This window comes from Sorghum bicolor, chromosome 1 (genome assembly GCF_000003195.3).
Source record: "Sorghum bicolor cultivar BTx623 chromosome 1, Sorghum_bicolor_NCBIv3, whole genome shotgun sequence".
In the NCBI taxonomy this organism is placed as follows: Eukaryota; Viridiplantae; Streptophyta; class Magnoliopsida; order Poales; family Poaceae; genus Sorghum; species Sorghum bicolor.
In genome coordinates, this window is record NC_012870.2 from 66831376 (window position 1) to 66972023 (window position 140648).

The following is a 140648-nucleotide window of genomic DNA, read 5'->3' on the forward strand; positions in this document are numbered from 1 at the left end:
GATGGGCACCCTGTGGATTGTGCAGTGCTTGCCATTGTAGACTGTAGTAGGAAAAGATAATAGCTAGCTCATCGGTCTGTGCCGTGCTGTGATCGGTCGGTGACACAGTGAATGTAGTGGGCTTCGGTGTTTGGATAGCCAACTCGTTCAAAGGAGAGGAGTTTCTATGCTGCTATAAGAGATAAACATTCTCTTTTCCCTTTTAAAAGAAACAGGAGCTCTCAGGCACCGGACATATGAAAAAAAAAGAAAGAAAGATGGTGCACACAATTTTCGCTTAATCTTTCGGCCATTCAACAATGTTTTTCTTTCATAATAAATCAGCAAATAATATTTTCAGTAATAAGTTTTCAGACAAACGAACATGTATGAGCTGTCAGACCAATTATAACTAGGAGAATACACCGCATGTTGCTGCGAGAATACGGTGGATTACATGACATGATGACGTGGACAAACATGTGTCTTGCTGACGTAGACATTACAATTGTATGAATAGTGAATTTTAGTTGTGTGTGATAGTGCATTGCTTAGTTGAACTACTTACATATTGAGAGAAATATAATGTCTTGATGTGGACACTACAATTGCATGGGCCAGTAGATTTTTATAATTGTGTGTGATAGTGGATTGCTTAGTTGGATAGTTTGCATATTGAAAGAAATAGATAGTGATGTTTAGCTTTATAGGAGTATAAGATAAGGAAAAAACGAGTTTAGCAAGGTTAATGTTGACACTTAAATAGGTCCAGTTTTAAAATCAACCATGCGGTCCAATATAAGGAAAACTCTATGAGGTAACTGAAAATAGTATCTTGTTAGTTTTTCAATGGGATAAGTTAACGTCAACAGTCAGATAAGAGAAGCAATTGTATTGACGTGATCAAGTAGAGGATGCTGTGGAAGGTTGGGGGTGGTTGTTTTTTAGTGTTATATAGTCAGAGTTAACGTCAGGTCATGAAGTTTCACAGCCGCTTTCTTTAGGTGAGCTAAAAGCTAAAGTAGTTAGCAACCCAAAAACAAAGGGATCGGTGATGCATGAGGTTTGAGAAGAACTGAAATGTTTGGCATGGGCTCATGGCAGCGTTGAAACATGGGAACGCCCGGCAGGGTTGTTTCACCGTCTGATCGACCACCACTCCGTCAGAGTTGCTGGATTGGTGAAACGGTGGGCTATGGGCTGCAGACCTGCAGCTCTGCCGTCTGCCTTTCGGCTGCCTGAACGTCCGAACGATCAGATCAGAGCTTGATTGCCTGATTGGTGAAACGGTGTACTGCAGTCTGCTGCTCTGCCTTTCGACCCCAGGCCCCAGCAGAGGATGATCACGCTTTTTACAGTCCGAAAAGCAGTGTTGCAGCCCTTGTCAGAAGGAGCTTTTTAATCATAATTAGGATCTGTTTAGATTGTGAATGAAAAATTTTTGGATGTCACATCGGATATGTCGGAAGGATGTCGGGAGGGGTTTTTAAAAACTAATAAAAAAACAAATTACATAGCTCATCAGGAAACTGCAAGACAAATCTATTAACTATAATTAATCTGTCATTAGCACATGTGGGTTACTGTAGCACTTAAGGCTAATCATGGACTAACTAGGCTTAAAAGATTCGTCTCGCGATTTTCAACCAAACTGTGTAATTAGTTTATTTTTTTATTTACATTTAATGTTCCATGCATGTGTTCAAAGATTCGATAGGATGGATGAAATTTTTTTTGGTGGGGAACTAAACAGGGCCTTATTTTGGACAGAACGGTGATTTTCTTGATGTCAGGTGAGATTGAAAATGGGCCTGTATGAGCTGAACAGACATTTCAGTCAGAATTTCACGACAGCTGATACGTGCTTTTACGAATTTTCGTCATATACTGCCGTGACGCAAAGAAAAAGTAAAGGCACGAAGACTTGAAACAGGGCGATAGCCAATTGGCATACGGTAAACGCAAGTATTTTGTTACCTGATCTTTCTCCTTGCTAAGTTATACTACTGAACATTAGCTGTATAAACCTTGCTGGGTGTAACTATAGACACAACTACGGGGGAAAAAAAAGACAGAGATTGATAAGGTGCCGACGAGATTTTACAGGGTATAGGATTATAGGCTACTATGTCACTGCAATCCTCATACCTATGCGCCCAAGAAAATTCTGCACAAAGCTCAACTGGTCAGCTCCTTTTGCTAACTCTATGATCAGTTGTATCCGTCTGTATGACCTATATATAAGTTCTCACCGGATCCCAGCTCTAAGAGGTGGGAATTCATCCTCGTCTCCCACTTTGCAAAGTCCCGGGGGCCTGAAACAACAGAAAATTCAGCTATCGGGATGCTTCATATGAGGACAGAGCTGTAACCATTGTAGCGTAAAGTGCATGGAATTCAGGATCACATATAACAGCAAATCTGGATGCTAGAGACAGACCCATTGGTCTTCCGTGACAGTCCCTATGTTCCCTATCCCCATATACTACACCAATCATATTTATCTCACATTTAATTTCATGCCTAAAATATATTACTTGCAGGGATGCAGACTGTACACTACATATAATTCGATGCTATGAACTAAACACTTGGAAATTACCTGTTTTCAGTTGCTGAAGCCCTGGACCTCTGTAACACAAATGGAGAGGCATCTGTAAACACCTTACTTGTAGTTTGTGTGTTAGTAGCTCCGTTTGATTTCAATGTGGATAAAGGCAGTGCAAAAGGTCCCAAAGATCCAAACTCTATAGTCTCCAGTGGTCGACCATTTGCAGCAGGTAAGTATGATTGAGGAGCATTAGATGATGGATGCCTCTCTTGGCTATTGATGTCATGACAAGAAAGCAATACCCCTGGCAGGATTGGCCTCACTTTACTTCCATTGTCAACGATTTTGTTTGAATTAACCTCCTCCTCTAAACCAGTTGGAGTGCTTGCTGTGTGGCTGCATGGCACTGCACCTCTTACAAAAGACGGGGAATCCTTATGATTATTGCAATTTTGTTTTCCAGCTGATGTCTTCTTTCTGCAATCCCAGACATGTCGTCTGTTTTCTAGCTTCAGTGGCTCACAAATTGGTCTCTGCTTTGTGGGCCAGTCAAGTATCTCATACTCTTTCCAAGTGCCAGAACTGTGCTTTCTGGGCAAGTTCTTGCTTAGGCTAGCTCTATCACTCTCTGTAGTATTTTGAATCTTAAATGGTTGATATTTAAGCATCTGATATGTTGCTCTGGGAGCTCGTGTAGACTCCATGTCAGTATCATGATATCGGTTTTGCAAGAAGTTCTTGTTCAAGCAGACATCCTGGTTGTACTTTGATAATTGTCTTGCTTCATTGTCATGCCGGACAAATTCCTTTTGCGTATGGCAACTGAGCTTTTCAACAATTTTCCTGTCTGATTGAATGTATCCATGCATCTTCAAAGCTTGACCTATTATTGTTTCTTTGGTTCTACTGTCTAGGGCAGCTTGCTCCTTGCAAGACACAAATCTTGCTCCTGGAGCTGACTTCTGGTTGCTTTTATATGTCACTGATTGATTTGGCGCTATTTTCCCATTCTCTCTTGATGATGTCAATCTCTCCCTGTGAGTATAACAGCTCTGGCAAACCAGCAAAAAGAAACAAAGCTGTAAGTCTTGATCTTAATATATTAACAGGCACATTTTCATTGAAATGTACCAATTAATGTCACGAACTAACTGGTTCAACTGAAGTTAGGATAGGCAGCAGGTCAATTAACAAAAGAATGGAAATGGTCAAACTGGACTAAACACTTTTTTTTCTTGAAACTAACAAGTTCACAAACCAAAAAATCATCACTCAGTTGTGAAAAAAGGAGAAGAGTACCAAGTTGCTGGTAACTAGACACACAGACAAGAGATCAGATATTGGGAAAAAACATTTCAATACCTTTGTAAAGTATGTGTCCATTCCATTTCCATACATCATAGCGCTATCATCAGAGCCATGAAACCATGAAACAGAAGAAACCTCTGAATCAGCACAAGAAGATGGCAAGACTCCATTGGGTGGAACATCAGTTCCAGAGGGCAACGAGACACTCTGCTGATTAGCCATATCCCATGGGCGTTCATTCTGTGAATGCTGGGAGACACATTCTGTGCTCTGAGAACAAGAAACAGGAGACGAATCCCTTCCATTGCTTTGAGCAGGTGAAAGCAACTGTAACTTCGGCGATGCTGCATCTCTGCCCAAGAAGATACTGCAAGCAGGGCTGTGAAACTTATCAGCAGAGGATGCTTCCTGAACAGACTGCAAAAACCCATCAAACAAGTATTCGAGGTGGTATTGAACTTGACGCAGGCATCTAAATTGTGAATCCAGATCCCCTGAAAGATCTGGCAAACTTGATGGTGAGGGAGGAAAATGTTGTTTTCCCACATAGGTAGCACTCCAATTTTTCTGTTTGGTGGCAAGTTCTGAAGCATTGACAGCAGCAGAGGTGCTCAATAGTGATGGGTTGCTCACAGAAACTTGTGACTGCATTGATGTCTTATCATCTATGGAAAAGGCTTTAGCAGATACCTGCTCCATTCCATGATCCAAGTAACATTTTGCACTGTCAGCATGACTGTCATCTTGGCAAAACGAATGTAGTTTTGGTGCATTATGGACAAAATGGGATGATCTTGTACTTAAATCAATACTTAATGCAGTGTTATGGACTCCTGGAGAACACCTACTCAAATGTGTAGGTCCATTTGTTCCAACATATAAGTTCTTATCACCCAAGCTCTTTGAAAGATGACAAGAAGTTATGTTCTCATCTTCACCATCAGAAATCTTCATACTTGATATATCTTTGAAAATAGCCTCGGCAGTATCAAAGGAAGGATGAAAAGAAAAATTGCTACCAATATCTGGTCTTACCCCTATTCCATTCCTTTCCAAAGTGTTTTTGAAAAACCCATAAATTTCATCAGGAATAACTTCTGATGGTAACATGAGAATATGACCAAGCTTTCGAGCACCATATAAGAAAGCTGTTCGAATACGATTAAAGCTAGCTGCACAAAATCAACATTCTAAATTAAGAAGATGAGGTCAGGCAAACACAATGCTAGCTAGCTACACATACGGGTTTATGCAATTATGCATACATGCAGCAGCACAGCTTAACCAGTTGTGATGCCTGAGCAAGCTTACGTGTTTCTATATGTTTTTGGATAGAAAATGCTGTATAGGAAAACTTAGGAAAGAGTAATATGCAAATCTTGGTTAGTTCAAATTCAAACCTCTGTTGACACTTCTGCCAAGATTGTTGTGCTCCTTCAGTGGATCAACTATGTTTAGATGTTTAGGACGAAACCTCGTATAGCATGAATCAGAATTTTTTGGAGGTACAGTTGCTTTATCCATGGAGCTCTTGAGGAATTCTTTGTCAAACAATAAGTCACTGGTATGTGTAATTGTAGCTTCAACTGCAAGCAGAATAAATTTTAGAGATAACTTAGAGAATAGGCCTCAATACATTGCTCTGCCAATGAAAATATTGAAAGGTAACCCACCAGTTAAGTTTGGCAAAGACGACAAAGCAACAGGGCCATTTAAACTTATGCAATAGTTGTCCCAGTCAAACTTGCTAAAATATTCCAGAAACCTATAAAGAACCTATTAATAAAGACACAGGGAAACGACAAAGACATGAGCTTTTCTATTATGTAATGAGTAAATATGTCTGAAATAAGTACATCTTTTAGTACATACCTCCAGAGGGCTGTGGAGAGATTTGTGGAATAGATTGAATATGTAAAGGATAAGTACTTCCAGTGCATAGGTTGATATAAGTCCATGATGAGCTCCTAGTAGGCGACTTTCATAATAGCACCATGCCTTGATCAATATGATGCTCCTCTTAAATAGATGGTTTTTTCCAACTTTACGATCAACCTGACGAAGGAATGATCATTTACTTGCTATGACTTATTATGGTAATAAAATGATAGTAGACTTAGACAACACAAGAAACCTATGTTGAACAACCCACAGATTCAATGAGCTAAGTGCTTATTTAACTAGAAAGCCTTTGAAGTGAAGCAATGTTATCAAATCATCTAATCGATCCTAGTCGCCATGGAACCGATTGGCATGACTAATCGTGATTACTCGTGATTAACCGCGACTAACTGTGACTGACCATAGTGCATAGCTGATCGCCCTGGCACCGATCAGCCCAACTAATCGCAAATTCACAATTAGTCGGATGACTTGTTAACATTGAAGTGAACAAGAGTGTATGCTTGAAATATGATTTCCACAAAATAAAATGCGTTAATCACCAGCTCAAGGAAGCAGAGTGCACAGATCCCGCCAGTTTGGTTGAATGAGATATCAATTATAATATTTCCAATAGTGCATTTAATGAGCCTGACCTGGATGGACATGAATTTCCGATAATTAGATGGGTACGCATAAAACAATAAAAATAACATGTCAAAGAGAAAGATGGGAGACACATAGCTTTCAGTTTAACTATCACGTGAGTAGAATGGAAATGCCAAGTAAGAGATCAGATTACAATATCATAGATTGCCTAAACAACCATCCACAATGAATCACTAGGAAGGTACAGGAAGTGTATACAGGAGAATGAACCTCAGCATCAATTCGTTCCAAGTTCTTCACTATGAATTCAGCATCACTATTCTGCTCCTCAGACTCAAGAATGCAGTAAACATCATTAACCAAAGTACTATCATAAGATGTATTTCCAAGGACAGTTAGATCAATATCCCCATCAGGAAGGTAAGTCTTCAGTGGAACTGATCCAAATGCAAAAACCTGAGCAATATATAGCAAACAAGTGATAGTTATTACATATATATAAAACCTATATGCCAAAAGGTTCAACACACGGTTCTACATGAGATAGAAAGGCATTATACTGATAGCAAAATAGTCTGTCAAAAGTCAAAATCATCAACGTGCATTGCAATAGATAAAGCCTAAGGTAAACTTCTACATTAATAAAAGTCTGGAAAACTTCTTGCCGGATGCTTTTTGAGAAAAGAAAGTGTAAGATATAACTTGCATCTCCAAGAGGATAGTCTGGAAGTGATATTGCACAGGTGTTTAACAAGACATTCTCATGAAGAAGGACCAAATATTAATATACTGACGATACTTCAGTTAACAGCCACGATTAAAGAAATGGTAGAATTCCACAAGGCATCTTGAAATGTTCTCTATTTGACTCTAGCGGTCTAGCCTCTAGGTGGCACAAGTTTGTTTGTAGCCGACAAAAATGCACCATCGTACATATGCCTCCCATGAGGTCATAACAAGTCACGTGATGGTAATTAAGCAAAGGCAGTCATCTCCATCTTGCAAAATTTTTGCAAGGAACAAGCCCGCAATTATTGACAAATGCTAGAAGAAACACCATAACATAGCTACAACTCTAGGACTAATGGCTGTATGCTATAGCAGCCACATGCTCTAAGGAAATCCAGCTAATAAAGAGACATCTCGTACACATTAAAAGTGATCGGCTGAATACCAACAAATAAGGGGCCAGTTCTCAAGATCTACCATACTAGGTGGTGGGTGCGGACAGCCGAGTGAGGAACTTTCATACTATAAGGCCTTGTTCAGTTGGCAAAAACTTTGGTTTTTGGCTACTGTAGCACTTTCGTTTTTATTTGACAAACATTGTCCAATCATAGAGTAACTAGGCTCAAAAGATTCATCTCACAAATTACAGATAAACTGTGCAATTAGTTTTTATTTTTATCTATATTTAATGCTCCATGCATGCGACCAAAGATTCGATGCGACGGGAAATCTTGAAAATTTTTGCGAACTAAACAAGGCCAAGCCTGTGTGCAAACCTCAAAGTACGACACAGCGGACCCTCTGAACTTTCATCAGTGAATAACAATTAAACTGTTCCAACAAAGCGCTCTAGGGACATCTGAGCACAATTCAAAGCAGGACGTTGGCAGGCAGCCGTCGGTGCAAGGCAGAGTCTCTATCCTGCTGTGTCAAATCCTCCGAAAAATGTAGTCAACATGCCAGGAAGATTCCACTACAGCATTCCTCGGTTGCCAAGCTATTCAGTAATTCCACGTGGACGAGTCAACATTGATGGTTTGATAGATATGTACAGCTCGAAGCGGACACTGCTGCCAGCTAGTAAAGCAGGCAATCACGGGCAGAAACACAGCCATTAACAACAACAAAAAATGTTTTTATCTTCTTCTTTTTTTCCATAAGCAAGAAAAGTCTGTCTCTACTTTTTCCAGAAAAAAAAAACCCTACTCTGCTGACTACTGCACCCACAGAAAAGAAGATTTTCAATGCTTCACGAAACTTTCTAATCAACAGCACAGAAACGCCTCCTTGAGTTTTGCTCAAGAAAAGAACGCAAGACAGAGCCTGTCCGGCTGTCCCGTGTCCATAATAAACTATACAAAAAAAAAGTTCACAGTCAGTCTCGCAGAAAAAGCTCCCCAGTAATGCGAGGCCAAACAATTGGGAACAGCTGAACAGATAGTCCATGGGAGAATAAACTATCATCAAAATTTGATCCATGCGAGAACAGATAGTCCAGATACACAACAGAAGCGATCCCCAACTCGTTAAGGCTAGCACGAGTTTTTTTTTTTTGAAACAGAACAATTACGACGCGCCGCGAGCAAATAGTTTACGAGTTATAATCCAGATCCGTACAAACCAAACGAATAATCAAGTGTCAAATCCCTTGGAAAGCGATGGAACAAGACTAAACAAACCAAAACCAAAGTGAATGAAGAAAACAAAACTGCTCCCGATTGGAGCTGGATGTAAAGGTAAACAGACGGACTAGAATCCCCATACATGTCAGGGGGGCAGCATAGGAGTACGAAACCCTTTTATTATCCACGGAGGAGGAAGAAAACATCGACGATGACTAGTCGCTAGCCGAAGAAAGCACAACCGAAACTCCAGGACGCAGAGTCGCCCCGCGCGCGCGCGGACGGGAGCGGCCCGGCGCTCTAGAGTGTGAACGCACAAAACGCACCTCGCATCCGAGCGCGGAGCCGACGAGCCTCCGCGCGTAGTCGACGACGTCCGCGCGGCGGCGCTCGGAGGCCTCCGTGGGCCTTACGCGCCGCACCACCTCGTCCGCCGCGGCCCCCGCCACCGCCACGCCCCCCGCGGGAACCGCCGCCGCATCCTCCGCCGCCGCCGCCGCCGCCAGCTTGCCCCTCCCTCCCGCCGCCATCCCCGGTGAGCGCCCGCTACCTCCTCGCGGCGGCCATGCGCAATTGGGGGAGAAACGAAACGGATGGGGAGTGCGGGGGAATTTTCACCGCGTCCTGGGGTTTTTGCCGAGCCGTTACGATGAGTGAGTGAGTGAGTGGGGAGCGCGAGTGCGAGGGGCGGTGCTTGGGTTTTCCCGAGGCGGGTGTGTGTGTGTGGGATGGGTAGGTAGGCGAGAGTGCCCCGCGTCGGACGCGCGCGGCCGCGGAGAAGAAACAGCAAACCTGCGGGCGTGAAGAAAACAAACGCCAGCCAACGCGCACGACGAGGAGGCGGAGGCGGTGGTGGTGGGGCAGGGCAAGGGATCCTCCTTGGGCCTGACGGGCCGTCCCTATCTGGATCCAGGATTTTATAGCGCGTGAGAGCTCGCGTGTGCGCGTTGGGGCTGGTGAGTTGGACCGGTATCCGTTTGCGGTAGAGTGGCCAGGGGGTGGCCAGTGGGGTGGGTGCTGTCGTCGTGGCAGCTCCTCGCAATCTCGCTGGCAGCTGGCCTGCCTTGCGGGCCGGCCTATAGGCCCGGCCCGTGGGTTCCTCCCTGTCCCTGTCCCTTCCCTAGTTCCCTGCGCTGCGGCGGGCTGCGGACGACGGAAATGTGCTGGACTGAATAGACTGGCGTGGGCCCGGCCGGCCGAGCCGACGTGCCGCCACTCGATGCGATGTGAACACTTTTGACTACGGTTCCGTTACAACCGCACATGGGACGGGATCGGTGTGGTGTTGCTCCGTTACAACCGCACAGCAACCCTGCAGAAGCAGAACATGCCACCGATGCACCGCGACGCGACGTCCACGCAGCCCGCATTGGGTCTTCTCGAACGGCGGCGCGCGACTGCCGGTTGCATTGTTGCGAGGTGCGGGATCCACTGACGTACGGCCTGTGGAACGTTCGCCGCCGAGTGCGAGTGCACGGAGAGCGCCCGCTGACCACTGGCACTGGCAACTCGACGCACCCCCGCAGGGCCACGGCTCCCCGTCACCGACGAATCACGTGTCCTCGACTTGTCCGCACGTACTACTTCATTTCTTCTCGTTTCGCTCAGCGCAGGTCGTTGCGGTTGTGGTTGCGGCCACATCAGACACTCTGCTGCGTTCCGGGCACGGCCGAGGACGACGCCGCCGCCAGCCACGCGAGACCGTGCCGAGCCGTGTTTCACGTCCTCTCGCAAACTAGCTGGGAGGTGGAGCCGTGGAGGGCGCCGGAGGTCTGGTCCCCCCACGCTGGCGTGTGTGTGTCTCGCCGCCGCCGGGCTGGAGAGGGAAGAGAGAGCGCGGCCACAGGATCGGAGGTGGGGGGCCTGATGGGTGGTAGAGGAAACGGTCAAGAAACAAAGGGGCTACCAGGTCCCGTCGAGCGAACCGGACAAAAGCGCGGCGTGGACCATGCATCCTTGCCACTTGCAGACGATGCGTGCGTGCGCGCGCTGCGTTCAGTGATGCCGTTCTTGGTATCATCCCACGGAGGCGATGAGGAGGCAAGAGCCAAGAGGCGTGGGCGCGTAGTGGATTCCGTTGGAGCACTAACTGCCGAACGGCCCGTCCTTATCACCTCATCCGTAGTTGGAAAAACCAACAAGGGCAGACAAATTAAAGCAACGCAAGAAAAAATACACATGCCCCGCCGAAGAAGCCATAGATTTTTTTTTTTGTTCTGAGTGAGATTTGTTCTTATGATCAAAACGCGGTTTTTAGTCAGATTTTTCGATCATTCACAGACCCACTAGGGTTGTGTACGAGAGGTCGCTGTAAGAAACGTAACAGTATCTCAATAGAGACGCGGTCCTGACTTTGACGCAGCAGTACTTGTACCGGCCCAACATGTACTCCAATTTCCAAGTCCTCCAGGCAAGTAGACCACGACCAGGCCCAGCATCGCCATTCACCTCCGCACGCTGGCCGTGATTTGGTACTCTGCTGGAACTGACCTGGAAACATATGCGTTTGCAGGCCGCTGGCCTAGCAAGAGCAGCTCGCGGACATGCATCGTCATAACGGATTGTGATGGCTCCTTCGTTGCAGGCTCTTATACACTTATAGGGAGCATGTGGTTGATGCCCCAATGGCGGAAGCAATGGCGCTGAAAGGAGTGCTACTTGCTCAACAGATCGGATGCAACGCCTTCATTGTTCATTCAGATTGCACGGAGGTCGTGGACACTATGAAATGGGCATCTCATCTATAGCGGGGGCGCTAATCTTTGATGAATGTTTCTAGTTATGGCACAACTTTGAAGCAATATCGAAGTGCGATCGGGAAGTAAATAAGGTGACACACGAGTTAACGAAAGCAGCTTTACCAGCAAAAGAATTTCGTATTTGGATCGATAAACTCCCTAATTTTATCCTTGAGAATCTTGTAAACGATATAATCCTATTTGATAATTAATAAAGGGTGTCACATAGCTTCACTCAGAGAGAGAGAGAGAGAGGCTCACGGACATTGGCCTTAGCTCATGAGCTACACCTTGGTAACCACTGCATGTTGCTTCTCCTTCCACCATGTTTGCCCACGCTCATTGCCATCAGAGCAGCAGCTGCTGCGAGGATGGGGACGTGGGGAGACAACAATGATCATGGATACCCGCTGTAAGGAGGATTGGATGCGCCATGTTGAGAGGTCGAAGACACGGCACAGGATAGTGTCAAGGGGTCAATACATCGTGGAAACTCTACTATAGTTTGGTGGTTTGATGGATTGTTGCTGGAGATCTAATGACTGAGATTTTTAAATGACATATGGCACAATGAAAGGTCAACGTGTACTACAAATTTCACTATTGTAACATAAGATTTATTAGGCCTTTGTGAGGGTCGACATCACTTTTTTAGGCAACAGATTTGTTTTCATCCTTTATGAAACCAAGGCTAATGTTACATCATGCCCATATCTCCTCGAGATACAAAAAGCAATCGCCAGCAACATCCAACATTGAGAAACCTAAAGGAGTCTCAACCAACATCTTCCTAAACGTCCAAAGATTTTTAGAGTGTGATTGGTTGTCCTACTTGGACCGTCCAAATGGTCATCCAACACTGTGCGATGCATTTCGGTCTTGTTTGGTTCTCTGCCTCGCATCATTTGCCTACTTTGTTCCATTCCTTTCTCATTCTCCATTCTGCACGCCTCGTCTTCTCGATTTCTCGTTCCCACGCGAGCTAGGATGCCTTTGATGCATGCATGGTGCATGGGCTCATGTGTTAGATCGACACCCAAAACTCTGATGGATGCATGCAATCAATACAATGATGATCATCCACTATCTAGACTAAGTTACAAAACAGAGCAAAGTGTACGATTTCGACTTGCTTCCCATGAGCCTAGATCGGCAATCAATCACGCCCTCATTAAAGCATATATCTTCCTGCTTTTCATGATATCGCTTCTGATGTTACAACCTCAACTGTACACTTTGATTTGGCAAAGATGAGCTCAGATCTTCCACTGTCGGCGTGAGACACAGCCTCGTAACACACTGGAGTTCATTCTTTGAGAGGTTGGATTCAGGATTTAAGAGAAGATAAAATGTTGTAGCCTCCATCAAGGCCTTGTGGGAGTGCCACGCGAGCAGATGCCGCAAGTGCCGTGGGCCTTGTGGCGTTTCCGTGGGCGGTACCAGACGTCTACGCCGAAAGGACGGTCCCGCTAATCATCCAACGGCCCAATTAATCATCACAAATTAGCTTAATTAACGGGAAAAAAACGAGGAAAGAATAAAGAATGGCGGCGCACTCGTGCTGACCTCGTTCGCTTGGGTCCTACCGCCGCCGCGTCGTGGGAGGAGGATCGAACTGCTCCCGTCTTCCCCACCCTTCCCGTCCTCGGTCCTCCCCCGGATTGTTCCCATCACCAGAACGTCTCGCGTCGTCTCCTCTGCCCGCGGACCCTAGGCTCCCGCATGGACGCTGCCGGCGGGGTGGAGGCCGCCGCCAACGGCGGGATCGAGGGCTCCGCCGACCCCTGCAGCTCAGGCGGCGCCGGTGGGTACAGGTTCTCCGTCCACCAGATAGCCGGCGGCGGGAAAGGTCTGCTGCTCTCCTCCCTCGAACTCCCCGTGCCCCGGTTTGCGAATCGCGATAGGTTCTGCGCCCTGTTGTCATGTCCGTGCGATTAGCAGCGCGGATTGGTTAGTGATGTCGTTACGTGGATGCAGTCTCGGCCAGTACTGGGAAATGGTGGCTCGCTGAGGTTTTGATTTGTGCAACTACAAGCAAAGGTTATGTTCGGTATAGTTTAGTTCGAAACTTTAGACTGCCTCATGGTTCGGAAGCTAGGGTGCTTGCAATCAGAGAATATCGTGCTGTTTTAACTGGAATTATAGTTGTTGTTGTGAACTCAATAGGGCTCGAAATACTTGTGCTGAAATTTGACTTGATAATTGCTGCAATTACGAACGGATTTGAAAGATAGAGTCATGTTGGAATAGGTAACATTTCAATTTGGGTCCAATTGGGTCGTAAAGCGCACAACTGTTGTACTTGATCCCAGATGGTCAATTTTAATTTAGTGATGGGTAAATGGTGCTACTTTTATGCCTTATTAAAGTGCAACAGAACATATAATTGTCTTGTTCATGCTAATGTTAATTTCCATTTCCAGCTGCTGATATCATCTTATGGAGGCGAGGGCGTGTTACAATTGGTGTTATATTTGGTGCTACTGTGGCATGGTGGTTGTTTGAGAAGTCTGGACTATCATTATTAACTATTTGCTGTGATATATTTCTCATCTTGATAGTTCTGCAGTTCTTACGGGTTAAAATAGCTGGACTGCTAAATAGGTAAGCAACCCAAATCCTCCTTCCATTCGATCTCAAATTACGATCAAGTTGCCTATATGCAGTTATCATACTGGTTTAACTATTTGCAGGCAGCCTAGGCCACTACCTGAGTTAGTTTTATCAGAGGAGATGGTTAGCAATGCTGCGGCTTCATTCCGTGTTAAAGTTAACAACATGCTGATGATAGCGCATGACATTACTCTTGGCAAGGACTTCCGACTATTTTTCCAGGTTCGCTGTCATGCATGTACTTTGTTTTGATTATTCCGTATTCCTGCCGTTGCTGAGACAGAAAATTCTCTTCACAGGTTGTGCTTGTTCTTTGGCTGTTATCTGTTATTGGAAATTTCTGCTCGTCAATCACTCTTGCTTACATAGGTATATCCTGCACAGGTCATACTTTACATTTTGTTCCTTACACATTTAGGAATATAGAGACACTCGGACAGTACTACCAAAGTGCAGGCAGAATCTTATCTCTGTTTTGTCTTGATTTTTTTTTTGTGAATTTTATTGCTAATATTATAATGGGTGCATGACAGGAACCATTGCATTGGTCACTATACCTGCATTGTACAACAAATACCAGCGGCCTGTTGATAGGTATGCTGGGATGGTCCACCGGAACATATCGAGGCATTACAAGATAGTTGATGAGAATGTGATCAGCAGACTACCGAGAAGGTTTATCAGAGATAAAGAGGATTGATACTCGAAACAGGAGCTCGCTAAGCTAGTCAAGTATTATTGTATCTATATTCTTAGACCTTAAAAGGTGTGAAACTAGAGAGTTAGGAAACCAGAAAAAAGCACGAAACCTACAGTAGATACCGTTGCAATGTACTCTTGGGCAATAAGGTTTGGGATGAAATTAAAAGGTATAGCTTTCTGTGTTAGCTCTTTAATCAACAAATTGGCTAAATGTTGTTAAAAATAACAAAAGCAAATGTCATGGAAATGTGAAAATGAAGTGGTATAATGTAATGTCCTGTGTCAAAAAACTGCTTATATGGTCTAGCTCTGTGCATGAAATGGGCATGTATACATATAGCATTTTGCTTACACTTTCATCCTCACTTCATGTAAAAGGGTTAATCCAGAGGTGTTATGCTTGGAATGACAAGTGTATGCGTAGCACCTCGCCTTACACTTTCATCCTCGCTTTGTGTAAAAGGGTTAACCCAAAGGTGCTAGTTTAGAGCAACAAGTGCATATGTGTATTATCTCACTTACACTTTCGTTATTGCTTCATGTAAAAGGGTTAACCCACATTCGTCTTTGCTTCGTATAAAAGGGTTAATCCGAAAGTGCTACGTTTGGAGCGATAAGGCTTATACCCCCCTTAAGGGCCGACGCTCTCGGTACCTCAACACATATATGTGGTGGATGTCCAATACTATCCCTTGGTATATTTCTCCACAGGCACATGCAACAAGGGTTAATGCTCCGATACCATCGGTAACACCTTACATCTAGAACCTCTGTTTTATTGTTTTTCTTCTTTAACCCGTAACACCCCCTGTCTGATCTAAAAATGGCTTATATGGCCCAACTCCGTGTCTAAAAATTACATACATGGCCCAACTTCGCACGTGGAACGAGATTGCATACTAGCAACTTTCTTACACCTCGTGTAAAAAGGTTAACTCAAAGATATTACATTTGGAACAACAAGGTGATACTAAACCCACCAACCACAATCATACATAAGCCACTTGAGCCCACTTCACAACTACTACGGGCTACTAATAGGATGGGGCGTTACATATAAGTTTGTGCAATAGCAGGTACTAGCAATGCAATGGTAAATCTGCTTCTCAAAGACATTAGGTTTTGTGTCGTTAGACTGAATCTACTGCAAAGGTACTTTCACTCGGTGCAGCTCTATTCTACATTATGACTTACTATTATGGCTTACTCTCGTCATCCCAAAATGAGATACGTGCGGATCAAACTTTCTTAAATTTAATTAGGTTTATAGAAAATATTAGCAATATTAATTCATTAACTCATCCAATGATACTAGTTATACACTATAAATACTAATGGTCAAAGTTAAAATTGTTTAACTTCTCAAGAAAAGTGAGAATGATACTTTGTGTTGTGGAAAGGAGAAAATAGTACAGTGAGAATGGCGGTGGGATGAAAGGAGTAATTCAAAGATGTTATGAATAGGCTGACTATGTCTCACTCAGAAGTCAGCCCGGAACATGTTAACACCTCCCACCCCAACTCACCCCTGACAAAGATAAAAATAAAAAAGTCAGCCCAGAACATGTTAACACCACCCCACCCCACCCCCGACAAAGATAAAAATATAAAATTCCATAAAAAAGATAAAAATATAGAACCTGGTATCATTTCGCAAGTAATTTCTGTTAAATCTGACAGGTACTAGTTCTTCCCTTCATGATTGCTCGGTATTGCCAAACCTTGCTCATACAACATTGTAGCACAAGTACAATACATGGTTCAAAATTATAATGCTGTCCGAATATGTTACCCCCTAAAAAACAGAACCTGGCATTATTTCACAAGTAATTTCTATTAAATCTGACAGGTACTAGTTCTTCCCTCCATGATCAAATAAGATGACTGACAGTTGCAAGTGCTCGGTATTGCCAAACCTTATTCAGCATCATACCACAAGTGCAATACATTGGTTCAAGATTAAAATGTTGCTTGATACACTCATTTTGTTACATCAGGGAAACTGCCTACAGCGCTCACATCTCAACACTAGACAACAACATATAGACCATTCATTTCTGAAACTGTGATAGCAACTCCTGAGCAGTCTCGTGCCAAATATTGTAAAGGTCATCTGAAAACAGAACAAAATGCACCTGCACAAATAATTCATACCAATCAAGATAATTGTCAAACACTTACAAAAACAAGCATGATCATTACTGTTTGTCCAGTTCTCAAGAACTAAAGGTCTGTATTTTCCTCTAACAATGAAATTTTGAGAATTGAATTCTAACATACTAGAGAAGTATCGTACTAGACCATGAAAAAATTAGGAGCAGAACTACACCTAACCTCTTTGATATCCTCTGAAAATTGTTGTGCAGTAGAAACAGCTACTTTTGATGCTTCCTTGGGAGGATAACTGCATAAGATCCAAGTCAAGTTACTATTTAAAAATTAAATCCTGAAATGGGAAAAAAAGCTGAGTGCACCAAAGGTAGGTAAATGATTGAAAACTAAAACTTGGCACATACCGAAAAACACCACAAGATATAGCAGGGAATGCGATGTACTGAATGCCATTATCTTTAGCAAGCTTCAAGCTATTTCTGCAATTAGTATATGGAGTTCAGGATAGTTTTTCACTGGTTCAGTAACCAGCACAGAATTTCTTTTAAAATTTGAAGAGAGCTTTACTCATAGGCCTTCTTTAATGACACCTCAGGATGCTTGTCCATATCATATATGGGCCCAACAGTGTGAATCACTCGAGAGACAGGAAGCTCGAAAGCACTGCTCACATTTAATATTGGGCAAAGGGATGTGTAAGCGATACATAAAGTTTAGAATTGAGCACTCTGACTTATGAAACAATCAAAATGAGTACATAAGGTACTAAGTACGAACGGAGTAATCCTAGCTTCTCCAGTAGGGCAACGAACTCCTGGTTTGACCTCTGGAACTTTACGGCATGCTTGCACTAGCTCTGGTCCAGCAGCTCGATGTATAGCTGAGATAGGGGTTTCAAGTTAATATGGGATAGTCCATAAACAATGGGTTGAACTATAACAATTCTCGAAAGTACTTATTACATGTTACCTCCATCCACACCTCCGCCACCTAACATTCGCTCATTAGCAGCATTAACCTGCCAAAATAAATGCTGGTTACATTCCTCAGTTTTTGATCGCATACAGAGAGTATTGCTTTAAGAAATTTGTGCAGTCTATGTTAACAAAAAACGCATTAGAGCCCAATTCAAATCAGCATCCTAATTTATAACAAGAGCAACATATCATGCATCAAAGTAGCCACGGAATTGTTTGGGAATATGATTACACATCAGAAGAGCTTGATACAGCATAGAAAATTTAAAAATATCAACCATTCTGTACTCCTCTAAATAGGTGAAGATGAGGTGTGGATCTACAGTATACCGTCGGGGTCCGCCGAGCTTGACAGTTTTTAGCTAACCCTATATATATTGATCTTTTGTTTAGTTCATGACCCAAGTAGAACCCCAGTGTCTCATTTTGCCAGATTCACCCCCTGGTGACAATGTAGTGATAATGTACAAGATATATTGAACCAGGTGGGCGCACCAAGCTAGAGTAGCTCCTCTCATAAGATGATACCTGATAAGGCTAAGCCCTTTGTTTCTAAATTTAGATATTCTGCGGGGAGTGACATGATTACATCTATCTGAAGTTTCAGTTAAACTTTGAAGGCTCATAGATATAGAAACCTTATCTTATCATAATATTCCATCTAGGTTAGCAACTGATCATATGAATATACTTGGTTTAGAATTTTTTATCCGGAATTTTCTCCGTGAAAATCAGGCCACTCAAACCAGATTCAATCAAAGTGACATCTGAATGTTTCCATTTTCCAAAAGCTAAGGCTGCAGACAGAAAATTGTAAAGCATCTACATAGTCATCGATCGAAGCTTCAGTTAGCAAGAGGATAACATCGAAATAAAACATATGCCCACACACGGAGAAGGACAATGCAATCATTTATTCACAGAAGCAACAGATTTGGATTGAATAAAAATAAAGCGCATCTAAGTACTAGTCTCATTGACCTCTGATCTAAAACTCAGCAACGCCCTGTTTGGATCCAAGGAGCTAATTATTAGCAGGTCTAACTAATAGTTTAGCTAATTGTTAGCTGAATACCCAACTAATAACGGTTTCACTACTTGGACCAAACTAGCTAATTAGCTAGCTAACTATAAGCAGCTAATGGATCCAAACAGGCCTTAAGCTGGCTTGTGGAATCAAAATGGCCTCCCAAGTTAACTAGATAGTATCAGAAAACCGATCTAGAAACTGCAGGTACTGGCACAAGTACGCCCGCGCTCATCATTGACACCAATCCAATCAGACAATCACTAAGCATGTAAGGGATCGCGCTCTAACCGCAAACACAAACGATAGAACGGGAAACGAGAAACAAACGGAGTAGCGTACGATGGCGTCGGTGGCGCCGTCGACGGACCAGAGGGTGATGTCGCCCTTGTGCAGCTTCAGTGTGCCGGCCCCCGGCGCGGCCGAGAGCCGGAACGCCTCGCTGCCGCCGAACCCCGAGGCCGCCATGGCAACAGCCCTCGTAGCGCGAATGCTACCCCGCCGCCGCTGCCACTTTGGGGGGAGGAGGGGAAGTGGGAGCAGCGACCGCGTCAGGAAAAATCTAGTGGACGCACGCGACATTGGTGTGAGTCAAGTTCCCCCAACAAACGCTGCACGGAAGTGAAAAGAAAAAAAAAACGCTGCACGGGGCCGCGTTTAGGCTGAAGCTGGTAGGAGTACGAAAAATGTTGGAAGGCCCATGTTTCGTGGGCTAACCTCTAGAGCCTTCAGACGATGGTCAACTTAAGAGCCTGCGGTTAAAGCTGCACTGTCCATCTAGAGCCTATTCGCTTGGCTGAAAGCCATAAGAAAATATTATTGAATGATTAACAGATTCGACAGATAAATTCAAACTCAAGCTCAAGTGAAAGCGAACAGGCTCATAAACATGAGCTAAGACATTGAAAGATATATTTTCTGCAAAAGTTGTTGTCAGACTACAAAGCTATGCATACACTTGTAGTTTCTATCTATAATTATGTATTATACTCCCTCCATACTCATAAAGGAAGTCGTTTTGGATAAGGTTTGGGTCAAACATTAGGAATATAAATCATGAATAATGTTTAAGTTGTTAAATTTGGAAATATGAAAACCATATGAATAGATTTATCTTGAAAAATACTTTCATAAAATTATACATATACCACTTTTTGATAAATATTTTTATAAAAATAAGAAGTCAAAGTTAAGCTTTCGAGACCGTGTCATTATCCGAAACGACTTTCTTGTATGAAGGGAGTATATTATATTTAGTTGGTAAATCTTGGGGAGTACAATTGAAGTACTTAGGGTTTATTCTTTATTGTTGCTAGTAGTTTGGTGACTGCTACAGCAAATTTGTCTTGGCGGATGACAGCGACCGGGAGTAGAATTGGAGAAGTTGCAGGTTCAGTATTCAGTGACGTTAGCTTCGACTTGAACATGCTAGTTATCTTTTTCTACTTTACTTAGGGAGGCTTTGCGACAATATTCTTAGAGAGTGGAAGGAACCGGGAGTCAATTTGTAACCAAACTGGATGTTCAAGTTTTTGACATTGTCTCCGGTTACATATCTGCCATCGAAAGTTCATGAAATTTTGCCACTGAAGAGAAAATATAACTTACCTGTTCATTTTGCTGAAATTTAGTTGCTGCTGATTTATTATAAGAAAAATATTGTTGCTTCGCGAAAAATACTGTTAAAGTAGCGCTGAAAATAGATCATTTTGATCTTCCTAAATTTATTTCAGGATCTAAACAGCAGGTTAACCGTCGATCACGAGATTTGCTCGTCTAACTCAGTCCTTCAGATGTCCTCATAGAGATACAATGTGTGTATGTGTGTTCATGGGTAAGTATGTGTTTGTATATATGAGTATCTATGTCTCAAAGAAAAAAACAAGTAATAAGCAACAAAAGAAGAAAAGAAAGAAGCTAACAAGCATGGCTCTCCGAATACTTACACATGATAAGCTAATATACAAATAAGCATTAACATGTGCTTTTCAAATAATAGAAGCCTTTTTGAAAGGAGAAAGTCTCTGTTTTTTTATTAAAAAGCAAATGTGTTTACAAGCTACCGCTGCTGGGGATACCAGCTAGAGAGAAGTTCAGCAACTAGAGCAAAGAAGGCATATCGAGGTAGACAGGAGCAAGGTTATCAACTCGTCCTAATTGTGATTAGTTGGGTTCATCAGTGTCCGATTAGTTATGCAGAACAATTAGTCTCAAATAGTCATGATTAGTCGGATTGATAACATTTCAACTAATATCAATTAGACGATTTAAAATCAATAGACAACAGCAGCAGGGGACGCACTGGGCGGGATGACACCGGTTTGCATGGGACATCAGACGTATCCCAAATCCCAAATTAGTTATCCCAAATCCAAAAGTAGTTAACATCGTCGTATAGTCTAAAGTTTAGTTGGCTAGAATTTAAAAGCTAAACTTAAATCACTTTAGCTCAGTTATAATCCAATATTTTTTTAAGACAAGAGCTCTACCACTCGATTAAAAAAATAGAGTCTTATGTATAAACACCCAAGGTGCCAAAAAAACCCGGTCATAGACCAACTCAAACACCGGTCACACAGTCGACACACAGGACCACCACTCACTTGATTTACTCCACACTACACATGGCCCTACGTCTCTGAATAATATCTTTAAGAGCTAGATAGGCAACCTATTTTGACGTTTTGTACTCGTTTTCGAAAATTGTCATATTCCTTTCCTTCCACAGGTTCCACATAATGTAAATGAGCACTCTATTAAACGTTCGGTGTTCTTGCTTTGGCACCTTGCTCGCCACCTCCTCCCACCAAGCGGCTAGGCACTGGGGATTTTGTTGGGGCAGTTGCACATCAAGGTTCTCCCGAGATAACACCCGGCTCCAAACCACTTTAGAGAAGGGGCATAGCAAAGATAGGTGCAATCCTGTCTCCAAAGGTCCACTGCACAAGAGACGCAATGCTCATGATGTTTGCAGTGCCATGATTGTCATGCATTGGTACCCAGGCATGTATCTTACATTTCTTTCCAAATGAGATCAGTTTGGAACTTGCGGTGTGAACCTTGGAATTGTATGTTATATGCCGAACGTGTGGAGTAGTTTCCATCCTCCGTCCATCTCCAAACTACGGAGTCTTGCACATCAGGCGTGAGCTACACTTGATCCAGAGGGTGACGAATTGTTGTATCTAGACAGATGTTGTGATTCGCATCCTGACGGAGCAGATCCGATTACCATTATGTAGTTCCTAGCAAACCGTCCCGTTCTTTTGGATCACTAGCTCAAAAAGATGGGGCGCTAGGTACCTTGGAGCCACCGTCTAGTCAATTGTGATGCTAGAAACATGCCTTATTACCATTCCCAATTGTTACCGTAATTGTTATCATTGTTGAGGCATTGAAGAGCAAACAGTCTTAGGTCATTGCATGGCAATGTCGTCCCTGCTCAAGGTTTGAAGTCCTGAACCCACTCCAGCCACAACCAACGTAGGTTATAGTCTAATGAACTAATGTCTTTTTTGCGAGGTTGGTAAAACTTTAGACCACCTGTTCGAAGCCTCTAAGATCGGTCAAGTTTAGTAGCTAAACTTTAAACCATGGGATGCAAATAGGCCCGTAGTAGTAGTACGCGTATGCCACTCTTAAAAATGTTCAGTATAGAATCCACCTTTTACAAGGAAAAGTACAGAATTTTGTTTCCTCAAAAAAATGAGCTATCTTATGTATCCAGCAATTACAACGCCAAATTGGAAGATCAACAGTTTTTTGGCGCAAAATAAAACCCATATGTGTTTGTTATGAAAAATCACATAATGCACTGACAAAATCCTATTTCTCTTACCCAACTATGAAATAATGGCATTATACCCATTCAATATGAACAGGTCAGGTGCAACGACACTGATCAATTTCACGAACACCACCCATAGATAATATGGTGGTTGATTTGCAAAGGGGCCTGTTCTTGCACCTTGGCAGGCCTCGGCAATGTCCGAGTGCCATTCACGTTCTACAAATCTGGGCTTTGCAGATGTTCATCTGAAGGCATAACAATTTCGCACCGTCAGATCATTCCCTCCTTCCCTCAGCAGAGGCTTGAATAAAATTGAGACGAAGCCTTCAATGATTCAATGTCATCAATTATAATCCAAGATTGCTCCTGGAGTTTAGCAGCCTCAGTAATATCCGAGTTGCAACCATACACATGAATTGCTAGTCGTCTTCTCTTCGGAGCTGATGATCTTATGTATGTGTTGTACCAAGCTATAACATCAGCCTTGTGAACTGTCTTAAGCTCTTCAGCTTCCAGTTTTGCCATATCAAACATGTACCTACATGTCCACAGCATGAGACCATAAATTTTGGTGTATCAAAACAGAAATATACAACAACAACAACAAAGCCTTTTAGTCCCAAGCAAGTTGGGGTAGGCTAGAGTTCAAACCCAACATGAGCCCCTAATCAATGACAATATTAAACTTCATGGTTCAAAAACAAGTTGTAGTCTTTAAAAAGCATGCACAGTGATAGATCTTAGGTTAACTTTTTGTGTGTGTGTGTGTGTGTGTGGGTGGGGGTACATCCCCGGATGTCCAGAGTTCACTTAGCTCCTATTTTATTTTATTTTATTTTATTGGTGACTACAAACCCTCTTTTACTTAAACAAGATCACTCTTCACCTTTTAACGCTCAAACTCTGACAATTACTGAACCCCAATAACCCAACCACAAGTATCTGCTTGACTTCTGCTCGCATAAGCAAAACCAGAAAAGGTGACCAACAAAAGGTGAACAATTATCTGGTTAAGACAGAAGGGGTCAAGTAAATCAAAACAAACTTTAGAGGTTTAAGCAGATTTTGAGTATACTTTGAGGGGACAAAGCATTTACCTTATATTTTACAGAGAATCATGTCAATGCATCGACAATAAAATTAGCGTTGCTAAATATGCAGCTATTCAGTGTAACTTGAGGTCAACACCAGTGTTATCCTGTCGTCCAATTAAGCCCTTGTTTGGGTGTAGTCGGGTTCACATCAATCCACGTGTTGGGGTTGATTGGGTGAAACTTGAACTAAATTCCACCCTAATCCACCCCAACACATGTGGATTGAGGTGAATCCGACAACATCCAAACAAGACCTAATAGCGATTAATTGTCATAGTCTGTATCCTGGCCTCGACAAGGGGCTACGAGACTTGATTAGGCCAATTAGTTTTCTGGTCGTCCGATTAGTCATTGACTAATCACGATTAGTTGGACGCTAGGGGGTGGATGACCAGAAACAGAATGGAATTGCTGAGCGCCTTAGGACATGGGCTGCATCTGGGATGGCTTAGGCCACTTGGGCTCATGTTTTTCAGCCCAAGTTGCAACACTACATGCAGCCACCACCCTAGAGTTATCTTCACGCTTGATTTGTACTCTAGAACATATAGTATATATTTGGTATATTTGTCCTGGTACAACTTGATAACATTGGACCAGCAGAGTATATATAGGACGACTAGGACCAACCACAACCAGGGTCAACTAGCCGCCCTGCTTGACGACTAATTGTGACTAGTTGAATGGTCGGTCCCATGGCGACTAGGATCCACTAGACAACTTGATAACATTGGACAGCACAAGATCTAACGGTTGAAATCACTTGGATGGAAGCCCGTAAATAGTGTACGAAGGCCCATCTACTATAGGCCTATACAGCTCATAAGGATCATCACAGCGATTCCATGAATGACTCATACAATACTTTTCAAAAGACCTATTCAATGCAAAAGCAGGCATTAAAAAGAACCATACCTTTTATCAGCAATCTGAGACCAATAATCATTAGTTTGGTAGCTGAGGGAAGGTTCCTTTTCCAGTTTATCAGCTATTAAACCACTTCTATGGTGCTCAAAAGTCTCTTCATTGAGCCCGTCCTGAATACACGTGTGGAACAAAATCAAGAATAAAATTGTTGGATAAAATTCTAATTGATTTTCAGCCTTCAGAAACTATAAAATTTGGCCCAATTATAGAGACAGACAAACGGATACAACAGCATGTAAATGTTGAAATTACACAATCAACAGTTCTAGACAACCTAGATATGATAAATATGTGACCAATTAAAATAGCACGTGCTTTGAGATATGTGTAATGCAGTATACTAAGGTAAAAGAAAACTTGCATAGGGTGATATTTAGTAATTTAAGAATTTAACAAAAGTGCAGACAGCCTACACTGCCTGTCAGATTAAAAAAACCAATATAATAACAGACTACAGCAGACATGTTCGGAAACAGGAGAATCATAATAAGGGCATACCAGCAGATCAGATAGACCATCAATGAAGTTGTCAATCCGACTTTGCAGATAAATAGGGCTATATTTGGAGGACATAACTTGAAAACAATAGGCCAGCATCCGGTAAGTCATCCTTGGACTAGAGTCCACAGTATAACCAAGTTGCTCTTTGGTTCTATTATGATGATGCCAGGAAATTAATTAGCAGACAACATTTCAAATGTAAACAGTAGTCAAGTATACAATCTTTTTCCAGGAAAAAGGAAGTGATGTCCTAAACATCTATAGTGTAAAATTGTAAATGATTATGTTTTCCATAATGTCCATATAACAATTATGTTAGTGGGATTTTCAAAATATTTTATCTTGGACTAGGATAACATTAGTTACTATAGTTCATCTAGACAAGACTCAAGAGAGCATGATATTCATACCTTAGCTGATCAAAGCATGGTTCTTCAATAATGTTGCTAAAAAGATCTGTAATAGCTCTGAGCCTTGTTGCCTCCTTTCCAACATCTTGCTCAATTGGGAAATAGACCTGACAAGAATAAGCATACATAAGAGGGCCATATTGGCAACCTTAAAAAAAATGCAGACCCCAAGGTTCCAGTATCCTAGGTGCAGTGGTGAAATTTGTCCTTTTCTGAGAAACATTGGTCAGTACCATAGAGAGATCATCAAGCTCGAAACAACAATCCAATGGCACCCCACTCCCTATGCCCCACATATCATCTAAGAGCAGATGCTATTGTCAAAAAGCTAAAATTTCAGAATGTGGTTGTATCGAGTACTCTTTCTGATGATCCAGAGTTACACCCTTTCAGAATTTGTGAAGTAATTCATGGTATACCCCTTCAGAACAGGTAACAGCCTGGGATAATATTACCCTATATAATGAAATACTTCAAAATATATGAATAAGAAATGCAAAAGAAAAGAGTTGTGCAGTACTTTATATATTAGCACCAGAACATAACCCACCTCAACAACAGAATTTTCTTCAAGATCATTTTTCACGCGCACACTTCTAACAAAATTTGCACCATTAGGGATGCACATTACTCTTTCTGAATGCCTTGCTTCCTCCGGCAGTGTCGGAGCAGACAGAGTGTTGAGAAATATTTTTGATATATTAACTGCCTCGTCTTCTGACAAGTTACCATGACAAAGTCCCTCAACGTGCAACTGCATGTGTGCAAACATAAAGTGGGTTTATAGTGTCTTCAAAATTCAAAAAACAAGGTGGAATGGAACAAGAAACCAGTAAAGGCATTTTTTATAGGAATAAGAAAAGAGTACAAGTTACTCCATCCAAGTTCGTCCTATGTCCAGATAAACCCCTAAACTAATGTTTGTACAATACTACCCCAATTATTTCAGTTGGTCCAGTTTATTCAAGGAGATGATAGAGAACATCATGTTTTGCATTAGAAATAATACATTATGATTTTTTCATCACTATGTTTCATACTCCCTCCATTCCAAATTGTAAGTCGTTCTGGTTTTTCTAGGTACATAAATTTTGTTACGTACCTAGATATCCATTATGTCTAGATACAGTTACGTATCTAGAAAAGCTGAAACGACTTACAATTTGGAAATGGAGATACAGTTTTGTATCTATAGTGTCAATTCATTAATTTATTATTAAATTTCTTAACCTAACAATACAATGATGAAAAATTTAAGATGTATTTTTAACATAAAGTATGATGTCCTCTATGTCCACTTCACAAAATCTGAAACTAAAACTAATCTTATATGCTGAGCAACAAAAATAACAAATCTTGTTAAGGAGTAAACTGGACCAGCTGAAACAGTTAAATCGAACCAAACATTCGTTTGGGGGTTATCTGGTCATATGCTCAACTTGGGAGTAATTTGGAATTTTTCCTTTTCTTTAATCAGAAACACTATCTCAATAAATATCTTTCATCTACATATACCTTTTTTCCTCACACAATAAAAGGTCGTAGGAGAAGGATTGGAGAAAAAAAAACAAAGTAGTACCTGGGAAAGGATCTTCGGTACAAATGCTACTAGATCAGTAAATGTCAGCTTCATAAGAACTTCAAGTTTTGTATCAACGTCCCAGAATATTTCACGCAAGACTTGTAGCCTCAAGTAGGTGGAATGGCTCATAGGCTTCATGTTAGTGTTCTTGTAAGCTCTTTCCAAATCTTCCTTGATGACCTGGTGATTAACACATTGAAACAATACATGAAATACCAAATGTGTAGAAGTTTATTAACGTAACAACACATATTCTCCTTTGTGTTCGAGAAAAAGAGTTTATTAAACTGTTGGCGCTTTCTGGAAATCTTTGGAATTCTTCCATAAGTTAACAACTAACAGCCCTAAGAGATCAACAAAGGACAGATGTTTCCTAAAACTAGAAACTGAGTTAAAAAAACAATAGCATCCTCCTCCCACCTTGCCACCAAGTTCAAAATAACATCTGCTTGTAACAACCAACCAACTGGATATGGTTAAACAAGCTTCTTCTTTTTTTGGCCACAGGCTGTTGGCAATTCTAGCTCACTGGAAGATAACTACGGCCCAGGAGGCCAGGAATAAGACAACTATCCACAAATTTTAAAGAGATAAAGCAATAAACAGCAATGCAAGGACTAAGAGGATTTTTTCTTTAACATTCTGAAAGTCCTATCAAAAGAACAATCTTTGCTCCACAAAATATTACCTCAAACCTATCTGTTTTTGGAGAAAAGGAACGAAGAGTAGACAAGATCTTGGACAGCAGGATGGGAAGCTTATCATTGTAACCATAAAGCTTTATCTCAAGTTTGCTAGCAACAGCACATATTGAAGTCTCCAGTTTAGCCACATAAGCCTGCAAAATGGAGAGTATAAATCAAATGAAAAAAAAGATATGATAGTAAAGGTAATTGCAAACACCAAAGTGAAGGGGGAAAAGAGGGGGGGGGGGGGGGGGGGGGGGATGTGCTTTATGAACCTTAAGTTCAATTCCCTGATATCTGATCACAGGAGCAAGACAACTACTAAATAGAGATTAAAACTTTTGTAGGTGCTACTGTTCCATCACTATTTATATCAGTTCTAGATGAGTTCTGAAAAAAAGCTTCCCCAAAACGCAATCGAATAGCATTTCAGACCTTCAATCACTACAGTTGGTGCACACTTTAATTTTTAGAATAAATTTCGAAACCTACAACTATTTTTGACACATGTTGCAGAAAACAACAACTTCTGATACCCATTGCAGAAACATTTGACAAATTTTGACACATTGCTGCAGAAAACCTATGACCTTCTAACCAGACCCATATTGCTGTGAGGTTATCAATTCGTCCGACTAATCATGATTAGTTGAATTTATCAGTGCCATGGCGATCAGTTATGCACTACGGTTAGTCGCCGTTAGTCATGATTAGTCAGGCCAATTGGTGCCATGGCAACTAGGGTCAATTAGCCGACTTGAAAACATGTTTGTGACACCATCAGCCACCTGTTACATGCCACATAGACTGACAGGTGGGATCCACAGTGACAAAAACTGGCTTCTTGCTACAAAGTGCCAAAAGTTGTAGTTTTATGCAACATGTGCCACAATACTTGTAGGTTCTGGAAATTTTACTCTGATTTTCAGGAAAAGAACTCTTGTGATATATTGTCAAGTTTCCATCAACAGCATAAAACTAGGATATTCTGCAGAAATTCAAATAGTTTAGACCTTCCATTTACTACATATCTAGCACTCCTTGATACTTTTAGCATCCAGTTTATATATATAACAAAACAAGCAAAAAGAAGTGAAAGTAACTGCAAATACAAATTTGAAAAAGATATTCAGAAACCAGAATGCATCAATCTACAAGATGGATTTAAGGTACAATGTAGGCACAACAGTAGATTTATGACATAAAATCAGAGAATTAAACAAATTCAAAAACTGACCTGATAAAGGACCTCATTAAGTTCATCTTTGAGAAGGTGTGCAAAGAGCTCTGTCAGGACAGAGTTTTCGAGGCTACTACAGCCATCCTTGACAGAAATAAAAAAGTAAGTGTTGGCACGAGGGACATTAAATGTCATGTCCATCTTGTACCAGAGTTTTATGAATGGCTCATCCACGATGCAGCAAGGGTTAGCATCGCTTGAGGATCCAGGAGAGTTGGCATTTCGCAGAGTGAAGTCCCCTGGTATAAATTCATTCTTCCTAGGCAAATGTAAATTAGCATCTACTTGAACAGGATTTTTCCAACTTTCTATCAAAGATGATGGGATGTCCTCCTCAATGTACTGTGAACCAAACCATGGCTCACATTGGATAGCTGCATGCAACAAATTGCGTTAGAAATGCATGATGTAATCAAGCATGAATATAGAGTTTAACTAATACTTGTTCTCGTGAATGCAATTAAATGTAAGTGTCAAAGTTGCAACTTAATAACCAACAGGCTGTTCTCTGATACAGTTACACAAACAGAATGAGCCCATAATGGGAAAATTATTTCAAGGTCAAGCATGGTAGAAATCAACGCAATGCTACAGAAACCCATAACCCAGCAAGATATTGTGTCTCGGTGTTATTGACACTCCTAACTGCAAGAATGCACATGCAAAGATGCCCACACAAATCATGTTTCATATTTAATGTGCATTATGTCAAGGAAGAGTTAAGTACTAATTGAGTAATTGAAGAGGTTTCCATACTGCTACTCAAAATTTAGGGAATATATATTGTTATTAATAATTAGATGATAGATGAACAAAAGATGAATCCTTAGTTATAAAGTTAAGGGTAAGCTTTGTGTCGTGTAGTGCTACAAAATCCATTTTAGCTAGTAAGATTTTGCTTTTATAGTTCAAAGATATATGCCTGACAAGACTCTTTTATACCCAAGAGGAGCCTATCTGCCTATGTGACAACTAGAAAAAGGCCTTATATAAGCAAAGCATATTTGCATAAACAAATATCCATTAGCTTGTCCCAGTAGCAAAGTGTTTTAAGATAAGAAACAATAACAATGTAGTAAATGGCATCATAGACTGATTACCTTGGGACTGCTTAACAATAACAATGTAGTAAATGGCATCAAAGACTGACTACCTTGGGACTGCTTAACAATAACAATGTAGTAAATGGCATCATAGACTGATTACCTTGGGACTGCTTATCAAATGATTTACTGAGCACGTCAACTCTCATGTTATCTGGATTGAAGAAGCTCAATGCATGCTTCACTAATTCTGGATCCCAGTCCTCATAAATATACTCTCCACAAACAATGTGTTTTTCAGAATAAAATAGCATATTTTCTGTAGATAAGACTAGGTTAACATGGCACCACTACATAAATAAACCAAAAGAAACAAATATGAAAAGAAAAGGTTAGGACCTGCAAGATCAACTGCATAATCATCTGGAGGTTGCTCTTCTGCGAATCTGAACTCCATGTGTCCAATGTCCTGAAGTTCCTTGAATATCCATTCTTGTGGCTCAGACTGCTTAAGCAACTTTATGTATTGGTATACGGCACCAATGACCTCAAATACCTGCAAAAGGCATATGACGCCAATATTACAAAAGGGTATGGCAAACAAATGAGCAATATACTAAACAAACAAAAGCTAACTTAAAATGCACTACATAGCACAACGTATCAATAGTGAAAAACACTAGATAGGTTCCCTCTCATAACAGTTTTTCTGGCAAACATGAAACATTCAACTAGTTACAAAACATTTTCCAAAAAAAAAGGAACAATGAATATAGAGGAAAACGACATGTATAGGAACTTACTAAATGATTTTCTCTTCACCAATGTTTAGAAATTGATAGCAAAAGTTATTGTGAAGTTAAAAAAAAATATTACTTGAGTGAAAGCATTCCCTGCAGATCTTTGCATGCAATTTTTGCAAAACAGATCTATTTCAGTATCTCTTCTATATATAAGGTATTGTCAGCTATATTTTCATTGGATCTTTGCTGTCATAAAGTTTAGAGTTGAAAAATATAAGATTTCCACAAAAATAAAATGGAGCACTCTGAGAAAAGGAAATGGAACTTCTTCCATCCAAAATATGTACAGAATCAGAAACACTGGATAACCTGCATACATTTTTCAGACCGGAATCAGTAAGGCGGATAGACATTTCAAAGATATAAGCATATGATGACCGTTGTGATCCTCCACTACCAACACCAGCACTCAATGAGCTCGCCCAGCCTTTAGCTTTCAAGAAATAAAGTAAACTTCCCTTGCCCTCTGAAAATAGAAGCAAAATAGTAAGTTATTAATGGCAATATATTAGATATAAGTTTGCTTTATGTGTGCTTTAGATCCACATTAAGCCTAGAAAATAACTAACTTCACAATGCATTTAATTGTTTTCATTACATTTTGATTATACAATTCAAAGAGATACATAAAGAACAAACCACCTGAATGAAAAAGACAAAACGGCAAAACATTTTCCAGAGGCTGATATAAAATACGAGAACACCCAGCAAGAATAAAAGGATAAGATAGAGGGGCCAGGGAGGATAAACATTGACCAATATAGCTATGGAAAACCAATCACTTGCAGACTTGCTTAGCATTCAACCATTGAGGTACGTCGACTTCATTGAAGAGCAATGGTCAAAAGTGAATTTATTGAAAGCTAATTACCATGACCAAGGAGATGAGCCAAATAATCTTCTGGTTTCTTCATGTACTCCTTGTGCAAGCAAGGAAGTGTCCATGACAAGCAAAGGCTGTGCACATCTCTAACAGCCTCCAACTTGTAGAGTTTCCCTGACTTCCAAAATGGAATGTCAGTCTTTGGACCTATATCCAAACGAGGGCCAGCTTTAACCTTGCTAAATAACTCCATTGTCCAGCCTTCTAGAATGTCAAGGGGTTCTGAAACATGCAAAGAGCAAGAGCATTAACTCATGGATATGATTTATAGTCAAAATATCTTTTTTCTAAAAAATAAAGATTGAAGCCCACCTCCTCCAATTATAACCAATCTCATTGCTCCTCCATGGTAGTTTCTCATGTACATATGTAAAATCTCTTCTCTTAGATTGATTCCACTGCCCATTGCGTCAACTAAACTTTTCTTGTTTCCTATTCCATAATTAGATAATAATATATCAAAACTTCAGCCGCAAAGCAATTCAAAGAATAGCACGGCATGAAAATGTCCACTTGATTGTGTTCAATAATACATCTAGTTAGTGAACATACCCCAGGTAAATCTGTTCAAAGGGTGTCTTTGAGAACAGGTATGGGACTGCAGTTGGTAAAGGCGGCAGGAATCGCTTTGCAGAACTTGATTAAACTCTGATGTAATACAATTATACAGGAAACAGTAACTATAATGTACAATAGTATTCAAATCAAAGAGCTAAAAAAAATAGTAGTTAGCCAGAACAAGACAACCACAGACCTGAGTCCACTGCTAATATCTCACGGTCCATTGCTTCAGCCTTAACAAGGGGTGACACGAAGAATTGAGAAAATCTAATAATGGAATAAGAACCACATATGTAAGTTTCAAACTACAGAATTCATATATAAAGAAAGGTAAAAGAATGAAGAACAACAGTGAACGGATGGCACCCACCTGTCTAAGGCTCCCTTCAGATGCTCCCGTTTGACCTCAAAATGGTAGCATGTGTACTCGGTTTCAGTGAAAGCATTAGATGCACCGCCATGTTTGGACAGGTAACTGTCATACTACATAAAAATGTCATCAAGTAACTCACATGGTTAGCGTCCAAAAGTTGCTCATATATACAGCATATAGCAAAGGTAAGTCATCACAAGCAACGAAGGAAAAACTGATATGAACCAATAACATGCAGAAGTGCGAGGAATTTCCAAGTTCCACAAATGTTTGCAGCACATCGTACCAGTCACATCATACGCTATAGCAGATAAGAGGATGTGACTGATCAAGTCATGTCACACATTAGCAGTGCTGCAACATCTATTTGCGATGAATATCAAAACTTCAAAATAAATATATTTGTGAGCGCTAACGCAGTAGGTTTCATGGTCTACTCAAATAATTGATTAGACTCCCCTTTATACTGTTCCTGGTGTACTTTGACAGTACGCAGAGGTAAAATGGTTTCTAGTACTGTGATACACTGATACTTGGAAAGAGAGGCTGAAGTATCCACTACGTGATTTCGCAAGATGAGTAAGGATTACTCAGTCAAAAGTCAATGATGCATACTGAGATGCTACAGAGAGAATAAAAAACTAGGACAACTGAGAAGAGAACACTAAATACACTGCAGACCTTTTGTTCACCAGCAAAATTGAAAGTATACAGTAAGAAACAGGGAGAGCGCTAAAGGCAAAGTGCAACACAAATTCTCTACAAGAAAGGAAGGATGGAGAAGAATTAATTCAGTATAATGAAGATATGTTTGAAAAATCATTATAATGCCTGTTAATCTCATGATATATAAGACATCTACTGACCCACAACGGCAAAACCGAATTTCATTACTTAACAGCAACGAAACTACAGAACTTAAGCTTGCGCCATAATATTCCACAACTAAACAAAAGGCAAACACATTGAAGCACCTAGGGCTCAACACTGGGTCTCCCAGGATATTAAGGGCAGTGTAGCTTCAGCGACCAAACATAACTTAGTATTGATAATTACAAAAGAATCCGTTGTTCCCACAATATTACCACTATGCACTGCAATAATTGGTATACTTTCATTTATTACTACACAAAAAAAAATGTGAAAATAACAAAAATTGAGAAAACTGATAATCTAAATGTGCAGAACTCCCATAAAATTAAGATGATGAAAGGAAGGCCAAAACATGCACAGTGTACAAACCTCGTTTTCATCTGGAAATTCAGAACTCCCCATAAAAAGCATGTGCTCTGCAAAATCGTACCACTCTTGAGTATGGGTATAAATCAGCATTATGATTTCATCATTAAAATTAAGATACAGCTCATGAAATCCAATCAAATCCAAACTTTTAGATAACTTTAAACAGAAGAGTAGCTATCAGTTTCTTAGCTGGTTTGCATGAGCACGTATGTAACAAAGGTATAGCATAAAGGACAAAGATCTCAAACCTAGAAAATGTGCTAAGCCCTGTGCCTTCTCAGGGTCAGCGAAACTGCCCATTCCAACACACATTGCAGCAGCAGCCTGAAATTTATGTGCCATTTTGTAAGAATGAAGGGATAGAAGGCAAGGGTGGTGGGGAGGTAGCAACTTCAAAAATGATGAGATCTCCAGCCAGGAACTTGTTCCACATCAAATCATGAAAATTAGGTCACCAAAAACTGCATGATGCTTCCCATGTAGAGTTTGTAACATTCCGTTTCAACAAATTACTCTGCACAGGTCAAGACTACTGACCAACTGAATTGATATGAAGTGCCAAAAAAACACATTAGAGATTCAACACTCATTCCACATGTTAAGATCAAACTATTCCCAAATATGACTAAATCAAGTTAGATCCCAATGTGTCAACAGCACATTATCGTGTAGCGTTCACCGCTGATGCTAAGTTAGTAAACCAATGGCTTAACAATAGAAAACCCATAGCTACCTTCTTAACGATTGGCTCGGCGCCACCCTTCTCCTTCCTCCTCTTCGACTCGCCCTCATCCTCGTCCTCCTCCCCATCCTCCCCATCGTCGTCCTCACCCTCCTCGTCACTGTACTCTTCGCTGTCGTCGTCGCCATCCTCGTCTTCTTCGTCCACTTCCTCCATCTCCTCGTCTTCAAGTGGCTTGGAGGCCTGAGGTGGGTAACCGTCGGCGTAGATCTCAGGGTCGTGGACGAGGAGGGCACAGAGGCCGTTGGCAAGGCGGAGGAGGCGATAAGACCGCTGGTCGTTTGGTGACTTGATCACCAGCTCGTCGTCACGAGACACCGCCGCCGCCATCTCACCCTCGCGGCCTCGCCGCCGCCGCTTGGGAGATACGGGAGACGAAGCAGCAGGCAGATACGCGGCGACAATGCGACACTGGCAATGGGCCGCCCCTTGTTTAACTTCGCTTCATATCTTTTTTTTTTTGTTTGGACATAAATTAGGGTTTATATGCTTCCACAAAAGTGTTTGGAACTACTCCATAATTTTTTTTTTACAAACTTTATCGTGGAGCAGCTTTAAAAAATGAAAGCTCGGAGAGCATCTCTCAACTCCACCATTTTCTTCAAACGGAGTGCGTGAAGCTAAAATCATTTAGCTAAACAATATAGAGCAGAGCTCTAAATCATGGAGCAAAGCAGTTGAAAGGTCCTAATAGCTAGAGAGAGGGTGAAGAGCCTATAAAATTCTACAATAACACTTAAACAAACTTGTTAGACAAACAAAACGCGAAGCTGAGTGTTGCGTTAGCCTACTAAAAGAGCAAGTCACCTACCAACAATTATAGTCAATTAAGATCACTAAACATTCAAGAGTTAAGTTTCTACTCTCTACACTAGTTTAGCTAGACTAAAATAAAAAGCAACTAGAAAGTTAAACTACACGACTAGTTACAACTACCACAAGCTAGGTACATAAAGTAAAGCAAAAGAGTGATAGAATGATATACCGTAGCGTTGAGGAAAGATCCAATCAATCGTGGTATGAGTGAATACCAAAGAAGACCAATCACCTCAGAATCAATGATGACATAAAATGATTTTTATCGAGATTCACTTGCTTACTAGCAAGCTAGTCCTCATTATGACGATACACTTACGTGGAGGTTCATGGGCTAATTGGCATCGTACGCCAAACCCTCACTAAGGTTCGTACAACCAACATAACATGATGATCACACAAGGCATGAGCAATCCACTAGAATACCTTTTGGCGCTCCGCCTCGAAAAAGTAAAAAATCCCTCGCAATAACCATGATCGAAGTTAGAGGCAATCACCAACCTCTGCTCAACGATCCTATGCACCAAGCCATCTAGGAGTCCATAAACTCTAAGAGTAACAAGCGAGCCCCGCAACGAAACATAATCACCAAGTGCCTCTAGACGCAATCACTCAAGTAATGCACTTGAATTCTCTCTCAATCTCACAAAGATGATGAAATAATGATGGAGATGAGTAGGAGGGTGTTATATAGGCTCGCAAGGTTTCTATATATGTTAATGCAAAAGGCCAAGAGAGTGAGCCTAAGTAGGCTATCCACTTTTTATAGCCCCTCAAAAGAAATAGAGTCGTTGTCTCTCTGTTCTCACAGAACTCGGGGCAACCGGACGCTCCGGTCCAAATGATCGGGCACAGACTCCAGTGCTCGGTGCTTGGATTCTCACCACGTATCACTGCATTTTTAACGTCGCACTAGATCTCAACGGTTAAGTGCACACTAGACGCTCTTTGCAAGTTGATCGGGCGCTAGACCCTAAGGTCCGGTCGCAACTCAGAAAGGATCCAAAACATGATTTTTACGACTGGATGCGTCTGATGCTTAGTGACCGGACTTGGCCATGCGTCCAGTCCTCTCAGGCAATCCACACACTATTACATCAGCACTGACCAGACTCATATACCGCACATTCGGTACGCAGCGTACAATGACCCTAGAAAGTGACCTGACACGCAGGTCCCTGCGTCCGGTACTAAACCTTGAGCACACAACTTCTATGCTCGTAAGACAGAACTAACGGACACAGCCCCAACATTAGATGCTCCTGGCACCAGCGTCCGATAAGTGTTTCTTAGCGAAAAACATTCTCACGACTTCGCTGAATCCCAAACCACTCACACCAAAAGGCTCCTAATATTTATACTTTTGCCTTAAGCTTTTTATTTTTATCTTTCTTCTTTTCCAAGCTCGGCACTTGATCACCATGGCTATCACCACCATTATCTTCACCATTTGCTCCATTACTTGGAATCATGCTACCTATCTACTGATCACTATAGAAACAAGGTTAGCACTAGGATTTCATCAATTCACCAAAACCAAACTAGAGCTTTTAGTAGTTCCAAACACCCTAATAGTACTTCCTCAAAATTTGGTCTATGTCCAGAACTCTAAATAACACTCCTAAAGACCTAAACCAACATTTCCTTCAATTACTCCTCCTAACTATTTGACTTGGTTCAATTTATCCCTTAACAAGATTTATCTTTATTTTTCTATTGTATAAGTTATGTTTTTGTTAAATTTATAATGTCTTCAAAACTTTATTTCTATGAAATGATAGAGAACATCATAATTTATTCAAAAAATGCATTATCAATTTTTTATCACTATGTTTTGTACAATTTTATGTCTGTAGCGTGAATTTATTATTAAATTTCCTAACCTACCAAAATGATGATGAGAAATTTAAGATGCATTTTCCAACATAGAGTATGGTGTCCTATATCACGATATAAAATGTGAAAGCAAAACTTGACTATAGGAATGTAGTTGTATAGGCATTGATTTAAATTGAATAATGTTGCAAGCTTTCATGAAATTGTTGGTTTTCTAATAACATGTTATAATTGTCTTTTGGAACACATGATATTTAACATAAAAATGGGAAAACACATGATTGAAGTTGCATGCCACTTGTAATCCTACACGAATGAAAATATATAAAAGTTTCTAATGAAAACATTTGAATACAATACATGAAAAACAAAGAATTAGAATAAAGAGATAGACACAAATGAATGTTTCTAAGAGTATAGACTACATGTTAAATTTCCTTTGAAAATTCATGGATTGAGTCATTCAAAAAATTTTGTATGATTTTAATATAGCTAATCTTTTGTCCAGAGAACCACACAGGAAATATTTTAAACCCCTTCTGGATCTTTGGAATTGAATTCACGGTGATAAACTATAATTGTATAAGAAGAATCCTAAAATTTGTTGAAGAAGAAAGAAAGAACCCATAGAAGAAAGAAGAAAGAGTCCATAGAATCTATTTCTCATCTCCCACCCTATAATTTTAAGATAGATTTATATGTGAACTTTGGAATCCATAGAATCTATTTCTCCAATGGTTGGTTGTCAAATAAGTCTATTGGTCTTCTTTAGTTAAAAAACTTTACTTTGTTCTTTTGTGTGGGTCGTTGTAAGATATTACTTTTACAGCTCGTATGCTAGCCTATGGGCCGAACATTGTAATAATTGATCTGATTCTACTTATTGGTAGATGAAGCCAGGTATAAACTATCCTTTATCTAATAAAAAAAATATTAGCATTTTACAGTCAATAAAAACAAAAATTATACCGTACTTTTAGATTAGATGTCCAAATAGTTTTTGGTTTGCATAACTTGGTCACGTCCCAAGCTCGTTCTATATAAATGGCTATTTGTTCAGAAATGTGTCCCAAGTTTAGATTTATATAAAAGAAAAAAATGGCTACATATCAGACACGACGAAGTGACTTCACTCATGAATAATCAAACCGAACGTTGGCTTTTGGGAGTTTGATTCCACTCGTGTTACTACCATAGTTTTAAATATCCCGCTATAGTTACCGCTATAGCCTGCTATAGCCTTTTGAGGCAGAGTGCCGCTATTTGTGTTCATGTACAATTTAGCCGCTATATTCCGCTATAGCCCGATTTTAGCTCCGCTATTAGCTGTTTTAGACATGAACCGCTAAACGTCTTAGCCCGCTAGTTAAAACATTGGTTACTACTTACTATTGTCCGTCACTACTCACTACAGTCAGTCAGTCACTAGCTGTTGACAAGTTAGCAACACATTTTTTTTTTCGATCAGGAAGTTAGCAACACTAGTGTACATATATAAACACTCTAATCAATAGTTCAAAATAAACTACCTAGCTGATCAAACAATATTAAGCTTTGCTTCGGTGTACCTTCTACTGGAAGGAAAAAGATCTGATCGAATCTTAGACCAACTAAATAATAACAGATAAATAATTCTTATTCTTATAGTTAATTTATGTACGGATCTTTTCTAGGTCAACCCCTATCGGAGCTCCCGTACCTAGCTAATCATCTTTCCTGACCCGTTTTTTTGGGGCAGCCGACCATATCAGGGTTCAAAAATTCGCTGAAACTTTACTAATTTTGGAATACTAGGGGTGGCTGCAAAATCCAAAATTTCATATTATACTAATACATGGTATACTCCTTTATATAGTCACCTTTTTCTTTGTCTGTATTGTATATTCTTGTGGTCAATAGACGTGTAGTCATAACTCATAAGTCATGCTAATATTCTGTTTCGATCTAAAAAATTTGAAATCGTACTTCATGTTTAAATTTATAAAATGATGAAATTTCGACCGATTTTGGTGATTTCCGAGGGTAGCTATAAAAATTCTAATACCGAAATTAAAAACCCTACTTCATTTGCATTTCTGATGGTGCTAAGTAGGGCTAAGAGTATAAGGCACTAGTGTTCTACTACTACTGCGACGGTGGCGGCTTGGAGACTAGGCATTAGCGCTCAACGGTGGCGGTGATGGAGCGTCGGTGGATTGAGGTGGTGGGCAATGTGTAGATATCGGGCGCGCAGTGCAAGCTCCATGAGCGAGCATGAGGAGCAGCAGGCTCCATGAGACCATGACCATGACAAGGAATGCACGTGCTCTGGCTACTGATGAAGTCAGATCAAAAGCACAAGAGGTGTGTTTGGTTGCTAGAGCTCGAATGAGATTTTTTGTAGAGCTCTATATCCTATATCCTAACGAGAGGAGATAGGTTGAGTGGATGAAGTGACCTTGAATTAAAAAGAAGTGTATTTAGTTGGTTGTATATGCGGATACAATGCCTCTCTAAAGATGTTTGGTTCGCTTAATGAGTTGATAAAAATTATAATACCAAAATTAAAAACCCTACTTCATTTGCATTTCTGATACTGCTAAGAGTGGAAGGCACTAGTGTTCTACTACGACTGCGATGGTGGCGGCTAGGAGACTAGACATTAGCGCTCAACGGTGGCAGTGATGGAGCGTTGATGGATTGAGGTGGTGGGCAATGTGTAGATATCGGGCACGCGGTGCAAGCTCCATGAGCGAGCATTAGGAGCAACAGGCTCCATGAGACCATGCCATGGCAAGGAATGCACGTGCTCTGGCTGCTGATGAGGTCGGATCGAAAGCACAAGAGGTGTGTTTGGTTGCTAGAACTCAAATGAGATTTCTTGTAGAGATCTATATCCTATATCCTGACGAGTGGAAATAGGTTGAATGGATGAAATGACCTTGAATTGGAAAGAAGTGTGTTTAGTTGGTTGTATATGCGGATGCAATGCCTCTCTAAAGATGTTTGGTTCGCATAATGAGTTGATACAAATATAAAATGACTACTAAGACTGACATGTGGGCCAAGTTCAAAAAAAAGACTGACATGTGGCCACTGTCTTGTCCGCTGGATCTGCCCAGCTGGCTCTCGAGTGAAGCTCGTCTCTGCGGAGCCAGGATGGAACCGTATATTTGCATAGGTGGTCATCATAAGCAGTAAAAGCTAGCAAATGGGTCAATGGGTCATGGGCCCAACACGGACACTTCAAATTTGGTCTTTCATTAACATTTTCTTTTGCGCTTTACTTAGGCCTTGTTTAGTGGGTACCGTAGCATTTTTGTTTTTATTTAGTAAATATTATTTAATTATAGATCAACTAGGCTCAAAAAATTCATCTTGCAATTTATAGAGTTTTTATTTTTATCTATATTTAATGTTTGTAAGATTCGATTTGACGGAGAATCTTAAAAAGTTTTTGATTTTTGGGGTGAACTAAACAAGCCTTACAGTCCAATGACACAACATCTGATTAACTCTGAATCTCTGAAGGATGATTGAAATCCCTCAATGCGATAACATTTCATAAATCAAGAGTACGCTTTGATCAAACTAGCTTGCCAACACAAAATGTACAGGGATCAACAATTTGCAGAGAATACATTGTATGTTCAAAGGAAAGGATTCATGAAGCAGTCAACATGGCTAAAAACAACAAAGTACCATCAGAGATTTTCACTCCAAAATCCAAATGCCCTGATAATACCGAACACAGAAACAGGAAATGAGCCCAAAACAAACAGACTTGAAGGGTTCCTGGATCATTCTACAACATGGATTGATCAGCCAGTGCGATAACGAACAATTTGAACTAATTGAATGAATTAAATAACAAATAAGCTTACAGAGCGCAGGAAGCAGCACAAGGATGTCAGGCTATTATGAACAATGGGACCTATTGGAACGGCAGATTCTCATTGGCAGGTCTCGTTAGAAGGTGCTGCTGCTTTCACTTGCAGAGATCGAGCTGCTCTCTGACTTCACAACCAGTGGCCCCTTTCCAATGTCCAAACCCTGCAGCCGTCCAAGAGACTCTTGCTGCATTATGTCTGGGAGAGTGTTTGGGTGGGACAGCATCTGGTGGTTTGGCACATTGGGATGGGGTGGGTACGGTGGTGGCAACTGGGTGGTACCAAGGTGTGGGGATGCATTTTGCTGGGAAAGCGGGAAGAAGGAAGAGTTGTATGGAACATGTTGAAATCTCATGTTATATGTCTCGCTGGAATTGGTCATCTCACCAGTAGCATGCTTAAGCCTCTCCAGCTCCTGCTTTAGTGCATCATTCAGAGCTGCAAGATATATGAGATTGTTTAGAATGTACAAGTAGAATAAAGAAATTGTCATAACACAATTTCCAGTCATTGACTTGTTCTTTGTAAGTAAAATGTAATTAGTGCTGTGTTCCATATAGATATAATAAGTCACTGTATATCATGGCAAGATATATAATGGCAAATTGTCCACATTAGAGAAAAACTACATGCGTCCTACTGCAATTAATGAGGGGTTTTATGTCAAAAGGCACTACTTCAAAAGATTGTGGCACTTGAACATTTAGAATAACTTATAATTTAAAAGGAAGGAGTTCTAGTTTTAGGTAGAGAAAGGAACTAGGACTAGGAAAAATGAAACTTCTTTTATTGTATAAGGCTAAAAACTATTTTACAGTCTTATTATTACTTAATGTTCCAGGGAATGGGAAAGATACTTATTGAAGATAACATAATTTATTTGTCTACTCTGTTCAATGCTCACCATCACGGAGTTGAGCCTGTTGCTCCATGGCCTGTAACCTTATCTTAAGCTCTGCATTTTCTGCAGAAAGTCCAGTCGTGTCCCTCTGCAAGAGATTGAAAGCAACATATAAAGGTCATCCAGCTAATTAATACAACAGTATAGCAAACCAGTAAAGTGTACAGTCTTTCAAAAACCAAACACATAAAACATAGAAACAACCAGAAGCCGACAGTCAAAGTTGACAACCAACATAAATAAACTCAAATACAGATCATCGACATTCAGTTCTTCAGATTGCTCACAATACCAGAATTGATATTCAATGTGGAGATGCTTAGATTGGTCACACCATGTGCAACTGTCCTAATAAATAAAGATACACAAGTTCTCAGAAGGCACATGCAGAAAACTATTAAGCTAGACACAATTTGTAAAGAAGCTATAGTTTGATAGACGCCTCGCTATCAGGGGATAGGTCCATGTTTGTTATGATGACATCAGAGGAAAATGATTATTTTGCTCCTACAAAATATCACTTTCAGAAATAGCATGAACTTAAACTTGATCTGATGTCCAAACAGACAGATAGATAGAAAGGCACCTGAAATAGTGTGAGTTGAGCTGAGAGGGTGGTGGCTTCAGTCTGAAGAGTTTGGACCTTCCTCTCAAGTTCTGTTATATAACGAGCCTTTCTTTCTTTCGATCTAGCTGCCGATTGTCTGTTAGCTAGAATTCTGCATGAAAAATTAACACAAAATGTTAATGTAAACCAAGATGATATTTGAAGAAATGATTCCGGAGGCAATAGATCCAGACCCTAACCAGATGGACCATTAGCCACAACCTGAATATAATTTGTTTACATTCAATTCCTCTTTTCCAATGTAGACTTAAAGGAACAATCAATCTACACAGATGGATCATACTACAACAACCAACATATATACATTTCTACAAAGATTTTAAGCGAAGGCAGGAGCTTTGTTGAAGAAGGAAGATACTGGATAAATCCAATTCATGAGTAAACGTTTCTACATATCTGCCGATAAACTATTTCTTTGACAATTGACAAATCACTGTGATGTAACATGTACTCCCTCTGTTTCAACTTATAGTTCACTTTGGGTTTCTCCTCAGTAAAACTTCTCTAACTTTGACCAAGTTCGTAGAAAAAAAAACACTAACATCTGTAACATCAAATTCCATGACATATGTTTTGAAAGTGCATTTATTTTAGCCTGTAGGTGTTAATACATTTTTATAAAAACTTGGTCAAAGTTAGATGAGATTGACTTAGAACAAAGCGAAAGTGAGCTATAATTTGGAACAGAGGGAGTATCTGTTATTTCTAATTTCCCTTTACTAATACAAGTCAAACAGTAGGCACAGGTAAAATGTCTAAGAACAAAAGAGATCAAAAAACCGGCAATGATGGAGCATAATTTTGAGGCATTAGAATTTAACTATGAACAGTGGATATCATGTTATCAGCTACTCAGTTTGGATAGCACTATTTGTTACTAATGAGATCTCTGCTGTGCTAAAGATGAAAGCATCTGGTTTTGGTGGCAGGATTATGTCACGTGATTATTAGAAATGTAAAATCCAATTGCTTCCAACATTATTCACGATTTCACATTTCTCTATTAAAATTTCAACCAATGACCGCCAGGTATTGTTCATAGTTTCAATAGAGATACAATAGATAAAATGGTTAGAACTTGTTAGTTTCACTGATTTGATTGGATAGTTTTCAGTGGTTGTTCCTTCCTACTGCCTTCCACTATCAATATAGCCAGGTTTTTCTAATCATCTGCAATGACTCACTTTTCCAATGTGCTTCATTTTCTTTTCATCTCACCCAACAAAAAAGCATTCATCTAACATCATTCTTAATTGTCAAAACTAAACAATATAATCCTCGAAACCAGCCATCTAGCTTATATCTCAGCATTTCATCTGTAAACCCTCAAACTAAAACTGGGAAATATAGCTTCAAAGCTAAGAAAATACCCAGTCGCCCTTTTCGTTGACCTCCTTTTTCCAATCATGATCAACGGGCTCAAACCCCCCCCAACACCCAGCAAAAAGAGTAGAAAAAGCACGCGTCAGCCTCAGAGGAACAAGCACTTGTCCCTAATCCCACCAACCAAGCGCTAAAGCACCACCACCAGTACCTTAACTCCCAACCCCCAATTAACCAACCAGCACAATCTATCCATATCCATACACAGTGCCCGCAGAGGAACAAAACAAGGCCTTGTTTAGTTCCCGAAAAATTTTGCAAAATTTTTCAGATTCCCCGTCACATCGAATCTTTAGACGTATGCATTGAGTATTAAATATAGATGAAAATAAAAACTAATTGCACAATTTGGTCAAAATTGACGAGACGAATCTTTTGAGCATAGTTAGTCCATAATTGGACAATATTTGTCAAATACAAACGAAAGTGCTACTATTTCTATTTTGCAAAAAAATTTGGAAGTAAACAAGGCCCAAGGGTAGATGCGCGTCTTTCCTTTAATCCCCAGCCACTTCCATCAGAAAGCATGCATGCATGCATGATTGCCCTCGACGCCTGATCTAATTCCTCGCCACCTCGGCGAAACAAGAGAATTGATCTATAGCATATTTCTCTACCAACTAATCCTGGAGCTAGTCGATCACTCGGCGCCTGAGGCTAAGCATGAGTAACAATGCCAAGCATGGAAACTAAAGAAATGGATGGTTTGCCGCGATCGAGGAGGCGGTACCTCTTGGCGCGCTTGGGGTCGATGGCGGCGAGCTCGGCCAGCTGCTCAGGAGTCATGGCCTTCTTGGCCTCCATGACCTCGGCCAGCGACGCCGCGGCATCCTTCCCCGCGCCGCCGCCGATGCCGGGCGAGAAGAAAAGGCCCGAGCCGTCGACGGAGCTGCTGTGGCGGTGCTTGGGGCGCGGCGGAGACGAGGTCTCGGCGGCGCGGTCGCGGTCGCGGTCGGACGGCCCGGAGGAGGAGATCTTCTCGATGTCCATGAAGGTGGAGAAGAGGTCGTCCTCGGAGCCGATCTCGTCGAAGGCGTCGCCGTCGGGGCCGCCGCCGCCGCCGAGGCCGAGGTCGTCCGGGAGGCGGAAGGCAACCTCAGATCTGGCCCGGCGGTGGTGCGCGCCGCGCGCGGCGGCAGACGCCGGCGCCGCCGGTGGCGGGAAGGCCCGGCCCGGCGGATCGGCATGCTCCGGCTGCTGCATTGCGAGGCCGGCGCAGCGCAGCCCCCGCTCCGCCTCCCTCGCTGCCGCTGTCGGCCTGTCCGCGCGAGGGCGCGCGCGGGTGTGTCCGAGCCCGGGAGGCTGGAGGAGGAAGGAAGGGTGGTGGATAGGCAGGCACGCAGGCTGCGGCTGCTGCTGCTGCCGTGTTTCGTGGTGCTTTCGGGTTTGGTTTGGATTTTAAGAGGTGGGGTGGGGTGGGGTGGGGTGGAGGAAGCAGTGGAGTGGAGTGGGATCTGCCCGCCGATCTGAGAGTGAGGCTGCTAGTAGCCTATAGCCGGCTACTCCGTAGCAAGCATGTGAGCCACCACGGGGCCACGGGGACGACGAGACAAGTCGCCTTCTCGGTGGTGCGGCAGCGAGTCGCGTCCGTGCCTCCGTGCCATTGCCCTGCTGCACGCCGCACGCCGCGCGCCCCGCGCCGGTGCTGGATGGATGGGAGTATATGGAGCTGCGCCTACACTGCGCAAACAGTTTTCTTCCTCAAGAGCACATTCCTTCCTGACATGAACCGTTGGATTAAGCTCCGTTTGGTTGCGCCGATAAAGTTTACTGCTCGTCATATTGAATATTTATACGTGTACTAAATATAAATTATTTATAAAATTAAAAACATAGCTAGAGAATAATTTGCGAGACAAATTTTTTAAATCTAATTAGTCTATAATTAGATACTATTTATTAAATAAGATAAAAATACTATAGTACCTGCATACAAAACATGCACTAATCAATATATTAACACTTATCTAAACTAAATCTACCATTGTAATTAATAAATAATAATATAACATACTAATAATTCTTAACTTATTTACTAATAACAAATATTAGAAGACATAGACGAGCTTGTCTAACAGATTTTTATGGACGAGCTTAGCCAGCATCTATAGAGAATATTCTCCTATGGTTGATATCTCTATCCAAATCGGCTAAAAAACGCTACTCATTCATAAACCCATCTCACATCCAAAATATATTGATCCAATCAAACACACCTCTAAGGTAAATTTTTCCGTCACTCGAGTGTTTTGAGATCTTCCCACACTCGATTATTTTGTATTGCATCTTCTTTCTTCCTCCCAATGTGTTGGTCCCATTAAAGCTCGGTGCCCACGATAGAGCTTCAAAAGACTCTATCGCTCGCAATGACCTCCTTCTTCTCCCGCCGATCTACTGATGGCACCAGTGAGACACCACCCGACACACCAGAAGCTGGACCAACTAGTATGGGTCGTCCGACAATAGCGAAGAGGCATAGCACTCGCACCAAAAAAGCAAGTACTCATATTACTGGGATAATGTGGGCTTAATTTCTAGGCTATAGAGTGGCTATGCTGCTGAGGCAAGTGCTAGCACGCCGGTATATAAAAGTTGTGAGATCACCCAAGAGCAAGGCATGTAAAGAATGCATGTAAAGAATGAATTTAAACCCTGATATCTCAATCAAATCCGTTCTTCTATCTCGCTGCTCTGCTTTTCCTTCTCCAAAGTTTTATCTTTTCTACCCCAAATTCTCTTATGCTAACACGCCGCCTCCTCCTGACTTGACTCGGCCGCCTCCTAACATCGTTAAAACTCTAACCGTGACATCCTTACTGTTTTGGTTGGCATCTCTTCCCTGAGTTAAGCCAGCAGAAGTTAGAGAAGAAGAGAGAAAGAGAAAAGAAAAAACAAGTGTTAAATTGTTGTAAACAGCATTTCTAATATTTTACCATGAATAAAATTTATCAGTGGTCCAAAGGCGAGAAGCAAGAAAAGCCAATGTGCCCGAGAAGCAACATAAGCCGATGTGCCTTGGACGTGACTATGTGAGTCCGTCTAAAAAATTTTCTCATTTGTTATGAGAAAAAAAATGCTACTTCCTTCATCCCAAATTATAAGTTATTTTAAAAATTTTGAAAAGTCAAAGTAACTTAAGTTTAACCAAATTTGTATTATAAAATAACAACTATTATGACACCAACTAAATATCATTAGATTCTTTCTTAATTATTTTTTTTAGTATACTCACTTTAAGTTATAAATCTTAGTATTTTTTTTATAATTTTTGTCAAATTTCAAAATACTTTAATTTCTCTAAATTATTTATAATTTAAAATGAAGAGAGTACTAGCCCGTGTTTAGTTTAATAGAAAAAAATTTCGCGACACTGTAGTATTTTCATCTGTTTGTGGTGATTATTGTCCAACTATGGAGAAAGTAGGTTCAAAAAATCCGTCTCGTCAATTCCGATCGAACTGTGCAATTAGTTTTTATTTTCGTCTATATTTAATACTCTATGTATATGTCTAAATATTCGATGTGACGAAGAATCTTGAAAAATTTTGGGTTCTAGGCTGGAAGTAAACCAGGCTTAGGCCCTGTTTAGTTCCCCACCTAAAAAATTTTCATCCATCCCATCGAATCTTTGGACACATGCACGGAACATTAAATGTAGATAAAAAAATAAACTAATTACACAGTTTGGTTGAAAATCATGAGATGAATCTTTTAAGCCTAGTTACTCTATGATTAGCCTTAAGTGCTACAGTAACCCACATGTGCTAATGACGGATTAATTATGTTTAATAGATTTGTCTTGCAGTTTCCTGACGAGCTATGTAATTTGTTTTTTTATTAGTTTCTAAAAACCTCTTCCGACATCCTTTTGACATATTCGATGTGACATAAAAAAAAATTTTCATCCCCCCTTAAACAGACCTTAACACATTCGGCGAACGCCCACGTAGCTGCGGAGGAGTCTGAGACCCAGCATCCGTGTCACCAGAGAAGCAGACACGCGTCGCGTTGCGAGGTCAGGTGGGTTATGCACGGATGACGGACCTGCTAGCCATGCTCCACCCGTCCACCGAGTTTTCTTCTGAACCAAATTGCCTCCTCAGCCATGCACGACGACACGTGCGATGCCCTCACACTCACCTGTCGCCTCTATATGCACCGCCCCACCGGCGTCCGTAAAAGCACTGTACTGTTTACGGAGCTGACCAGGAGAAAGAGAGAGCGCGCAAGCGATCGAGCAAGGTTACGGAGCTTGGAAGAAGAAGTCAGGCACGTGAATGGATCGCGCTGTGATGGCGCCGCCGCTGCTCGTCCTCCTGCTGCTCCTCCTCTCGCGGTGTTCGGCGGCGGCGCCACGGCACGGCGCCGAGGGCTGGTGGGAGGAGGGCGAGGGGGAATGGAGGCCGGCCGAGGAGGAAGAGCAGGGCAAGCAGGGCAAGGGGAGGGGGCTGTTCGTGCTGGACCGGCTGGAGAAGGTGGTCGAGTCGGAGGGCGGGCAGGTGCGCGTGGTGCGCGGCCAGCCGTGGCCGCCGGCCGCCGCCTTCGCGTGCCGCGACGGGCTCATGCACATCGGCTTCATCACCATGGAGCCCAAGACGCTGTTCGTGCCGCAGTACCTCGACTCCAGCATCACTCTCTTCGTGCAGCGGGGTACGTCGTGTGCACGCTGATCTATTTTCTATGCGTGCGCGTGCGACACACTAGAACACGACGTACCGACCGATGAGATGGAAATCGTGATACTGTTGTGATGAGCAGGGGAAGTGAAGGTTGGGTATATTCACAAGGATGAGCTCGTGGAGAGGAAGCTCAAGATGGGCGACGTGCTCCACATCGACGCCGGATCCACCTTCTACTTGGTCAACACCGGCAAAGGGCAGAGGCTACAGATCATATGCAGCATCGACGCCTCCGATAGCCTTGGCTTCTTTGGACCTCCTTATCAGGTCTCTGCATATACCGTCGTCTTCCTGTTTTTCTGTTGCAAGAGAACATGTACGTACTTGCAATCTGCAAATCTCGCACAGTAGCACTGATGAACCATGCATGATCCAAATCCAATGCAGGCCTTCTACCTCGGCGGCGCAGGGCACCCGGCGTCGGTCATCGCCGGTTTCGGACCGAAGACGCTTACCCATGCCTTCAACGTGAGATATACTACAAATCATATCTGAACAGTTCACATCGTGCTCTAAGGGATACATACTAGTAGGACCATGTATGCATGATTTGCATGTCCTTTTGTACATAGGCCACCTACGACGAGTTGGCAAGTATCCTGCTGGCAAAAACCGGCGGCCCCATCGTGCACTACACCGCGGACGTGGAGCCCGAGGGCGGTGGCGGCGAAGAGGAGCGTGGGCAGGGCGGGAACGACGTGCTGGACAGGGGAACGCGGTGCGAGGGTGCTCGTGCTGGTGCTGGCGCTGGCGCGTGGAGGCCGGTCGGCAGGGGAGACGAAGGCGACGAGTGCGGCAGCGATGACGACGCACGGCGGCCGACGTGGTCGTGGAGGAAGCTGGTGAACAGGTTCATCGGAGGAGGGGCGGGCGGCGGCGACACCGCGGAGACGAACAAGAAGGGCAAGAAGAAGGGGGGCGCGACGGAGCCGTACAACCTCTACGACAGCGAGCCCGGGTTCCGGAACAGCTACGGCTGGACCGTCTCCGTCGACAAGCACCAGTACGAGCCCCTCAAGCACCCCGACATCGGCGTCTACCTCGTAAACCTCACCGCGGTGCGTGCGCGCCGTGAACCGGCCGACCGACTTCTTGTTGGGATTCCTTAATTCTGCGAACAAGATTAAGCTGATCGCACGCACGGCGGCCAATTAAAGCTGATCGATCATCATTCTGTGCCTGCTGCTGCATCTGCATGATCGACAGGGGTCGCTGCTGGCGCCGCACGTGAACCCTCGGGCGACGGAGTACGGCGTGGTGCTGGGCGGGGAAGGCACGATCCAGGTGGTGTTCCCGAACGGGTCGCTGGCGATGAGCGAGGTGGTGCGGCCCGGCGACGTGTTCTGGATCCCGCGCTACTTCCCCTTCTGCCAGGTGGCGTCGCGGGGCGGGCCCTTCGAGTTCTTCGGCTTCACCACCTCGGCGCGCCGCAACCGGCCGCAGTTCCTGGTGGGCGCCTCCTCGGTGCTCCGCACCCTGCTGGGGCCGGAGATCGCCGCCGCGTTCGGCGCTCGCGAGGAGGAGTTCAGTAAGCTGGTGCGCGCGCAGAGGGAGGCCCTGATAATGCCGTCGTTCCACGCGTCAGGGAAGGAGGAGGAGGAGGAGAAGCATGGGAAGAAGAAGGGGAGGAGGGAGAGGGAGGAGGCACCAGTGCCGCTGGTCGTCGAGCAGGTGGTGTAGGAGTAAGCTGCTTGATCATCCTAACGAAGCACGCGCGCCACGAGTGTTTCCTAGACTGCTGCTGCGCCTTGTCAGTGATCGCGTTTTGTTCGTGGCGCCGTCTATAAATAAAGTGCTTTGTGCGTGTACAGCTATGAAAGCAGGATTATCATCCATGCAGGCACGCAGATTCGAAAGTCGAGCAATGCAGGCATGCTTTTGGTATCAGAAATCAGGACCTGTAATTCAGCGTCGGTATTCCTTCTCCTTCGTCCTAAAATTCCTAAAATAACTGTCGTGGTTTTGGGGTTTTGACTATTTACATAAAAATATGTATAATATTTATATCTTTAAATAAATATATTAACAAACCATGATACTAATTATGTTCTATATACTATAGATATTAATATTTTTGATATATATTTAGTTAAAGTTGTTTATCGGAAAATAAGAATAACAGCGAAACCAATGGTGCAGAATGGCAAACCATTTGAACTTTTGGGTGATCTACAAGGTACGATTTATGAACAAGAATGGCAGTACTGAGCAAGCGACGGTATGCTCGGTAACTCGTAAGCTGTGCCGTCCGGCTAATCCGAGCACAAATGATTCACATAAAATTGGTACATTTGCGGTCTCTCCAACATTTGCCAAAATCTACACCTGTTCCTCAGAGAGTCAGAGAGATTCATGATGCCATCTGCAAGCAGCTCAAACTTGCAGAACTGTTCGTCTTCAGCAACGGAAGCACTGAAGCAGAATGGTGGAAGCCCGCTTCCAAGTCTGCCAACACCGCAAAGCCTCGGAAGGATGTAATCCCGCCCAAAGACGAACGGTCACTGCGGGACCAGGACGCCCAGCCGGACGGGCTCCTCCGGCGGGAGCGCCTCTCTGCCGAGGTGCTTCCACGAGACTACCACGCCGCGCTTCACCGCGGCGGCGTACACGGCCATGGCGTCGGCCCACCGCCCCTGCCGGCTCAGCTCGCCCAGGAGCGCTTCGAACGCGTTCCGTCCTGGCACGAAGTCCCTCACGATCATCACGAGCACCAGCACCTGCAGCGCGTCGAGGGCCCTGCCGCGGTCACAGAGCGCGCGCACCACGTCCGTGTAGGCGCGCTTCCGCAGCGCGTACCCCTTGCGCACCATATCCTCCAGGAGCGCCACGGCTGCGTCCACCTCGCCGCCGCGCGCCAGCGCCTGCGCCATCAGGCAGTACGTGTACGACACCGGCTCGTGGCCCGAAGCCACCACCTTCGCGAACACCTCCTTGGCGTCGCCGAGGGCGGACACGTCCGTCGCGCACCGCCGGAACAGGCCCCGAACCAGCGTGTCCAGCGCGCGCCCGTCCACCTCGAACCCAGCGCGCTCCATCCGCTTGTACGTCTGCCACGCCGCTGAGGTCTCGCCGGCGCGGAGCAGCGCCGTCAGCACGATCCCGAAGCTGATCTTGTCTGGCGGGCAGGCGGCGTCGTTGCCGCACATCTCCATGAGCAGCGCGAACGCCTTGAGCGGGTTCCCCTCCTTGCAGTGCCCGTTCAGGAGCGCGTTGTAGGTGAATATCGTCGGCGAGAGGCCCATCCCGATTGCATCGTGGAAGATGGCCGTGGCCTCCTCCGTCCGCCCGACCTTGCAGAACCCGTCGAGCACGATGGTGAAGGTGTAGATGTCGGGCGTCATGGGCGAGTCCTTGAGCTTGTTGAGGAGGTCGAGCGCCTCCTCCAGCCGCCCGACGTAGCAGAGCCCGCCGACGAGGCTGTTGTAGCTGCGGATGGTCGGCTCGCACCCGAGCGCGCGCATGGCGTCGAACACCTCCATGGCCTTGGTGACGCGTCCGCGCTTGCAGAGGCACCCCACGACGGCCGAGAACGTGGCGACGCTGGGGCGGAACCCGCGCGCCACCATCTCGTCGATTGCGAGCTTGGCCTCGTCGGGCGCGCCCTGGCGGCAGAGGCACTGCACGGCGGTGGCGAAGGACTGGGCGTCGGGGGCGACGGGCATGGCGCGGAACAGCGCGACGGCCGTGGCGTGGTCCCCCGCGCGAGCCAGCGCCGAGAGGATGTCGTTGTAGTCGGAGACGGTGAGCGCGTCGTCGTCGCGCGGCAGGAGGTCGAGCACCTTCACCCGCTCCTCCACGGGCAGCTCCATGATCCGCTTCGCGCAATCCCGGGCGCAGAAACGCGACCTCTTGCTCCTGCCGTCGCCGCCCGGTCCGTCGGAGCGGGAACCGAGGACTTGCGACGGTGCTGCGTCTCCGTGGAGGGTGCCGTTGCCGTTGGACTGTAGAGCGCGGAGGAGCTCGGCGTCGTGGTCCCGGACCGGCGCTTTGCAGTGGCGCGCGAAGGCGGAGGGAGCCGCCGCGGGTCGAGGGAGGGCGCTGACATGGTGAGAGGAGGACGGCACAGCGGGGAGGCGCGAGGAAGGGGGCGGCGCGCGAGGGGGCTCGGGGGCCGTCAGCTGGTGGGGCGGGGAGAGTGGTAGCGAGGTGTGGTGGACGACGTAGAGGGAAGCCATGGTGGAAAGGGCGTGTGTGGGAGGCGAGCTGAGCAGATGTGGTTTGGAGAGCGAGAGAAACCAGTGGCTCTCGATCGATGCACCGCAAAGCAATCTCTTCTGCTACTGATGAAAACGGGAAAAAAAAGCGCGGAGGCTTTACGTCAGGACCGCAGTTTCGGCGTCCCTCCCCCGCACCCCTTGTCAGCACGAGCACGACCGCGGCCACAACCCGCACCTGCACGCTCCATCTCTGCACGACTGCACCGTTGTGCCCCCCGCAAGGACGCCCCCTCATCTCCACTTTCCCCGGCCATCTACAGCATTCACAGCCCCAGCAGCACCCGCCACCACCACCTCTAACATCGGACTCGACGTCGACATTGATAGCGCACAGGAGTTGTTTGACGGAATACCCATGAGGTAACCAGCGCGTCCTTTGGTCCCAAAATGTTTGCGGCTTTGCTTATCTCTTCACTCATTCACTCATTTCCATGATCCAACTCTTGGTTTTCCATTCCATGAGCTGTGACAATGATGCAACTCATAGTTTTGGTCCTTTGGTTCGTGGCCATCTTAAAGTTGATTTTGGAGATAATTATGGTTTCAAATTACACCAATATGACTCTTAATTTGTCTTTCTGTTTCACTCACTCGCAAATTATGTTGTTCTGCATCTATTTGTATTTCCAGTTTTGTTCTCTTCAAGGTCATTTGAATACATCCTGCTATATGATCATGAAGCTGAATAGCTAATATATTAGCTATGTGGTTTTGTTGGCATATTTTGCTAGGCTATTGAAAATTAGGATTCCATGGTGCCAACTGCCAAGCCATAGGGAAAAACACGAATCTTGGTCTTCAGGCTCTGGCTGATCACATCCTCATAAGAAGGCAGCCAAGGTCCTTAGTGGGTTTTTTTTAGTGCATATTCTTGTTAAGTTTGTCACGTGACTGGATTGTAAGCCATACTTTTTCTGCCAATCAGCAGTGTTTTTCTCTCACAATAAATCAGCAAACAGTACCTTCAGCCATAATTTTTCAAACTGTACATGTGCAATTGACTTAGGCAACGTTCTGCCTAGATCTAGTATTATCCAAAGCAAATTTATGATAGCTTTCTATTCTGACAATGGTTAATTGTAGCTTGTTATTTAGTTATTCTTTGTTCTTCTATTTCATTCTTTTCTTGTAAATTTGTAAAGGTCAATTGGGATTTAACTGGCTATATGCAAGATTGTTACTCAGATGCATTAGCTAATCCATAATTGTTTGCTCTGATGTGTTGGCCTGCTCTGTACAAAGACCTACAATTTCAGTTAATTGCTATACATTTTTCCTTCAGCACATTATGGTTGTTCATCTCTGAAAATTTTTGTAGGATTGTTAATATGAAATAATTTTGGTTCTGACCCATGCCTGTGAATCTTTGATGCATCACTGGTTTGTATTCCTGGTATGTCATACATATTTTCTGCTAAGCTCAACCCCTTCTTGTGCCCCAAGAAAAATCTAATAAAAGCTCAGAAAATAAGAAGTCACACAAGCATAGATACTTTTCTGTGCTAATATTTAGTCTTTTTTTTGAGAGGTGCTAATATTTAATCTTGATGATACAAAAGAAGGGATCAATGGCATCATTGGGTTATGCTTTCTTTATCCTATGGGTGTGTGTTTCCACCATTGCTGATTTTAGGACATCACCATACCACTGCCCAACTGTTTATTCATTTTTATCTACTGTAAAAAAAACATAATAATGTATGCAGCTAGAGTTTTTAATCCTTTAGCTTTTGTCATGCTCATCGGCAAGTCATATCATGATAAGTTCTCAGTTTGGTGATGGAAAATTGTTGATTATGGCTAATGAGAATGGAGAATAGATTTGTCAATAGGAAGCACACAGAGAAAATGAAATTGCACATCTGTTTTTAGCTAGGAAGGCAGTATATGTTATGAAAGAAGCTTAGAGAACTTTTGAGTCGTGCCTTGTGAAACAGATTATAATATTGTCATGCTTTATCAGATGTCACTCATTCTTTGAAGTGTTATCATTTTGTTTGTCAATGCTTGAAGGTTGTAGGTGACAGGGGACTCAAGCTACTGCTAGCGACCTTCATTTTTAGTGTCATTGTTAGTGCTAACCTATAAAGAATCAACTAATTGCTTTGGGCCTCGATGTTATCATTGAATTTGAGGGTTCCTCAAAAAGTCAAAATTTTCCTTTCTCTAGGGTTTCCCGAATTTTCTGAAATCGTTGTTAAAGTGCTCAATCTTTTAAGATGTTTTTGGTCAAATATATTCTACATAATCTATCAAAGTTGTGATTCCAATTTCATGTCAATTGTAATTGGATTTGTTTTTGTTGATTTTGTCAAATAGATCGAGCTGATGTTTTCTCTGTTTAGTCTCCAGCAGCAGCTTGTGATCTCTTTGTTTTGTTTTTCAGTGTTTCAGTCTAGCAGCTGCTCAACTCTCCTTTCATTTGTTTTTCAGTTTGTAAGCAGCGCAACTCTCCTTTCATTTTCAGACCAGTGGTAGCAGTTTGCTCAACTCGATTTCATTTTCTCTTTGCAGTACTATAGCAGCAACAGATCGACACCTTTCTATTTTGGTGCCCAGCAATTTGACAACAGCAAAGCTAACAGAAGCAGCATCTCGGAACTCTTCTCAATTGGTCAGATCGCCAGGAGCCACAGGTTCAGTGCAACAACATTCCATTCTTTTGCTTGCATGCTTAGCCAGTGGTACTCTATGCTGAGGTCGTTTGCTTATTCAAGCACTATACATTGTTGTTATTAAGCTGAGTTAAACTTTATTTGTCTCGTCACTATTTCTTTTCCATACTCTTATTGTATTGAAAATTTAAGGCTTTGTAAAACACACGGGCATAGAGCTCAAGACGCCAATGTATGGGCTCAGATTGTTGTTTATGGGCTCCGTGATAAGGTGGGAATGTGGACCCTAGGCCTTCATGGTCTCTCGTGAGCAGGTCATGGGCTTGGTCCGTCATGGCTTATACCACCCCGCTAATTCACCGTTTAGCCTGTTTAAATCCATTTATTAATTCAATTCGCCGTTTAGGGCCAAAACAACAGGGATGACCACAGTTTACCGTTTAAATGCTGTTTAAACAAACTAAGCGCCGTCTATGCCAACAGCCCTCTCATTTCTAGGGGCCCTGCAGAGAGCCCTCAAATTTCTATGGGCGTCGTTTTTATGCATTCGCCCGCTCCGCGCCGCAACGGTGTCCTCCTGCGTGTCGTGACTCCTTGTCACTTCTCCTCCGTCTAGTTCCAAGGAGAAAGCTCCGCCCGTTAGCAAGTTGGGCATTACCAGCACCAGTGAAGGGAAGTCTCGGGGATGCATCCCAGATCAGATAACCGTGTGTTTGGTTGGAGAGCGGGGCGAGCCGGGTCGGAGTGAACCCGTTCCTGTGGCTGTTTGGTTGGAGGATGAGAGAGTTGGGTTGACTCCAGAGTGGAATATTCCTCTCAGATGCGGGGTTGGACTCGTCCCTCAAAATCTGGCGGACGGAGCCGCTCCAGCCGGGTTGATGTTGACCAAACACTGAATTCCTTCAACCAAACACTGAACGGAGCTGCTCCGTCCCCAATCCTTCAACCAAACACTTAAACGGGTTGGGTCTGTCCCCAAAATCGAAGTGCAACCAAACACTCTTTTGGGTTGGCTCCGTCCCCAAAAACTGGGTTAGATCCAACCCAACCCACCCAACCCCCAACCAAACACACGGTAAGAGCCTACAACACACTAAGGGCTTGTTTGGATGGGCATGTATTTACCTCAATCTACATGTGTTGAAGTGGATTGGAGTAGATTTAAACTAAGTTCCACTCTAATCCACTCCAATACATATGGTTTGAGGTAGATACACGCGTATTCAAACAAGGCCTAAGCATTCTAGATGGAGAAGGAGAAGCACATTGAGGCTAGAGAATCACCGGTAGGAGTAAATAGTAACGGGCATGTTTATGTAGCGGGTTGCTACTTTTGGTACATCCCCAATACTCAACCACAATGTATACATTTATTTACGTTCAAAACTGCTTGAGGGGTTATTTGACCAGTTTTAAAAGGTTTAGAGGTAGAAAAATTGGTTTTATAGTTTGGAGGATAAAATATTTCCATCGGGGGTTATGTAGATTTTTTTCAATCTTGGAGAGTCAAACCATTTCAAGTTTGATCAAATTTGTATGATAAGATAATAATATTTATGATGCCAACTAAGTATTATTAGATTCCTTATTAATTATATTTTCATAGTATGCATATTTGATGTCATAAATCTTTGTAATTCTCTCTATAATTTTAGTCAAATTTAAAATTCTTTGACTTTTCAAGATTTTTGGAATGACATATAATTTGGAACGGATGGAGTACATTTTTTTTTAATATCTCGGTTGCCTGGTCTTTGTTGTTGTTAAGACCACTTGTAATTTTGTCATTATTTAGCAATAGAAACTATAAATTATCTCTTATATAAGTTGTTTTTTTGTTGTACTGGTTGTTTGTGTAAAATTGTTTATCTTTTTTTTTTAATTCAGATAACTGAAATATAACAACTTCCCGATTTGTAGATTACAACGAACAAGCAGCACCAGTGTCCAGAACAATCTGCACTTTGGATTCGCGTGAAGCAATCATGCCCTGCAGGACGCCAAGATTCTCCTTAAAGCACTTTGTTTCGCTGTACCCACCACTACCGGATAGATTGTCAAAAAGCTTGTCGATTGTCATGGGGACCTGGCCACCTGGGGCCAACGGCGCCATGCCTCCTCTTCTCTCCGCTGCTTCTTCCGCTTGTTTTTTTTTGGCTTCAAAAAGGTTTGCCCTCGCTGCGGGGTGACACAAGGACAGATAGAGCAGGACCGAGGCTGCTCTTTTGTGAACTGTCCTCCACCCCAGTGCCACTAGCAATTGCATGCACATGGCACCATTTCATGTTACATACGACTTCAGGAGGCAGGACTTCAGGAGGGTTCAGTCTTCAGGTCAGGCGTATATAGTAACATCATGCTCCTTCACTGATTGCCATATTTACAAAGGCAAGCGATGAGATAGGGAACCAGGAATGCTAATGCCACGCAAGGCATTGATACGTGCTTCCAAGCAGCAAACGGGCAAAACCTTCCAGGACGGCTTGCACGACAGGAAGTCGGCTAGGCAGGCTCACATGTCCTACCTTACAGTACAGGGGGTCCTGAATCCTAATTTAACAGTCAAAAAGCAACTGGGAGCTGAGAGCATAATCCACGAAAGCCAATTTAAAAAGGAAAACACCCATGTGGTTGGCTGATTGCCGGTGGAGAACATACTTGCAGTTGTAGGATCTACGGACCAAACAGCTGATGCCAAGAGATTATGCTCACTGCAAAACACAGCTCCAGATGCAGTGCCAACACAATCTCCATTGTATATCATTTCTTCCTGCATTTTGAGGCACCTGAATACTTTACCGTTTATGTACATGCCATGCCTTGCCATTGTTAATTACTACTAGGATCAGCAGCAATAGCCAATGCATTAGAGAGCCTCACAAGTTATGCTGTCAGCAAAGTGATGCAAGGTTCAACAAACTTTGACCCTCCATGCATGCAGTTTAGAAGCACTATTAGTTTATTGCATGTACCATGAATTTAAGTACAGCTACAGCCTTGGCCTTGGCGTCGCCTCCCTCGGGAAGGTGACTAACAAACGAAGATACTCTTGCGGCAACGCAGGGGGTAACAAGCACATAAGAAAGAGACAGATGAACAATGTAGCACTACTGTCATTTTCAGTTCCTTGTACACATACACAGTTAGTCATCAGGGTGGGGTCACGCCGTGTGTGATTTGTCTGCATGATTCAGACTTTCAGAGCAACTCATGTATAGATTAATAGATAGACAAATAAACACAACACTTTCTGACTGGCTGGTACTAGCACTTGCTATGGTTTAGACCGTTTAGTGGTACAGATTCTCGAATTAATCAAATCGATGGTTAGATAGCAAAGATCCAAAATGTGGCAAGCTTCCATAACATGATCCAGAAAAGACAACTTGCACCAGATTGCATAACGAAAACTGAAATTACAGGCCACCAGGATTGATGTGAGAGGATCCACACCATACGCCTTGACCTTACTGGTGAGGATCTAAGTCAAACACATCAACACCCCGGGAGGCGATGAAACTATTGTAGGCATTACATAATAATTCCCTAACCATCAAAAGACTAGCTAGACATTTCGACAGCTTCGCAATTGCACACTGGATAGAATAGAACTCCCTCCATCTTTCTTTGTTTGGTCAGTTACCAAGCAAAGAAGGATCTCAAAAGTAAAACCAACAGGTACTCAATGTAGGTAGAGGTTAACCCAATTCAGTCTCCGGGCTATCCTGGGGGCATCTGATCAGCTCCAGTATGTTCACCACCTCATTCATGTCCGGCCTGTTTGACGGAACCTGAGAAGTACATACCAAACCAAGTTTCATGATCGGAACAGCCTCCTCCAGTGGAAATTTGCCGCAGAGCCTCTCATCAACACATTCTTCCACCTTGCCTTCATCCAAAGCCGCCCTCACTACATCACAGAGCACAATCACATCATCTTCCATGTACTCCACAGGTGTCCTACCAGTCAGAATCTCAAGAATAAGAACACCAAACCCGTACACATCGCATTTCTCAGTGATCTTCACAGTTCTGCATGCAAACTCCGGGGCCATGTATCCAAGCGCACTCTGCACCTTGCTACTTAGGACGTAACGATCCAGCATCGGGAGCAGCTTTGCTAACCCATAATCTCCTACCTTCGCCTCACCTGATCCATCGAGCAGAATGTTGCTTGATTTCAGATTGTAATGGATAATATCATGCCTGTGGAGATGAGCAAGGCTTCTTGCTATACCGAGGACTATGTCAAATCTTTCCTTCCAGGACAGGCAATTTGTGGTGGATGATTCATGCAATTGTTTGTGCAAGTTACCCCCAGAGACAAACTCATAAATGAGAAGCTGAAGCGACGGTGTCCAGTAATAACCCTTTAGTGCAACTAGGTTGCGATGGCGTAGCTTGCCCAGCATCTTAACTTCTCTCTCAAATTCAACTTGAGATTTAACCAAGCTTGACACAGTGAGCTTCTTGATGGCAACAGGTTGTCCATCTCGAAGAGTGGTCTTGTAGACAGTGCCAAAACCACCACGCCCAAGCTCGCAATCCTTGTTCAGAAGAGCATGGGTACTGGCACTGAACTCTGGATTTCCTCCTCCAAACATGACAAGCTTGCCTGCATTCATGTCAGTTGTTGGTGACTGGCTGAGATATCCATCTGAGAGTTCCAGAGCAGCACCAGAATGAGATCCAGGGGCACGCACTCGAAGGTTAAGAACCGTGATGGTAATGACACCAACAGCAATTAGAGCAGCAGCACCAATTGCAACAAGGGCTGAGATGCTCAGTATGGTTTTCTTATGATGGCGACCACCATCGGGCACAGGCTCGGTTGGTGATATTGGATCAGAAGAAGTGTTTGGGTTCAGCACGATTGGTTTTGGCAGCACACCAGGACAAGACGAATTGAGCTTTGCGCCACAAAGGCCAGGATTATCCGACACAGAAGATAAGGGGATTGTATCAAAGAAGCTACCGGGAGGGAGATCCCCAGAGAGCTGGTTATGTGAAACATTGAACTGCAGGAGGTGGGGGAGGTTAGAAAGCTGCTTTGGTAGAACACCAGTAAGCTTGTTCTGAGAAAGATCAACAATCTCGAGATTGGTAAGGTTAGATATTGTCTCCGGAATTCCTCCTGTTAAATTGTTATGTGAAAGATCCCTGCAAGAGATAGTAACCAAGTGAGCATATACCACAGAATGCGAAGGTTTAGCATGTAAAGCTCCAAACATTTGTCTAACCACTGGATTGGATCAGAAAGAAGTGCTTAAACTTACAGTGATGCTAGGGAAGAGCAATTGCCAATCTGAGCTGGGATGTTTCCAGTTAGGAAGTTCTTCCCCAGCCTCAACTCCTGCAATGACTCCCCTCCAGTTGAAGCTGGAATGCACCCATTTAGTCGGTTGGCAGTCAAATCAAGAACCTCCAGTGACTTCATCTCCAAAATGCTGGCCGGAATACTTCCAGACATTGAGTTCCATGACATGTTCAACGAGTGCAAATTCTGCAGCTTGGAGATTTCCGATGGAATAACTCCAGAGAAGGCATTGTTCGACAAGTCCACTCCTTGAAGCACTGAAGAAGCATTTGCGGGCACTTTTACCTCCCCGCTCAACGTGTTCTGCGACACCGACACCCATTGCACACCAGAACCGAGAACCCAGCTAGGCAGGGCACCCGTAAGAGAGTTCCAGCTGACATCAACATGCATCAGGCTCTTGCATCCCCCGATTGATTCAGGCAAGGCTCCGGTGAACCCATTCCCAGACAACCTCAGCTCCCTCAATGACATCAACCCGCCAATAGACCCTGGAATCTCGCCAGAGAACTTGTTCCCCGACAAATCCAGAATTTCCAGGCTTCCCATTTCTCCAAACCATGTTGGCACACTCCCAGTGAACTCATTCGAGCTCAGGTCAAGGTATGTGCAGGTGGAGAGCCTCCGCAGGGACTCTGGTAAGTCGCCGGACAGCGAGTTGGACCCAAGATCCAATGACCTAAGCAACGGGCAGTCCCCAATGTCGTCCGGGAGGCTACCAGTGAGACGGTTGCCTCGCAGGTTGAGCGCCCGAAGGTTGAACATCCTGCTGATACCGATCGGGAGGTCGCCGGTGACGGCATTGCCGGAGATGTCCAGCGTGCGCAGCGCGTTGAGGGACCAAATGTCGCTGGGCAGCGCGCCGGCCAGGAGGTTGGAGGACAGGTTGAGCGACGCCAGCGTGGCGCACGCGGCGACGTCCCGCGGGATGCCGCCAGAGAAGGCGTTGCCGGCGAGCGAGACGTCGCGGAGGGAGCGGCAGCGGCCGAAGAGCCCCTCCGGAATGGCACCGGCGAAGGCGTTGGCGCTGAGGTCCAGCGTCTGGAGCGCCGGGAGGCGGGCGAGCTCCGCGGGGACGTCGCCGGAGAGGTTGTTGCGGGCGAGCGAGAGCGACTGGAGCGCCTCGAGGCGGAGGAGGCCCCGTCCGAGCTTGCCCGAGAGGCCGAAGCCGGCGAGGGAGAGCGCAGAGACGCGGCCCGTGCGCGCGTCGCAGGTGACGCCGCCCCAGGCGCAGGGCCGCTCGTCGTCCTCGCTCCACGTCGCGAGGCGGCCGTCGGGGTCCGACACGTCGGCCTTGAACACGATCAGCCCCAGCACGTCGTCGCCCAGCCCCGCCCCCGCCGCGCCGCCCTTGGCCTCCGCCGCCGCCACGAGGGCGGCGAGGTGGGCGAGAACCAGCAGCGCGAGCGGCCGCATTGCTCAGGAAGACGTACTTATTGGTGAAGCACAGGGAGGCGGCGGCGCAAATAAATGCTCGGGGTCGATGCAGGAAGACGAATCGGCGGGAGGAACCGAGAGTCCGGGGGTGGAGTTCGCTCAAATCTGCGCGTGGGGACCTCAAAGCTTCAAATGGCGTACCTTCTTCCTTCCTGCGGAGAACTGAAGACACAAATGTGAGTGGATTGAGCTCTAGATATGGGCTCCAGGAACAACCTTTCAGTAGCAGAGTCGGTTGAGTACCTGCCGAGCCAGGATGCGCCCGTCTACGTCGTTGCCGCCGCCGCCGCCGCCGACTCGCCTGAAAACTCCATTGAAGAATGCAGGGCAGGGGGAGGGTGAGAGATAGAGGGAGCAGGAGAGCAGCGGAGAGTGGGCTGCCTGAGAGTGGAGCAGCGAGAGAGAAAAAGAGCAAAGGAGCGAGGGGGAAGGAAAAAGAAAGCTGCTCCAGAGCTGATCGGACGGTGACGAGCAGGCTCAGCGCACGACGGAGGGATGGGATGGGCCGCGAGGATGGGGGTGGGCGGTAGGGCGCGGCGCAGACGGGAACGGGATGGGCCGGGTGCATGGACCGAGACCGAGGGGCGAGGGGGGCGCCCGTGCCGTGCGTGCGCTGGGGCTGGGTTCCTCCTCGAAACTCGCGTCGCGTGGGGGGCCGCGGGGTTCGAGGACGGCAGCGCGCACTGGACCGGTCCGGTCCGGGCGAGTCCGCGAGGACGACCGGCAGCTGGGGTGCTGGACTCGTCGCCTCGTCGGCGCTTTTGAGGCGGGCGTGCCTGCTTTGCCTCTGCGCTGCGTTGGGTTTGCGTTTGGTACAGGCAGGCACCGGAGCTTTGGAGACTTGGCCTTTGTTTAGTTCTAAAAAAATTTTGCAAAATTTTTCATATTTCTCGTCACATCGAATCTTTAAACGCATGTATAGAGTATTAAATATAAAAGAAAATAAAAACTAATTATATAGTTTTGTCGGAATTGACAAGATGAATGTTTTGAGCCTAGTTAGTCCATAATTGGATAATATTTGTCAAATACAAACGAAATTACTATAATGTCCATTTCCCAAAATTTTTCGGAACTAACAAGGCCTTGGCGAGTCTTCTTTCCGTCTCTGGACGAACGAATCCATGGCCGCGTTTGAATACGCAACAAGTTGTTCGGATTTAAAATTGGACTTTGTGTTAACGTCGTTGCATTCACCTCAATTTACATGAGAAATATTAGAGTAGATAATCAAAATCTCTATGCTTAAATTCTAAATAAACATGAGAGAGAGAGAGAGATTTCGTTACCGGTAGATTCACCAATGTAAGTAGTCAGAGGAGTAAAAACATGGAAATATTGTTATGGAGTATATAACATAGATTATTCGACGTAGTAAAATATGCTCCGATAACATAGAGTCTCGATATGACCTTATCCTAGGATATAGGAGAGGAAATAAAATAAAAAAAACATTGTACAGATCAACTATTCCGATAAAAAAAAGAAAGAGGTCATCTTCCTATATATTATGTATAATTGTATTGTCCTAGTTTTATATACGGTACTGATTGTGAGAGGTGGAAAGTGAAAGACCTAAATTATTACCGATGTGTTTCGCAATAAAATAAGCCCATTTCTCTAGTTTTTAAGTTATCCTAGCCATCCAAGTACTTCCTCCGTTCTAAATCATAGTTTTATTTTAGTTTTGTTCTAAGTCTAGTTACTCTAATTATTTTGACTAGCTTCTTTTAAGAAAAAAAATACAGAGAGAGAAATTTAACTTTGGGGGGGGGGGGGGGGGGGGCTAAAGCCACCTAGAATAAGTGGTCCATTGATTTGAAAGACACAAAAAAGTTTGTAATATTAGACAGTTCTATATTTGTTGCCCCTGAGGCAGAACAAACTTTGGTTGACCATAAGCTTTGACTTTGAATGCCCCATTTGCAGGCCATGCTATTTGTACGCGCACTCCCCCTAGGTTACATTACCACATTGGTCACGGGGACTCGTCTGCTATGACCCATTTGGCCATTGGTGGAAACATTGTTCACGGGTTTGCATGGCGTTAGGCCTTGTTTAGTTCCGAAAACTTTTTGGTTTTCGGAACTGTAGCACTTTCGTTTTTATTTGACAAATATTATCTAATTATAAAGTAACTAGGCTTAAAAGATTCATCTCATAATTTATAGGTAAACTGTACAATTAATTTTTATTTTCGTCTATATTTAATGCTCTATGCATGTATCAAAAAATTCGATGTGACGGAAAATCTTGAAAAAATCTTGGTTTTGAGAGGCCTTACAAGGTGAGGTGAGTACGTACCGTACCACATCTGCGCGCGCCAGCCGTTCGTCATTTGTAGCGCCACTTCGGTTTTTCTGCCGCCCTGCACGGCACGCTACAGCCTACTCCTACAATCTACAGACACCGGCGCTGCCCGCAACGCACAGCGCGCATCGATCGCGAGAGAAGCTCTGCCGCGGCGGCCGCACACCGGAAGCAAGCCCTCGGCATTGTTTAGTTCCCAAAAAATTTTGCAAAATTTTTCAGATTCCCCGTCACATCGAATCTTTAGACACATGCATGAAGTATTAAATATAGATAAAATTAAAAACTAATTGCACAGTTTGGTCGAAATTGACGAAACGAATCTTTTGAGCCTAGTTAGTCTATGATTTGATAATATTTGTCAAATACAAACGAAAAAGTTACAGTATCGATTTTGCAAAATATTTTGGAACTAAATAAGGCCGAGCTCGTGTCGTGATCCGCCAGGGCCGATCGACGAGGCGCGCCGCGGCGAATGGGAATGGCTACCCCGTCCGACGTCCGTCCAACCGCGCGGGACGGGAGGGAATTGATGGCCGCTGCGCCGTCTGTCCCGGGCCTGCTGCTCCCGCAGCCGCAGGACAGGGGGAGCAGGGGGCATCAGGGCGTTTTGATTGCCGCCATCAATACGCATTCATTGCGCCCCGCCGTGCATGCGTGGACGTGGCCACCTCCGTCCTTCTCGTTCCCGTCCGCGTCCGACCACCGCGTAGTACGGTTGTTTCAGCAGGCTCATTGGCCCCTCTGTTTGCAGTAGCGCCGCAGCGGCCGCGAGAGGAGCAGTCGTCTGTGTCTGTGACCGCGACGAGCGGGTCGGACAAGGCAACCCCCCAGAAGGATCAATGCGACTGCAGTACTACTCTACTAGCGATCGGCCCAGGCAGAAGATGTTTGCCTGGGACCGCCTAGCCTGCTGTAGCCTTGTAGTACTAGCTGCCCGAGAGCCTATGTGGGGAGGATAGCCAGCCATGAACGGTCGAATCTCACCTTTCATGGGCTGACGTGATTCCTACGAAAATTGCATGGTGCCCGAAATTCATGTGGCTCAAGAACAAATTTTCAAGTATTATCTATCTAGCTCCCCACGTCCGATATTTTTTTCCATGCAGCGCCACGCCCCGCCATAGAGGTGGAGGAGGGACAGGGTCGTCACAGCTCTCGCAAGACCTTACTCCATCTGCGGTGATCTCTTTCTTTCTCTCCTCTCGCTGCCAACGCGATTGTCGCCTTGGTCCCAACCTCTCCCGGCCACCTCCTCTTGCCTCCGCCGTCCGATCCGTCGGAGATGGAGAAAATGAGAGAGAGAGAGAGAGGAAAAAAGAGAAAAGAAATGTTGGATTGCCCCCAAAACCATTTCTGTTTTTCAAAGCTGGACATATGACGACTCATGAGAGTCTGTTCGCTTGTAGCATTGTTCGCTGATTTATTGTGAGAAAAAACAGTGCTGACAGACAAACAAATACATGTCCGACCATCTGATCTGACTTAAAATGATGGCCCTCTATCGAGAGCCCATACAGTATCTGCTTGGGTCTCCAACACTCATTATCCATGACTATCCATGCAGACGACGAGAATGATGGCAGCCCAAGGTATGTTGTGTTAATCTATTCTTGTTGCACGATTCTCTTCATGCCCATGCATGCGCCTTGGAATGGACACATTTCTGCGATCGCACGATCGACCACGGGCACGCGCTCTCGAAAGCCTCGCCATTCACCAATGCCCCTGTAAAGAAAAGCCAAATCTCACTTGCAGAGTGATCGAGTGAGATTTGGCTAGTCCGTCTCTCGTGTGGCACCTGTGTGAACATCGCAACCTGAATCATGATCAGATCGAGAGCTAGCATGCTGCCTTTCAATGAGCAGCTGCTTTGACTGCTTGAGTCATGCCAAGCCTCAAAAGAGGGAAAGCCTACTGATCTTTCGTCAGAGGGAAAATGGCCAAATAAAACCAGCAGCTGGAAAGAATTCCACACGGACCAATAGTAGCAGCTGCGAGCATCTCAAAGCAAAGACGCAGCAGCAGCATCAAAAGCCCAGAAGAAACCGATCGATCGAGCACACCCTCCCTCTCCCTAGAAAGAAAGAAAGGAATATCACGATTGCACACACGGTATCATGCTGCCTGTGCTTTTCTATCAAAAAGGCTGCGACACGCGCGCGGCGCGCCCTTCTTTTGTTGGATTTGGGTTTCTCCCCTTTTGGAGCACCTGTATGCTGCAATCCTTCCTAGCACTGCAATGGTTGAGCATGCAGCAGACCAGCAGTTCTCCTTTTCATGTCTTCTGTGCCGGACGAGAGCAGGGTGAATAATCTCACACAGGTGCCTTTGTTTGCAGTTCATAGTTCATACATAACCCATGTTTACCACGATTACACAAAAAAAATTGATTTATAGGATCGGGCAGAAGCAGCGAAAGTAATGTCTTCAATCACATATATACTACAGACATGTAAGTAAAATCAGTGCTTGAGAGTATTGGTACGCTGCTTGTAGCCTTGCAGGCTGAAGCTTTATTCAGGTAACGGTATTTACAGTGTTCACATGACATGTATGCGACGTGTTCCATTATATCTAAAGAAAAGAAAATGTATGGGACGAGGCAACAAGAACTCACAAGTTTGAAGAAAAACTAAAGGCAACCAAGTGCTACTAAAACTACGATATGGTATTCATCCCCTATGCTGTTCATCAAGTGTCGTAACAAGAGGTGCACAACGTCTCTCATAATACATGTTACAGTAAATCTTGATCTCCTCGCACAACCCGTGTATCTTTGAGCCTAGTTGACCTATTTGTAAAACCCATGTCCAATGATGCAGCAGCACAAGTGAAATGTTGCGCGCTCCTTCTATGCTGCTCCAGAAAAGGAGTGCCGCTTCAAATATCATTCGCGTGCACGACCTGATGCTGGTTTGCCCCTTCTTGGTTATCCAGAGGCATGTACTGAGCCATGATGGCACGGATCTCCGAATCCATGTAACTCTGGCGAAATGATGACGAAAGATTTCAGTAACAAATGTATTATTATTACAGTAACAACAACTAGCAAATCAAGTCCTACATGTGACCGCTTGCATGTAAAGATCAAAGGGTAGAAAGGAAACTGAGAAATCGGGAGTTGTTTTACCCTCAGCCTGTATTTGTACACAGCGTATGCTCCAACCCCGGCAAAAACAAGTCCAAAGAAAATAACCCAGAGGAAGCTCCAGCCAACAGTACTGGTAGTACCCTTTTTGCCTGCACATCATTTAGAAATGGTATGAGACTATACAATAAAAGATAAAATGAATGGCGAGTAACTTTTACTAGTGCAAAATATCTTAGAATATCCATAGGCTTATCTATATACACCGCATCATCTACTGCTTTTGTTTGAGTTCAGACAATAGTCCAGCACCACGGGAAAAGAACAAAGAACTAATAATAACAGACATGGCATCTACTTCGATAGGCCCAAAAATCACACCGACGAAAAACTGTGATGATTATATGCCATTTGATTCAAGCAATCCTAAAAGATAGAGGATATAATTAAAAATAAAAAAGAAAGTGTAACAGGCAAGAATCTATGACACATTGATAAATCTGCTATTCTTGTCGCCTTATTTAGTTCACCCAGAAAACCAAAATTTTTTCATGATTCCCTGTCACATCGAATCTTGCGGCACATGCATGAAGCATTAAATATAGACGAAAACAAAAACTAATTGCATAGTTTGCCTGTAAATCGTGAGATGAATTTTTTGAGCCTAGTTAGTCCATGATTGGACAATAATTCTCAAATAAAAACGAAAGTGCTATAGTACCCAAAACCAAAAAGTTTTCGGAACTAAACAAGGCTTATTGACATAGAACTGCAATGAAACTTCTGTACACAAAAGTAGGTTTACAGTTCATGGAACAAGTAGCTCCAGGGATTACATTGTAAAGTATGTGCAACATCAAACAAATTTTATTTTGAAATAATAACTGTTTATTAAGCAACTAGAGCATAATAGTGTTATTCAGAAAGTAACATATGATTGAGAACAGTTCTTTTTTTCCATCATTTAAAAGGAATAAGATCAATCATCTCAACCAAAAGATAGAATTTCGTACTTCTCATCTTAAAAGGTGCTTGCAAGGAAAATACAAAGAGACAGAATTAGATGTCTATGTAAAAATGCAGGTCCAGCTACTTACTGATGCAAGTGTCATGCTCCCTCATGTATAGCATATTGTCATCACCACAGCTGCACTCATAGCTTCCCCATGTATTCTTGCAGCTGCAACCCTTGCACTGACAGTAAAGTTTGTCTTTGCATTCATCAATGTCTGCAAATAATAAGTAGATTAAAATAGATTACAAAAAAAAAATAGTCTGCATTATTCAAAAGTGGAATTAGAGAACCATCCTTAGCAGTTAAATTTTACTCTAAGAACTTCAATTGAAGACTATGCTCTAAAAAAGAAGCGGTCTTCGATAAATATGTGAAGTGCTAAACCAATATGTGGCATCAATGTAATACGGTACTGAGATGGCGATGTAGAGAGTGGAATGGACACAACTGGTGACCATGCAATATAACTTTTAGGTCTCAGCTAGGGCAATTAGTATGGTGTTTGATCAGAGATGCTTTGAAGTGGCATCTAAAACAAATACAGTGGGACGACTGTGAGCTGAATTTTCTAGGGTCTACGAGTGCCAAATGAAAAGATGGGACCCTTTAGGTACCAGGCCGGACAAGAAATGATTGGTTTTTTTCATAATCTGACTAGTCTCTCCGGCAGTTGGCGATTTCTTAGAGCAACAAAACTTGATTGTGCACAAGGGAGAGGTCATCAGTGTGGTAAATTTTCTACTGCGATTGCAAGGAGGCTGGAGGCAACTCCGACTGAGTGATCTTCAAATCACTGTATCAATAGTGGTACTTAGTTTGTGATATGTACTGTTACTGTATTTGGATTTGCTCATGGTTTCTGCGGTAGCTGGTTGAGCTCAACCTTGCATTTTGTTATCTCCGTACCCCTTGGATTTCCTAAATTTGTTAGGATTTCAGTGCTTAGAATGCAAGGTATTTCCTTTGGTCCAACATATACAAATATTAGAATCAATTTCTGCCCCATCAAAACAATGTTAAATTCAAGGCTGTAAACAACTACTTTCTGAATGATACCTTCACAACTTTTTTCTCCATCACCCTTGAAACCCACTGGACATTTACAACCTTCAGATACTTCGTTCTGCAGAATTCCAAGTTTAGTTTAACAATGTAAACAAATTGCAAAGCAAAAGGGAAATGTCTCAAAACAATATTTACTTACTGAGCAGGCAGAGATTGTCTTCCCATCTTTAGTTTCCTGCCAGCACCCTCCATTATTGATCTCACACCTACCAATACCAGAAGCTGACAATGGCAAATTTCAATCATAGTTGTAGTGTTGCATTCTCAAATAACAATTAACATATAATATCTGATAAGATAGTTTTCGTGCAATAGTAAAATACCACATAGTAACGCGAACACTAATTTACAAATTACAACGACCTGCGTTCTATTTTACTTATCCTCTTAAAATGAGTGTGTAGTCAGCATTTTAAAACTTGAACCGCTGGTATACATGAAAACATTTAGATTTTTGCCACATGAAAATAATACTAGGAATTTATCATCGAACTGTTTTTGTATCGTTGTATCAATGTATCAATAATATTTGTAACATGTAATAATCAGGAAAAGAATAATGAATGCATTGGAGACGATGCAATCTCCAAAATAATGAGAAAAGAGAATGAAGGTAGCAATAATCATTTATCTGATCAGAAAATTTTCCATTATAACTTATGTTGATGTAATGCAAGAATAAATTCATAGAATACCTTCACAATGGGTATATCCATCACCAACAAATTTTACACCTCTCACAATAGGGCACTCACAAACACGCCCACGGAAGGTATCCTGCATTCTCATGTAAATGCAATTAGAACCTCTTACCAGACAAGAATTAAGGGATAAGACAAGCAACAGCAGCATGCATGGCGGTTAAAAATGTACCTTGCATGCAGTAACATTATTAGCTGTGTCCAGCCAGCAACCCCCATTGTTCTCCAAACACTCATTTGTTTGAACCTCTATATGAGATTAAAAGAAGGAAATAAAAGACATCAGATAAGATCTATTAAGAGATATCTGCAATAAAATGAAAGCTTACAGACCTTCGCTCAAACAAACAGCAGGCTCAGTTGTCTCCTCGAATCCTGAACAGATCGCTTTCATGACAGCAACTTTGTCCAGCGTACCTAAAGAGAAAAACTAAACGTGACACAAACAACATTGGACCACAAAAAGATAGGCACTACAAGATAGTAGGCTGACCTCTGTATTGCCTGTTGTTGATGACAAGGGTTGGTAGTATTGTGACATCTCCCCTATTACCATGACCAATCTATATAATAAAAGTAGAGAACTAAGTATACCGCAGATTTTGATGAAAATATGTAAAGCATGTAGCATTTGTTAACAAAAATGTTACTCCCTCCATTTGAAACTGCAAGGCTTATTTGGTTTCGTTAGGACAAACCTTTGACCAACAATTACTCTACTACTATCTCCATCCCCCAAAAAACTTCACAATCTAGTTTTGTCCTAAGTCAAACTATCTTACGTTTGACCAAGTTTATACAAAAAAAATATTGATATATATATTACTAAATAAGTATCATTAGATTCATCATGGAACATATTTTCATAGTATACTTATTAGGTTTCATAAACGTTGACAATCTTCTCTACAAACTTGGCTAAACTTAAAATAGTTTGACTTAGGACAAACCATACATGTTTTCTGTGATGGAGATAGTAATACAGAATTTTTATGACACCAAATCAATATTATTTGATCCACTTTCAAAGAATGCTTACTTATGAATTATGATTATGATTTTGTGCTTATGATTATGATTATGTATCACATAAATGAAGTATTAATGGAGTAATCATTGGTCAAATCCTTGTCGAAACAAATACACCTTCTAAAAAAAAGAGGGGAGTACTATTTATGAACACGGTCGTACTTGGGCATCTTGTTCCGCCTTTAAAATTTCATTTTCCACATCGGCTTCAGGGTCGCCAATACACTTGTTTATCTTCTCCATTTCCAATCCTGTAACAGGGAATTGACACATTGAATACTTAATTGACAGCAACTTAGTCAATTACTTGTACACTACAAAAGAAAAATAAATAGCACTAGCGACCGGGACACATATCAGTGACAAATTAGACATACCAAGTGACTTGATAACATCGCTGGCACAGTCATGGTTGTATTTCTTATCCTTCATTGGGCACCTAAGTGCAAAATCATGCACATAATCCCACCACAGCCATGGCTTTCCAGTCTCATTAGCAATCTTGAATACACAAATTTGATGCAGATTTTGAACCACAACATCTCTTCCATCATACCCTTGGCTAAAATCCTGCTCAGGGTCTGGTGCACAATATCTCCCATGATTGATGCACTGTGATTTGCATTGCTTGCTACTGACAAAAGCTTCTGGACAATACCATGTGATATAATGAGGAGTAAACTGAGTGTAACCCTTTTTCTCAAGAATTTGTGCAGTTCCTCTAAAGCTCCTCACAAAGTCCATTTGCATATCGCATTTAGGACCACATTCATCATTACTGTTTGTCCAGAACTCATACTCTACACGCTCATCGGGATGGGGAAGGGATTCTCTCCAGTCCAGAAGAACGCTAAGCATATCACCATTTTCCACAGATTTCTTAAGGCTTTCCCCCAATTTCTTTGTTATAAGCACTGAGGGAATAGTGATGTTTTCTAGGTGCTCTTTGCCTTCTTCTGGGTTGTCCATTGTGATTAGAGGTTCTGACTTGTCATCCACGACAAGAACTGCAGCAGCTCCAGCGTTTTGTGCATTCCATGCCTTGGTTGTGAAGAAGCATTCTGTTCATTTAAAAACATAATAGGCTCATTAGAAGAAGCTTTTCTCAATCATGAGTAAGAATCCCTGTAATGTGCACCAAAGAGAACTTTTATGCAGCCAAATCTTTGAATAATTCCAGGTTTTGCACCAACAGAAATATCAGCAATAGTTATCCAACAATCTGAGAAATGTATCAGTTTTCATGAATCAGGTGTCCCTTATTTTCCATGTGAAGCGCACCAAAAAAGATGAATAAGTTGTCAAACAGAAGTCTATACTATCACATGAGTACTTTTGGATTCCTATTCCAACTTTAAATATGAAATATGTGAGCAATTTATTTTAATTTTTTTCTGAAGTTATAAGTACAGTATGAACCTTAGTTTACTATTTGTGGTTCTGCACCATGCTAGTTTGAAGATGTGTGATATACAAATTGTGATATGTGAGCAGATTCTGGATCTGACACCACAGGAAGCAAAGCTAAACCAATATTCAAATAATCTCAACAGATCATGGCACGTGGACAAGTATGTAGAATTTACATATGTACTGATAATTGGTGATCTTGCAAAATAAGCATCACTTCAAATTTGTCGCTAACGAAAATATACCATAAAGACAGTCAAAGCTAGTTACGTTAAATATGTGTAGTATCATCTCATACAAATTGAACTACAGAATATTCTTAACTCTTCATTTTAAGAACTTATGAAGTTTACAGAGTCCTCAATTCTGTATTCTACTATAGTTATAGTGAACTGCTCGTCAAATACAAAAGTATCCTCAACCAGAGATATAACTGTAGGATCACAACAACAGCTGTTTCAAGGGAATGGAAGCATTTTCTTAAGAGAAAAAAAAGGGCAGGCTGCATTCAATTTCAAGGGAATGGAAGCCCAAAATAGAGAAGTCAAACGACCCACCTCAGAGTAGGGAAGGTAGCAGCTCGTAACCGAACGGTAATTAATGGTAGAAAGTAGAGCTAGAACTGGACGAATCACGATAAAAGGCTACCCTCACTATCCGGTTCAGTAATTTGAGCAACCAATTTCTAGAGACCAGGTGGGCAACCAAAAAACAGGTTTCCAAAAATAACTAGCGCGCGCACCCCCCACCCACCCACCGAAAAAAAGGTCCAGGATAGATAGACAGAGTCAAGGTCACCTCCGCGGTCGACGAGGACGAAGGTGGGTCGTCCCCCAGCCTGCTTGGGCTTGAACGAGATGTCGAACTGGTCGAAGCTCTGGCACGCCTTCCGGTTGGACTTGGGGTACTCGACCCATCCGTGCAGGGTGCCCCCGTACTGCGGCACCCCGAAGTTGCCGATGGCGCACTCGTACTTGCCCTTGAGCTCGTCGGGGGACGTCACCTGGATGCTGTTCTTCTCCACCACGAACCTCCCCGCCGCCGCGTCCGCCAAGGCCAGCGCCACCACGAGCAGCAGCGCCAGCCACGCCTGCCCCCTCATCATGCTCGCTCCCCTGCCCCCGATCAGCGCACCGCCCTCCTACAGAACCTCAGCGCCCAGCGGAGCTGTTGATATAGCAGAATAACCCCCGCGCCGGGCCGGCTGGAAATTTTCGATTCCTTGGAAGGACTCGTGCGGGGGAGATGGGAAGATCGATCGATCCAATAGACGGATAGCTAGGAGCGGAGGTTTCCACGGGGCGCAGCAGCGCAGATCTGCGGGCCTAGAGAACGAGCCCTCGGCGACAGCGGAGGACCAATTGGAGGCGGCCGGCGAGATCTAGCCGAGGCCGATCGGCTGCTGCTGGGTGGGGGAGAGGGCTATGCAGCAGGCGTTGGACGACCTGGGCTGGGTGGAAGCAAGCAGAGGCCTCCGCGCGGGGGAAGTCGTCGGCTGCCTGCTCTCCTCGCACCGTCCAAGCAGAGCCTGCCAAACAAGTTAACCGAACCAGAACCACACGCGGATGGGAAGCTGACAGTGTTCGTCGCGACGCGGGCGGCCGTTGGATCGGCGATGGGTGGGCCAGGGCCCACGGTCCCGTACTCGTGGCGATGAGCCGATGACTTGACCTCGTGCGTGCGTGGGCTGCTAGCTAGCCTGCTACTCCACCCTGAGCTTCGGGATCGCCCGCGTGGTTCAAGGCTAGTGGTTGGTTAGACCTGAGCCGACGTATTTAGTATTTTTGTTTGTATTTGGTAATTATTGTTTAATTATAAATTAAAGCTAGTTTTAGTGGAAAATTTCGGTGTTGTTGTTTTTAAGATTACTATGTCATGTGAAATGGAATGAAACTTGAATGAAACAATTATTTTTAATAAAGAGTTCTATTTTATAGTTTCAAAAATCTACAGCCTCAAGATTCGAGCTTGTCAACGTCTCGTGCTCCCCGGCTCAACTGTCCAATGAAATTCTAACTGAGTGGTTATGGGTTCCATGAATTAAAAGTCTAGTCTTATGTCTTGTTTAGTTTTTAAAATATTTTATAAAATTTTTTAGATTCTCCATCACATCAAATCTTGCGACACATGCATATAACACTAAATATAAATAAAAAGAAATAACTAATTACACAGTTTACTTGTAAGAGACGAATTTTTTTAGCCTAGTTAATCCATGATCAGACAATATTTATCAAATATAAACAAAAATACTACTATTCATATTTTGCAAAAAATTTGGAACTAAACAAGTACTATTCTGCGAATCTGATACGGAGTATATACACAGGAGACATGTATAAAGTCTTTTTAAGAAAAAAATTATAGTATTTGTTAGAACAGTATTTACAGGGCACTTTGAATTGTTTATTCAAGTTTACTGTGCACGTCTAGGATGAGAGTCATCAAATACAGGCGGGGCAGCCAAACAAGAGGACTATTTTACCAGAATAATTTACAGCAGCTTTGCTTCACGGGGAAGTTCCATACTGATACAAGCTCATCACATCGACATCGAGTCATCAAGACCTACCGTTCTAAATTTCATTTCAATATTTCGTCAACTGTATTGATAAGAATCGGTCGCTGTTGGAGTATACGGCACCTCTCAATGAGATTGCAGATAAATTTATTTAGACCTTGTTTAGATGTAAAAAGTTTTTAGACTTTGACAATGTAGTATTTTTATTTTTATTTGACAAACATTGTCTAATTATAGAGTAACTAGACTTAAAAGATTTGTATCGTGATTTACAGGTAAACTGTGTAATTAATTATTCTTTTTGTCTATATTTAATACTTCATGCATGTGCCGCAAGATCCGATGTGACGGAGAATTTTGTAAAGTTTTAAGTTTTTGGGTGTATGTAAACAAGTTAGCCAATGATGCGGACGTGCAGCCGTGACGCATGAAACACGCCCAGTTATCGCAAACTTTGCAATCTCCGTGGTCCATTATTCGATGCCGGACCGCATCGCCTCCATCTGCCTCTACACCACAAGGAAAGAGATAGCATCGTGCATATGTGCATAACGCAATATATAGTGGTAACAAAATTAATTTGGAACGTGTTCATTTTCATGGTTCTAAAGAGGCAGTATAGTATAGATTTTTTTTTCATATAGGATGTCGTTACGATATTGCTAGTTGTTCTGTTTCTAATAACACTTTAAGTGTTCAAACATCGTTATTAGCCGGGAAATATTTTAGCAGCAATAATTTAGGCTCAAAACAAACTCATTATTTACTCTGTGTTGTGTTCTTTATTTAATACAAATAATACAATGAAGTAGTATTTAATAATTATTGAATGTGGAATGAAAATGTTTCGGATCTAGATTTTCTTCAAAAACATTTCTTCGGTAAATCAGAATCGTTTGGCTAGCTCAACCCTTGAAACTAAAACTAAATCAATAGAAACAAAATTTTGGGTGTTTCTCTAGATTAGTACAAAAGCAAGAATCGGTTCTAGGTATTTCTTTGAAATGTTTTTCCCTTAATGTTTCGCGACGATTCTAGCGATTCTACTAAGAATCCATTGCTCAGTGCGTGACTACTAGGCTATCATCAAGAACATGAATTGGAGGTGGAGAATCTAGGGAGCTCTTAATTTGCTATCTTTTTTATTGTCCAAAAATTTGATTGTAAATAGGGATATAATTGTTTTCTTAATTTAATATACAATTCGTTTCTCTTCTAAGAAACAAAGTCTACCTATACTCTATCAAAGTATGGTCGCAAGCCCATTTAACCGGCTAATGCATGTCCGGTTTTTTGTCAACATACTGCATTTTATGTCTGGCTGGTTTTGCCAAACCGGAACAGCTTCACGTCTCACTTGCTTTCTTTGTCAATCTTAAGCACGTGAAATCGATAAACACGGGTTATATTTTTGTCAGGGAGCTCTAGTATATTTTGATTTTTTTTTTCCCCCTATGATGCTATTGGCGTCGTGTGGCACACCGAAAAAAGCAAGCAGTGCGATCCGTGTGTGTGCTCATGTGGATGTGGTGATCGAGTGCCGAAGTTGACAGTCTGTTAAGTGTCAATGTCAATGTCCATCTCGATGACATCTGTGGGGATCTATAGAACAGAAAGGTAGAGTGATGTTCATTTGGGCCTTGATTAGATGCGAAAAAATTTTGGATTTCGCTATTGTAGCATTTTTATTTGTTTATGGTAAATATTGTCTAACCATAGACTAACTAGAATCAAAATATTTGTCTCTCGATTTACAATTAAATTGTGCAATTAGTTTTTTGTCTATACTTAATATTTCATACATGTGCCAAAAGATTCGATGTGACAGAAAATCTTGAAAACTTTTTGGTTTTTTTGGGTGAACTAAACAAGGCCTTGGTCTAACGAATATCACCTACCATTTCTTGGTGTGTCATTGCAGAGCACGACTTTTCAACTCAGCGGGTCAAATAGGGGGATCTAGGAGGATTGGTGAGAGCTGTGACATATATGATCCGGTATAAGAGGACGCCGGGTGTTTTATGAGAACAAAACTGAGTTATTGTACTTTCAGGCGTTATCTCAATTCATATGTATTGAAGTGAATTAAAATAGAACTAAGAGCTTATTTGGTACAATTCACAATAGCTTCATGAGAAGTTTTTTTTGCCAAACACTAATTTCTAAAATAGCTTTATGGGTGAAGATGTTTTTCTTCTTCTCTCACAAATGCATGAGTTAAGATGAAGCTGGAAAAGTAGCTTGAAGCTTTCTTTCTCATTTCTCTCTTTCATCTATGAATAAGTAGATGGTGAAACTATTTTATCAAACACCTTTTTTAAAAAACAGCTCAGCTTCATTTAAAAAGTTACTCATGAAGCTATTTTCTAAAAAAACAGCTTTACTAGTGAAATTGAACTGTGCCAAACAAGACCTAAGTTCTATTCCAATCAACTTCAACATACATGGATTAAAGTGGATACACATGCATTTAAATAAGTCCTAGTCAAAGAATAAAGTATATATACGGTTCATAAGAGCACCTCCAAAAGCTTGGCTAAAACTAACAGTCAAATATTATTGTTTAGCTATTTTATAAAATAGATAATTTTTTTAAAAAAGAAGAGGTCCATAACAACCTTACTATTTTACAAAATTAAATATCTAGTGCCAGTGGTTAAACCCTCCGATGATGAAAGGCAGCATCTTAAAGCTTTGTTCGTTAAAGGCAGGATTGATGGACAACCAGTCTCTAAAATACTTATTGATGGAGGGGCTGCAATTAATATTATGCCATATATGATTTATCGAAAGCTTGGTAAAGGAGATCAGGATTTAACCAAGACCGATATGATGCGAAAAGATTTTGAAGATAATGTGTCTCCAGCTAAAGGAGTTGTGTGCGTTGAGTTCACTATCGGGAGCAAGACCTTGCCGACAACTTTCTTTGTCATCAATAGAAAAGAGGCGTACAATCTATTGTTGGGGAGAGATTAGATTCATGCCAACTGTTGTGTCCCTTCTACGATGCATCAGTGTCTTGTTCAGTGGGTAGGTGATAAAATTGAAGTTGTCCCTGGAGATTCTTCCTACATCATTGTATCGGCAGAATCAGATACTTATGAGCGAACCAGGTGCATATCGGGAGAAGCTTGGGAGAAAGATTTCCTCAAGGTTGCCGATTATAAGATTCCACCGATCCAAGCAGTCGGTTCTGATGAGGAGTTTTAATGGATAGGTTTGCCGATGATGGAAAGTTAGGACAGAAGTTTACATCGGCTGATGATTTAGTAGAAGTAGACATAGGTAGTGGTGACAGGCCGAGGCTTACTTTCATTAGTGCTAAGTTAGATTCCGAATGTAAGCAACATAATCGGCACGACCCGTTCTCTCTTTCTCTCCTTTGTTTTCTTTCCCGAGCTCTCAGTTATATTGGTGTCCATGAATTTTTTTGTGTCAATCCAACCTAGTCCATATTCTCTCATTTTCCCAATGTATCATTAACATCTTTCTCTAGTGTTGGGTCAAGCACAACTCGGCTCAACACACCTCTCTTTCTTTCTCTCAACTCCTAGCTGCTCCTATCTCCCTCTCTCTTTCACATCAACATGCAGCTCTCGCATACATGGTGTCACCCTCCTCTTTCCCCCAATGCAGAAATAATAGAAGCACATAATGCTCATTCACATATTTTCTTGACTTATTTTCTCTTAATCACCTCCCCTTAATCTTTCCATTTTATTTTTGAACAGTAACTAAATTGCAGAGCATTCTTTTACTGTTCTCATACAAAAAACAGATAAATCATTTATTTTCTTTCTCTTAGATTTTCTAGACCCACTTTACTTTTCCATTTATTTTTAGTCATGCAGCCATTCATTCTTAGGCTGCACCCCCATGGCTTGCTCCTTCTCCTCTCATGCAAAACAAAAACTACAACAAATACTTTGTCCTTTAATTTCCAAGGCAATACCTCTCTTTAATATTCTCTTTTGCCAACCCTTACTCCATTGCATGCACATATGCAACATAGATACGCCCATCTTATCTCCTCTTTCCTTCCATCACACACAACAAATGAACATCAATTCTTTGTTTCCCATCCTTTTCTCTTGCTGCTTCCCCACGCCAGCCCCTCTCTTCATGCAAAAATATGTGCATCTATTCATTTCTCTCATCCCATCTCATTTATGTGTGCTCCTTTAATCCATTCTTTCAAATGCATGCATGGACATTATAGCCATCCATATTTTCTCTTCTCTTCCATGCAACCATGCATTCTCACCCTCTCTCCCATGTGCACCCAACTATTTTGGTGCCACATCCTCTTTCTATTTACTCTCTTGCAAAAATATTAGTAGCACATAATCCATTCTCTCTTAATTTTTCCTTGATCACACCTCTTTATAATTCTCTCTTAATACCATCTTTTCACTTCCTCAGTTTTCTCCGTCTCATGAAATGCAGCAGCAGCCCCTCCCTTCTCCATGGCTACCACCTCTCTCTTTATTTCTCTCTTGGTAGCATTGCTCTACTATATCCTTTTAATTACATACATACAACAGCAATGCTTTCTTTTCTTTCTCTCTCACACAACCAGATGACGCCTGCTCTCTCCCTCAAGTAACAACAGTCCATAATTCTCCCTTAATTCCCTTTACAAGCCTCTAGTTATTCTCCTTCACCACTCCCTAATTTCAAGAGTGAAAGCTGATGAAACAGCCCCTCTCTCCTCTTTTTCCCACGCACAAACAGCAGCCTTCTCTCCTTCAATTCCTTTTTGATAGCACCCATTTTAACTCCACCTTATTTCCCTTCAAGTGCATGCACCCATGCAGCAATTGGCAACCATAACTTCTCCTTTCACTCCTTCCTCACGATTAACCAGCAGCTAGGTGCCTTCTCCTCTCCTCTCTTACTCCAACTCTCCCCTCATGCAAAAATAATAGCTGCACATAATGCACTTTCTTACCCCCTTTAACACCATCCTTTTTACTCACTCAGTATTGTTTCTCTTTTAATAGCATGCACTCATGCAGCCAGCCATGTTCTCTCCCCTCCCCCTCACCTCCTCACGCAAGCACCAGAGCAGCAGAAGCACTCCATCCTCTCCTTCTCTTTCCCCATGGCTGCTCCCTCCAAATTTCCTCCCTCTCCCTCTTTTGTTCCTGTATGTGAGCAACAGCAGATGGACACCTCCTCATCCCCTCTCCTCCTCTCCCACCTCCATGGATGCCCTCTTCATTTCCTCTTCCTCTCTCTCTCTTTCCTCTCCACCAAAACAGAGAGTACTCTGCAACAAAGTATTTCGCAGCTGCAAGCCTAATCCTGAGCACCGGAGCCATCGTTCAAAGGAAGCAAACATCGCCACCATTTCTGTACAACACATGGTGAGGTCGCCCCTTCCTCTCCCATCTCTGATCTTGCTGTCCAATCTCATCCATCTTTCTTGATTGCTGGTTTGGTGTAGATCATCTCCAAGGTCGAATCATCGTTGTCGTCTCGGTGAACATGCTACTGGTGTCGACCCCAGCAACCATGGTGACACCGCCACTGATCCTCACCTACAGCAAGGTCATCCTCTCTCCATATATTCATGTAGGGTGCTCTCTACTCTCTATCTCTCATCTCCTTGTGTATCACAGGTTATCCCCACAACGAATCCTCGTAGCCCCAATGATCGTAAAATGCTATGCTGACCTTGGTCGTCATTGAGCACCTATGGGATCGCTGCTATCCCCATGAACCTCAATGTGAGGCACTCTCCTATCTTCCAATCATTCTTACATGTTTCTGTTATAATTTGTGCACCATCATATAGTTTTGATTCGGTTCCGACAATCTTTCCCTTGTTAATGTGCCACTGTCCATCACAGTTAGCAGTGTTGTTGTCCTCGCGGTCAGCTTTGCTGCTTTTGACAAAATCAGTGTTTCTCACTGTTTCATGCCTCCAATCATCAAATCCTTTGGTCAAATTGTAGTTAACATACTTGTACACACCTATGTAAAATGGTTTTACCATAGAAGTTGAGAAACTAGAGATATCTTCATATCCGTGCCCGCGTTTTTGCTGACTTACAACAGCGGTTCGGCCAGTTGGCACACATGTTCCCGTTGTTTTACCAATCCAATGCTCACTCCCTTTGACCTCAAGTGTAAACTGTGTCCTTGCACATGCCTCTGTAAAATTTCATGACCATAGAGCTCAATATGAAAGAGTTATAAATGTTATTGTGCATGATGTCCCTGCTGCCCTGCAGCAGCATTCCTGCCGGTTGGCATGCATATTCTCAATGTTCCATCGCTCCAGTGACTGTGTCCTTCAATCACAATGAGTCTTATATTGTTGCACATGTCTCTGAGAAATCCTGTGGCCCTAGGATTCAAGATAAAAGAGAAATATTTCTATCTTATGCTTGTTGTCCCTGCTGTCCCGCAACCGCGTTGAGACTAGTTGGCATGTGTGTTCTTGATGATTCGTCACTCTAGTGGTCATGCCCTTTGATCATGGTGTATATAAAATATATACACACATCTCTGCAAGTTTTCTTGGTCATGTGAACCACAACGCCCAAAATATAAGCATCACAGTGTCGCTGCTCCTGTCATGCCAACAGCCACGCAGTACCATCTTGCAATCTCATTCCTCGGCTATCAGATGGTCAAAACATCATGTTCCTCTGCCACAACATACTCCATACAGTCCACAACAAGCCCACAAAAATAATCTCAATTTGGTGCTGCTAAGGCCATGTTCCATGTAATCATAACCACTGCTGTCCTCCACTAGGTTTCCTCAACCGGTATGCAAATCGTCATCATCGTGCTTCCCTTTTATGTAACATTTTAGTAGTGCAGCCATTAGTCATAATATGTTCTATGTATACTCTTCACAAATCCATAGTCATCAACAAATCATCTATAGATCCTTGTGCTCTATAAATCTTTCCAAGCTAGCACTTATCGATCATGTCTATTCCATTCCTATCATTTACCGAACCCTCTGACTTCTACCTTTGATCCTTCATACCCTTTTATAGTAGTTTCACTTAGTTGTTTTTGCGCTCAACGATCGTAGTTACAAGCCCTACGTGTTTTAAAACCTTTATATGATATTTTATAATGCTTGATGTATTGTTTTTAGGTTCCTTTTATGGTGCTTGTGCTGGTTATTGCGATCTATAGAGGAGCAGATATGCGAAGATGATCCGGGAGGGAAGTTGAATAAGTTTGAGCGATAGTGAAAGGAAAGTGTAACATGAGTTTCCCTTGTTACCTAATAACTATTTAATAACCTCTTCATGTGCATGTGTCTAATATGATAAACCCCTAAGGACTTTACCTAGAACCTTTTTATCCTGAATCCCTTGTTACCTTGGCTTTTGCATATGGGTAGTTTTGCTTAGTCTGTAATCACCAAACTATATAATGTTAATCTTGACTAATGAATTATATAATCAATGATAAAATGATGCTTTTTAGCAACATGGATAGAAGGTGGCTAGAGCATTGGGCCTTTTTGGGTGCTCTAGTCTGCCCTCCGTAAGGAGTGAATCTTAAAGTGGCCACCTAGGATTTATCGTACAGCCATGAGAGCTACATGGCTCTAGTTTTAGCTCAGTAAACTGACCTTCTCTAACTTGTCAGTGGTTACCGAAAGGCACAAGAGGGGGGTGCCTCATGGTGTATAGTTGTTTTCCTACCTTGGTGTGTACAGTGCCGCGACCACATGTGCCTCTTGGAGGAGGACACCTATGCACACTTGCCATTGAAACCTCTTGGCTACTAACTTGTTAGAGGGACTTTTGAAAGGCTTCATAGTGAACTCTGCTGACTTACCTTAGAAGTGGGTCAAGAGGCTATTCACCTCGGGCATATGGGTAACACAACTCATGGTAAAAGTGTACAAGCTCTGCAGAGTGTTTTAAAACTGATATATCAGCCGTGCTCATGGACACGAGTGGCCTAGATCCTTTTCGAGATAGATGGTTCTATGGATGGTTTGGGTGATGAGTAATGTTGATGTTAATTATACTTCTCACCTTGGGAGGTTAAGCATAACCTAGTAACATAGGTCTAATAATAAAATATGACCAACTAAAAATGCTTATCGCAGTCAAATCAAGTCAAGCCTTTTGAGCCTTGCATCCCCTCATGTTATACTTGTTGAGTATGATGCGCTCACACTTGCTTTACATTCAATAATTAAAAATCCCGGATGGGTACCAGATGGTGATACAAAGGCAGAGTTCCTTGAAATGTTCTAGGAGTACTAGGCGAGTGTACCTCTAGTCAACCGTCGTTGTGGAGTATGGAGACCCAAAGAGAAGATATAGAATAGTTTCTGCTATGCTTTGTAATATATGTAAGCCTTGTTGTAACTATGTTCGAGATATAATAAAGCATTATTCTTGATATTCTCCATATTTGTCGCTATATGTGTCATGTAGACATCCTAGGCACACATATAGTTAGCGCTTGGTTATCTTTGGAAAACCGCTGGCGCCCCTGTCCCCTTTCTATTTTTTTGAAATTCTTTTCTAAATTATTTGCCAAGCACCTTTTGACTTATTTAAAAGCTTTTTAGACTTTGTCCCAAGAACAAAAGTTGTTCACAATAATTTTCTCTATAACTTTGCTTTAAAGTGTAACCCCAAATTCCACATAGAATTTGAATTACAATTTAAAACTAGCTCTAGGTTTTAAATAAATCCATTTTGGGGAATTTTATATAAAAAACCATTTCTCAATTTCTAGAGCTCCAAAAAATTCTCAAAATTATCCTTAATTCTTCTAAAACATAATTCAACCTACTTTGGTCATCACAAGTATTTTTGAAGTAAGCATATTAATTTATCATAATTAAATCTATTTTAATTGAGCACATAAAATAATCATTTACAACATATCATGCTTATATGATGCCATGCTCATGCCCATGCTTGATGAGAATGTTTGTGAATGAGTTATGAGACTAAATGCATGCTTAACACCTAGGGTGTTACAATTTTTACTATGGTTTGGAGTCATGAAAGTTTGAGGTGTCACATATAAGGCCCCATAGCTATGACAAGCTGTGACAAGGGTCCGATAGCTGTGACAGGCTGTGACAAGGGTCCTATAGCTATGACAGGCTGTGACAAGGATTCTTGGTATGGACACATGAAATATGGTTAAGTCTAGATTTTTATCATGGTTTGGAGTCATGAAACTTTGAGGTGTCATAGACAAGGCCCTATAGTTGTGACAAGGGTCCGATAGCTGTGACAGGCTGTGACAATGGTCCTATACCTATGACAGGTTGTGACAAGGATTTTTGGTATGGACACATGAAATATGGTTAAGTCTAGATTTTTACCATGGTTTGGAGTCATGAAACTTTGAGGTGTCATAGACAAGGCCCTATAGCTGTGACAAGTTGTGACAAGGGTCCTATAGTTGTTATAGGCTGTGACAAGGGTCCTATACCTATGACATGCTGTGATAAGGATTCTTGGTATAGACACATGAAATATGGTTAAGTCTAGATTTTTACCATGGTTTGGAGTCATAAAAGTTTGAGGTGTCACAGACAAGGCCCTATAGCTGTGACAAGCTGTGACAGGCTGTGACAAGGGTCCTATACATATGACAGGTTGTGATAAGAATTCTTGGTATGGACACATAAAATATGGTTAAGTCTAGATTTTTACCACGGTTTGGAGTCATGAAACTTTAAGGTGTCATAGACAAGGCCGTATAGATGTGACAAGCTGTGACAAGGGTCCGATAGCTGTGACATGCCATGACAAGGGTTCTATACCTATGACAGGCTGTGATAAGGATTCTTGGTATGGACACATGAAATATTGTTAAATCTAGATTTTTACCACGGTTTGGAGTCATAAAACTTTGAGGTGTCATAGACAAGGCCCTATGGCCACCAAAAATCAAGGGATAGCCAACTTTTTATTTTACAAATCCAAATAGCATATTTGTTGGAGCTTATTTTTCTGCTATATAAGTTCTAAAATATCCTCACGATAAGAATAGCCAAGTTATTGGAGTGGCTCTAAGGTCCTATTTGGTATAGCTCAACTTCATTAGTAAAGTTGTTTTTTTTAGAAAATAGCTTCATGAACAACTTTTTAAATAAAGCTGAGCTATTTTGGAAAAAGTATTTTGTAAAATAGCTTCTGTTGACACCGTTTTTGGGCACGTGTCCAGGTTGGCAGGATAACACGACAGTGTTTGTTTACAGGATGAGTTGCCGATGAGGGTGGTTGCCGATGAAGGAGAAGTTGAACGTGACTAAGTATACAGGCGGTGATGTGTCTGTGCCGATTGCTATGATGAGAAAGTCTGCCGATGACTATGGCAAGGGAGTCTGCCGATGATACGAAGGAAGGGTTCGACAGCCGCCGATGGTTTGTGACAGAGTTTCAGTTTGTCACGGGGGGATAGTTTTGTTATTTCCTTAAATATTTAAGTCGTTTTGTATACGGACTCCGTGTAATTTAGAATTCGAATTCTAATCGTGTCTGGTTGTAGCTCTTTGAGCAGGGTATAAATATAGACCCTAGGACCTTGTAATGAGACATCTATCAATCAATCAAACACCAGTTTTTACTCATATTCTAGCATCTACTATTTCGACGACTTCGTCATACTTTTTCCTTTTTACTACGAGTTCTTAGGAATTCGTCGACTTAAGCTCGGCGTGTTCTCAAGTTCCGCGTGAATACCTCTTGGCCGTGACATCCGGGCGCATCGCTGTTATCAGGACCAAAGTGTTCGAGTTACCACCTTTGCCGATAGTAAGGTCAAATCGGCTGGCACGCCTTAACGTTTATATCGGGTATTAGCCCTTTGTGTTTGCAGATCAGTTTTGCACCAACACATCTTTTGGCACGCCCAGTGGGACCAATTCAAGATCAAGTTCAACATATCGATCTCTGACTTTGATCAAGAGAACGTCATCCCCGTGACGGAAGCCAATCTCAAGGATGAGCAGAAGCAAGCTATTGCTCAAGCCATGGAAGAGTTCAAGCTGCAATGCCTGAAGTCCTTCAGCATAAACAGGAGTGGCGAGGTGATCCAGAAGGATGCACTGCCGGCACCACGGCAGGTTACTTTCGAAGCCAATCCTGGCAAGCTTCAAGATATGGTTGACAGTGCTATCAACCGAGCTTTGATCAACCAAGCTGGCGTACTGTCTAATACGGTTTTCAATGCCGTGGCAAGAACTTTCAAGGAAGGACAAATCCCACCAGATTATGTGGGCCCTTCTCATCATCAGCCAACGTCACCAGAGGTCATGGCTCCATCGGCTGCTACGGCCGCTGCGAGTGCACAGTCTGCCGTCCCTCCAAATACGTTGGGAACTACTAATGCACGATCTGTGCCGATGACAACTAACCCGCAAACTTCATGTGGGCAGAATAAACTGACTACAGATATGTTGGCATCGGCAATGTCAGGGCTGACTCTTCCTCCCAACTGGTGGGGTTATGGTATGCCCCCAGAGTTGACGCCGGGTACATCACAGATAACCGACATGAGGGGCAAGACTCCTATGACATCGGCGCTTCCCTATGCGCCGTTGAACCAGAGTCCTCGGTATACTACAACTACTGCTGCAAGGCCTCACACTGGGAATCCTCAAGATTCAATGTTCCAGATGCCTAATGCATCGGCAGATTCAATGCTGATGCAACAGAGGTCTATAGCCCAGTCGGGGTATGTCAATTCAATGATGGTACCCAATTACCAATCATCGGCAGCGCCTATGCCGATGAACGCTAATAATGGATGGCTTGGACAGCAAGTCTTTCCACAAACGCCCCAACAGAGTTACCAGGCTACAGGATTCCAGCAAGGACAGATTTATCCCGGATTCCAGAATCAGGGGATTTCCAACCAGCCAATGAATCTCGGACAGCAACTCGGGGGGCAACAAATCGGTGGACAGCAGTTTGGTGGTCCACAGATTCGAGGCCAGATGATCGACCCAATGTTCCGTGCAGATCGTGCCCCAAACAGACACGTGGAAGCTCACCACCAGGTGCCGGACCTGCAGCCGCCTCATCGGCAGGATGCCGATGCATATTGGGCCGATAAGATCGCTGAAGTAATGAGGGATCAATTTGGGATAAAACCCAAAGTCAACACTTACTCGTACCGGACACCGTATCCTCCTGCATATGATTTGATCCCGCTTCCGCATCGGTACAAGGTACCAGACTTTACTAAATTTTCTGGGCAAGACGACACGTCAACTATGGAGCATGTCAACAGATTCATCATTCAATGCGGAGAAGCTGGTAACCGGGATGAATTGAGGGTTCGTCTATTTTCATCATCATTGTCTGGATCGGCCTTTACTTGGTTCATATCATTACCTCCTAACTCGGTGATTACTTGGGCCGATCTGGAGAAGCAATTCCACAAATACTTCTTTTGTGGGGTTCATGAGAAAAAGATTACCGATTTGGTCAAATTGAGACAACGCAATGATGAATCGGTTGAAGGTTTTGTGCAAAGGATACGGGAGGTCAAAAATAAATGTTATAGTTTGATTCTAGATGATCGGCAGCTAGCCGATTTGGCTTTCCAGGGTTTATTGCCACACATCAGGGATAAGTATGCCTCTCAGGAGTTTGAAAGCTTAAGTCATTTGGTGCAGAGGATTTCTGATCAAGACATCAAGCCTTTCGAGCCCAAAAGAGCATGGAACAAGAAAGTATCATTTGTTGATGAGGCAACAAGCTCAGATTCTGATGAGGAACCAGTCATCGGCTTGGAAGAGTGGGTAAAGAACAAGAAGCCGATGTCTTGCCCTTTTGGGCAGAAGGAACCAGAGAAGTTTGCTTTTGACACTGCTAAGGCCGATAAGATATTTGATTTTCTACTTCAGGAAGGTCAGGTCAAGCTGTCTCCTAATCACGTGATCCCATCGGCAGAGGAGTTGAAGAGGATGAAATATTGCAAGTGGCATAATGCGACTTCTCATGACACCAATGAGTGCAAAGTTTTCAGACAGCAGCTGCAATCGGCCATAGAGTCTGGGAGAATCAAGTTTGACAGTTCCAAGATCCAGAAGCCAATGAAGATAGACCAACATCCTTTCCCGACAAACATGTTGGATGCCAAGGGAAAGGCCAAGGTCTTAACATCGGAAGTAGCCGAGAAAAGTGCATCGGTAGATCCCCAGCATCAAGTTACTATTGCCGATGCAAGAGGCAAGGGCTTGGTCCAGGAAGGGACCAGTTCAGCGAGGCCTCCTCGGTCTGGCATCGTTATAACTCATAGAAGGCCTCGAGAGAACTGGCAGCAACGGGAAGATCGGTACCGGCGCCAGCAAGAAGATTATCGTCGGGAGGAAGAGAGACGCCGACAGGAGTGGAATCGGCATAGAGATCATTGGAACTGTCCGTTCTTCATCAATTGTTGGGAGGAGAATATTAAGCTTCCCACTGTCAGAGACTGCCCTGAGTGCAACGGTTATGATCGGTACGATAGAACCGATCGGCGTTATCATGATGACAATCGGCGATTTAATGGGCCGATCAGAGGAAGAGCATCAGTTCATGATCGGCTGGGGGGCAGGCTCAGCGTACATGATAGGCTTGGTGATCGTGTCCAATATTTTCCCAGGAATCAGGAAGAGTTCGAGGAGATGGCTAATGCACGAGTTCCCGATGAGTTCATATTCTGCAGGGATGCTAACACGCATCGGATGGAGTCAAGAGAGAATCGACGCCCAGCAGCAAGGCAGAAGCCACTTCCTCCATGGTGTCCTGAAGGATTAACCAAGACACAGAAAAGGAGATTGCAACGCGAAAGGCAAGAGGAGCTAAGCAAGGGCGAGAACTCTGGTCAGTCTAGAGGTCAGCAGCAATCAGATACTAAGAGGGAAGGTCCATCGGCAGGAGTTAACATGGTCTTTATGTTGCCGATGGAATTCCTTGCGCCATCCAGTGATGACGAGGTGGAGTTTTCCGGTCAAATAGCTGAACTGGCTCTAGATCCGATGACAGCTATCTTTGAGAAACCTACCGACGACGAAAGACAGCATCTCAAGGCTCTGTTCGTCAAAGGGAGGGTTGATGGGCAGCCAATGACCAAGATCTTAGTTGATGGTGGGGCTGCTATCAATATCATGCCGTATGCAGTATATCGGAAGCTTGGGAAAGGAGATCAGGATTTGACCAAGACCGATATGATGCTTAAAGATTTTGAAGGGAACGTGTCTCCAGTCAAAGGAGCAATATGTGTTGAGCTGACCATCGGCAGCAAAACCTTGCCGACAACTTTCTTCGTGATCAGTGGAAAGGGGGCTTACAACTTGTTGTTGGGAAGAGATTGGATTCATGCCAATTGTTGCATCCCATCTACAATGCACCAATGCTTGGTTCAGTGGGTAGGTGACAAAATTGAGATCGTCCCGGGGGATTCTTCTTATGTTATTGCATCGGCAGAGGCAGACACCTATGAGAGGACCAGGTGCATTTCGGGAGAAGTTTGGGAGAAAGATTTTCTCAAGGTTGCCGATTACGAAATTCCACCGATCCAAGCAGTCGGTTCTGACAAAGATGTTTAATGGATAGGTTCGCCGATGATGGAAAGTTAGGCCAGGGATTCACATCGGCCGATGAGTTGGTAGAAGTAGATATAGGTAGTGGTGATAAGCCTAGACCTACCTTTATTAGTTCTAAGTTAAATTCTGAGTGTAAGCAGCAATTAACCGATTTGTTAAAGGAATATAAAGATTGCTTTGCTTGGGATTATACCGAGATGCCTGGTTTAGACCGATCAATTGTTGAACATCGGTTACCTATTAAGTCTGGATTTCGGCCATATCAGCAGCCAGCTCGCCGATGTAATCCTAATATCCTTCCTGACATCAAGGCCGAAATAACTAAACTTATTGAAGCCAAGTTTATTCGGCAGTGTCGGTATGCCGAATGGATTTCCAATGTTGTTCCGGTCTACAAGAAGAATGGGAAACTTCGGGTTTGCATTGATTTTAGGAATCTTAATAAAGCTACGCCGATGGATGGATACCCAATGCCAGTTGCCGATCTGTTGGTTGACGCTGCGGCTGGGCATCGAATCATCAGCTTTATGGATGGTAATGCCGGGTACAATCAAATATTCATGGCTGAAGAAGATATTCCGAAGACTGCGTTCAGGTGCCCTGGTCATGTTGGATTGTTTGAGTGGATAGTCATGACCTTTGGCCTTAAAAATGCTGGTGCTACTTATCAAAGGGCCATGAATTTTATATTTCATGAGTTCATCGGCAAGCTGGTGGAAATTTATATTGATGATGTGGTGGTTAAATCTGGGGATTTCACAAAACATCTTGCCGATCTACGAAAGGTGTTAGAGTGCACGAGGAAGCATGGATTGAAAATGAATCCCAATAAGTGCGCATTTGGTGTATCGGCAGGACAGTTTCTTGGTTTCATGGTACATCAAAGGGGGATTGAAATTAGTCGAAGATCTATTGACGCCATCAATAAGATAGCAGCCCCTACCAACAAAACTGAGCTCCAGTCCTTGATCGGCAAGGTAAATTTTATCAGGAGATTTATATCTAATTTGTCTGGTAAAATTCATGCTTTCAGTCCTCTTCTTAAGCTAAAAGCCGATCAAGAATTTATTTGGGGAAAGAGCAACAGTCGGCTCTGGATGAAATTAAGAAGTATCTAATGAATCCTCCAGTTCTAGTTCCACCTCAGCAAGGAAAGCCCTTCAGATTGTATTTGTCTACCGATGGGATGGTTATCGATTCAGCTTTAATTCAAGAATTTGAAGGGAAAGAGCGTGTAATTTATTACTTAAGCAGGAGGTTGATTGATCCTGAGACCAGGTATTCGGCCATTGAAAAACTATGCCTATGTTTATATTTTTCGTGTATCAAGTTAAGGCATTACTTGTTATCGGCCGAATGCACTGTTGTTTGCAAAGATGATGTGATCCGGTACATGCTATCTATGCCGATTATGAGTGGCAGGATCGGTAAATGGATTTTAGCGCTATCGGAATTCGATCTGCGTTATGAATCGGCTAAGGCAGTTAAATGACAGATTATGGCCGATTTTGTGACTCAACATTGCGGTGCAGTGGAAGCTTTGGAAATTGTGCCCTGGACGCTTTTCTTTGATGGATCTACATGTGACCGGGGAGTAGGGATCGGCGTAGTATTGGTTTCCCCTAAAGGGAGGAAGTATGAATTTTCCTTGCGGATTGTTGCTACATCAACAAATAATCAGGCTGAGTATCAGGCTTTGATCAAGGGGTTGGAGTTGTTAAGAGAAGTTCGTGCCGACGCTGTCGAAATCTTCGGGGATTCTATGTTGGTTATAAATCAATTGGCCGGGAACTATGAATGCCGAAGTGTAGTTCTCATAGCTTATTACGAGAGGAGTATGCAATTGTTAAAGGAATTCAAAGATTTCCGTTTAGAGCATGTTCCCCGATTGCATAATGAGGAGGCCAATCGGTTAGCTCAGCATGCCTCAGGATATCAGCCTATAATTAATACAGTATCGGCAATCAATGCCGATGATTGGAGGAAGGAAATTATTGATTATTTGAAAGATCCATCTAAGAAAGTTGAGAGACGAGTTAGATTTCAAGCAACCAAGTATGTGCTCCTTGACAATGAATTATACTATCGAACTATTGATGGAATTCTTCTCCGATGCTTAGGAGATGATGAAGCTAGGAGTTTGGTGGGAGAAATTCATGAAGGGGTATGTGGAGCGCATCAGTCAGCTTTTAAGATGAAGTGGATGATTAGGAGTAATGGATATTATTGGCCGACTATACTTGAGGATTGCTTTAAGTATTTCAAAGGGTGTCAAGGGTGTCAGAAGTTTGGTAATATTCAAAGGGCACCTGCATCGGCTATGAATCCTATCATAAAGCCTTGGCCGTTCCGAGGATGGGCTATTGATCTGATCGGCCAGATTTATCCACCATCTAGCAAAGGGCATAAGTTTATTCTGGTTGCCACTGATTATTTCACTAAGTGGGTCGAAGCTATTCCTTTGAAGAAAGTCACATCGGCCAATATGATTGATTTTGTGAAGGAGCATATCATTTACCGATTTGGAATTCCTCAAACAATTACTACCGATCAGGGCACTATGTTTACATCAGGGGAGTTTGATGAATTTGCAATCAGTATGGGGATCAAAGTGTTGAATTCTTCTCCTTATTATGCCCAAGCCAATGGGCAGGCCGAAGCGTCTAACAAAGAAATTATCAAACTTATCAAACGAAAGATTGAAGAAAATCCTAGGCGGTGGCATACATTATTGAATGAAGCATTGTGGTCCTATCGGATGGCTTGTCATGGATCAACCAAGGTGTCGCCCTATCAAATGGTATATGGACATGATGCAGTGTTACCTTGGGAAATTAAGGCTGGATCTAGGCGATTATCTTTTCAAGATCAATTAGCCGCCAATGATTATGCCACTTTGATGACCGATGAGTTAGATGATCTAGCGGGACATCGGTGAAAGGCTTTAATGAGTATAGAAGAAAATAAGAAGAGAGTTGCTAGATGGTATGACAAGAAAGTGAAGGCTAAGGAGTTTACCGATGGGGACTTGGTATGGAAGTTAATTTTACCAATCGGGACTAAAAGTTCGAAGTTTGGAAAGTGGTCTCCTAATTGGGAAGGTCCTTATCGGATAAGTCGATCGGCTCCTGGAAATGCCTATATTCTAGAAACTCTCGAAGGAGTTGAATTTCCCAGAGCATTAAATGGCAAATATTTAAAGAAGTACTACCCCAGCATATGGGTCGATGCATAAAAGTTTAAGTGCCGATAACACTCCTATCGGCTGGATTTAAATGTTTGGGGGCAGACTTAATGTTTCAAAAGATGCCGATAACAGTCCTATCGGCTAGACTAAAAGCTAAAAAGCGGGAAAACACAGATGTGTTGCCGATGAGAGCTTCATGTGTTCAGCAGCGCCTGGATCGCTGATATGGCGCGTAGCCGGATTTGGTTGGCTGCTTCTATTTCCTTGATATCGTCATCGGCAGAACCTTCTATCGGCTTCAGCTTCTTCTTCAACTGCAGCGCCTTGCGACCGTGGACGTTCCGCTCATGCTCAAGGAGCTTGATGGTCTCTGGCAGTTGACTCTCTTCCTGTTGGGCTTGGGACAAGGCGTCCTCCACTTGTTTGAGTTCTGCTAAGAGGGATTCCCTTTTTGCCGATAAGTCAGATATCTTTTGCTTCAGCGTATCTCCTGAAGATCTCAAGATGCCGATGTTCTTGTGCTTCTCATCGGTCAGGAGTTTCTCTTTCTTCATCTCTTCAGAGAGTTGAATCTGAGCAGTTCTATCAGCAAGACGCCGAGAAGCCCTCTGGTACTGCAGTTGACGACTCTCCAAGTGTGCGGCTTGGAAGAGGATTTCTTCAACATCGGTTGGGATCTGGCCTCTGAGAGTCTTGAATAGAACCTTGGCTAGGTCGGAGTCATCAACTAGTTGTGCCGTGTCCTGATGAAGGAGGGCCGACAATTCTTCCAGCTTGGCCCTGATCTCTGCCGATGTGATGCCAACTGTCTGGGAAGAACTTGCTTCTTCACCTTCTTCTTCAGAGATGTCGATGGCGAAGGAGAAAAGGCTATCGGGAGAATCTTGTTCCTGGGAAAGAAAAACAGAGTAAGTTAGTTCATGCTCGGAGAATCGGCAAATAATACTGATGAAGGCTGAGCGACTTACTTGCTTCAAGGCTATTTCTTGCCGTTGACTGGAAGATGCCGGTGGGGCCACAGGTTGATCGGTCAGGGTTGCCGATGGAACAACATCGACTGAAAAGAAGACAGAAAGAGTTATAAGGCTGAATGAGAATAAGTTCATCGATGGCAATATAGTAAAACATGTTACCCTGAGGAAGAACAATGCTTGTCTGAATTGGACGAATTGCCGATGATGCAATTGGACTTGCCGGGCCAGTTGTTTGTCCACCCACGTCCGTTAATGTACCTTCTACTTGGGGTTCTTCCTGCTGGGGTTTGTCTGCTTCTGGTGCTTCCTGCGGATGAGGGGGAGATGGTGCTTCCTGGATCTCCACACCTGGAGGGGAGGGAGAAGATTCCACCGGAATAGGAGACACCGGGGGAGGAGGAGGAGGAGGAGTAGCCACTTTCTGGCGCTTTGTTCCGACCCTGGTACTCTTGGCACCCTTCCTCTTTGATTGGCTGGACTGGGGGGCATCGGCACCTTGACGTTTGGCTTTTGCCGATGCACCGGTTTGCTGCAGCAATAAAAAGGAGTTTATAAATACAAATATAGCCGATGTAAAGGTAATCGGTATAAATAAAAAAAGGGGGTTGACGAATTGCCTTGAAAGCTTGTGCCAGAGTGGAAGCGGCTACCGATGGTGGTGTCTGAGTTTTCTTGGTGGTGACTTTCTTAAGGCGCGCACCTCGATGCACAATGGTAGCCAGAGTGGGAGCATTGTGGCCGATTGAAGAAATTGGGCCTGGTGGAAACAGGTCGATCCGCTTACCACTTCTGCTAACCGATGGAGGGATGTTGTCAACCTACGAAAAGGATACAAAAGTGAGTTACCGATGGAAATAGAATTGAAAGAAATTGGAACATCGGTTTGGAATACTTACAGCATCGTCAGGGACTTTGTACTCGGGATCGATCATGCCGCGATACGAAAAGGCTGATTTGCAGAATAGATGCTCCTTCCATTCTGCCCACCATAGTTTGTACGCCTGAGTGATGAAAGCGGCTGGGACCCATTCTGACAAATCTGCATCTGTATCGGCATTCGGTGGTAGTTGGTCTACTCGAATCCACTCAAGAAGGTTGCTGATGGGCTCTCTAGGTTTTATCACATCGGCATAACAGAGCGCAATCGGCAACTGGCCGAAAGCTAATTGACGAGCTAATGCCGATGGGTTGTAAAATTCATAAGTCTGGGGAGAGGTTTTTGTGCTACCAAAGAAATTCACTGGTATGGCTCTAGGAGTCACAATTGCCATCATCACTTCATTATTCCTGTCAAGAGCGTCATTAAATGGATTGAAAACCAGGGGGAGCATACTGTCTGGGTCATCATAGGCCAACCACGGTCGTTCATCTCTGGCCAAGCCCTCATATAGAGTCTGGAAGAATCGGCCGATCTGATCTGGATTACCCCCTGAACCAGGTAGAACTATGATAGCTTCGCCAAAGTTCAAGGGAGCGTGTGTTGCCGATTCCTCTTCACCCAGTACATGATTTTCAGTTATATCTCTTGGGAATCGCTGTGTGAACAAGCTGAAGTTAAGGCGCTTGTGCAGATGCAGATTAAGCCACATGTTAATGAACCACCAAGGGCCGCCTAAGTTGCCGGTGGACTGGCCGAGCAGGAGTTTCCTGGCCACCTGATGGAGAAGATGGTAAACGGCGCCAAGCAGGTATCGGCCGAGAGGAAATCGGCCACCGTTAGCTAGTCTCTCTGCTGCCGATAGATAGACGGAAGTCGGTCCTGCCGATCGACCACAGAACACAAACTTGTCCAGCCACATATTCAGAAAAGTGGTTTGTTCCTTTATGCTGACAGGTCCCTTCCCATGATACTTCTGAATGTACCCTGACCAGCCGCCGATAGCGCGAGTCTCTACTTTGGCACTAGGAGCTGTGTCAAAAAAGCTAGTGCTATCGACAGAAGATACATCTAGACCGGTGAGCATGGCTACATCGGCAAGAGTACGAGAAGCAGGGCCGTGGCCAAAGACAAAAGCATTGAGGGTGTCTGACCAAAAGTAAGATGCAGATATCAACAGTGACTCATTCCTGTGCATATCGGCAATGGACAGCCTAATGCATTGATCTAGTTTTCTCTCACCCCACTGGACTTCATTGGAGTTGCTGACTCTCAAGAACCAGTCTTTCCACCCTACGGTAGGGCTGGGCCAGGAGCGAAAGGTGTCTTTCCACAGATCTAAAGAAAAATTTTCGGCTCTGAAAGGGATCCTATTGGTTTCTGCGTTAATGAGATCGGTCGGATCTGGATCCCCTAGAGGGCCGAGGCGTTGGAGGTGTGGTTGATCGGTGGGAATGACGATTTTGTTTGACAATTCCTGGTGGTTTTGAAATAAAGAAAAAGAACACAAAGAAAAGAAAAGAAAATGTTCAGTAAAATGGATTGCGGATGAACAGGGATGCGAAGAAAAGAACAGGGGATGGAATGAAGGACTGACCTCAGGGACGATGAAGCTAATAGCCATCTTGCGACGAGGAGGATGTCTGAGGCTTCGGGTTGGTGAGGAGGAGTTTTTGTCGGAGGTCTTGGAGACGTTGAATGGCGCCGTCGCTAGGAAAGTAAAGTTGGGATGATGGAATGATGTGATAGAAAAGGAGTACCCGAGAAGGAACTATTTATAAGACAAAATGGGTAAGGGCAAATCTGACTTATCTCCTTGCCGCATCCGAGAAATCCGAGGGTGTTCAGGTAGATTTGGTAACTGTTCGCACGATAATCGAGGGATTGTGCAGGTGATTTGACGGGAAGCGGTCATTATCTGGAGATATTTTACTGTGCGGGATCTCCTGGTCGGTCCATCGGCAGTGTCCTGTAACGGTCATATTGTCGATGGGCAAGTAAGGTGAAGATAACCGTTTGTACGAACGTCCTGATCAGTTCATCGGCAGATCTTTATAACGGTAATATTGCCGATGTACGGTTGAGAAGGAAATGCCCGTTTAGGAAGTTGAGGGTTTCGAGGAATATGCGGAAGAATAGGATCAGAGTTGTTCGGATTGAGGTTGTTGGTTACTAGATTATGAGCATTAATTACGGGGAAAGGCATCATTACTGCAGAGAATTTCGGAGCATTGATGATTTCATACTCCGAAATTGGGGGGCATGTGTTGACACCGTTTTTGGGCACGTGTCCAGGTTGGCTGGATAACACGGCAGTGTTTGTTTACAGGATGAGTTGCCGATGAGGGTGGTTGCCGATGAAGGAGAAGTTGAACGTGACTAAGTATACAGGCGGTGATGTGTCTGTGCCGATTGCTATGATGAGAAAGTCTGCCGATGACTATGGCAAGGGAGTCTGCCGATGATACGAAGGAAGGGTTCGGCAGCCGCCGATGGTTTGTGACAGAGTTTCAGTTTGTCACGGGGGGATAGTTTTGTTATTTTCTTAAATATTTAAGTCGTTTTGTATACGGACTCCGAGTAATTTGGAATTCGAATTCTAATCGTGTCTGGTTGTAGCTCTTTGAGCAGGGTATAAATATAGACCCTAGGACCTTGTAATGAGACATCTATCAATCAATCAAACACCAGTTTTTACTCATATTCTAGCATCTACTATTTCGACGACTTCGTCATACTTTTTCCTTTTTACTACGAGTTCTTAGGAATTCGTCGACTTAAGCTCGGCGTGTTCTCAAGTTCCGCGTGAATACCTCTTGGCCGTGACATCCGGGCGCATCGCTGTTGTCAGGACCAAAGTGTTCGAGTTACCACCTTTGCCAATAGTAAGGTCAAATCGGCTGGCACGCCTTAACGTTTATATCGGGTATTAGCCCTTTGTGTTTGCAGATCAGTTTTGCACCAACACTTCACCAACTACTTCTTGCATAGATGAGAGAGAGAAATGAGAAAGAGAGCTGCAATAAACTATATTTTTTAATTTTATCACAACTCATGTCTTCGTGAGAGAAGAAGAAAAACAACTTTACTATAAAATAGTATTTTAGAAATATATGTTTGACAAAAAAATAATAGCTCACAACAAAAGTCCTAAGTAAACTACTAGCGAGGCTGTGTCCTGGCCCCTATACTTAAAAAAAACTAATTTGGCTCCTCAATCTTAATTTGGGTCTTAGGCCAAAAACCCAAGAATTTTCAAGATTTCCCGCCACATCGAATCTTACGGCACATGCATAGAGCATTAAATATAGATGAAAATAAAAACTAATTGCACAGTTTGTCTGTAAATCACGAGATGAATCTTTTAAGCCTAGTTACAACAAAATTGGACAATGTTTGTCAAGTAAAAACGAAAGTGCTACAGTGTCGTTTTCCAAAAAAAAAATTGGAACTAAACAAGGCCTTAGTTGTGGTCCAATAAAGCGGCCGAGCCTAAACGGTGGAGACCGTGGAGTTCAACTTGACGTTATTGGCGCAGGCCGGCGTGGGCCGTAGGAATAAACAGCACAGCACTCTGGTCGGGCCCATTGCACGAATCACACAGGCCGACAGGCGCCTCCTGCTCCAGGTGGGGGGTCTACACACTGATGCAGTGCACCGGCCCGGCCCGGCTGCAAGCGTGCCAGGCCGTTCTGGGAGTAGGCTCCTCCTGTCGTCAGCAGGCCAGCCACCGCTACTTGATGCCTCACACACATCGTTGCTCGCCCCGTCACACAGACACAGGAGTTCCATATGCCGTCTGGGGGAACCGAATGGAGCTTCTCACTACAGTCCCGGACGGTGTTTATCGTCTGGCCGAATGGAGTATCGTTCCATGATGACCGACCACTAATTTGATCAAGACACGCCGCCATTAGTCGCTTCGCTTGGGCAGATACACGCCAGGTCGCCAGCTTTGGTTGAAGGATCGAGATCAAACCAAACACATTTATAACTAGCTAGTGACCGGAGCAAAACTTCATTCGGCATCAAGATGGCACAAGTGTATGCATGTGTACATGCTGGTGCGAGGCCTTATTGTGCTTTACAAGCAGCCATGGCCGGTTCACGCACCAAGACGAATCACAGGTCCGTGCGTTTCACGTATACGGGCAATGCCGCCCCTAGTTCAGTTCCTTACTAAGGATCCAGTCTAAACATATCGTCGTCGTCCTCGCCGCCGCCGCCGATGCTCCCAAGCGATCCCACCACGAAGCCGAGGCTGTTCGGAGACGTCGGGAAGCTGGCGGTGCCTCTGCCGCCGCTCGCCACGCCACCAAGCACGACGCCACGGTCCGGCGCCGCCGCTGACGTCACGACCCCGGCGGAGCCGCCCACGACGGCGCCGATCAGCTGGTCCACCTGCATGAACGAGCCGGCCGACGAGCTGAACACGTCGTCGCTGGTGCACCACGACGTGGACAGCTGATCAGCAGCAGCGCTCCCGCCCATAGCCTGCAGGTACTGCGACGAAGAGGCGCCGGCGTTGCTGGCCGCGGCTGCTGCGTTTGCGTCGTTGCTGGTGCCGCTGGGGCCGAAGCTGATGAGGTTGTTGGCACGGTCGAGCTCGGCAAGGGCGCCGGCGGCGTGGTCGATGAGCGGGATCGTCGAGGGGTCCCGGCACGTGTGCTCGCCGTAGTAGGTAACGACGTACTTGGACGTGTCCGTCTCGCAGCGCTGGACCTGCCTCCTGGCGCTGCAGCCCTGGTCTGTCTTGTGCGTGCACCTGTAGTAGCTCCTGCAAAGCAAACACGTTCCGGTTCCGTGATCTCTGTTTGATGGCCTTTCGTTCGGCCATACCACTATATATATAACTGGAATTAATTACTGGACATATGAGCACGAAGTATGTAGTATGTACATATATACCTTGGATAGGGTGAGTCTTGAATCTCTTTCTGCCCATATTTCCGCCATACGTGGCCATCTTCCAGGTTAGCAGTGATCTTTTTGTCAGATGGACGCTGTGATCTGCCGAAATAATTAAGCATGGGCAGATCGAATTGGAACGAACGAGAAACAAGTCAAAAGATCAGCTGTACATGTATAAAAAGCTAGTAATTTAGAGTATGAAGAGGTGCTCACCTTCTGCTGGAGCTTTGTTTCCTCTTGTTCCCGCACGAGCTCCCCGACTGCGGCCGTGGCCTCGCACCGTCGTCCGACCCGGCGGCATCGCTTACATCCAACGCCGACATCGCGCTCGACAGCTTGGTCAGGACGCCGTCGATCTGCAGCTGCGCCCACGCCGCGCGCTGGTCGTCCAGCTGCAGCAGGAAGGCCCTGAGCCTCGCCGCGCCGTCGCGCGCCTGGATCAGATCGTTCACCGCCACGGCCGCCCTCGCCGCCGGCACGTCGCTGCCCGACGACGCCATCGATCGATCCAGCCTATAGGGCAGCGTTAGACCATGCTGTCGATCTAGAAACCCACAGTTGGTGAGCTGCTTTCGTGCGTGCGGGCTGTTGTTATACCTAGAGACACGTACTGCACACTAGCTCCTCTCTACGAGCGAGGTAGAAAGATGCGAGGAAATGACTTGTGGTGCCGGCTAATTGTGCGCTGTTGTTAATTTACCCCATGGTTAGTTATCTGGGGAGGGAAAAGGCGGTGTGGAAAGGTTGAAAAGAGTGAGGGGAGGAAGCTGCATGGAAGGAACTAAAGCATGGGAGTCACTGGAGCCCGGTGCCGGACTGCCGGTGGATTGGCCGCTGGCCGTCGCCGCTGGATACCCAGAGGAGGAAAGGATACCACCAGTCTACCGGACCGTTGGTGCAGGGGCACGGAGGAGCCGTCATCGCGATGACACAGGCAGCGTGAGATCACGCACACGCATGGACTTTGACCACAGGGTCACCGGGGCAATGCCTGGGCAATTTCTCCGATGACCGTCCATTGCGGGGTCCGACTGGAGACTTGACTGGTCTTCGGCTACCTGGGTGCATACACATGGATGATTGGGACAAGGAGACAGAGACCCACCAGCTTCATTTTAAACTGGAGCCACTAGCTGGTGCTGGCGTGTCTATCTTCTGGTCTCCATGTAGGATTGCGCAAGAAATGTTCCGAACCGGCTAGAAATGTGTATCTAGCCAATGCACGGGAATGTTTTGTTTGTTACATGAGTCAGAGCTAAGCAATGCCCACATCTCAGTTGATTAATCTAATGGAAAATTTTTGTCGGAATTTATGATGCTGTGTAAACAAATAGAGTATCGATATCAAACATAAGGCTCAAAAAATATAAGAAAGAAAAGAATATTCACAGATTTTACGATAATCTAATGGTCGATGATAAATAGAGTAACCATATCAAATACAATTAGTAAATAACTCAATTCAATTCATATCCAACAGACCAACACCATATTTTTATTTTTGACCCAAGTCAGCAGGAAAAATCTCAACCTATTTTTTTTATATTTTTATATTCTAGACCTATTTAAATTTGTTCCCACGAGGAGTTGAACCTAGGCTGTTAGAGCATCTCCAAAGGCCTCTCCAAATCAATTTTGCATTTGAGGTTATTTGCAAAGTCTCAAAACAAAATACAAAGCCTAAAAAGATGCCTATTCCAAGCCAAGTTATTAGAACCGGACCGGAAATCGAACCGGCGAGGCCGTCGGTTCAATGGTTCAATGGTCCAACCGTTAGGAACCGGTTGAACCGCCGGTTCGATTATTTTGAACCGGACAAATCGAACCGGCCACAAAATAATTGAACCGGTATATATATATGACTATATTTGTACAAGTATATGACAGTGTCATACATAGGAAGATTATGCAAGATTCAATAGAAATGCAGTTTTGGACAGAAATTATGAAGCCACAAACTAGTCCAGATTCCAGATTCCAGATTATTTATGTATCCACATTCCAGATTCGACAACTAGTACAGCACTATATTTGAAGTTCATGTTCAATATTTCTGGAAAATGTAAACTAAAAGGAATGAAAAAAAAAGTAACTGCAAGAAGGTGTAGGGAGCAGGGAGTGCTCACCAGGCGCCATGCTTCTCCTTGAACTTGAAGAACGGCAGGAGCACCGGGCGGAGTCTGGACTCTGGAGGAGCGGATGGAGAGTTGGAGACCCGCTCGCCGTGGACTGGCCTCTGCTCGACGCGGCTCCCCTCCCTGTCGTCGCACACCACCAGACTGGGCTCTGCCGCTCTGGTGGTCTGCCCTCTGGTCGTCTGGCGGAGCTCTGCTCGACGCGCGGGCACACCGCCGCTCCCGGCTCCCCTCGCCGCGTGCAGCGGCCGTGCACGACGCCGCGCCCCGCGCCCTGCGAAGCGAGTCGCCGAGGATGCGACTGCGATGCGAGCCACCGCCGCTCCCCTCCCCGCGACGCCCGCGTGCAGCCGTGCACGACGCGTCGACGCCGCGCCCCGCGCCCCCGCGCCCTACGAGTCGCCGAGCCGCTCCACGACTCCACCAGAGCCGCCGCCGGCGGCCGCCCCGCCTGAGCCTGAGCCCGTGAGCCGCCGCTGGGAGAGACTGAGAGAGAGGATAACGTGGGATTGGGGAACGAAAACTGAAAATTTTTCCCTCCCCAAGCCGCCCAGCGCCAAAGCCCAAAAGAAGACCTAAAAGGCAATTTCCACGAATACCCCTGAGTAGACTATATCGTTCTGAACATCCAGAGGGGTAATTTTGGAAAAACTCAAAACATCACCGGTTCGCATGAAACCGCCCGGTTCACTGGTTTGACCGGAAAACCGGCCGGTTCAACCGGTTTTCACCGGTTCGATTGCATTCCGATCTTCTAAGGTGAACCGGACCGGTGGAGGCTCCGGTTCGGTATTTTACCGGTCGAACCGCCGGTCCGGTCCGGTTCGAATAACTAGGATTCCAAGGGCCTTTGCAAAACTGACTTGACATACTCAATTTGGACCCGACAGCGTTTTTTTTCTTTGGCGCGCTGCTTTGCGTTTCGCGTGTCGTCGCCGCCGTCGTGTTTGACGCGAAAAAAAAGCGGCGCCCGTCTCCCGTTGTCACCGCCGAGCAGTTCTTCAGGTCGTCCCAGTCGTCCCAGGTCGATCCCCCGTTTCCCGTGCTCGGCGCCGCGAAGTTCATCAAGACGTCGAGTTCGCCGCCGGTTGTTGCCGTCTCGTCTCCCGTGGTTGTCGTCAAAAAGTTCATCAGTTCGTCCCAGGTCGCTGCTGCCTTGGACGGCTTCCAGATCGAAGTTGCTGCTGGTCACGATGCCGCCGCCGACTCCATCAAACAGGCTTGCACTGCAGCTCGCCAAGGTTTGTTCTGCGTGAATTCTTGTGTCCGTCCATTAATTTTTTGTACTTTGTTCAATGTTGTGAGGCGCGTAATTATTCTCAGCTGCGGCGGAAGAGGACTTCCAGATCACGTCTCCGGAGACAATTGGATGATGAGTCTTCAGAAGACGATGATTTTTTATGTGCACAGCTACTCGGATTTTGCATAAATTTTCTAGTAAAAAAACAAAGACATGCTGGTTCGGTCCTGGGCATGCTGTCATTCAACGCGATAGAGAAGGTGGCCACCAGAAGATGTATCAGGATTATTTGTAACTGAAACTAAAACTAAAACTAAAGATTGTAACACGCAAGGATCTTCTTCTTCATTGCGTTGTGCCACTTGAGCTGATCTTCGTCGAGTTTGCTCGTGTCTACTAGCATTATGTCTTTTTCTCCTTTAGCAACTTTGCTTCAGCGACTTTGATAAGCGCTTCTTCTCAAGCTCACGAGCAGCCTCCTCCTTTGCCAAGTTTCCTTCAGCGACTTTGGCTTCATTTTCCAGTCGTTTCTTCTCAAGCTCAAGAGCAGCCTTTTCTAACTCAAGAAATTCCTTCTCAACATTCTTGTCATCCTCCCTTGCCTTGTCTCTTTCTCTGTCACGTATCTCTTTCGTTTCCAACATCTTCTGCAAAACTACAAGAGAGGCGTCGTCCCGCATAGCTTGTTTTACCTGTTTCTGACCCAGTGGCCTCTTACGCTCTTTAGAACTTGGGGTTGCAACCTCTACCACTTCATCATTGTTGCTCAAGGGGTCATTGCTCTGCGTGGATTCCTTGGTAGTCTTCTGTTTTTTGTTCTTCTGATTTAGTTCAATCTGCAATGTCTTCCACTTGTCTTGATCCTTCAGAATGTGATAACAATGCATAAGAGTGAACTTTTGCTGCTTGTTCTCGTCGTCTTCTCCAACGTATGTCTCCAATGCTGCATTAATTTGCACATGTAAAATAATTTTAAATATTTATATATTCACATATGAACCAAAACTTGGAATACAAATGAAAGAACCAAACTACGAAAACTCACCATGTCCTGGATAGTCGATCCACTAGCGTTCCTACGCTCAATTTTCTCATAGCATGAACAAAACTTGTTCACCTCCCTCTGAATAGTCCCCCACCTATGCATAATAGAAGCCTCTGTCCTATCAATGGTAGATGTCTTTTTGTCCTTGTGATCGTTAAAGAATGCACGAATTCTACCCCAAAAAGTTGACCGAGGTTGATTCGCACCGACAATGGCATCTTTGCTAACTTGCAACCAAGCTGAGCATATGACTTTGTCCTCCTCTATGTCAAATTTCTTTTGCCTGTGGGAGGCACCCTTTTTAGCACAACGCACACCAAGAGAAGGAACTACAACTGTCTGTGATTGCATAGGATCAGCTTGAAATTCAGAAGAATCATTAGTACCACTGAACTCATCGTCCTGCGTCAGTGAAAAATTCAAGTCCAAATCCAAGCCCAATGCAACATCACTCGGATCAGCGTCTGATGTGAGTATGCCGGTATAGTATCCAACGTCCTCCATTACAAAGGAATCTGCTAATGGAAAGAACAACACATGTCACTAGATGAACAAAAATTTAACAAATTAGAAAATTAACATGTTCTTTACATAGGCATTCAGGTTTCTATTCAACATGAAAAATAAAACACAATCGGTGCCACGCCATCAATAGAGAAAGCATCAGATGAGCACCACATCGTAAGCAGTCCATCAATTCAAGGCATATGAAGGCCATATCAGATCAGCACCCTATCTACTGATCGGCCATATCAAGGCATCACATCACAACCATGTCAAGGCAATAAACCCTAGCAGAAAACCTCGATCTTGCCTGCTGTATGCCGTGGAGACCCCTGGAGCCGCGGCCACCTGGAGACCCCTGGAGCCGCGGCCGCTGGAGGCCTGCAGCCGCGTCCGCTGGCCTGGAGTAGCGCCGGCGATACGTCCAGATTGCATCCACGGAGTCAGGCGCGAGACATAGAGGCCAGGGGGTCGGCGGCCACGTAGTCGGGCGCGAGTCCGCGATATATTCCGCGTGTGCGAGGGGAGGACCGGACGACCGATTAGCGCGGGAGGGTATTTTGCCAAACCCAGAGTCCTCTGCATAAATGTCAAGTTGGGAGGAAGATTTGCAAAGTTTGCACAAATGCAAAACCATTGGAGTCCTCTTTTTGTGGTTTTTTTTGCAAATTATCAAATGCAAAACTGGCCCTTGGACATGCTCTTAGATGCTACCCAGATGCTCTACATACTAGGCTAGAGACCCTTTGGCCCAACACTATCTCTTCTCCAACTTGATCCCCCTAAGAGCTCGTTCGGTTAGCATAATCTAGTCCTAGGGACTATTCTAGGTTTACTTTCTTATACAAGTTAAAGCTAACGGACTAGGTGGATTTTTCCCCAGAGAGCCATTATGTAATATCCAAATGAGCCTAAAATCTACCACTTGTCCAACCTGATCCTGTAACCTCTTCAACTCCAACGGCCCAAATTGATCTTCGTGACCTCTTAATCAGAACATGCTGCCACCACAACACAACATCCTTCCTCCCTGCACTTGGTGCTGAGCTTGGTGAGACTCTTCCTTCACCCCCAGGTATTCTTTTATCCCTTCACCGTATCTGCGCTCTTGTAACATCTCCTCTGGCCTTGTTTGCCAAACCCTCTCACTCCAATTGTAGAGCTCGGTATTTTAAATTCAAGGAAACCTTGGATTAGGAACTTGATACATGTTGAAAACATTTTACATGTCATTTCATTTATTTTGTAGAATATAAATATTACTTTAGTTTAGTTTATAAACTACAGATCCAATGTAAATCTCAAAGCTAAAACTATACCAAATAGGCTATTATCTTCGATGGCTCCAGATGTTGGATCCCTCACCACCCCCTTCACTTCGCTCCCCTAGCCGGCGGTGTCCATACTATTTCCTCACCCGCCACCTTCGTTAGCCCCAGGTTGACTTGCCAACGTGGTCATTCCCTCTAAGCCACTAACTTGGAGATAAAACCCTTTCATCAATCATGGTGTGAATAGGCAAATAAAGTTTTGACGACCAAATCTAGTTTTAGTGTTGGAACATTTTTTTATACTATTAAGAGCAATTTCTACCAAGTTCTCTTCATCCCTATAAAACTATAACTTAAAGGGAAACAACAATATTTTCTTGCTTTATCATACTCCTATATAGCCCCTTTTTTTGTCCACCTCCTTTGTGCTTTGTGCATGAGGTTGCCACCTGGCACCCATGGTTGACTAGTGCACGTGGCCCAGTTTTAAATTTAGGAGACCATATAAGATTCAGGAAAATAGTGGTTTCATATTTTTTAGAGTGAAAACAAATTTTCTAATATTAAATTAAATATTTTTTATGCATATTTATTTTAACAAATATTTAGGTAAATTTTTGGAAAAAACATTTCTATATTTTTTCTATAAATAAAGTCTAACGGATCTTCGTGAACTATCATGAATGCCCGATATACCTTCCTCGAAACCGATGTTGCACCATGTCATCCAAAGTCACTTTTAAACTGTTCAAAAAGAGGTAAATTGGATGTTTTCAAGAGTTGAAGAATCTAAGATCTTTTTTTTATTAAGGAAGGTAAATCAAACTCAATTACCAAATAATTATTTTTCAAAGAAAAGTAAATACCACACAACCCCATGTAGTTACGATGTTAATCAGTTGGGTTCCAAATGCGATAGTTGTAAGTGGAAATGTGTTAAATAGTAATTTAGCTCATTTAGTCATGTTTAAATCAATTCTATTTGGACCATTTAGACGATTTAAATGGGTTTAAACTGTCCAACCGTTTAAGGGAGGCCAGATGAGCTTTATTTTTTTTTTAAAAAAAATATAAGATAAACAAAAGATGGGTGGCCGAAACGCGTGCACATGTTGAGCCGAAACTGGTCCATCAAGCGACGGAGGTCGAAGCTTGGCCCACACAGCCCATGCTGAAGTGTTGCACATGTTGAGCCGGTCGGAAGACCAGACGGTGACACTGTGGAATGCAGATCGTTCAGGTAATTAACTAATTCGGTTACTTAGAAACTCGACACTGATCAGTTTTTGACAAAACTTGGAACCCAGGTTTTTTGGTTTCAGGTAATTTGGTTCGATTTCAGTTTTAACCGAAAGGAACTAAAAATTTCAGAGGATGAAAAAAATAGCTGATTTAAATGTAAATTTCAGCAGCATTTTCTCTCATTTTTATGCAACCAACAGGACAATTTAAAGAGCAATGAAAAATGAAAACAGTAGCACACATATATGTCATAGTTCTCTCAGTACACATTTCCTATAGGCTGCATAATTATTTTAGGTTATTTCGGTTAACCGAGGCCTGGAACCGAAATAACCGTTCTGACAAGCCGCCACAGTGCCACTAGTTCACTGCCAACTAACAAAAGATGTTCCAGAGACCCCGACACCACTGATCCTAAATGCTTAACTAGTCTTAATTTAGACATGGTACAGTAATTGCGGAAACAGAAACAGAGTAATTGCAGAAACATAGTAATTTCAATGATAGCTAAAATCTAAGTGTACAGTTTAGATTTTAAAGAGACTCCATTTAAGATATCTTGAGACACACTGCTGCAAAGCATACATAGTCGTCTGATTTAGCAAAATTTACTGAGTACATACATCATTACATAGGCAAATCATTAGCACTAGTGGAAAAGGAAGCCGCCGATCAGCATCGGATATCAGCAGTGATCAGAATTCAGAAACTCCGGCTTTCAAGTTATTGTGCTAGACGGCAACCTCCGGTCTGCTTCTGCATCTCCTCTTGAAACCACCCTCCGAGTGTCTCTGATACTCCCCATCGGCCGTCCTCTTCCTCCCCTGCCATCCCCATCCATCGTGGAAGCCGCCCGGTACCGGAGCATTCATGTAGCCGCCACCGTAAGGCATCCCGTAGTACGTGTACGGATCACATGCCCACGGCGTCGCACCGAACAGAGGATCGTAGCATGCCGGGCCGCCGTAGCCGTACTGCTCGTGGTAGCCAGTGCGCGCAGCGATTCCTTGCGGATCCGCCGTAGTCTGCTTCGTTCTTGCTGGCTCACGCGCCGCCGCCGGAGCCGGAGCCGGAGCTGCCGCGCTCTTCGACATCGATGATGATGATGCGTTCCCGTCGCTTAAACAAAGCACCAGCTAACTGATCACGGAAGGCATTCATGTTGATATCTTCAATAAGAGGTTCATCCTCTGGCCATGTTGATGCAGAAGAACTAGGCATTGGGTTATAATTTTCATCCGCATCACAAGCATCAAATTCCCTATCTGCAATTCTGCTCTCTCGAATAAAATTATGAAGAGCCATACAAGCAACAATAATTCTAGTTTGCTTGTTCTCTGGAAATCTTGGCATGTTCAACAAAATCCTAAATTTCATCTTCAACACTCCAAAAGATCGCTCTATGACATTCCTAACTTTGGCATGTGCATGGTTGAATGTTTCTTTCATACCTTGTGGCGGCGGGCCATTTTGCCATTGTTGTACATGGTACCTTGTACATCTGTATGGTGAAAGGTAGCCCGGTCGGTTTGGGTACCCTGCATCAACCACATAATACTTCCCTACATATTTTGAAAGGCACACAATGAGAGTTTGATGAACAAGTCTAATTGGATTTAAGTTGTTGTAAGACAGTTCAAGTAGCAAACCTGGTGGTGGATGTGGAAATTTGTGCTGATGAGTAGTTATGGCATCTTTAAAAACTCTCATGTCATGTGCTGAACCAGGCCATCCCGACAACACAAAGGTAAATCTCATATTGAAATCACAAACAGCAAGCACATTCTGACTGGTTTCATTGTGCCTGTTCAAGTATGGTATCCTCTTACTCTTATCCACCACAACCTTCACATGTGTCCCATCTATAGCTCCTATGCAGTCGTTGAAGTGTGGCCAGAATGCAGGATTTTCTAAGTTTGGGTGCACCTCTGAAAATGTTGGGTCATTGGGTACAATAATGTCATGTGCTAACCTTAGGAGACATGTCAAAACTCTGTTAAATGATCTGCTTACTGTCTCTGTAGACCTCCTAAAACGGTTATCAGCCTGTCTAACTGACTGTGGTGAACCAACAACCCATAAAAACATAGCAAGAGCCTCTACAGATGTCATTTTTGTAGTGGACTTCAACCCATATGAATGGACCAAAGTATTATGTAGCCTGTTAAATAAAGGTCTCTCAACCCTAAACATGTTGTAGCACTGGGTATCTCTAGCTAGTGTCTCCTGCACCCAATCCAAACCAGAGTCTCCAGTGACCCTCCTAGGTAGTTTCACAAAGTAGTTATCAGAGTACATACCCAGAATAGGAACCAACTGCACGATCAAATTCTGGGCCTGCACCAAATTGTTGCAGCACATGGATATAATCTCATCCTCACTTGTGCTACCTCCATCATCCTCTTCTTCCTCAATCATAGGGCCCTGATCTTGTTCCTATTTCAGCACATGTAGGAAATTGTCAACACATAGCATAAAACTTGAAGCAGTGCAAGCAAATGGACTTAATTTGCCACACATAATAATATGTTCAGCACATAATAATTTAAGACTTCACACACACACAATAGGTTCAGCACATAATAATTTAAGACCTCACACACACAATAGTTCAAGACCTCTCACACACATAATAGGTTCAGCACATAATAGTTGAAGACCTCTCACACACATAATAGTAACCCCACAGCTTCACACACACATTTCTTAAAGAACTACTCAACATCTCCTAAGCTCATATTGTTGTCCCTGCACCATTTCTTGAAGTAACCCAACCTAAGCTGAGGACTTAATTTGCCACAGAAGAACTGCCTTTGGTACTCTGATTCAAACAACTTGGACATAGCATATACAGAATCAACGGTTTGTTGAACGCCACACTCAAATGCTAGCTCCTGACACCTCTCGACAGAATATGCTGCCTTTTCATTTGCACGTTTCTGAATTTGAGTAGTGTTGACTGTGACAGAGTCTTTGAAGGTACTAGCTATGTCCTTCACAAACTTCACCATTGGGCTCTTGCTCTTCTTCACTGGACTGGTCAAAGTGCTTGAAGTGCTTAATGACCTCTTTCCCCTCTGGTTTCTCTGGCTGCTTCTACTTGTAGGTGTTGTTTGAAACTCCTCTTCCTCTTCTGCCCCTGCATCTTCCTCCTGATTCTGACCATAATCATCTCCAGGCGCAAAGGCTGTGCTTCCATCGACAGTGAACCCTCTGAATAATTCATCAAGCAAGTCCTCGTTTCCTGGAGGACCCCACTGCAACCTCTTTAGGTATGGTTTTTTCTGCATCATAGGTTTAAATCACAATGAGATCAGAAAACTAGTTAAGGAATAAGCTAGTGTCATATATAAATCATAAAGACAACAATTAAAAAACAGCAGGTGACACAGTCCCTTATATAATTTGCTCAGGTAGCTCAGGTTGTAAACTTGGTTCCTCAGGTTGCTTTGAGAAGGTGGATGGTGGGGACATATCCAAAAACTAGACATATCTGTATGTTTGGTAAACTCTTACATTTTTTACAAAGAAATTTGATGACAAAAGCAGTAATAATAGATGGCAGAAAGAACATTTGTTACTGACTCTTGCATGGGCCACGGCAATTCTAGATGCAGCAATATTCATTGAGGAATTCAGTTACAGTAATTAGAAGATCGATGCAGCCAGGAAACTTGCAAGTGACAGAACAGAAGTACACTATTTCTTTGGGGACCAATTCACTGTCCATGCCTATTCGTTGCATCTAACATGTCGGTCAATAATGCCTTGTTGGCCCCCAAACTCAAACAAGAACACTTCTTCAATGCTCAGTCCCTTATATATTTGCTTTCTATATACTTTCAGTTTGATGCTTGTCAAAATGAAATATATTAGGCTCAAAATTATCATTAAAAAATCAGTAAATAAAATGAATAGATATACTCAGCTAGTTGTGAATTTGGTCCTAGTAGGCTAATGTATAATTTTTAATGGTTACATGGTATATATATGGCTTTCAAGCATAGAATTACCTCTGTGTGTGTTGTCCAGAAATCAGACTCAGCATCAATTGTTCCATCTGGTTTCCTCCCCAACCCTGTGTGCGTTTGCAAGTACCGCCAGAATGAGTGGGTGTTCTTCAGGATGCCTATTTGGTTCTTCACCTGTAGACGAGTATAGAACAACCCTTTAAGTAAGCCGTCCATAACAGCTTGGTACCCTTCACCACTCATAACAGTACCATTATATGTTCCTGCTCTACGTTGGTCTATGCACAATTCTAGCAAGCAAGCATTATTTGCATCATTCCATTGGGCTCGATTGGCATGGCTCACCGAGGGAACGCCGGAGCTCCCTAACTCCTCCACATCATGCTCCATTTCTTCATCGATGTCGAAGGGTGCGCCAGAGGCAGGTGTCTGAGTCGGCGCTGCCCTCGGTGCCCTTGGTAGTCGGGGACGTGGTACGCGTTGGCTGCCACCGCCACGGGAGGTCGTGGTCGTGCGCTGCCCGCCGCTGCCACGTGGAGCCGTGGGGGTGCACTGCCGGCCGAGTACTGCGTCAGACGAGTTTGCGCGCTGACGAACGCGACTGTCTGCCCCCGATGACGACCCGCCAGAGAAGACGCCACCGTTTCCTCCACCACGACCGGTTGCCGCCGACGAGGACCCGCCGGGGAAGACACCACCGTTTCCTCCGCCGCGACTGGCTGCCGCCGACGAGGACCCACCAAAGTTCACTTGCCGAGCGTAGGGTGTTCCTGGGGTTGCCCATGCGTCTCCTACTCCAGCTCGCTGTGGTCGATTAGGAGGGAGGCCAGAGCCCATGGAGCGGCCAGAGAAGAGGTCGACGCCGTCGCCCTGGAGGACGGCTCCGTAGAGCCCTATCCCCGGGAACTCCTCCGCCGCCGGGACTTGCGAGTTGAGGTCGAGATCCGGCAGTTCGCTCAACGGGGGCTGCGAGCCCCACGCGTCGAAGCCATCTCCACGCGTCGAAGCCATCTCCTTGGACGCCGGATCTGCCTCCGCTTCTGGCTGGGAGGCGCCGGCGAGGCGGATCTGCCTCTGGATGGCTGCGCGGGGGCGGCGAGGCGGGCTTCACGGCGTGGGGGCGGGCGGTGACTCGGGCACGTCGGGCGAGGCGGGCTGCGCGGCGCAGGGGCGAGCTGGGACGCGGGCGCGGCGCGGGGGCGAGCTGGGACGCGGGCGCGGCGCGGAGGCGGCCTGGGACGCGAGCGCGGCGCGGAGGCGGCCTGGGACGCGGGTGCCGGGCGGAGGCGGCGGGTGCGGGGCGGATGCAGCCTGGGACGCGGGTGGCGAGTGGGGATCTCCTGCGGCCTTGCCTGTGGGTCCCACCTGAAATATCTCCAAATAACCCAAATAAGCACCTCTTTGGGGGATAGTTTTTGGGTATGGGTTAGATGCAAATAACCCAAATCTAACCCTCATGTTTGGATTCTTTAGGGCTATTTAAGCTCCAAATAGCTAAATCTAACTCTAACCTATGGATCCAAACAGGGCCCTAGTCGAACACGAAGAAGAGCTTAATCGGACTCAGAGGAATTGAGTACCTCCGCGTTTTATGAACCTCCGATTAGAAGGGAACACGGTTAGGAACGAGCGTGGCAGGGGCACGAGCACGAATACGATTAGGCCCTGTTCCTTTACGTGAGATGAGTGGGATTGAGGCCTCGTTAGTTAGATTCCCATGGATCCATAGGTGTAGATTAAGGTCCGGTTTGGCATAGCTCAATTTTACTAATAAAGCTATTTTAGAAAATAGTTTTATGAGCAACTTACTAGATGAAGCTAAGCTATTTTAAAAAAAAAATATTTAGTAAAATAGCTTCACCAACTACTTGTTGCATAGATGAGAGAGAGAAATCAGAGAGAGAGAGGGCTGCAATAAGCTACTTTTTGAGCTTCATCTCACTCATGTTTTTGTGAGAAGAGAAGAAAAACAGTTCCACCCATAAAACTGTTTTCAAAATAAGTGTTTGGTAAATAAAAACAGCTCACAACAACTCATAAAGCTGTTATGAGCTGTACCAAACAGGACATAAGGTAAAATACAATAACATTTAAACAAGGCCTCAAGGGGGTAGAGGGGGATTTTGATTTGTAGCCCTTACAAAAGAGCACAGTTAGTCATGCCGTACTTGCTCACGATCTCAACTATCACGACACCGTGGAGCCTTAGGGAGTGTTTGGTTGGGGTTGTTAAAGTTTAATATATACTATAGTATTTTTATTTTATTTGACAATTAGTGTCCAATCATAAGACAATAATGTTTTTAGTATCATAAGAGTCCTGATACACAAAATGAGGAACTCAAGAGTTAAGAATAAAAAACAAGCCAAATTCAAGTCACACATCCATCATCCATACATACACACACATAAATCGATTGATGCACCACTACTATATCGCCTAGTTGGTACCGTTGTGTTGTCGAACTACAGAAAGGACAAAGGCCAAGAATGAGAGAGGGCAGCCCGAGCAGAGGAGCGACGACCATAAGGGAAAGGAGCACTGCTAAGAAGGGAGGAGATGGCCGAAGCCAAAAGAAGAGAGATGAAAGCAACAAAGGAAGGAAGTGGCAAATGGAGAGGAGGCAATACATAGATGAGACAAGGAGAGTCGGAACTAGAAAAAGCATTATGAGGATGCATTTAGGGTTAGAATGAAGCGTTCCCATCACGCGCTGGCATGTAAACATTTTATGCTTGTTTGGGCACTACTGGTCGAAAGCTAGGTCCAAGCACGACATTGGCCATCGAACCCTGCATGTTTGGGTTGTGCTTAGTGGTAGTTGCTCAAACTAAAAAATGACAAAAGTGTACATGTATACTTGATTTTTTTATATATAGAACATTCAAAGTTAGTAGGCATAATACATTTATATACGCATGTAACCAAATCAAGTGTAAATGACAGGAAGGGAGATCGATGGGTGGGCGTAACTAGTGCTGCTCATCGGCAAAGGGCTCGAAAAAGGCCTGGGCACCTGCATAGACGACAACGATGGACACCAATTGTCGACGAGAGAGAGAGAGAGAGAGAGAAGCATGCACGCGAGGTGTAATGATGAGAAAAAGAAAATGCATGAGAGACTAGAGTCTGTGTAGGGAGGTTAGATAGATTTGTTAATAGAAATGATGCAACAACAACAACAAAATCTTTTAAAACATAAGATCTAAAGCATGCTTGGTTCTCAATCTTGAAATGTAATGAGCCATACATTAATAATAACTTTTCAATTTACATCATCCAATATTAAACTATCCTGCTTAGCATAATCGACAAGACAATGGCGTCCAAATATGCGTCCAACCCTGTTTGCTATGACCTGTACTGTCTCACTGTACTGAGTCATGCAGTCGATTGGTATAGTAGAACACCACATGCTACCATTTCATGTCTCTAGCAAAGCTATAAAATAAATGGGAAAAAGCTTTCATGATGATCAAAAATAGTTTACATTTTCTAAATTCTAATTAAATAAACCCAACGAGCAAACGATCATTTGTTACTTGCAATCATTATCTTTTAAACTCAAATAAGTCTGTTCTCTCACCTTTCAATGTAGTGCCACCATCCGCTTCAATTTCACATGTTCAAAGAAAGAGAATTGCTAAATCTCATGTGCCTGAAATTTAGGATATGTTTAGACAATGAACGTGAGCAATCAGTTGAGAAATCAACGCTGCATATTAGATCGCCTAGCCACATCATTGTTCATCTTCCTCCTCAGGCCATTCACGTTGCTCGCCCAACCTCGTCGCCGTCACTGGCTACTTCCCCCGCAGTGGCACGGTATGGTCCTTACCACATTCGCGATAGCCTGAGAGAGAGGTTGTCGCTGTTGTCGTCTTCGTCGCCAGTGGGGCATAGACAACATGGGTGCGAGGTAATGGCTTGGTGGGGGTAGTGCGGGTGCGGGCGCCACCTAGATCTTAGGTGACTGACATATAGGAAATGTATCAAAGAAAACCTATAAACTCTACCAACAGAAGTAACATGCACAAGATGTATTATTACATTATGTAGTGAACTTTATAAAAACCTCACCTAAATATAATCAGGTTAAATGAACTACAAAACAAAAATAAGTGTTGGTGTTTGATATCTACCATTATGTTATGGGTTACCTAGAACAGTATAGTGGGCCCTAACAAAAGCCGAACACATGGTGAACCCCGAAGGCAATAATTTAGAGCCTATTCGTTTGATTTTATCTACCGAATCTGCTAATCATTTAACAATATTTTTTTATAATAAATTGGTGAATCGTACTTTCAGTCATGGTTTTTCTACCAAACGAACGTGCTCTTAGTCGTCATTAGCTGCATCAGTGTACAGTACACTGTGTACTAAAATGTGATGCTGATTATTCCTAAATCGAGGCCATGTTCACAACTAGTGCGAGGCGCGCGCCATCGCGCGCAAAGGAAAGCTTTCGAAGCTTGAGAAAATATGTAACATGTAGACTCCAATATAAGCAATAATGTAGGTCGATATATATTGAGGATTTGTATATTACAAGCATTGATCTGTACATAGAAGACAACAAACATATGTAGGGTTCTTTAGTAGTATGCTCTGCTTGCGTGGGTTTTTGAAGCCGTTGAGGCTTTAAGTGTTGCAGGAATAATGTTTAGAACCTCATAGCTATCCTTGGCTGAGTCAAGTTAGAAGAAGCACACGAGGAACCCCGTGGAGTATACATATCATCGATATTCTCATTGTAATTCAGAACTCTCCTTGGAGTAGCTGATTTTATAACTCTCAGGTTCTCAACTTCAAGGGAATCAGGCCCTTTGTCTTCCGTGGCACGTGCAAAGTCACGTTGCTCCCAAGTTAGCCATTGTTTTCTTTTAGGGTGCTTATCATCAGAACTGGGGTGAAGCCTGAAGAAATTCTCGTTGGGCTTGTCATCATAGTGGACTGAAGTGGCACTGACCTTTTTTATGTCAACACTTGGCTTTGCTACCAGGGAACAATATAGACCTCAACACATCTGCATTTGGAATAAAAGAAGAATAGAAGAATAAAATAAAGAGAAAGGAGCAATTAAAAAAATTTGAGAAATAGGCCAATCTAGCTATTAGCTATGTCCGGTGACAAAGAAAATAAGAAAATAAGGCAACTCATAAACCCTCAAATAAAATGATAGTTCTTTCTACATACTAAACCAGGATTTATAGCTAATCTAAGAGTGAACTAATAATGGTAGAAACAATAGTACAAAGTAAATAGTACCATAGTACTGTGCAATCAGAGAAAAGTATTGCATTGAAGTTTGTAGCATGGATGTTAATGGTTAAAAAAATGGAGATTTCAATCAGGCAATTGCCTAAGTGTTCAGGATCAGGGAGCAATAACCACAAAAGTAAACAATAATTTCTCCATGGATCCTAAACTATATTCATTTCAAGAATTATCTATCCATTTATATGTAATTAAATAAGGATATGTCATCCCATTAACATATTGATGGTTGTCATTTCTGTCTGAGCCACATACACTTTCAGTGTTTCAGAAACCAAATGGATCTTCTACTTTTGATCTGTATGTCATATGTGAAATATTGTTTGAAAAAAGACGTAGGTCTATTTACCATGGCATGTTCGTATGCATGTAATACTTACTTCCAGCCTGCACATTGTCATAATGAGGCTGTTTTGCTTTTTCTCAATGTTCTGCCCAGCTTTGGTTATGTGGGTTTCTTCACTGGTTTTTTTCCTGCACATCATACAGTACATGTTTAGGTATCTTTAGAGCTGTTAGGTATTAACTATGGTCAGAATTTCCCCACATAGAAAATAACCAAAAATCAGATGGTCTATCATCTGCAATTTAGGCAGGCTTTGGTTAGCCTTTCTCGAACTAATGAGGCAGAAATTTATTAACTATATATAGTTAATAAATTGCATAGATCTATGCTGGAAATGTGATCAGAGGATCGTAAAAAATTGAAAGCAAAAAATTGCTAAGAACTGCATACGTTTGCCTTGTTCTCACTTTCAGTTAGTTTGATTATAATTATGGCAGGAACAAACCATGATATAGTTGGTGCATGAAATCCAGGAGGCCAAATATAATAAGATGTGGATGTGTGGGGGAAAAAGATAATTAAACCGCACACAATGAATAGATTAAGTGTCACACTAACGTAACAATTGAGTTTGGGAAGTAGTGGAGACCGTTCTAGAAACATAATATACAACTGCAGGGCCTATATAAATAAGAGGAAACGGCGAGATAAATAGCACTAATTCCTAGTGACATTTGTATGTGCAAACGAATATGTTTTTAGGGGTTTAGTTAATAAGCCTTTAGTAGATAGAATCTTAAAAAATTTAGTTAATACACCTTGGGAAACATGTTAAGATTATGGTGCGAAGGTAATGACATATCCCTCCCTGATGTGGTTGTTTATCTCTTGCTGCAAACAGGGAACATCCTATTAGGAAAGTAACCAAAAGTTAAAGTCATAAATCAATGAACTAATGCTATAAGAAAGTTGTGGTGCACCTTCATCACCATTGTGTGTCATCTGCTGGTAACGAAACAAGCAGAGGATCTGGTGCTGGAAGGAGCATTTGGTCAGTTGGGTCCCTTATGGATTCATGCACATCTGCTGATAAGGAAACAAGCAAAGGATCTGGTGCTGGAAGGAGCATTTGGTCAAATGGGTTTCTTATCGATTCATGCACAAAAGAAATAATCATAAGACAACTGAGTACTACTAAAGCACATACATAAAAGAAGGGCAGTAAATTTGAAACATAAATGACCTGCAACAAAAGTTGAGATCAAAGTCTATCATTCCAAGAATTAAATCTATCAGGTTGCCATGTATGAAGTATATATTATATATGAAGAATCAATTGGCTGAGTATAGGAACAATATTTGTTCAATGAATTGCAGTACTTGTTCAATGAATTGGAATGAGACATGTATTTTGCCCCTGATAGCATGATGTTTTGTGATAATCATAACAATATCATAGATTGGGAGAAATAAATACAAAGGAATAGAAAATGATAGTACTTACCAAAGCACAAGGCAACTGCATAATAACGGGGATCCATTTGATGACAGGATGTGCTACTTGGCTAGTAAATCGAGAGGATAAAAGGAATTAGGTACAATAATGGATAAGTAACACAACCTTGCTAAGGAAAGGAGTAAGTGTGAGCATTTGAGATACTAATATACAAACAGAGGGGACAAAATAGTACTCACCAGAAAACCCACGCTTACTGGAAAAGCTTGTCTGCCCACCGCTATGACTGCAAGTAGTTACTGATTGACTTTGAAATACAATGTGTAGAGTAATTAGCCTTAGATGACTTTAGGAAGAGACTTGTATATTAAACCAATATCTTTATTGAATCCTTGCTGAAGCTAAATCAGTATAAATTTGGTTCTTTAACAATTTCAGGGGCAAATCTTGGTTAGCCCCAAATACAATCAGACCTAACACACACTCAAATCTCGCTTTGTTTACAAAAAGAACTCAGTTAGCTGTACAGTACTAACTACTAAACTTTAGCCTGACAAAATAAAATAAGGTCACAGTGGAGTAATTGTGGTTCTAACTTTCTGAAAGTCCGCATGGAGGTAACTTCAACTCCTATCTTCTAAAAAAAACTTCAACTCCTAAGACTCAAAGTTTTCGGGGGTGGCCCGGTGTGCTGCTTGCCCATTGCCTGAACTTCTTTGAAGTCCTCCTCATGCAACACTATATTAGCCGTTAAAATAAATTCAGTCGCACAAGAGATAATATACACAAGATCCAAACTAATGTATCCATGGTTCTAACCAAATCAGTGTGTAAGAAAAAGTGAAAGTTGTCAATAAACGTTCACTTATTCACCTGCAGGTATCCAATCCAACACAAAAGTATGGAAGCAAAAGGATTACCCTGCAGGCCATCCACCGTGGCACCGTTGACAGCCGCCGTGATTCGAGAGCACAAGCACCGGAGGAGATCCGCTGCCTGCTGCTGCGCACGTCCATGAGGGAGAGGGGATCTGGGGAGTAGCCATGGTATGAAATAGGAGAAGAAGAGGGTGACATACCGGCAGATGCAACCACGGAGCTGAGCCGCCGCCGCCGTCGAGGACGACGCGTCTAGGGTTTCGTGGAGCCCACGCGGATCGACGGGAGGACACAACACTGAGGGGAAGCCGCGCCGACGGCCACTGCCGTAGCCCGTTCGCGGCGCTCCATGGTCGGGGATGACCACTGTGGGGGCGGACATGCGCCGCACGGGGAGGCCGTTGTCGCTGCCGCCCGCGTCGGGGAGAGAGGGAGAGGGAGCGAGGGAAGAGGGAGCAGAGGATGGGGGAGAGAGGGAGAGGGAGCGGAGGATGAGGAGGAGGGTCGCCGCCGCGCCGAGGGACGGCACCGACGGGTGCTGCCTGCGCCGTCGCGCTGTCCGCTTCTGGAGAGGTCGGGCTTCTCGACGGGAAGAAGGGAGAGAGAGAGAGAAAGATATTTTTTTTTAGTGTACACTGTATATAACCGGAAATTGATTCTAGAGCGTTGATTGCTGGATCCGATGGTCAAAAAGATTTCGGACGACGTGGCCACCCTGGTCGCACGGGAAGCTCCCGCTGAATGTAGTTGTAAATTGTCCTGTTTTTTTTAATGGATGTACACGCCGCACTATGTAGAATTTCTCAGTCCTTGGACGGATCAGTGAGCTCGCTATCCTTAACGGACAACACAAGCGATGTTGATGCCACCAACCTTAACCGATCCTCCACCGGCTGCCCCCTCTCTGCTAGTGCCAGCAAGACGAGCCCTCGAACCTTCCAGTTCCACTCCATCCATCGCCGCCCTCCCCCTGAGCACCCGAAACAAGAGCAGCGGCAGCCGCCAACTAGCAGAGACGACGGCTACGGCGGCGCCCGCGCCCGCGCCCGCGCGCGCCCTCCCGACGATGCGGCGAGCCACACTCCCGCTCGCGCTTGGGCTCTCCATCGTCGCCCTCTTCGCGGCCAGGGGCGCCGATGCCTCAATCCACGAGTACGCCGCCGGCGGCTTCGCGCCGCGGGCCAACTCCTTCTTCTTCCACGGCGGGAGCGAGGGGCTCTACGCGTCCGACCCCTCATCCAACTCCTCCGCGTCCTTCATCAGGTACGCGCTCCGCGCCCGCCACCGCATCCGCCCGGTCCTCACTCCCCCTCGCCTCGCCTTTCCCCGCGCCCCTAGGGTTTTGCGGATCGCGTACGCATCGAGGGGGGTGCTGGTGGGCAGGATCAGATGAGACTGTTGAATGCGGCACATTTCGTTGATCTCGGCCGAGCTAGTTCTGGGGCAATGGTGCGTGCGACAAGTAGTTTAAGAGGGTTTGGTTGGGACGGCAGGAACTTCTGCCGACAAGTTGCGTTCTTCGTGGTTGCGTCTTGAGTGTTTGCCCCGAATTTTAGGGCTCCGGCTGTTTCTTTTGGTATTATGTGTTGGATCAAGTGGAATTTCTTGCAGTTTTGTGCTCAGGTAGACTGATCTATTGACTTAGTTGGAAACAGCTGCTAAAAGGTAGTTATTGTTTTATGTGAGTCGTGATCTAGTGTATGTCGCAGTCAGTTTGACTGCCTTAGTTCAGCTCTAGTTTTGTTTGCCTGAAATGTGACGAAACTGGGTTTACAGTAGGTCCTAAAAGTTGATTATTTCCTTTTAGTCGCTTGTGATCCACTATGTTGCAGTGATCTAGTGTGTGTCACAGTGCGTTTGACCACCTTGCATAGTTCAGTTTCTTTGTTTTGGCTGCCATGTTATGACTTATGGGGCTGCAATCGGGGAGCATTAGTGCATCTTTGCAGCAAGCCTCCCATAAGGGGATACAAACAATCACTGTTTGGATGGTGTGTATCCTCTATGTATCAAGTCCTAGTATGATTGTCATGATCTGATGCCATTAACATGTGAAAGACAGTAAAGTTAGCTTAGGTTCTGTATCATGGCACATGCTGTGCCACTGTTATTACTGTGCAGAGCAGTGGAGTATTGGACATTAGGTCAACTGTTTTGGAGCATCCATTTCATTAAGCATTTTGTTCACAAACAATTTCATGGTAAACAGCATGGTTTAACAACAAAGTATCGTGACAATAAGAATGACATGGTTAGATGTCTTTCAAATCTTTACTCTTCTGTGATCTAATGGACTAATCTTTCAGATTTGACACCGTTGTTTTTCGTCGCACCCTGGAGTCAGCATCTAGGCATGAGGAGATGCAGCAAAAGACAGGATTGGTGGAGGCTATAATTGTTGAGATACAGGACAGGGACAAAATTGGAGGTTTATACCTGCACTCTGATGCAATATGCTGCACGCCTGAGCTTGATAAGGAGAAATCTTGTAGAGTAGGTGAGGTGATCATACGTCCAAATCCTGAGAACCCTGACTGGCCTAAGAGGATCCAGACATTCTTTGATGGTAAAAATGAAGAAACCACTATGGTAACTCAATTTGTATCGATAAACAAAACAGGGATGTATTACCTCTATTTTATGTTCTGTGATCCTCAACTTAAGGGATTGAAGATTACAGGAAGAACTGTTTGGAGAAATCCACAGGGTTATCTCCCTGGTAAAATGGCTCCAATGATGACATTTTATGGTTTCATGTCACTTGCATATCTTGCCCTTGGACTTCTATGGTTCATTCAGTTCGTGCGATGCTGGAAGGACATTTTGCAGCTGCATTACCATATAACAGTTGTTATTGCTCTTGGCATGTGTGAAATGGCTTTCTGGTATTTTGAGTATGCTAACTTTAATTCAACTGGAACCAGACCTATGGGCATTACCTTGTGGGCAGTTACATTTACAGCTGTGAAGAAGACTGTTTCTCGGCTTCTTCTATTAGTAGTGTCGATGGGCTACGGTGTTGTTCTACCCACATTGGGTGGCATAACATCAAGAGTTGCTGCTCTTGGTTTCATCTATTTTGTTGCTTCAGAAGCTCTTGAACTTGTTGAAAATCTGGGAAATATCAATGACTTCTCTGGAAAGACAAGGCTATTCCTAGTGTTGCCTGTTGCCGTACTTGATGCTACCTTTATCATCTGGATATTCTCATCCCTCTCCAGAACTTTGGAGAAGCTGCAGGTAACCACTTTCTGGCCTTACTAGTCCCAGAATATGTTTCCTTTTATGTTTATCTAGGTTATGCACCATGTAGCCTGTTACTATGAAGTATGGCCATGTATAATTGACTCTAGCACTTCCAGTCTTTCTGAAAAATATCTAAATGGCTTCACAGTGCATTCGCTTACATATTTGCAATCCTTAGTTAGTTGCACGTCATATTAATCTCCGAGTACTGAAGTATGACTGTGCCTGTGATGTGTTTTATATTCTCACTGTTACAAAGTAGCCCTGGTTTTGTGCCTATATTTTAGCGAGATGACCCCTCCCCCCCCTCCCCTGTTACATACCCACTGCTCATCTGGTTTTAATTTTATTACAGCTGCGGAGAAGCATGGCAAAACTTGAATTGTATCGAAAGTTTACAAATTCTCTGGCTGTGTCAGTGCTTATCTCAATCGCTTGGATTGGCTATGAGGTATCTTTTATCAACTCCAAAGTTCATTTATGTGGTCCATGTAATGTAGATATCATATAGCCACTAGAAAGCAATTGCCTCATGGGAATGACCATAGGAGCAAGAGCCAAGTTCTATGTTGATTCCCCTCTTCTGTGGTGACCATAAATATAGGTTTGGACTTTGGAGATGTCCGTAGACACTTTATTTTAGCCATTGTGACCATAGATCTGCTTGATAAATGTTTGAGAAAAAAAAATCTAAAACAGTACCCTTTTTTTTTCTGTAATTCATATTGACTATGGTCTGGTTTGTTTTTTGTCTTGAATCAGCTATATTTCAATGCAACTGACCCGTTGAGTGAACTTTGGCAACGGGCTTGGATCATCCCCTCCTTTTGGAATGTTCTTTCCTATGCGCTCCTCGCCATCATATGCATCCTTTGGTCTCCATCTCGCAATCCAACAGGGTAAACTTTCGACTATGATTTCTATTTTTCTCATTGAGTTGGATTGTTTGTCAGCTCTGTTCGCTTGAGCTTATCTGCCAGCCATCCCTGTTCTTTTGGCTGATAAGCCATGGCTAGTACTGTTCGCTGATTTATTGTGAGAGGACACTGTTGAATAGCAGACATATTCGGCAGATAAGCTCAAGCTCAAGCGAACACCCAGTCAAGAAGGATTATTTGCTTACTGCAGATGGTTGTTTTTAGCAGCACAAGCATATATTCTGAAACAGATTTACAATCATATTCTTTATTTCTTTATGATATTCATAATGAACTTTGCTTAAAGCAACTTCTATGATCCTTAAGATCCATTTAATCTTCGTATATCTAGATTTCACGTTGATAATTAACCTCAGTTAAGCATGTCAATTAGAGTTTTTAGCTGTGTACTTCCCCGATTCCCAACTTAGGTTTTCACTGTTCCTGTCATGTACAGGTTTGCATATTCAGAGGATGCAGGTGAGGGAGCTGATGAGGAAGGGCTCTCTCTAGTAGGCAGTGCAGTGAAAGGAACTGGAGATATGGTAAACATGCATATCTTTCCTGAGGATAAACGTGCATGATAAGGTTTGACCTGAATTGCAGCTGTACTCCTGGCAGAATGCTATGGTATGTGCTCATTTTGTCAGGAAATGTACATATGAATGCATGCATTGATGGCATCTACTGCCCTACTAATATTGTCTAATGTCTTGTTAGCATGTTAGTGCATGGTGAACTTGATTAGTGAACTCTAGAAGTACTGGATATACATGGTCCAAACTGTCCTTTGACTTATGCTATCCCTAGGCTTCTTGTTGAGTGAGCTCAAAGCTTCACTCTAGATCTTAACTGACTTCTCCTTTCTTGAACCTTACCTCTTTATCTTTTAGTCAATCCTGTTCCTGTGGCACATATTTATTTATTGCACATTTGCACTCTTAATTTTACAGCAACGATCAGTAAAAGGCTTAAAACCATTTCCCTTCTACACACAAAAAACTATCATACTATTAGTCTTCTGTGTGCGCGCACACGCATTAGGGCAGTGCACCTTTTGACAGCCACAATTGCATTTAAGTGTCATTTCCCTCTGAATTTTTGTGTAATCTTTTTTTTGTATTTTGTTCTCATTGCAGTGAAGTACCTTTTTCCTCTGGATTCACGACTAGCTGACATCTTCTAAGCTTGCTTAAGATTCCAGATGTACAGGTGGTGACTTGTGTTGAACGATTTGACCAAGAGATTTTTACTTGTCCAGTTGTGGCTACTCAATACGAAAGGTCGGCACAATAAACTATCACTTTGAGAGCATAAGAGGGTTAGTCTTTGTAATCCTTGTGATGGTGATGTAACTCGTAGGAGGTTGAAATGTATCATTGCCAAAGCTGAAATGTATAAAAAATGTATCGTGGATCTAATGATATATTTGCGATTGGTTATGCACTTATCGTGTTGTTAGGCCCCGTTTATCCACCCAGCTAATTGTTAGCTGCAAAAAATTAGCTGGGTGTCAACTATCCTCTACGTCTTGAATAGTAAGCGGAAGCGTATTTGATCAGAGAAAGCAATGTGGCGATTAGCAAGTCAACCAATATGTAGCAATCTTTAGAGGACGATTGCTTTATGGTGTTGGGAGGTGATGTATCATGAGTTTATTTCATAAATTTTGGTGGAATCCACCATTCCTGATACATATACTAATTATTAGCTTGTGAGGAATGAGTGATAGACTTTTAGGATCATCTAGCAGTAGAATAGATCGAGATTCGAGTACAACAAATATAGCAAATAAACATAGGCAGTAGAACTGCAATTGTATGCACTAGATCTACTACAGATGGATAGAAAACAGAGAGGTTTAGGGGATTAGGATTAGACCGTCGAGGCGTCCATGGCGTCGGTGTTGAGGCAGTGGTGGCGCTTTCCGACGCTGCTGCACTGGCCGATCGGATGGCACTAGGGTTTGAGTCGAGTGGAGGCAGTGGCGTACTGTGGCAAACTTTCTATCACCGTGCTTGCGGCCCCCACCCCTATACTTATAGTGCAGCGCGCCAGGGGCCCACCACTCCAATGGGTGGTTGAGCGCCCCCGATCAGGGCTTGGTCAAAGGAGAACTGGCTCCAGCCGTTGGGCTGGGTCAGAGATAGAGATCAACCCAACATTCTCCCCCTTGATCTCATCTATGCTCTTTCACTTGGTTAACTCACCTCATCACAAATTAGTGTATTGAGCATGTTTCATCTTAACAGTTATTACTGTTAGATTAGACAGCCACAAACACTTTTCTATTTAGAGATGAATTCTTGCCTTGGGCCCCTTACTATCCAGGAATCACAGGCTTTCCCTTAAACCCATGCCGGCTACATGTTCTCTGAACACATTGGGCGGTAAGCCTTTCGTAAGCGGATCCGCTAGCATCTTTTCTGTGCTTATATGTTCAAGACTTATGACGTGATCCCGGATTTTATCCTTCACAACATAATATTTCATGTCAATGTACCCGGTGGCATTGCTTGACTTATTGTTGTGAGCATACAATACTGCTGGCTCGTTGTCACAATACAACTTTAGTGGTTTATCGATGCTGTCGACCACCTTTAAACTAGGTATAAATTTCTTAAGCCAATTCACCTGTCCTGATGCCTCATAACAAGCAATAAACTCAACATACAATGTGGACGATGCAGTGACTATTTTTTGTTTTGAGCTCTTCCATGATATGACTCCTTGCGCGAGAGTGAATATATACCCTGAGGTAGACTTTCTATCATCTCCCGCGTAATCAGAATCTGAATACCCTACTATTTGTAGGTCATCAGATCTTCTATAGGTTAACATGAGCCCTTTCGTGCCTTGCAAGTACCTTAAAACTTTCTTCACTAGATTCCAGTGTTCCATACCTAGATTACTTTGATATCTACCAAGTAGCCCGGTCACAAAAACCAGGTCTAGGCGTGTGCACACTTGAGCATACTGTAAGCTTCCGACAGCTGAAGCATATGGAACGGCTTGCATGCAATCGCACTCGAACTTGCTCTTGGGACATTGATGTTCCCCATACTTGTCACCTTTTACAATAGGAGCAGGTGAAGGTCTACACTTGTGCATATTGAATTTCTTCAATACTTTCTCTATATATACCTCTTGGGACAATCCCAATACCCCTCGACTTCTATCTCGGTGAATCTTTATGCCCAAGACAAAAAAAGCTTCACCTAAATCTTTCATATCAAAATTTGAGGACAAAAATCTCTTGGTTTCCTGCAGTAGAGTGACATCACTACTGGCTAGTAGAATGTCATCTACATACAGTACTAGGAAAATGTATTTCCCATTCTTAAACTTTGCATATACGCAATTGTCCTCAACGTTCTCTTTAAACCCAAACTTTCTGATTGTCTTATCAAACTTCAAATACCACTGTCTGGATGCTTGCTTTAATCCATAAATGGATTTTTTCAGGCGACGACCCATTCTTTCCTTGCCTGTCACAACAAAAACTTTCGGTTGTGCTATGTACACTCTTTCTTCTAGATCTCCATTAAGGAATGCTGTCTTCACATCCATTTGATGCAATTCTAGATCAAAATGTGCCACTAGGGCCATTATGATTCTAAAAGAGTCCTTGCTCAAGACGGGAGAGAATGTTTCATTATAATCTATCCCTTCTCACTGAGTAAAACCCTTGGCTACCAGTCTTGCTTTGTACCTTTCTATGTTCCCTTTGGAGTCACGTTTTACCTTGTAGACCAATTTACAACCTACTGTTTTGGCTCCATTAGGAATTTCCTCTAGGTCCCAAATTTTATTGGTACTCATAGACTTTAATTCATCTTCCATGGCTTCTTGCCACTTAGATGCTTCGGTGCTCCTCATGGAGACTTTCTCGCTCTTTGAGGTCTGCCAGAAGTTTCTGCTACTGGCATTTCTCCTTGAGGTTGCTCTTGTTGGGGCTACTGTTCTTCAACTATGGGTTCATTCGGCTCCTGAAGGACAGGTTCCGAATTAGCCATAGGCGAAAAAGTAGCAGGTGTTGTCACTACTGGTGTAGATCCAACAACAACAGGCAGCGTAAAGTAGGGTTCTTGCACTATGGGAATGGGCACGAACACCCGCTTCTCTTCAAGGGTAATTTCTCGCGCTGCCTTGCTCCCCCTGATCATCTGATCTTCTAGAAAACTAGCGTGTCTCGTTTCCACAAACTTGGTATGTCTACCAGGGCAGTAGAAACGATAACCTTTCGACTTTTCTAGATAGCCAATGACAACTTACTGTTTTGGGGTCTAGCTTTCCTATGTTTGGGTTAAATACTTTTGCTTCAGAGGGCTCCCCCAGACACGCAGATGGTTGACTGAGGGTTTCCTGCCGGTCCACAACTCATACGGGGTTTTAAGTACTGACTTGCTTGGAACTCTGTTGAGAATATGAATGGCGGTTTTTAAGGCCTCCATCCACAAACTCAGTGGCAGAGTGGAATGGCTCATCATGCTGCGCACCATATCCATTAGAGTACAGTTACGCCTTTCTGCTACTCCATTCTGCTGTGGGTCCCCTGGCATTGAATACTCGGCTACTATGCCATTTTCCTATAAGAACCTTGCAAAAGGTCTAGGAACTTGTCCATAAGGGGTATGTCGACCGTAGTACTCCCCCCCACGATCAAATCTTGCTACTTTGATTTTTTCTGTCTAGTTGGTTTTCGACCTCAGCCTTGAATATCTTAAATTTGTCTAAAGCTTCTGAGCGTTCTTTGATTGGATAGATATATCCAAAACGAGAGTAGTCATCTGTGAATGTGATGAATGAATCAAAACCATCCACAGATGTCACTGGAAAAGGTCCACAGATGTCTGTGTGGATTAATTCTAGTACTCCCGTACTTCGCTTAGCGCCTTTCTTTATGTTCTTTACTAACTTGCCTTTAATGCCATCAACGCATTGCTCTAACTCTGAGAGTTCTAGTGGTGGGAGGATTGATTCTTTGACTAAGCGTTCTATTCGCCCCCTCGAAATATGGCCTAAGCGACAGTGCCATAATTTCGATGAGGAATCAATTCTCTTTCTTTTCTTGCTAGCATCTGTGGGTATTGCATTCTCAGCGTTATTACATTCAGCATTCACATTCTCAGACATAGATAATAAATAAGGTTTGTCTTGTCGGAAGGCAAGACCCACACATTTATTCTTTAACTGTAGCTTACAATCATCTTTGCTGAGGGGGAACATAAAATACATCATGTAAATCCCTTTTGTCTAGGCATTGAACTGATTCTGCACTTTCTCGAGGTATTCTCTTGCTTGGGGATTGCACTAATGAAGTGCATCGCTTGCTCTGAAATAATGATGAGAAGATGGTGAGAACACCAACATTTAAAACTTGGTAGAATAATTGAATATCTTAATTTAACGTTGGTCAAAATTAAGATATACAAAAATTAACTCGCTGCATGAAATCTAATCACCGTTGGGCAAAATCGAATAAATGCTTAAAATTGGAACTTGGTATTTGCAATATTGCTATTTTTAACGTTGGTCAAAAAAATAACAATATTACAAATATTTCTGGGCTTTAAAACTTGCTTCTCAAATTAAATATCACGTTGGTTCTATTTAATAAGAGAACTAAAATGTCTTGCACAGCGGAAAACGTAAATTAACTTGCTAGAATCGTAACTTGTTGTAACATGGAATTTGCAATATTGCTATTATTGACATTGGTCAAAAAATTAACAATATTACAAAGAATTCTGTGCTTCAAAACTCGGCTTCTCAAATTAAATATCCCGTTGGTTCAATTTAATATGAGAGACTTGCGCAACCAAAAAAACATTAATTTACTTGCTATTTTCAGAAGCATGACTAGCTGACTGTGCTTTCTAAATAATATACACGTTGGTGCAAATTAAATAGAATTTAAAACTGAGCAAAAACAATTATTCAAAAGCTTCTAAAAATAAAATGAAAAAGGTTACTGTGCTGGTTTGGGCCGGGGCGAACGAAGTGCCCCACGTCCACTTTCGGCTCAGCCCGGCGGCTCAGCAGCGCGCAGCACCTAGCCCTGCCTGTGGCGATTTTTTTTTCTCTCGGCCCATCAAGCAAAGCGGCCCGCGCGCTCGCTACCGGCCCAGCCGGGCCAGTGTGGCTCGGCCCAGTCGGCCGCCTGCTGCCCCTCCCCGCACCCAGGCCGCAACCTGGGCCTGGGCCGGGAAACTCTATTCCCGCCTGGGCCGAAAGTGGCCCAGTGCGATTCTGGCTAATCTCGGTCGTTGGATTAGATCTGACAGCCGTCCTTCAATCTCGCGTGTACAAAACCTCCAGGCTAGCTGCAGCAGAAAACCCTAGTTCATTCTTTTTCCCCCTTCCACTCTCTTCTCACTGAGGGCGGCGCCGACCAGGGGAAAAGGGCAGCGGCCGGGGTGCGCCAGCGCCGGTGAAGACGCCGCGTTCCGGCTGCTCCCTTGCTCCCGTTCTTTGCCGCTTCCTTACTCCTGTTCTCGCTTTTCCTCCAGCTCGCGCCGCGACAGAAAGAACGACGGCGGCCTCGGCGGCCGGAGGAGATGACCGGCGCCGCCACGATCCCCCCCACCGGTGCGCACGCTCGCCCTTTGCGGAGCGCGCCGCCGTCGAGCGGCTTCGTGTGCGGTGCCCTGAGCTCGGCCCCTGCGGAGGACCTGCGCCTTGGTGAAAGCCCCACCGGCCATGGTGATAGCCGGCAGCGAGGCCGGGATGGACGGCCCCCGGTTGGGTTGTCCTGTCCCCTTCGCATTCTTGCTTTTAGGGTTAGGATATCGAAATCCCCTTCCCCGATCTGGGTCTTGTGCTAGGGTTGAGGTTTTGGATCTGGACGCTAGGGTTAGGAAAAACTCGATTTTCTGGGTAGGGTTAGGATTTCGAAAAATCCTCTCCTTTCTACTTGCTGTTCTTTTGCTTTTCTCGTGCTTGTCTCGCGGGTGAATCCCAAATTCGATCTACAAGCTAGATCGGCTCTGATACCATTGATAGACTTTTAGGATCATCTAGCAGTAGAATAGATCGGGATTTGAGTACAACAAATATAGCAAATGAACATAGGCAGTAGAACTGCACTTGTATGCACTAGATCTACTACAGATGGATAGAAAACAGAGAGGTTTAGGGGATTAGGATTAGACCGTCGAGGCGTCCATGGCGTCGGTGTTGAGGCAGTGGTGGCGCTTCCCGACGCTGCTGCACCGGCCGATCGGATGGCACTAGGGTTTGAGTCGAGTGGGGGCAGTGGCGTACTGTGGCAAACTTTCTATCACCGTGCTTGCGGCCCCCACCCCTATACTTATAGTGCAGCGCGCCAGGGGCCCACCACTCCAATGGGTGGTTGAGCGCCCCCGATCAGGGCTTGGTCAAAGGGGAACTGGCTCCAGCCGTTGGGCTGGGTCAGAGATAGAGATCAACCCAACAATGAGATGGTGATGGATCAACTTATTTTACTCCATAAATCTCATCCTCAAAACTAAACACGCTAAAGCAGACGAGCTAGGTCTTTCATTTCAAACCTGTGCACGACAGCCGAGCTAGGCTCGTATCAGTGAGTGGATTAGTTTGCTTACGGTTTAGTTTGGTGGCTTGATATACAAGTGGTTTTTGGGGGCCTTTCTGGATGGACTACAGACGGCAGCGGGCAAACACACACATGTAGTAAAAGTAATTTATCTATAAATGCAGGGAGTACGTGTTTAAAAACCCATGAACCATCGTAAGTTTAATTTTCTGTCCTGTACCCACTTGGGTCATGGGTACCCAACAGGTCCCGTAAAAGCAAGCACACCATATGAACGCCAGTAAGCATACATATTCACAATTATCATATACTCATATTTCTATTCTACATAGTACAATGAAAAATAACATAAATGATAAATCAAATTTCACCAATCATACAATAGTAACCCACCATAGTTCATATATTAATGGCATACATATATCCAGGGTTCGAAATTTCGGCAAATTTTCGACGAAATTTCACGAATTTTGATAATTTCGGTGGTGGCGAAAAATCCGAAATTTCATTATATACTAATACATGTGCTATATAACTTTAGACTTCTATTTTCTATTGTTTATATTGTATATTCTTCTATTCAATAGATGTGTAATCATAAATCATACTGATACTTGTTTAGATCTAATTTTTTAAAAGAAAAACATATTTCATGTGCTAGTCTCTAAAAAAGTTTCGGCGAAATTTTGGTCGAATTTCATGAAAATCGGTAATTTCGGTGGTGGCCGAAATTTTTACGATACCGAAATTAAAAACCTTGCATATATCAATCAGTCAGGATCTCAGCCTCTTGAGTGGCGTAACACGCAAGCTCAAGCATGAATGCATGATCTAGATGCGTGCCACTACTGTAAGGGGGGGAGGAGTGAGCTAAGCTAGGGTTTTGTATGGGAAGTCCATCTTATATATGCCTCTACTGGACCAATCCAGTCGAAAAAATTGGGGGTGTTGTGGGTTGATGCTAGCTACTCTTCTATAATGGATCATATTTTGAAAACACATGATTTGTAGGTTTATATACTATACCCTCAGACTCATGTCTACAAATTCATTGGGTCTAACTTTTTTTCCAGCACATAAAAACCCATTGGTAAAAAATTAATAAATGATCTTACCCTAATAGGGGCAAAAACCATCGGATTTCATGTACCTATTGCCATCTCTTACTAACCTAGTGAGGTCGGCCTTTTCATTATTAGTACTGTACACTCTACATTGTATCGAACTTTTGTAATTCCATTGCTTGAAGGTAATGAAATACGGTTTCGGTCATGGTGGGAAAAAAAGGTGAATTATTTCATGTAGGTGCCATTTCATCCAAAACACTACGTCAACACAATTAAAGCCTTATTTAGTTCCCACCCTAAACTTTACACCCTATCCCACAAATGTTTAGACATATACATGAGGCATTAAATATAGATTAAAAAATAACTAATTTAACAGGTTACAATTACTTTTCAAGAAAAAACTTTTAAGCCTAATTAATCTATGATTAGATACTAATTACTACAGTAACACATATGCTAATGATAAATTAATTGCACTTAATAAATTCATCCCACGGTTTCCTAACAGATTCTGTAATTTTTTTTATTAATGTGCAATACAACACCTCTATATAACATCCGATATAACACCCCAAAACTTTACAACCCGAAACTAAACAAGCTCTAAAACTGATACTTCCAGAAATAAATGTGGTTCAACGTGGTTTGGAACCACTACATTAGGGAACTGGGCCTCGTATTTCTGTAAATAAAATGTAAAATTCCAACAGTGCAAGCCACTACAGCTAAACCCTCAGGCAGCTGGAAGAAAATGAAGATGGTTAACATATAGTCAGAGAAAGAAAAAAACAGTGCGAAAAGAATCTGTATCTATTTACGTTTTTATTTCCTAAACACAAACTACCAAACTCTACTTAAAATACAAGTGTATGTATCGTTGTGTCCCATATCTGTACAATTGTCCATTACTAGCCCCGAAGGCCCAAGCCGTTTCGTCGCTACCAGTACAGTCAGTTCCCTTTGTCAGCCGCTCCATTACATTCTGATGAAGCCTCTTCCACGAGCCGAATTTGTACACCTTACCAAATTTTCTCCTCTTCGTATAATCTACTAAGCCAAAACAAGAAATTAATCATACAAAAAAGCTCAGGCACTGGTATATAGATTGTAAACACTAGCAGCTAGATAAACAGGAGAATATCCAAGTCTAACCTAGTACTAATTACAGAAACTGCAGTTTGAAACGTTTTTCAATTCTATAGAAAACTGCTAATTCCTGATACAGTTACAGAATCACAAATATAAGCAGATTGAAGTCCTGTTTAGATCTCATGGTCTAAAGTTTTGCCACAAAACTTTAAACCACTTTAACTCTTAAGGCTCCAAACAGGTGGTCTAGAGTGCTGTCTAAATAGCCAGCCTCACAAAAAAGCCATTTGTTTGTCATACTACACGAGTTAAAGTGGCCAACTAAACTTTAGATCATTGGATCCATAGGCTACAAGATTCATCATGGAAACTGATTTCATAATATATCTTTTATTTTCTATATATTTGGCATAATAATTTTTACAGAAACTGATAGTCACCGTTTTATCATGTAAACCAGTCAATGTCCATGGCAGGTACAAAATACCTCATGTAAAAGGGATAACAAACAGAACTTACCAAAATTTCAACAAAAATCAGCTCAACAAATGAATCAACACAGCCTCAAATTCAGATTGACAAAATAACTGTGTGAAACCGTTGTTAGCTGATGTCACTTGCAGGCCTTGAACCCAACTGCTGGGGCAGCTTTTTAAAAAGCTCAGCTTCTCTTGCTATCTGAATATCAGATGGCCAAAAGGTCTGATATACTACTTTACAAAGGAACCGAGGAAGCAACCCAAGGACTATTATAAGACAAACACTAAGCCAGTAAGTCCTTGAAGCAGCCATGTTGTAAATTGTCCTGCCAGGAATAAGAAAATAGAATCACATGCTATTGCCTTAGGAGATAAGTAAACCAGTCAGCCAGAACTTACCCATAGTTAGGGAAAATTGGTATAGAGTCAATTAACACCATGCATAAAAACGTAGCAGCTATAGAACCCCATACAGCAAGATGGGTTATAAGCACCCAACGTTGAATGTCCATGGCTAGATGAATATTGACAATTATAACCACAGCAATTGTCCACAAACTTCCCATACTCCATATGTCCATTGTACTGATATTGTATGTGAAGAAAGGAACATAGAAAAGGACAAGGCTTTGCCACAATGTATCGAGCATTGTGATCCAGAAGAGTGTCAAGTTGTAGCCCTCATTTCGAAGCCCTGCCTCATATAGTCTTGGATAACAGAGAAGGGTATTATGACTTAAGTTCTTGTCGAGAATGCCAACTACTACCGTTGGAACTGATGTGTATATAAGGGAATAGAAAACACTGCTCCAATCTGTTAATGCCAGAGTTGCAGAATAAGCCGTATATAGGATATACCTACACACATGAGGAAATATGTCAAACTTTCAGGAAATCAAGATATATGTGATAATATAAGTTGGTCTAAACTCTGATGAATCTCAAAGGGAACAACTACTGTAAGATGGAAAGCCCTTACTGCCTGTTTATCCTTGAATCAACAAAATACATAGTCAAACTTTTAATATATATATCAAGATTCATGAGATAATACATATGAATATAAGTATATAACTATGTGCAAATCAATTCTCTACAATGAATCATACATGGCACATGGGCATGCACACAAAGATCAATTCACACCATCACCAACTCTGTCTTCTAAAGTAGCAAGAAAAACAGCAATATACTTTGTAATGGTAAAATTTTGAAATTTGAACAAGAGAGAGAGAGAGAGAGAGGAGTCTACAGAGACCAGAGGTTCAAACAACAACGTATGTAGAGGGGAAGATTGTACCAGAAAAGCATTAGCACGAAGACAGCATTCCGGTAGAAGTTGTACAGGATCATGTATGCGATACGCTGATAATTCCAGTGCCCATGTACAAGAAGTAATCTCTTCAGAAAGCGGAATTGACCCATAGCAAAGTCTGAAGCCATCACCGCCTGACGACCTTCTTGACCGCATATGCCAACACCAACGTCTGCCATCTGTATCATTGAAACATCATTTGCCCCTGCCAAAAGATGAAACAGGATCAGGAAACAGGGATGAATGATAGGCTCTGTTTCCTTTGTATTACTTGGAAAGTCAAAGTGTGGAACAATATGTAGAGTCCCAAGACTAAGATAAAAAAAAAAGGTGCCGCTGATCTTAGCAAAGCTAAAGAAACAGTAGTATTTATATCATTCGTGGGACTGCTAATTCCCCATAGGGTAACTCTATAATTTTCCAAGGTCAGAGCACCTAACCAATATGAAACACGGCAAAAAAGCAAATGTAAGTGAAAGCTAGTTTTCATTCCATTCTGGGCAATCAAATCATTTTGTCTCCTATGTGCCACTGAAAGAAATGGTCTGTAATAGTTGTTACGTTCAAGATACAGTGAAATTGTAGAGTATAAACTACTACCAATACACACTCGAACTGGATTCTTTCAAACTGCAAATATTAGATATGAACAGGTACATCAAAACACTGCATCAAATGTTTTAAGGGTGCTTACAATATACTTCAAAATAAGAGAAACAGTATAAGAAAGTATACAATGGAAAACCAAAAAAAGGACACCAATTACCAGAGTTTCAACTCTACCTAAACCCTTAAAGGTGGTTGTCTTCAGTCATTACTCATTACTAACAATTAGCCCATAGAATTTCAACGATTGGTTGTCCAACAGACGGAATAGAACAACACAAGGTACTAACTAGCAAAGAATCAGATTCAGTATCTCACCATCACCAATTGCCAGGGTCATGTCACTCGTTCTGCTTTTAATCAAATCAACAATGCCAGCCTTTTGCAGAGGAGCAACACGACAACAGATGACGACTTTACATGAAGTTGCCAAGTCAAATAACTGTGAAATAGAAAGTAGTGAAAAGTCAATGAAGAATGGAGATGCAACAAATAAGCTTCAGTTTGACATTTGTATCTGCAGATATTTCTTATGTATTGAGGAATGGTATGCAGAAGTGATTGTGCATTTAATAAACCAATTAATTAAGAATATGACATAATAATAAAAGCATCAATAACAAACCTCTGATTCAAGATCTTTCTCTAGAATATACACAAGGGAGCTTCCATCAATTATCAGTGCTAACTCGGTGCCATCAAAATTTGTCTCTTTCTCATTGTACTCTGACTTGTCACCAGCAATAACTCCAGTTAGTTCAAAGTTTTGTACTGCACTTTCAGACAGGTGGCCATTTGAGGGCCTCAGTTTAGAAATATCACCATCGTACAAATCTTCTGTACCTTGCGAATCCCGCCCAAAATCAGCCGACTTTATTCCAAATTTGGCTTTAGCCTCAGCTAGAAGACGCCTGCACTCAACCTCTGAGGAACCATTTATGATGATCGAATGCATGGTTTGAGTCAAGAGTCGACATGACAAACCAATCGATATAGCAGTTTCTTGCTTATCTCCTGTTAGAACCCACACCTTGATTCCAGCCTGTCTCAGAGACTCAATGGCCTCAGGAACACCATCCTGCAATTTATCTTCAATTGCAGTTGCACCAAGAAGGGTCAGATTGCATTCTACCAGACCTGCTGCCTGACGGAGCTTTGCTGATCTCTCGTGCATGGAGGTACTAGCTTCTTCATACCTTTCCTGCCATTCACTGAATTCTGCATCTGTCAGGTTTTTTGAACCGATGACTAAGGTTCGTAAACCCTCTGATGAATAAGCTGACAAATGATTTTCTGTAGTTTCTCTAATTTTAACATGCAGCGAATCATAAAGTCCATCACCAATTTCTACTTTCAAAATGCTTAGCATTGATGTGTCAGCACCTTTCACAAGAACCTTTACATTGTTGTCTGGAAACCTTACAACAACGGACATTCTTTTTCTCACACTATCGAATTCATGGAGACCAAGAACATCCAGCCTGATTATGACAATGTAAGATCGGTAAGTAAATATATATATATACTCTGAAAAAACAAAGGTGCAAAATGAATTCATTGGGACTGATACCAGAAGTGGCTACAACTTTGTCAGAGAACTAAGAGGGTAGCAGTATTTACCTTAACCTCTCGCCTAGAACATCTATAACAATATGTCCAGTTGTTCTTTCCACGAGGGTATACCCGTAGGCAGAGGCTGCAGTTACTAAAGCTTGCTCATCAGGTGATTCACCCTGGTAATCAATTGCACTTGTCTCGTCCACTTCATTTGTCAAATCGTGAGAACTCTCTGTGCTAACTGGAATTACTGTGTTGCAGGCAGCCAGAGTAAGGAAAAAATCATGAGCAGCAAGTCTTTCCTCCCCAATCAATGGTTGATTCAGAAGCGCCGTGAGTGCCAAATCAACATTGACTTTAGGCTTCCTGCCATTTTGTCTCAATGGCTCTGCAAAATGAGACAAGCTTAAGCATTGAGAAGGTAAATGATCTGGAGCTCAGATCTAGAAAATGAATGAATGAAACACAACTGAGACCAAAATGAAATCGTTATATTTGCAGTCAAAAGGTAAGAAATCTGAAAAATTCAAAATATTGCATAGTGCGAGCGAGCTTTCAAAGACTTCCTATAAAAATCTGGACCTTGGGCAGGAACCAAGTTGCTGGCTTTTCGTTTACTCCCAGACACTTCATATTTTTTTTAATTTCTGACCTCCAATAAGGTATCATCTCAGGTAGTTCAAACAAAAGAATACAAAAATGGCATACTCGCTAAGTCACCATGAGTTGGAGGTTTCCAGTTTCAAGCACGGACATGGAATGATGGAACCATGGTTTAGACAATAATATAGTTGGTCCACTATCATGGCATGGTAGTACCAAGCACAGAAATGGGGAGACCACATATATGCTTTGGCTGTTTTTGTCAATAAGCTGTGGGAAAGGCAATGTGATGTTTTCTTCTGATTGGAGCATAGACTGTTTAAGATACAAGGACCAAATATAAAAATGAATGTAGTTAACTATTTATGAGCTGCAGCATATAGAACTCTGTTAAAAGCTATGGTGGGAGGTGGAAATTTAAACTCCAGGTTCAACCTAACACATAGTAGTGATGGATGGAATATAGCCCAACTATAGTTGATTTTCAGCTCTCCTAAAAAACAAGTTAAAAGGCTCAAAAGTCGAAAGTTCTTAAGATGGTCCCAAAAAAAAGTCAGTTGCCTTGCCTGTAGTGCTTATTTCATGTGAAAAGTCACTGGTGACTTGCAAGGAACTGCCATAGTTCTTCCCGTAGATGCTAGCTTGCTGAAATTCCATCTTGTTTTGTGTCAAAGTGCCTGTTTTGTCAGAAAATATGTATCGGATTTGTCCTAGGTCCTCATTGATATTCAAGGATCGACACTGAAATCTTGAACCTGAACTACTGTCATACATCCTTGTATCTCCAATCATGAAGTATGATTGCCCCACCCTGACTAGCTCCATTGTGATGTACAGAGATATCGGTATCATTATCTGAAAGATTATCACAGAACTGAGGAAGGAGAAAAATATCTCTAAAGCAATGCCATAAAACTTGAAATCTTTTCGATTTTCACGCCCAAAGGTGAAGTACTTTCTTCTGTAGTATGGCAGGGCATCCAGGTTTTTGGAATTTTTAAACAGCCAAACCCCCATCCCAGCAGCCACAACTGTGCATGTGATCAAGAGGAAAGCTGATAGCCAAAGGGTTTCCCTGTTCATATAACTCTCTAGGTTGCTGCTCTTTGAAGGAGATATCGTGCTGTTCAACATAGCTTTTGTCTCCTGACCAGCATAGACAACAACCCCAATAATCCATTCAGTGTTTTTGAGTTGGCATCCACGTAATACAATGTTTGATTGTCCAAGCGGAACCCTCTGACTGTTCAACTCCATGGTAGCTGTAAACTCATAGATATTTCTGTTGGGCTGCTCACATTTGATCAAGCCTGAATATGCATCGTCATATATCATGGAAGTAGTTTCCTGGCGAGCATACCTTGTTTTCAGGTTTGACTCACCATCTAAATTCATAGTTTGGATATAAGCTATACCATTTGGATCGCTCGTACCCAGGAGAACCATGTCACACGGCATGGTCTCGTTGGCATGAATTTTGACAACCTCCCCTGCACAAATTTTTTTCCACTTTTTTGACCGAAAATCACCATGTTGAAGTACGAGTGCCTCTCGGTTATTTTCATTTCTGTCAGATCTGTGACGCCGCCAGTCTTCATATCCATCTTTTATAGCAGTCACAAACAACACAAAGAGTAGTGGGAAAAGAGAAGCAGTTCTTCCAAATACAGCTAAAGGAGGGAGCTGGTTAAGAGCAGCTATAACCAGGAAGTATACATATGCCAGCCGATGAAACTGTATGAAGAGGTTCTTAGGCAGGAACGTAATCAAAGTATACTTGCTTGTCCTGATCTCATTCCCTGTAAATTCATATCGATCATTTGTCCTGTTAGGATCATTAATGTAAATTAGCCTTGGCTCATGCTCGGATAAAAATGGATCTTCAAACTGTGAGCTCTTGTTCCTGATTCTCTGGGAGCGATTTGGCTTCTCATGGGAAGAAGATACCATTCCGATCTCTAGGGATGATGGAGAATGCTGCATCTCCATTGCACCACCCCAAGAAACCTTCCGCTGTCTCTCCTCCTGAGAGCATTCCACCGAGAGACGATGGAAGAAGTGTGAATCAGCAGACTGGAAGCGCTCTGCCACCCTGCTCACATCAGACTCCACCCGTAAATGTCTTGGTTGAGCCTCTCTTTCATCCGTGGGTGTGACAGAAGCCGTTTCACAATCCTCGTACAGTGATGAAGAGAATGAATCAGTTGCGCAGAGGCAGCCTAATGAGCCTACCGAAGGCCGAGCAGGAGCCTGATGCTTTGAAGGTGAATCTGCAGTTCCGGATGATGACAGGAGCAAGGGATCACCAGTAGTCATATATAACCGCCACCTACCAACCCCTGCATCATCGGAACAAGGGCTCTAGCTACCAGAAGGGTGGGCTCAGTTGCACGATGAAGGCTTCCAGCATGCAACATGCTGAACCCATCTCATATTTGCACAAGTTTTAGCACCAAGCGCAGCTCCACGCACACAGAATACTCCAACCTATTGAAACAAAATATATAGCAAAAGCTTTAGACTCATCAATCAGTGTAGTACTGTAAGGACAACGGCTAATAGCAGGTTAATGGAGCACAATTCGACGAGCTACAACTCAAAGCTGAATGAAAAACTCCACAAGCTTCTACGGCATGCAGGTAACTTGAAGTAAAAACAGCTTAATCAGCAACTACTGAGCTTCGTAAATACACAGAACGGGAAACAATATTACTCACGCAGAAGGGAAAAACAAAAACTCGAAATCTTATCCATCAATGAGTACCTATCCAACCACCTAAAATCCAAATTTTCTAAGACCGGAGCTATGTCCATAAGCTGGATGAACCAATTCGCACTACTTTCGCTGA

General features: G+C 43.4%; 13 protein-coding genes across 15 annotated transcripts in view; 3 read left to right on the forward strand and 10 right to left on the reverse strand.

Moving 5' to 3' along the window:
* On the reverse strand, nucleotides 1904–9540 carry LOC8083661. Of its 2 annotated transcripts, XM_021447142.1 has the most exons (10): nucleotides 9006–9540; nucleotides 6599–6784; nucleotides 6283–6375; nucleotides 5711–5893; nucleotides 5512–5614; nucleotides 5239–5424; nucleotides 3893–5010; nucleotides 2582–3582; nucleotides 2232–2294; nucleotides 1904–2146 (listed from the first exon to the last, which is right to left on the reverse strand). In XM_021447142.1, exons 1-10 carry the CDS (start codon nucleotides 9207–9209, stop codon nucleotides 2128–2130), a joined length of 3156 nt encoding a protein of 1051 aa, XP_021302817.1. In that variant the 5' UTR covers nucleotides 9210–9540; the 3' UTR covers nucleotides 1904–2127. The 2 variants fall into 2 exon arrangements, with proteins under 2 accessions (XP_021302817.1, XP_021302818.1); XM_021447143.1 differs by lacking the exon at nucleotides 9006–9540 and adding an exon at nucleotides 7834–8043 and having other exon boundaries at nucleotides 6283–6784.
* Nucleotides 12943–15249, forward strand: LOC8082332 (reticulon-like protein B16). Its single transcript, XM_002465264.2, has 5 exons — nucleotides 12943–13266; nucleotides 13841–14021; nucleotides 14111–14252; nucleotides 14330–14399; nucleotides 14564–15249. The coding sequence occupies exons 1-5, from the start codon at nucleotides 13140–13142 to the stop codon at nucleotides 14728–14730; spliced, it is 687 nt and encodes a 228-aa protein (XP_002465309.1). The 5' UTR covers nucleotides 12943–13139; the 3' UTR covers nucleotides 14731–15249.
* Nucleotides 16420–19507, reverse strand: LOC8083662 (macro domain-containing protein VPA0103). The gene is made up of 7 exons (XM_002467855.2): nucleotides 19191–19507; nucleotides 17814–17862; nucleotides 17622–17724; nucleotides 17412–17507; nucleotides 17249–17323; nucleotides 17067–17136; nucleotides 16420–16867 (listed from the first exon to the last, which is right to left on the reverse strand). Exons 1-7 carry the CDS (start codon nucleotides 19428–19430, stop codon nucleotides 16784–16786), a joined length of 717 nt encoding a protein of 238 aa, XP_002467900.2. The 5' UTR covers nucleotides 19431–19507; the 3' UTR covers nucleotides 16420–16783.
* On the reverse strand, nucleotides 22465–35156 carry LOC8082333 (nardilysin-like). The gene is made up of 19 exons (XM_021446565.1): nucleotides 34717–35156; nucleotides 34232–34307; nucleotides 33984–34030; nucleotides 32739–32851; nucleotides 32562–32635; nucleotides 32360–32455; nucleotides 32120–32239; nucleotides 31796–32029; nucleotides 31242–31390; nucleotides 30521–30677; nucleotides 30285–30440; nucleotides 29076–29452; nucleotides 27841–27990; nucleotides 27150–27332; nucleotides 26121–26324; nucleotides 25571–25677; nucleotides 25158–25311; nucleotides 24648–24769; nucleotides 22465–23176 (listed from the first exon to the last, which is right to left on the reverse strand). Exons 1-19 carry the CDS (start codon nucleotides 35053–35055, stop codon nucleotides 22930–22932), a joined length of 3105 nt encoding a protein of 1034 aa, XP_021302240.1. The 5' UTR covers nucleotides 35056–35156; the 3' UTR covers nucleotides 22465–22929.
* LOC8082334 (transcription factor RF2b) lies at nucleotides 40890–45573 on the reverse strand. The gene is made up of 4 exons (XM_002467857.2): nucleotides 44889–45573; nucleotides 42734–42866; nucleotides 42151–42235; nucleotides 40890–41684 (listed from the first exon to the last, which is right to left on the reverse strand). Exons 1-4 carry the CDS (start codon nucleotides 45359–45361, stop codon nucleotides 41326–41328), a joined length of 1050 nt encoding a protein of 349 aa, XP_002467902.2. The 5' UTR covers nucleotides 45362–45573; the 3' UTR covers nucleotides 40890–41325.
* Nucleotides 48278–50766, forward strand: LOC8082336 (vicilin-like seed storage protein At2g28490). Its single transcript, XM_002465265.2, has 5 exons — nucleotides 48278–48808; nucleotides 48917–49104; nucleotides 49225–49305; nucleotides 49410–49895; nucleotides 50044–50766. Exons 1-5 carry the CDS (start codon nucleotides 48436–48438, stop codon nucleotides 50515–50517), a joined length of 1602 nt encoding a protein of 533 aa, XP_002465310.1. The 5' UTR covers nucleotides 48278–48435; the 3' UTR covers nucleotides 50518–50766.
* Nucleotides 50969–53387, reverse strand: LOC8083663 (putative pentatricopeptide repeat-containing protein At3g16710, mitochondrial). The gene has a single exon (XM_002467859.2). The coding sequence runs from the start codon at nucleotides 53010–53012 to the stop codon at nucleotides 51336–51338; it is 1677 nt and encodes a 558-aa protein (XP_002467904.1). The 5' UTR covers nucleotides 53013–53387; the 3' UTR covers nucleotides 50969–51335.
* On the reverse strand, nucleotides 58984–62824 carry LOC8082337 (probable LRR receptor-like serine/threonine-protein kinase IRK). Its single transcript, XM_002467860.2, has 3 exons — nucleotides 62667–62824; nucleotides 60946–62585; nucleotides 58984–60829 (listed from the first exon to the last, which is right to left on the reverse strand). The coding sequence occupies exons 2-3, from the start codon at nucleotides 62400–62402 to the stop codon at nucleotides 59368–59370; spliced, it is 2919 nt and encodes a 972-aa protein (XP_002467905.1). The 5' UTR covers nucleotides 62403–62585; nucleotides 62667–62824; the 3' UTR covers nucleotides 58984–59367.
* Nucleotides 67206–74565, reverse strand: LOC8082338 (vacuolar-sorting receptor 1). The gene is made up of 12 exons (XM_002467861.2): nucleotides 73843–74565; nucleotides 72012–72695; nucleotides 71797–71885; nucleotides 71099–71168; nucleotides 70939–71022; nucleotides 70778–70854; nucleotides 70600–70681; nucleotides 70044–70126; nucleotides 69896–69962; nucleotides 68922–69053; nucleotides 67867–67976; nucleotides 67206–67721 (listed from the first exon to the last, which is right to left on the reverse strand). The coding sequence occupies exons 1-12, from the start codon at nucleotides 74147–74149 to the stop codon at nucleotides 67617–67619; spliced, it is 1890 nt and encodes a 629-aa protein (XP_002467906.1). The 5' UTR covers nucleotides 74150–74565; the 3' UTR covers nucleotides 67206–67616.
* Nucleotides 99156–100905, reverse strand: LOC8082339 (probable WRKY transcription factor 70). Its single transcript, XM_002467862.2, has 4 exons — nucleotides 100669–100905; nucleotides 100285–100584; nucleotides 100069–100170; nucleotides 99156–99937 (listed from the first exon to the last, which is right to left on the reverse strand). Exons 2-4 carry the CDS (start codon nucleotides 100569–100571, stop codon nucleotides 99340–99342), a joined length of 987 nt encoding a protein of 328 aa, XP_002467907.1. The 5' UTR covers nucleotides 100572–100584; nucleotides 100669–100905; the 3' UTR covers nucleotides 99156–99339.
* Nucleotides 109989–112018, reverse strand: LOC8082341. Its single transcript, XM_021451590.1, has 3 exons — nucleotides 111825–112018; nucleotides 111522–111653; nucleotides 109989–110792 (listed from the first exon to the last, which is right to left on the reverse strand). The coding sequence occupies exons 1-3, from the start codon at nucleotides 111867–111869 to the stop codon at nucleotides 110223–110225; spliced, it is 747 nt and encodes a 248-aa protein (XP_021307265.1). The 5' UTR covers nucleotides 111870–112018; the 3' UTR covers nucleotides 109989–110222.
* Nucleotides 120210–124991, forward strand: LOC8082342 (uncharacterized membrane protein YHL071W). Its single transcript, XM_002465266.2, has 6 exons — nucleotides 120210–120643; nucleotides 121687–122620; nucleotides 122982–123077; nucleotides 123389–123525; nucleotides 124001–124173; nucleotides 124683–124991. Exons 1-5 carry the CDS (start codon nucleotides 120237–120239, stop codon nucleotides 124125–124127), a joined length of 1701 nt encoding a protein of 566 aa, XP_002465311.2. The 5' UTR covers nucleotides 120210–120236; the 3' UTR covers nucleotides 124128–124173; nucleotides 124683–124991.
* Nucleotides 132744–140648, reverse strand: part of LOC8083664 (phospholipid-transporting ATPase 1) — an 8437-nt gene continuing 532 nt past the window's right edge. Inside the window, exons 2-10 of one of the 2 annotated variants that reach the window (XM_021458846.1) lie at nucleotides 138366–140286; nucleotides 137260–137584; nucleotides 136483–137120; nucleotides 136265–136365; nucleotides 135958–136081; nucleotides 135019–135238; nucleotides 134118–134576; nucleotides 133759–134044; nucleotides 132847–133197 (exon numbers count right to left, since the gene is read on the reverse strand). In XM_021458846.1, coding sequence (XP_021314521.1) covers nucleotides 133843–134044; nucleotides 134118–134576; nucleotides 135019–135238; nucleotides 135958–136081; nucleotides 136265–136365; nucleotides 136483–137120; nucleotides 137260–137584; nucleotides 138366–140115 — 3819 coding nt within the window. In that variant the 5' untranslated portion in view covers nucleotides 140116–140286 and the 3' untranslated portion in view covers nucleotides 132847–133197; nucleotides 133759–133842. Of the gene's footprint in view, nucleotides 133198–133758; nucleotides 134045–134117; nucleotides 134577–135018; nucleotides 135239–135957; nucleotides 136082–136264; nucleotides 137121–137259; nucleotides 137585–138365; nucleotides 140287–140648 lie in introns of both variants that reach the window. The other variant, XM_021458840.1, reaches the window with a different exon arrangement.

Bases quoted from the DNA above. Each gene is read 5' to 3' on its own strand.
- LOC8083661 (XM_021447142.1), bottom strand. From the start codon at position 9,209: ATGGCGGCGGGAGGGAGGGGCAAGCTGGCGGCGGCGGCGGCGGCGGAG. The intron at 5,894-6,282 runs GTGATTAACGCA...TTCCTTCGTCAG, and splicing joins CACTCTGCTTCCTTGAGCTG to GTTGATCGTAAAGTTGGAAA. The intron at 3,583-3,892 runs GTATTGAAATGT...CTGGTTTGCCAG, and splicing joins TGGACACATACTTTACAAAG to AGCTGTTATACTCACAGGGA.
- LOC8082332 (XM_002465264.2), top strand. From the start codon at position 13,140: ATGGACGCTGCCGGCGGGGTGGAGGCCGCCGCCAACGGCGGGATCGAG. The intron at 14,022-14,110 runs GTAAGCAACCCA...AACTATTTGCAG, and splicing joins ATAGCTGGACTGCTAAATAG to GCAGCCTAGGCCACTACCTG. The intron at 14,253-14,329 runs GTTCGCTGTCAT...TTCTCTTCACAG, and splicing joins ACTTCCGACTATTTTTCCAG to GTTGTGCTTGTTCTTTGGCT.
- LOC8083662 (XM_002467855.2), bottom strand. From the start codon at position 19,430: ATGTCGCGTGCGTCCACTAGATTTTTCCTGACGCGGTCGCTGCTCCCA. The intron at 17,863-19,190 runs GTACGCTACTCC...TTATTTTGGCAG, and splicing joins ACGGCGCCACCGACGCCATC to GTTAATGCTGCTAATGAGCG. The intron at 17,725-17,813 runs GTAACATGTAAT...CCCCTATCTCAG, and splicing joins TGGCGGAGGTGTGGATGGAG to CTATACATCGAGCTGCTGGA.
- LOC8082333 (XM_021446565.1), bottom strand. From the start codon at position 35,055: ATGGCGGCGGCGGTGTCTCGTGACGACGAGCTGGTGATCAAGTCACCA. The intron at 32,030-32,119 runs GTGGGCTTCAAT...TGCATGTTTCAG, and splicing joins ATTGGTTATAATTGGAGGAG to AACCCCTTGACATTCTAGAA. The intron at 27,333-27,840 runs GTAATATTTTGT...GTTAATCACCAG, and splicing joins CAAAAACAGATAGGTTTGAG to GTCATCAAGGAAGATTTGGA.
- LOC8082334 (XM_002467857.2), bottom strand. From the start codon at position 45,361: ATGCAGCAGCCGGAGCATGCCGATCCGCCGGGCCGGGCCTTCCCGCCA. The intron at 42,867-44,888 runs GTACCGCCTCCT...TTTTTCATGCAG, and splicing joins GACCCCAAGCGCGCCAAGAG to AATTCTAGCTAACAGACAAT. The intron at 41,685-42,150 runs GTGAGCATTGAA...TATATCTTGCAG, and splicing joins ACAGGCTCAACTCCGTGATG to CTCTGAATGATGCACTAAAG.
- LOC8082336 (XM_002465265.2), top strand. From the start codon at position 48,436: ATGGATCGCGCTGTGATGGCGCCGCCGCTGCTCGTCCTCCTGCTGCTC. The intron at 49,105-49,224 runs GTCTCTGCATAT...AATCCAATGCAG, and splicing joins TCTTTGGACCTCCTTATCAG to GCCTTCTACCTCGGCGGCGC. The intron at 49,896-50,043 runs GTGCGTGCGCGC...CATGATCGACAG, and splicing joins ACCTCGTAAACCTCACCGCG to GGGTCGCTGCTGGCGCCGCA.
- LOC8083663 (XM_002467859.2), bottom strand. From the start codon at position 53,012: ATGGCTTCCCTCTACGTCGTCCACCACACCTCGCTACCACTCTCCCCG.
- LOC8082337 (XM_002467860.2), bottom strand. From the start codon at position 62,402: ATGCGGCCGCTCGCGCTGCTGGTTCTCGCCCACCTCGCCGCCCTCGTG. The intron at 60,830-60,945 runs GTAAGTTTAAGC...TATCTCTTGCAG, and splicing joins TGCTCTTCCCTAGCATCACT to GGATCTTTCACATAACAATT.
- LOC8082338 (XM_002467861.2), bottom strand. From the start codon at position 74,149: ATGATGAGGGGGCAGGCGTGGCTGGCGCTGCTGCTCGTGGTGGCGCTG. The intron at 70,855-70,938 runs GTCTGTAAGCTT...AATCTCATATAG, and splicing joins TGCTGTTTGTTTGAGCGAAG to AGGTTCAAACAAATGAGTGT. The intron at 67,977-68,921 runs GTAAGTAGCTGG...AATGATGTGCAG, and splicing joins GGAGCATGACACTTGCATCA to GCAAAAAGGGTACTACCAGT.
- LOC8082339 (XM_002467862.2), bottom strand. From the start codon at position 100,571: ATGGCGTCGTCGGGCAGCGACGTGCCGGCGGCGAGGGCGGCCGTGGCG. The intron at 100,171-100,284 runs GTGAGCACCTCT...TTATTTCGGCAG, and splicing joins AAACAAAGCTCCAGCAGAAG to ATCACAGCGTCCATCTGACA. The intron at 99,938-100,068 runs GTATATATGTAC...TTTGCTTTGCAG, and splicing joins CAAGACTCACCCTATCCAAG to GAGCTACTACAGGTGCACGC.
- LOC8082341 (XM_021451590.1), bottom strand. From the start codon at position 111,869: ATGGAGCATGATGTGGAGGAGTTAGGGAGCTCCGGCGTTCCCTCG. The intron at 111,654-111,824 runs GTGAGCCATGCC...ACTCGTCTACAG, and splicing joins GGAGCTCCGGCGTTCCCTCG to GTGAAGAACCAAATAGGCAT. The intron at 110,793-111,521 runs GTAATTCTATGC...CCTATGATGCAG, and splicing joins TCTGGACAACACACACAGAG to AAAAAACCATACCTAAAGAG.
- LOC8082342 (XM_002465266.2), top strand. From the start codon at position 120,237: ATGTTGATGCCACCAACCTTAACCGATCCTCCACCGGCTGCCCCCTCT. The intron at 120,644-121,686 runs GTACGCGCTCCG...CTAATCTTTCAG, and splicing joins TCCTCCGCGTCCTTCATCAG to ATTTGACACCGTTGTTTTTC. The intron at 122,621-122,981 runs GTAACCACTTTC...ATTTTATTACAG, and splicing joins GAACTTTGGAGAAGCTGCAG to CTGCGGAGAAGCATGGCAAA.